Here is a 144,179-nt window from a genome sequence, read left to right as displayed (position 1 = left end):
CTGCTGCTAGCTCTGTTTCTGCTGCTAGCTCTGTTTCTGCTTCTAGCTCTGTTTCTGCTGCTAGCTCTGTTTCTGCTTCTAGCTCTGTTTCTGCTGCTAGCTCTGTTTCTGCTGCTAGCTCTGTTTCTGCTGCTAGCTCTGTTTCTGCTGCTAGCTCTGTTTCTGCTTCTAGCTCTGTTTCTGCTGCTAGCTCTGTTTCTGCTGCTAGCTCTGTTTCTGCTTCTAGCTCTGTTTCTGCTGCTAGCTCTGTTTCTGCTGCTAGCTCTGTTTCTGCTGCTAGCTCTGTTTCTGCTTCTAGCTCTGTTTCTGCTGCTAGCTCTGTTTCTGCTGCTAGCTCTGTTTCTGCTGCTAGCTCTGTTTCTGCTTCTAGCTCTGTTTCTGCTGCTAGCTCTGTTTCTGCTGCTAGCTCTGTTTCTGCTGCTAGCTCTGTTTCTGCTTCTAGCTCTGTTTCTGCTGCTAGCTCTGTTTCTGCTGCTAGCTCTGTTTCTGCTTCTAGCTCTGTTTCTGCTGCTAGCTCTGTTTCTGCTTCTAGCTGGGAAAACCTTGTGTCTATGTATGGATCTGTTGACCTGAAAAATACAAAGTGACAAACATAGCACTTGCATGGTTATGATTCGAAAGTGTTAGACTTTTCATGGCCCATGTTTGACATCAGTGCCATTAAGACTACATTTATCATTTGCGAACTCCCCTCCCTGGTCAGTGAGGATGCGGTTGACAAGTCCAAAATCAAGAAGTCTGTTGATGACTTTTGAAGCGATCTCAGTTCCTGATTTGCCCTCCAAGGGTTCAGCAATTACCCATTTGCTGAAGAGGTCAGGCTTGGATAGGGCGTACTGTTTACCAGACGCTGTTCTCTTCTCAAGAGGGCCAATGAGATCGATGCCCAGGACAGACCATAACTGTCTAACTTTGATAGGAAGCATCATAGGGGCCCTAGCCTAGCATTTGGTTTGGTACAGCGGCGGTTAATATAAGCCTCGCTGTGTGCCTTTCCGACCGATGCAACATGTTTTGTTGTTTGTTACCTCCACCTGCCATGCATATTATTACAATGGATATATCCAAATAATTGGCAATAGAAACAAAGGTAAAACAAATGAAAATGCACATAGTTTGCTGACATTTCAGCTGCTTGATGTGATTGCTGTCATGCTGAATTTCCACGATACGGATTGAATTGGCTCGCTAGCAAAGCAGAAGTAACGTCAGTCACAAAGTTAGCACTTACCTAGTAGATAGTTCCTTCCTGCAGATGTTTCCAGGTACTGTTTTGAGATACCTGTCTTGAACAAATACATGCACTTTCAATCGAAAAAGTAGAGCCAAGACCTTCCAATCGCATACAAAACTCCTCACATGAACCCTCAGCACTTTGAAGCGCGAGTCCGGATTGGCAGACGTAACAAATGCACGCACCCACAGAAAAGTTTTTAGCGGTCAAGGGAAGGTGTGAGATAGAGACATCTGCAGAAGCTCAGCCATCCACACAAAGAGACGCGCGTGCTGTGAGAAATTTTACATGACGTCTCGATCAGAACAACGCTTAAACGAAGCTTAAAGAGGGGGTGAAGAGCTTCAACCTCCTTGGGTTCGACAGTTCTTTGTTTGAGTCCAAGGCCACTGTCCTCGATGCCCTGATGGACAGAGGTGAAGCTCCGGATGGCCAACCTACCAGTGATCCCAGACTCTCAGCATGCTTATAGGAAAGGGTACTCAACATGTACTGCGCTGATACAAATGAGAGGTTGAAATAAATTGATATTAAGATGATTGTGGGAACTGTGCTGTTAGAAATCCACGCAGCCTTTGATAGTATTGACCATAACATGCTGTATAGGGAAAACTTGCGTTATGGCTTTTGAACCATATTGTGGATTCAGAGCTATCGATCTAATAGGTTTTCTTTCATGAACGCTTCTCGAATGTCAAAGTGTGGTGTACCGCAGGGTAGTTATTTAGGCCCTCTACTCTTTTCTATTTTTAAACAAAGCATGTGTGTCCATGTATGCTGATCATTCAACACAGCTAATGAGGTCACTGAAACTCTTAACAAATAGTTGCAGACAGTTTTGGAATGGGTGGTCAGAAATAAATGCAACATGCAGCAATTTCAATGATTTTACTGAGTTACAGTTCATATAAGGAATTCAGTCAATTGAAATAAATTAATTGGGCACTAATCTATGGATTTCGCAGGAATGGGAATATAGATATGCATCTGTTGGTCACAGATACCATAAAATAAAAAGGTAGAGGTTTGTGGCTGGTGGAATGTTATTCCCGCTCCTCTTTAATGGCTGTGCGAGGTTGCTGGATATTGGTGAGAATTGGATCATGCTGTCATATCTAGACATCCGGTTTGGAGCGAGCGGTCGCATTTGCATTCGCTCTGCAGGTAGTATAACTTTTCATTACATTTCATTATAGTACAACGGTTTAATTTGTCCAACCTTAGCAATTTCTTCTTAGCTAGCTACATAGCCGTCTGTGTATCAAAGATAATTGCGTAATTATCGTATTTCGGCGTCTATCGTAGTCCACACTGCTATCTGCCCAGCAGCTAGCCAGCTAGCAAACGTCCACCGTCTACCCAATAGTAGTATAACTTTTCATTACATTTCATTATAGTACAACGGTCTGATTTTCATTTTCATTACAGTACAACGGTTTGATTTGTTTGATCTTAGCTAGCTACATAGCCGTCTTTGTATCAAACATAATTGTGTAGTTATTGAGGTTCGCTAGCCAGCTATTTTCGTCCTAACGTAACGCAACGTAGCCAACACTGCTAGCTAGCCAGCTTGCCACCGAATAGCAGCATTGTAGAAACGAGTGCATTACAACGGAACGACTTGATTAGTGTAGTGTTGGCTGGCTACACAGTTGTCTTTGCTATCTTTGATTTGTTTGATCTTAGCTAGCTACTTAGCTGGCTACATAGCCGTCTTTGTATCAAAGATAATTGTGTAGTTATCGAGGTTCGCTGAGGTTCGCTAGCCAGGTATTCTCGTCCTAACGTAACGTAACGTAACGTAGTCAACCCTGCTAGCTAGCCAGCTAGCCACCGATTAGCAGCACTGTAGAAACGATTACATTACAACGGAACGACTTGATTTGTGTAGTGTTAGCTAGCTACATAGTTTTCTTTGCTATCTTTGTATCTAAGATAATTGTGTAGCTTTGAGTAATTATCGGTTAGCTAGCCAGCTATTTTCGCCTGCCGCGCTGCCGTCCTCCTACCTAGCCAACACTGCTAGCTAACACTGCTAGCTAGCCAACTTCTACCGAATAGCAGCACTGTAGAAACTTACATTACAACGGAACGACTTGATTAGCGTAGTGTTAGCTAGTTGTCTTTGCTGTCCTTGTATCCATGATAATTGTGTAGTTTAGAGAAATTTAGAGAAATTGTCGAGGTCACCTAGCCAGCTTCACTTTCAACAACGCAGCCACTGCTAGCCAGGCTACTTCACCAGCCAGCAGTACTATATCATTTTAGTCAATCAGATCTTTTATTTTATTTTTATTTTTTGCAACGTAAGCTTAACTTTCTGAACATTCGAGACGTGTAGCCCACTTGTCATTCTAATCTCCTTTGCTTTAGCGTAGCCTATTCTGTAGCCTGTCAACTATGTGTCTGTCTATCCCTGTTCTCTCCTCTCTCCACAGACCATACAAACGCTTCACACCGCGTGGCCGCGCCCACCCTAACCTGGTGGTCCCAGCCCGCACGACCCACGTGGAGTTCCAGGTCTCCGGTAGCCTCTGGAACTGCCGATCCGCGGCCAACAAGGCAGAGCTCATCTCAGCCTATGCGTCCCTCCAGTCCCTCGACTTCTTGGCACTGACGGAAACATGGCTCACCACAGATAACACTGCTACTCCTACTGCTCTCTCTTCGTCTGCCCACGTGTTCTCGCACACCCCGAGAGCTTCTGGTCAGCGGGGTGGTGGCACCGGGATCCTCATCTCTCCCAAGTGGTCATTCTCTCTTTCTCCCCTTACCCATCTGTCTATCGCCTCCTTTGAATTCCATGCTGTCACAGTTACCAGCCCTTTCAAGCTTAACATCCTTATCATTTATCGCCCTCCAGGTTCCCTTGGAGAGTTCATCAATGAGCTTGATGCCTTGATAAGCTCCTTTCCTGAGGACGGCTCACCTCTCACAGTTCTGGGTGACTTTAACCTCCCCATGTCTACCTTTGACTCATTCCTCTCTGCCTCCTTCTTTCCACTCCTCTCCTCTTTTGACCTCACCCTCTCACCTTCCCCCCCTACTCACAAGGCAGGCAATACGCTTGACCTCATCTTTACTAGATGCTGTTCTTCCACTAACCTCATTGCAACTCCCCTCCAAGTCTCCGACCACTACCTTGTATCCTTTTCCCTCTCGCTCTCATCCAACACTTCCCACACTGCCCCTACTCGGATGGTATCGCGCCGTCCCAACCTTCGCTCTCTCTCCCCCGCTACTCTCTCCTCTTCCATCCTATCATCTCTTCCCTCTGCCCAAACCTTCTCCAACCTATCTCCTGATTCTGCCTCCTCAACCCTCCTCTCCTCCCTTTCTGCATCCTTTGACTCTCTATGTCCCCTATCCTCCAGGCCGGCTCGGTACTCCCCTCCCGCTCCGTGGCTCGACGACTCATTGCGAGCTCACAGAACAGGGCTCCGGGCAGCCGAGCGGAAATGGAGGAAAACTCGCCTCCCTGCGGACCTGGCATCCTTTCACTCCCTCCTCTCTACATTTTCCTCTTCTGTCTCTGCTGCTAAAGCCACTTTCTACCACTCTAAATTCCAAGCATCTGCCTCTAACCCTAGGAAGCTCTTTGCCACCTTCTCCTCCCTCCTGAATCCTCCTCCCCCTCCCCCCCCCTCCTCCCTCTCTGCAGACGACTTCGTCAACCATTTTGAAAAGAAGGTCGACGACATCCGATCCTCGTTTGCTAAGTCAAACGACACCGCTGGTTCTGCTCACACTGCCCTACCCTGTGCTTTGACCTCTTTCTCCCCTCTCTCTCCAGATGAAATCTCGCGTCTTGTGACGGCCGGCCGCCCAACAACCTGCCCGCTTGACCCTATCCCCTCCTCTCTTCTCCAGACCATTTCCGGAGACCTTCTCCCTTACCTCACCTCGCTCATCAACTCATCCTTGACCGCTGGCTACGTCCCTTCCGTCTTCAAGAGAGCGAGAGTTGCACCCCTTCTGAAAAAACCTACACTCGATCCCTCCGATGTCAACAACTACAGACCAGTATCCCTTCTTTCTTTTCTCTCCAAAACTCTTGAACGTGCCGTCCTTGGCCAGCTCTCCTGCTATCTCTCTCAGAATGACCTTCTTGATCCAAATCAGTCAGGTTTCAAGACTGGTCACTCAACTGAGACTGCTCTTCTCTGTATCACGGAGGCGCTCCGCACTGCTAAAGCTAACTCTCTCTCCTCTGCTCTCATCCTTCTAGACCTATCGGCTGCCTTCGATACTGTGAACCATCAGATCCTCCTCTCCACCCTCTCCGAGTTGGGCATCTCCGGCGCGGCCTACGCTTGGATTGCGTCCTACCTGACAGGTCGCTCCTACCAGGTGGCGTGGCGAGAATCTGTCTCCTCACCACGCGCTCTCACCACTGGTGTCCCCCAGGGCTCTGTTCTAGGCCCTCTCCTATTCTCGCTATACACCAAGTCACTTGGCTCTGTCATAACCTCACATGGTCTCTCCTATCACTGCTATGCAGACGACACACAATTAATCTTCTCCTTTCCCCCTTCTGATGACCAGGTGGCGAATCGCATCTCTGCATGTCTGGCAGACATATCAGTGTGGATGACGGATCACCACCTCAAGCTGAACCTCGGCAAGACGGAGCTGCTCTTCCTCCCGGGGAAGGACTGCCCGTTCCATGATCTCGCCATCACGGTTGACAACTCCATTGTGTCCTCCTCCCAGAGCGCTAAGAACCTTGGCGTGATCATGGACAACACCCTGTCGTTCTCAACTAACATCAAGGCGGTGGCCCGTTCCTGTAGGTTCATGCTCTACAACATCTGCAGAGTACGACCCTGCCTCACACAGGAAGCGGCGCAGGTCCTAATCCAGGCACTTGTCATCTCCCGTCTGGATTACTGCAACTCGCTGTTGGCTGGGCTCCCTGCCTGTGCCATCAAACCCCTACAACTCATCCAGAACGCCGCAGCCCGTCTGGTGTTCAACCTTCCCAAGTTCTCTCACGTCACCCCGCTCCTCCGCTCTCTCCACTGGCTTCCAGTTGAAGCTCGCATCCGCTACAAGACCATGGTGCTTGCCTACGGAGCTGTGAGGGGAACGGCACCTCAGTACCTTCAGGCTCTGATCAGGCCCTACACCCAAACAAGGGCACTGCGTTCATCCACCTCTGGCCTGCTCGCCTCCCTACCACTGAGGAAGTACAGTTCCCGCTCAGCCCAGTCAAAACTGTTCGCTGCTCTGGCACCCCAATGGTGGAACAAACTCCCTCACGACGCCAGGACAGCGGAGTCAATCACCACCTTCCGGAGACACCTGAAACCCCACCTCTTCAAGGAATACCTAGGATAAAGCAATCCTTCTGCCCCCCCCCCCCCTCTTAAAAGATTTAGATGCACTATTGTAAAGTGGCTGTTCCACTGGATGTCATTAGGTGAATGCACCAATTTGTAAGTCGCTCTGGATAAGAGCGTCTGCTAAATGACTTAAATGTTAAATGTTATATCTGTCGATCCAGAGCATCCCAAACATGCTCATTGGGTGACATGTCTGAGTATGCAGGCCATGGAAGAACTGGGACATTTTCAGCATCCAGGAATTGTGTACAGATCCTTAAAACATGGGGCCGTGCACTATCATGCTGAAACATGGGGTGATGGTGACGGATTAATGGAATGACAATGGGCCTCAAGATCTCCTAACGGTATCTCTGTGCATTCAAATTGCGATCGATAATATGCACTTGTGTGTGTTGTCCTTAGCTTATACCTGCCCATACCATAACCCCACCGCCACCATGGGAGACTCTGTTCACAACGTTGACATCAGCAAACCGCTCGCCCACACGACGCCATACAGGTGGTCTGCGGTTGTGAAGCCGGTTGAACGAACTGCCAAATTCTCTAAAACAATGTTGGAGGTGGCTTATGGTAGAGAAATGTTTATAAAATTATCTGGCAACAGCTCTGGTGGTCATTCCTGCAGTCAGCATTCCAATTGCACAATCCCTCAAAACTTGAGAGAACTTGGCATTGTGTTGTGTGACAAAACTGCACATTTTAGGGTGGCCTTTTATTGTTCCCAGCAGAAGGTGCACCTGTGTAATGATCATGCTGTTTAATTAGCTTCTTGATATGCCACAACTGTCATGTGGATGGATTACCTTGGTAAAGGACACATTTTCACTAACAGCAATATAAACAAATTTGTGCAAAACATTTTTGGGGCATATGGAACATTTCTGTGATCTTTTATTTCAGCTCATGAAACATGGGACCAACACTTTACATGTTGCACTTATATTTTTGTTCAGTGTAGATTCATAGGTTGAAAAGATGGGGAGAGGTCTGTCTGTAATAAAGAGATGCTCTACTTTTTTGACACCACACTCCACAGAACAAGTCCTGCAGGTTCTAGTTTAATCTTATCTTGAATATTGTCCAGTTATATGGTCAAGTGCTGCAAAGAAAGACCGAGTTAAGATGCAGCTGGCCCAGAACAGAGCGGCAGGTTTAGCTCTTTACTGTAATTAGAGAGCTAATATTAATACTATGCATGCCAGTCTCTCTTGGCTAAGAGTTGAGGAAACACTGACTGCATCACTTCTTGTTTTTAGAAGAAACAACGTGTTGGAAATTCCAAATAGTTTGCATAGTCAACTTACACACAAACACACAACACACACCCCGACAGACATGTCACCAGGGGTCTTTTCACAGTCCCCAGGTCCAGAAAAGGGAAGCATACAGTATTATACAGAGCCATGAGTGCATGGAACTCCCTTCCATCTTATATAGCGCAAGTGAACAGCAAACCTGGTTTAAGAAAACAAATAAAGCAACACCTCACAGCACAATGCCTCTCCCCCATGTGACCTACTTGTTGTGTTTATGTACTGACATGTATGTGCAACTGATAGATGCACAAACACACTACATGTTAATGTTTTGAAAGGTAAATTGTAAAGTCTTTTGTCTGTAAGGTCGGACCCCAGTTAAAGTAGCTGGCGCCATTGCCGTCGGCTAATGGGGATCCTAATAAATAAAATCAAATAGGACAGTGGGGATCCAATTTCAATATTGAAACAATTTTGCACATTTCGAGAGAGGGAAGAACGTTTGTACACCCCCCGTTGTTGCAAACCAAACGTTAGGCTATAAGCAAGGGGAAGTAATGTCTAGATGCTTTGTACAGTGCTGATCCAGCTAATGAATTGGTTGGCTGGGCTGAATGGACAGCGATTTCTCAGATGGAACAGAAAACAAGATGCTCGTTTGTGCGTCATTGGTCTACCCGTGTTTAACTGGTTCTCTGTATGGCTTAGAGTGCGTCTCAACCAATCACAATGCTTGTTTGACCAACCCATTGTAGAATACACAAAACCATCTCGGTCTTAAGAATTCTGACTAAGAATAAGATTTATACGTTCAGAAGAAGTTTGACTTTTAAGACACACTTCTCTCTCAACATGTCTCTCCATAATAAATAACTAGTAGAGTCTGTGAGAGTGGGGATACAGCCTGCGCTCCATATTCGTATGCCATGCAGGGTATGCTCTCTATGGTTGGTCGTTGAGTTATTCACCCACTGGTTTCTGAAAATGATGGCGTGTAAAAGAGAAGCATTTATGTTCCCCTGGGGTGTTGGGTATAGTTTCTCATGTGTCTGCTGCCACCACATCAGAAGCCACTGTCACCAGCAGCACACGGATGTCTGGCTTACAGGATATGTGTCAGTGTGACATTAATAAAGTACTTGACTTATGGTTATGAATTTAGATATGATTGTAGAATATAGTATGTCGAAAAAACAACTTACTGCTCATGTTTATTGACATATAAATTTGACATTTATTTGAAAATATTCAAATACATTCAAAATGTTACTCTTGGCGTTAGGCTCTGCTCCTTCGGGGTAGCTCACTGCCAGAGCATGCATAATGATGCCATAATAATAATAAACAGTGAACAAGGTATGCTATACTGATCTCCCTGACTGAAACAAAAGCAGTGCCCAAACAGGTGGAGTCTGGGGTGGGGTGGTCGGAAAGCAGACATGCAGGGCGAGTACCGCATGTTACAGCATAGCATGTCACCAAGAACACCAGTGCAGACCTTGCACGCAGCAGCCATCATGGAATGAGTGTGTATTACCTGGTTGATGAAATAGACCGCCATATTACGGTAGAGTGAATCTAATTGGTTCAAGATCAGCTGATACAAATACTCTGGTTTCCTGTGTGATCTTGTCTTTGATTTATTTAGATAGAAGCTTTCCAAATATACAATATACTGTAAGAAATATAGCTGAACATCCCCAATGCGTACCACATACACATACAGTTGATGTCGGAAGTTTACATACATGTTAGCCAAATTCATTTAAACTCAGTTTTTCACAATTCCTGACATTTAATCGTCGTAAAAATGTCCCTGTCTTAGGTCAGTTAGGATCACCACTTTATTTTAAGAATGTGAAATGTCAGAATAATAGTAGAGAGAATGATTTATTTCAGCTTTTATTTCTTTCATCACATTCCCAGTGGGTCAGAAGTTTACATACACTCAATTAGTATTTGGTAGCAATGCCTTTAAATTGTTTAACTTGGGTCAAACTTTTCAGGTTGCCTTCCACAAGCTTCCCACAAATAAGTTGGGTGAATTTTGGCCCATTTCTCCTGACAGAGCTGGTGTAACTGAGTCAGGTTTGTAGGCCTCCTTGCTCGCACACGCTTTTTCAGCTCTGCCCACACATTTTCTATAGGATTGAGGTCAGGGTTTTGTGATGGCCACTCCAATACGTTGACTTTGTTGTCCTTAAGCCATTTTGCCACAACTTTGGAAGTATCCTTGGGGTCATTGTCCATTTGGAAGACTCATTTGTGACCAAGCTTTAACTTCCTGACTGATGTCTTGAGATGTTGCTTCAATATATCCACATAATTATCCTACCTCATGATGCCATCTATTTTGTGAAGTGCACCAGTCCCTCCTGCAGCAAAGCACCCCCACAAACATGATGCTGCCACCCCCATGCTTCACGGTTGGGATGGTGATCTTCGGCTTGCAAGCCTCCCCTTTTTTCCTCCAAACATAACAATGGTCATTATGGCCAAACAATTCTATTTTTGTTTCATCAGACCAGAGGACATTTCTCAAAAAAGTACGATCTTTGTCCCCATGTGCAGTTGCAAACTGTAGTCTGGCTTTTTTATGGCGTTTTTGGAGCAGTGGCTTCTTCCTTGCTGAGCGGCATTTCAGGTTATGCTGATATAGGACTCATTTTACTGTGGATATAGATACTTGTGTACCTGTTTCCTCCAGCATCTTCACAGGGTCCTTTGCTGTTGTTCTGGGATTGATTTGCACTTTTCGCACCAAAGTACATTCATCTCTAGGAGACAGAACGCATCTCCTTCCTGAGTGGTATGACGGCTGCGTGGTCCCATGGTGTTTATACTTGCGTACTATTGTTTGTACAGATTAACCAGGTACCTTCAGGTGTTTGTAAATTGCTCCCAAGGATGAACCAGACTTGTGGATGTCTCCAATTTGTTTTCTGAGGTCTTGGCTGATTTCTTTTGATTTTCCCATGATGTCAAGCAAAGAGTCACTGAGTTTGAAGGTAGGCCTTGAAATACATCCACAGGTACACCTCCAATTGACTCAAATTATGTCAATTAGCCTATCAGAAGCTTCTAAAGCCATGACATTTTCTGGAATTTTCCAAGCTGTTTAAAGCTGTTTAAATATTGATACATAATTAATAGTCATGTGATATTCAACTTGTGTATTCATGTTTATGTTGTATTTGTATACAGTTGAAGTCGGAAGTGTATGTAAACTTCTGACCCACTGGAATTGTGATACAGTGGATTATGAGTGAATTAATCTGTCTGTAAACAATTGTTGGAAAAATTAATTGTGTCATGCACAAAGTAGATGTCCTAACCGACTTGCCAAAACTATCGTTTGTTAACAAGAAATTTGTGGAGTGGTTGAAAAATGAGTTTTAATCAATCCAGCATAAGTGTATGTAAACTTCCGACTTCCGACTTCAACTGTATACAAAAACAACATAAACATGAATACACAAGTTGAATATCACATGACTATTAATTATGTATCAATATTTTGATTAAAAGCAATAAACGGTGTGAATATGTTTCTCACGCCAAAACATATTTTACACATTCACTGGTATTCAAAGTGGAAATTATTTTTAGGAAGTTGAAACTGACTCGTAGGCTTGTATCCTGATGTACCTGATCAAGTTTAGGCAGCTAAAATATTTGTACCTATGATAAAATATAATAAAGGTCTTAACAAACTGTTCTCATTTTAACGTTGAAGCTCTTTTGACTTTGTGGCAGACCCCATGCACAGGAACAGCTTCCTGGGTGGTCCAATGACCTAAAAACATTATCACCACAGCCTACAGCACTGTTTCAAACTAAAACCAATGTAATACTTATGACCTGATGTATTGAAAAAAAGGTATAGGTAGGCCTCCATTGCTATCAACTTTACTCCTTATGGACTAAAACAGGGATATTCAACTGTCGGCCCGCGGGCCAGATCAGGCCCTTTATTAATTTAGACGGGCCCTTTGAACAATTCTTCATAAAATATCAACATTCATAAAAGATCTGCGCCAAAATCTGACGTTCAGTGCCAAAATGAAAAGCACTGTAGTTATTGTCTTATTTATTGAGATAAATAAAAAATAAAGTAAAATGGTGGGCGAGCGTTGAGCCTTTTCTTTTATTTGTGTGTTTGCATTGCATGTGGAAAATGTCCGCTCCCCCTGAAATGAACTTTTTTACATCTGGCCCTCGTAAGAATATAGTTGAATAGCCCTGGAATATAACATTGGCTGTTCCCTTCTTCCCGCTGGTCTTCTGTTGTAATGCGAATACTTTTTATTCACACACATAAGCATGGTATGGTGCGACACATACGTGCACACACACACACAAACAATTTACCACTAACACTTGCAGTGAGGCTAGAACTGTGAAATACAGCAGAACAGGCTTTTCAATTCTGAAAAAGCAAAGAAGCAATATTCAGAAAACGCATTTGAAGAAGCTACTCAGTGGTCCTACTACCTCCTTTTGTAGACACAGAATAGGGGTTCGATTCTTCCTGCTGTGTGTCTGGTTGATAAACGTGATTCCTGACCATGTCTACATAGACCGAGTCAGGAATGACCTGGGGTGTGGATCCTCCCTGGTTACGGCACCTCTTCCCCTGTGAAATAGGAATGTTGCTTCAGTCATAGCTTATCAAATGGTTACCGGGACTATTTGAACCGGTAACCCCTGTAAGTAACCTCGCTATTGTTATTTACTGCTGCTCTTTAATTATTTGTTTTTCTTACCTCTTGTTTTCTAGGTATTTTCTTAAAACTGCATTGTTGGTTAAGGGCTTGTAAGTAAGCATTTCACTCTAAGGTATTCGGTGCATGTGACAAATAAAATTTGATTTGATATCTTATAATGCGCTACAAGCAATCAATCATTTTTACTAATTCAACCACTTTTTAATTATTCTTGGACATTGATAAAAACAATTGAATTGAATTGCATCCTAATTGCCCTTTGTCCATTTCAGTCACTACAATGACTGGCATTGAAAGGACATTGTGTTTTGACAAAGTTTACTGGTATTATGCTCCCAATGTGTTTAGTAGGACGAGGACAACTTGTTAATAAAGGACAATGTGTTTAGTAGGACGAGGACAACTTGTTAATAAAGGACAATGTGTTGAGTAGGACGAGGACAACTTGTTAATAAAGGACAATGTGTTTAGTAGGACGAGGACAACTTGTTAATAAAGGACAATGTGTTTAGTAGGACGAGGACAACTTGTTAATAAAGGACAATGTTTTGAGATACATGTGATTGACCCATCACCCGGGCAACCATCAGCACACTCACCCGTGGAGCGACCCAGATGAGGAAGATGACACACAGCAGGATGGTCAAGATGCTAATGATGATGACGTTTACCACGCCATACGGGCACGGCTTCTCATTGGCTGGGTGAAAGGGGGTCAGCGTTACTGCAGTAACTGTAGGACATGGCAGCTGTAGGACATCGTCTATGGAAGACATCACCAAATGGGAAAATCTAATCAGTATCCTGCAGCACTCACACCAAATAACTGTCAGAGACAGAGTTGTATCAAAGAAAAGCCACTGGAGAACAGTGTTTCTCAACTTGTTTGTATCGGGACCAGCAGGCTATGGTTGTTTATATTGAAACTAACAGTTGAGAGCTGACTAAAAAAGTCTGGAACACCTGCCTGTCTATGAACCACGGATTGAGAAACACTAGTCAGGGTTCTAGATTACACAAAAACATTTTCTATATGTCAAATTGACTGTTCATGACAAGAGTAAAACACTTCACATCTAGAGTTTATTTACTTATCTAGGCAAGTCAGTTATGAACAAATTCAAATTTTCAATGACAGCCTAAGAACAGTGGGTTAATCCCCACCTTATTCAGGGTTAGAACGACAGATTTGTACCTTTTAAACTTGCAACCTTTCAGTTACTAGTCCAATGCTCTAACAACTAGGCTACGCTGCCGCCCCACTACAGTGTAAACATATACCTACCATTCACCACGACCAGAGTGGAGCCTCTTCCTTGGTTGATATCATTTTCATACGTGGTTTCATTGTATTTTGTGTAAATACACCGGTAGAATCCTGTGTCCTCTATGGTCAGGTTACTGATGGTGATGGTCAGTTGGTCCACAGGTCCCTCAGTCTTCACTCTGTCCCAGTAGCCGTCCCTGGGGCTCAGCTTGGAGTCCCTCTGGTGGTAATACAACACCTGCATGTCCCTGTCCAGCCCAACATACAGGTATATTCCATCCTGGTCTTTTAGAGTGGTGGAGCACTTCATGGTAAACTTCTCCCCAGTCTTCACCCAGAGAATGGCTTCTATATAAAAGAGAGGGAAGGAAGAGAAACCATGGTTGTTAGATTCAAAGATACATATGTACCATACTGATGATTTAACACAAAATCAACCTAGAGTTGTGGGAATAAACAGCTTGCCTTACCTGCTGCTGTGGTCAATTCATTGAATGAGAAGTAGAACAACAGCAAACTCCTCAGCAGTGACATCACCATCACCACAGCTGCCTGTATACTGCTGTCTGTCTCTGTCTGACATCTACTTATAAATACACAGGAAATAGGACACATCTGACATCACAGTCCCTCACAGTCAACCACACCTTCATGTATTACTGCAGTGGTTGTAACGAGTATTACCGAAGGTGGCCTTCCTTCCTGTTCGAGTGGCGCTCGGCGGTCGTCGTCGCCGGTCTACTAGCTGCCACCGATCCTTTTTTCCTTTTCGTTTGGTTTTGTCTAATTGATTTCACCTGTTTATTGTTTGGTTGTTAGGGTGGTGTTATTTAAGTTCGTTTAGCCCGTTTATGTTTGTGCGGGCTTGTTTCTCTGTTTGTATGTTGAGGTTGCTATTTTTCATTGGGGTTTTCCACAGACTGGATTTATGTTTCCAGTTTTGGACTTTATTCAAGTTGGAGTTGTACGCCAATGTTTTTTTTGACGTTACCAGTTGTATTTCTGGTTGGACATTAAAAAGTGGTTTTTCCCCGTTACCTTTGCTCTCTACGCCTGACTCCTTACCTTTGTCCTCATCGAGCGTAACAGAAGCCCGCACCATACAATGGAGCCAGCAGGAGCAGCGACCACCCCTCTCCCCACGATGGAGGAGAGAGTCCTTCATCACACGTCCATCCTTCATCGCATTGGATCAGCAATGGATCTTATGATGGAGAGGATGGATCGTTGGGAGAGGAGTGGTCTCCCTACAAACCCACCTACCCTCCCTCCAGCACCATTACCATCTCCTCCAGCGGGACCCGGTACCAGCGCGTTGCGTATTACGCCTCCTAGCCAGTACGATGGAGCGGCGGCGGGGTGCCAGGGATTCCTGCTACAATTAGACCTGTACCTGGCCACCGTTCGACCGGCTCCCTCGGATGAGGAGAGCGTGAGTGTCCTCGTCTCCTGCCTGACGGGTAGAGCCCTAGAGTGGGCCAATGCGGTTTGGAACGGGGCCGACTCAGCGAGGGGCCACTACCCGGAGTTCACCCGCCGTTTTCGGGCCGTGTTCGATCACCCTCCAGATGGCCGAGCGGCGGGTGAGAGATTGTTCTATCTACGACAGGGGACGAGGAGCGCGCAGGACTTCGCGCTGGATTTCCGGACCTTGGCTGCTGGAGCAGGATGGAACGACAGGGCCCTGATAGACCATTACAGGTGTAGCCTGAGAGAGGACGTCCGCAGAGAGCTGGCTTGTCGGGACACTACGCTAAGTTTGGATGAACTAATAGACATGTCTATCCGGTTAGACCATCTGCTAGCTGCTCGCGGACGTTCTGAAAGGGTCTTGTCCGTTCCATCTCCTGACCCTCCTGCTCCCATCCCGATGGAGCTAGGAGGGGCAGCATCTAGGGAGATCGGAGGAGGCTCCTCCTGTACCAGTTGTGGCCGAAGAGGGCACACTTCCGGTCGGTGCTGGAGGAGTTCATCTGGGAATAGAGAGGGCAGGCAGAACACTCCTCGGTCACCTCAGGTGAGTCAGCACCACACTCTCCCAGAGCTTCCTGTTGGTCACATGTTTTTGTTAATATGCTTCCTTAAATTTTTTCCCTCTCTCCAGCATAAGGCGCTAGTCGATTCAGGCGCAGCTGGGAATTTTATAGATCGCGGACTCGCTCAGAGGTTGAGGATTCCGTTAGTTAAGGTTGACCCCCCTTTTCCTGTGCATTCTTTAGATAGTCGACCGTTAGGGTCAGGCCTGGTCAGGGAGTCCACAATTCCTTTGGAGATGATTACGCAGGGGAATCATAAGGAACGGATTAGTCTGTTTCTTATCGATTCACCTGCGTTTCCGGTGGTGCTGGGAATTCCTTGGCTGGCTATTCACAATCCGACGATTTCGTGGAAACAGGGAGCTCTACAGGGGTGGTCTGATGAGTGTTCAGGCAGGTGTGTAGGAGTTTCCATCGGTGCGACAACGGTGGAGAGTCCAGACCAGGTTTCCACCGTGCGCATTCCCGCTGAGTATGCCGATTTGGCTATCGCCTTCAGTAAAAAGAAGGCGACCCAATTACCTCCCCATCGACAGGGGGATTGCGTGATAAACCTCCAGGTAAACGCTGCACTTCCCAGGAGTCATGTGTATCCTTTGTCCCAGGAGGAGACGTTGGCTATGGAGACATATGTCACGGAAGCTCTGGGACAAGGATTCATTCGGCCCTCCATGTCACCCGTCTCTTCGAGTTTCTTTTTTGTGAAGAAAAAGGATGGTGGGTTGCGTCCGTGTATTGATTATCGAGGTCTCAATTCCATCACGGTGGGTTTTAGTTACCCACTACCTCTCATCGCTACGGCGATGGAATCATTCCACGGAGCACGGTTCTTCACGAAACTGGATCTCAGGAGCGCGTATAATCTGGTGCGTATTCGGGAGGGAGATGAGTGGAAAACCGCGTTTAGTACTACATCGGGCCATTATGAGTACCTCGTCATGCCGTACGGGTTAAAGAATGCTCCAGCTGTCTTTCAATCCTTTGTTGACGAGATTCTCAGAGACCTGCACGGACAGGGTGTGGTGGTGTATATTGACGATATTTTGATCTACTCCGCTACACGCGCCGCGCATGTGTCTCTGGTGCGCAAGGTTCTTGGGCGACTGCTGGAGCATGACTTGTACGTGAAGGCGGAGAAATGTGAGTTTTCTAAACAAGCCGTTTCCTTCCTGGGTTACCGCATTTCCAGCTCGGGGGTGGATATAGGGGGTGACCGCGTAAAAGCCGTGCGTAATTGGCCGACTCCGACCACGGTAAAAGAGGTGCAGCGGTTCTTAGGGTTTGCCAATTACTACCGGAGGTTTATCCGGGGTTTTGGTCAGGTAGCAGCCCCTATTACCTCACTCCTGAAGGGGGGGCCGGTGCGTTTGCAGTGGTCGGCAGAGGCAGACAGGGCCTTCTGTAGGTTGAAGGTGCTGTTTACCGAGGCGCCAGTGTTGGCGCATCCGGACCCTTCTTTGGCGTTTATAGTAGAGGTGGACGCATCCGAGGCTGGGGTTGGAGCGGTGCTCTCACAGCGCTCGGGTGTGCCACCAAAACTCCGCCCTTGTGCTTTTTTTTCGAAAAAACTTGGGCCAGCGGAGCGGAATTATGATGTGGGGGATAGAGAGTTGTTGGCTATGGTTAAGGCCTTGAAGGTGTGGAGACACTGGCTTGAGGGGGCTAAGCACCCTTTCCTCATCTGGACTGACCACCGTAACCTGGAGTATATTCGATCAGCTAAGAGACTGAATCCGCGTCAGGCAAGGTGGGCCATGTATTTCACCAGATTTCGTTTTACTATCTCGTATCGACCAGGTTCCCTGAATACTAAGGCCGACGCGCTGTCTCGCCTCTATGACTCAGAGGAGCGGTCCATCGATCCTACTCCCATCATTCCGGCGGCCAAGTTGGTGGCACCGATAGTATGGGAGGTGGACGCGGACATCGAGCGGGCGTTAAGGGAGGAACCTGCGCCTCCACAGTGCCCGGAGGGGCGTAGGTATGTACCGCTCGCTGTTCGTGATCAATTGATTCGATGGGCTCATGGTATACTCTCGTCGGGTCACCCGGGTATTTCGAGGACAGTGCGAGGTCTTAGGGGGAAGTACTGGTGGCCCACCTTGGAGAAGGATGTGCGATACTATGTCTCTTCCTGTTCGGTGTGCGCTCAGAGTAAGGCTCCTAGGCACCTGCCTCGAGGGAAGTTACAACCCCTCCCCGTTCCACAACGGCCGTGGTCCCATCTTTCGGTAGATTTTCTGACTGACTTACCTCCATCTCAGGGGAACACTACGATCCTGGTCGTTGTGGATCGGTTCTCTAAGTCCTGCCGTCTTATCCCGTTGCCCGGTCTCCCTACGGCCCTGCAGACTGCGGAGGCATTATTTACCCATGTCTTCCGGCATTACGGGGTGCCCGAGGATATTGTTTCTGATCGGGGTCCCCAGTTCACTTCCAGAGTATGGAAGGCGTTTATGGAGCATTTGGGGGTCTCGGTCAGCCTTACATCGGGGTATCACCCGGAGAGTAATGGGCAGGTGGAGAGAGTGAACCAGGAGGTGGGTAGGTTTCTGCGGTCGTATTGCCAGGACCGGCCAGGGGAGTGGTCAAGATACATCCCTTGGGCAGAGATTGCTCAGAACTCACTAAGCCACTCCTCTACCAACATGTCACCATTTGAGTGTGTGTTGGGGTATCAGCCGGTTCTGGCACCATGGCATCAGAGTCAGACCGAGGCTCCTGCGGTGGAGGAGTGGGTACAGCGCTCTAAGGAGACTTGGAGAGCCGTCCAGGAGTCTCTGCGTCAGGCGAGTAGACGGCAGAAGAAGAGCGCTGACCGTCACCGCAGTGAGGCCCCCGTGTTTGCACCGGGGGATAGGGTCTGGCTCTCGACCCGAAACCTGCCCCTCCGCCTGCCCTGCCGGAAGCTGGGTCCGCAGTGTGTAGGGCCATTTAAAGTCCTGAGGAGAATAAATGAGGTGTGTTACCGATTGTTACTTCCTTCTTATTATCGTATTAACCCCTCATTTCATGTGTCTCTCCTCAGGCCGGTGGTAGCTGGTCCCATGCAGGAAGGTGAGGTGCCGGAGGTCCCTCCACCCCCTCTGGATATAGAGGGGTCCCCGGCGTACAGGATAAGGTCTATTCTGGATTCCAGACGTCGGGTGGGGGGCCTTCAGTACCTCGTGGACTGGGAGGGGTACGGTCCGGAGGAGAGGTGCTGGGTCCCGGTGGGGGATATATTGGATCCATCTATGCTGAGAGAGTTCCATCGCCTCCATCCGGATCGCCCTGCGCCTCGGCCCCCGGGTCGTCCTCGAGGCCGGCGTCGGCGCGCTGCGGGAGCTGCGCGTCAGGAGGGGGGTACTGTAACGAGTATTACCGAAGGTGGCCTTCCTTCCTGTTCGAGTGGCGCTCGGCGGTTGTCGTCGCCGGTCTACTAGCTGCCACCGATCCTTTTTTCCTTTTCGTTTGGTTTTGTCTAATTGATTTCACCTGTTTATTGTTTGGTTGTTAGGGTGGTGTTATTTAAGTTCGTTTAGCCCGTTTATGTTTGTGCGGGCTTGTTTCTCTGTTTGTATGTTGAGGTTGCTATTTTTCATTGGGGTTTTCCACAGACTGGATTTATGTTTCCAGTTTTGGACTTTATTCAAGTTGGAGTTGTACGCCAATGTTTTTTTTGACGTTACCAGTTGTATTTCTGGTTGGACATTAAAAAGTGGTTTTTCCCCGTTACCTTTGCTCTCTGCGCCTGACTCCTTACCTTTGTCCTCATCGAGCGTAACAGAGGTTCCCAACCTTTTGCGGTTACTGTACCACCAACTGAATGTTGCTCTGCCCGGCGTACCCCCGAAGGACCCCCTCGTGCATTTTACCAGTAAGCCTATGGTCTAATCATGAGTCTTCTTAAGTTCCCACTGTGGACAGGTCAAGTATCTCCATGGGTCCTAGTACCCCTGTTAAGATCCACTGTATTACTGAACACGATACACAATCTAATTTAGATTTCTTAATTGAATCAAATTCTCTATATATGTTATTACAATTTCAATGGTTTATTGTGTTAGTGTGTTGGACATAAAATATGGTGAGTGGAGAGTTCAGATGGATTGCATTGTTATAAAACACAACAGATCCAACTGTAAATGAACTTTGTGGCATTCACATATCTACAGGCACGCTAAAGCATATCAAAGTTACATCATGTTGTGTTCATGTTATTTATCTGTCAGATGTCGATTTTTCTCAATGTTAATAAAACTCAGCTCAAATCTCTTCTCACGCTTTGCATCAGAATTTGAACGCGAGGAGAGAATTCCCTCTAGTGGACATGTTGCTTCTGTTCAGTGTCACATGTCTAACTTCAACTCAATCAATCCAGGGTTGTAAAAAATGTAGAGGGACCACCAGAACATGTCCAATAAGAAATGAATACAACCCTGTACTGTCACTGGGCTAAAAAAGGACAGTCTTTAAGTACTTTAACAAGACAGGACACGTTCATGGATATGTCTGCTTTTTGTCTAACTGCGCAACCAGGATATGAATACACACACGGGAAGTGTTTTTCACCTATTGAGAGAAATTGTTACACTGTTAATACATGGTGTATGAGGGGTGATGTTTGCGTTAGACATTGCATTATTTACTACACTTCTACTACATTTGTGTACTCACATCCTTGGTCTCAATTTCGGCTGCTAGCTCTGTTTCTGCTTCTAGCTCTGTTTCTGCTGCTAGCTCTGTTTCTGCTGCTAGCTCTGTTTCTGCTGCTAGCTCTGTTTCTGCTTCTAGCTCTGTTTCTGCTTCTAGCTCTGTTTCTGCTGCTAGCTCTGTTTCTGCTGCTAGCTCTGTTTCTGCTGCTAGCTCTGTTTCTGCTGCTAGCTCTGTTTCTGCTTCTAGCTCTGTTTCTGCTGCTAGCTCTGTTTCTGCTGCTAGCTCTGTTTCTGCTTCTAGCTCTGTTTCTGCTGCTAGCTCTGTTTCTGCTGCTAGCTCTGTTTCTGCTGCTAGCTCTGTTTCTGCTTCTAGCTCTGTTTCTGCTGCTAGCTCTGTTTCTGCTGCTAGCTCTGTTTCTGCTGCTAGCTCTGTTTCTGCTTCTAGCTCTGTTTCTGCTGCTAGCTCTGTTTCTGCTGCTAGCTCTGTTTCTGCTGCTAGCTCTGTTTCTGCTTCTAGCTCTGTTTCTGCTGCTAGCTCTGTTTCTGCTGCTAGCTCTGTTTCTGCTGCTAGCTCTGTTTCTGCTGCTAGCTCTGTTTCTGCTTCTAGCTCTGTTTCTGCTGCTAGCTCTGTTTCTGCTTCTAGCTGGGAAAACCTTGTGTCTATGTATGGATCTGTTGACCTGAAAAATACAAAGTGACAAACATAGCACTTGCATGGTTATGATTCGAAAGTGTTAGACTTTTCATGGCCCATGTTTGACATCAGTGCCATTAAGACTACATTTATCATTTGCGAACTCCCCTCCCTGGTCAGTGAGGATGCGGTTGACAAGTCCAAAATCAAGAAGTCTGTTGATGACTTTTGAAGCGATCTCAGTTCCTGATTTGCCCTCCAAGGGTTCAGCAATTACCCATTTGCTGAAGAGGTCAGGCTTGGATAGGGCGTACTGTTTACCAGACGCTGTTCTCTTCTCAAGAGGGCCAATGAGATCGATGCCCAGGACAGACCATAACTGTCTAACTTTGATAGGAAGCATCATAGGGGCCCTAGCCTAGCATTTGGTTTGGTACAGCGGCGGTTAATATAAGCCTCGCTGTGTGCCTTTCCGACCGATGCAACATGTTTTGTTGTTTGTTACCTCCACCTGCCATGCATATTATTACAATGGATATATCCAAATAATTGGCAATAGAAACAAAGGTAAAACAAATGAAAATGCACATAGTTTGCTGACATTTCAGCTGCTTGATGTGATTGCTGTCATGCTGAATTTCCACGATACGGATTGAATTGGCTCGCTAGCAAAGCAGAAGTAACGTCAGTCACAAAGTTAGCACTTACCTAGTAGATAGTTCCTTCCTGCAGATGTTTCCAGGTACTGTTTTGAGATACCTGTCTTGAACAAATACATGCACTTTCAATCGAAAAAGTAGAGCCAAGACCTTCCAATCGCATACAAAACTCCTCACATGAACCCTCAGCACTTTGAAGCGCGAGTCCGGATTGGCAGACGTAACAAATGCACGCACCCACAGAAAAGTTTTTAGCGGTCAAGGGAAGGTGTGAGATAGAGACATCTGCAGAAGCTCAGCCATCCACACAAAGAGACGCGCGTGCTGTGAGAAATTTTACATGACGTCTCGATCAGAACAACGCTTAAACGAAGCTTAAAGAGGGGGTGAAGAGCTTCAACCTCCTTGGGTTCGACAGTTCTTTGTTTGAGTCCAAGGCCACTGTCCTCGATGCCCTGATGGACAGAGGTGAAGCTCCGGATGGCCAACCTACCAGTGATCCCAGACTCTCAGCATGCTTATAGGAAAGGGTACTCAACATGTACTGCGCTGATACAAATGAGAGGTTGAAATAAATTGATATTAAGATGATTGTGGGAACTGTGCTGTTAGAAATCCACGCAGCCTTTGATAGTATTGACCATAACATGCTGTATAGGGAAAACTTGCGTTATGGCTTTTGAACCATATTGTGGATTCAGAGCTATCGATCTAATAGGTTTTCTTTCATGAACGCTTCTCGAATGTCAAAGTGTGGTGTACCGCAGGGTAGTTATTTAGGCCCTCTACTCTTTTCTATTTTTAAACAAAGCATGTGTGTCCATGTATGCTGATCATTCAACACAGCTAATGAGGTCACTGAAACCCTTAACAAATAGTTGCAGACAGTTTTGGAATGGGTGGTCAGAAATAAATGCAACATGCAGCAATTTCAATGATTTTACTGAGTTACAGTTCATATAAGGAATTCAGTCAATTGAAATAAATTAATTGGGCACTAATCTATGGATTTCGTAGGAATGGGAATATAGATATGCATCTGTTGGTCACAGATACCATAAAATAAAAAGGTAGAGGTTTGTGGCTGGTGGAATGTTATTCCCGCTCCTCTTTAATGGCTGTGCGAGGTTGCTGGATATTGGTGAGAATTGGATCATGCTGTCATATCTAGACATCCGGTTTGGAGCGAGCGGTCGCATTTGCATTCGCTCTGCAGGTAGTATAACTTTTCATTACATTTCATTACATTTCATTATAGTACAACGGTTTAATTTGTCCAACCTTAGCAATTTCTTCTTAGCTAGCTACATAGCCGTCTGTGTATCAAAGATAATTGCGTAATTATCGTATTTCGGCGTCTATCGTAGTCCACACTGCTATCTGCCCAGCAGCTAGCCAGCTAGCAAACGTCCACCGTCTACCCAATAGTAGTATAACTTTTCATTACATTTCATTATAGTACAACGGTCTGATTTTCATTTTCATTACAGTACAACGGTTTGATTTGTTTGATCTTAGCTAGCTACATAGCCGTCTTTGTATCAAACATAATTGTGTAGTTATTGAGGTTCGCTAGCCAGCTATTTTCGTCCTAACGTAACGCAACGTAGCCAACACTGCTAGCTAGCCAGCTTGCCACCGAATAGCAGCATTGTAGAAACGAGTGCATTACAACGGAACGACTTGATTAGTGTAGTGTTGGCTGGCTACACAGTTGTCTTTGCTATCTTTGATTTGTTTGATCTTAGCTAGCTACTTAGCTGGCTACATAGCCGTCTTTGTATCAAAGATAATTGTGTAGTTATCGAGGTTCGCTGAGGTTCGCTAGCCAGGTATTCTCGTCCTAACGTAACGTAACGTAACGTAGTCAACCCTGCTAGCTAGCCAGCTAGCCACCGATTAGCAGCACTGTAGAAATGATTACATTACAACGGAACGACTTGATTTGTGTAGTGTTAGCTAGCTACATAGTTTTCTTTGCTATCTTTGTATCTAAGATAATTGTGTAGCTTTGAGTAATTATCGGTTAGCTAGCCAGCTATTTTCGCCTGCCGCGCTGCCGTCCTCCTACCTAGCCAACACTGCTAGCTAACACTGCTAGCTAGCCAACTTCTACCGAATAGCAGCACTGTAGAAACTTACATTACAACGGAACGACTTGATTAGCGTAGTGTTAGCTAGTTGTCTTTGCTGTCCTTGTATCCATGATAATTGTGTAGTTTAGAGAAATTTAGAGAAATTGTCGAGGTCACCTAGCCAGCTTCACTTTCAACAACGCAGCCACTGCTAGCCAGGCTACTTCACCAGCCAGCAGTACTATATCATTTTAGTCAATCAGATCTTTTATTTTATTTTTATTTTTTGCAACGTAAGCTTAACTTTCTGAACATTCGAGACGTGTAGCCCACTTGTCATTCTAATCTCCTTTGCTTTAGCGTAGCCTATTCTGTAGCCTGTCAACTATGTGTCTGTCTATCCCTGTTCTCTCCTCTCTCCACAGACCATACAAACGCTTCACACCGCGTGGCCGCGCCCACCCTAACCTGGTGGTCCCAGCCCGCACGACCCACGTGGAGTTCCAGGTCTCCGGTAGCCTCTGGAACTGCCGATCCGCGGCCAACAAGGCAGAGCTCATCTCAGCCTATGCGTCCCTCCAGTCCCTCGACTTCTTGGCACTGACGGAAACATGGCTCACCACAGATAACACTGCTACTCCTACTGCTCTCTCTTCGTCTGCCCACGTGTTCTCGCACACCCCGAGAGCTTCTGGTCAGCGGGGTGGTGGCACCGGGATCCTCATCTCTCCCAAGTGGTCATTCTCTCTTTCTCCCCTTACCCATCTGTCTATCGCCTCCTTTGAATTCCATGCTGTCACAGTTACCAGCCCTTTCAAGCTTAACATCCTTATCATTTATCGCCCTCCAGGTTCCCTTGGAGAGTTCATCAATGAGCTTGATGCCTTGATAAGCTCCTTTCCTGAGGACGGCTCACCTCTCACAGTTCTGGGTGACTTTAACCTCCCCATGTCTACCTTTGACTCATTCCTCTCTGCCTCCTTCTTTCCACTCCTCTCCTCTTTTGACCTCACCCTCTCACCTTCCCCCCCTACTCACAAGGCAGGCAATACGCTTGACCTCATCTTTACTAGATGCTGTTCTTCCACTAACCTCATTGCAACTCCCCTCCAAGTCTCCGACCACTACCTTGTATCCTTTTCCCTCTCGCTCTCATCCAACACTTCCCACACTGCCCCTACTCGGATTGTATCGCGCCGTCCCAACCTTCGCTCTCTCTCCCCCGCTACTCTCTCCTCTTCCATCCTATCATCTCTTCCCTCTGCCCAAACCTTCTCCAACCTATCTCCTGATTCTGCCTCCTCAACCCTCCTCTCCTCCCTTTCTGCATCCTTTGACTCTCTATGTCCCCTATCCTCCAGGCCGGCTCGGTCCTCCCCTCCCGCTCCGTGGCTCGACGACTCATTGCGAGCTCACAGAACAGGGCTCCGGGCAACCGAGCGGAAATGGAGGAAAACTCGCCTCCCTGCGGACCTGGCATCCTTTCACTCCCTCCTCTCTACATTTTCCTCTTCTGTCTCTGCTGCTAAAGCCACTTTCTACCACTCTAAATTCCAAGCATCTGCCTCTAACCCTAGGAAGCTCTTTGCCACCTTCTCCTCCCTCCTGAATCCTCCTCCCCCCCCCCCCCTCCTCCCTCTCTGCAGACGACTTCGTCAACCATTTTGAAAAGAAGGTCGACGACATCCGATCCTCGTTTGCTAAGTCAAACGACACCGCTGGTTCTGCTCACACTGCCCTACCCTGTGCTTTGACCTCTTTCTCCCCTCTCTCTCCAGATGAAATCTCGCGTCTTGTGACGGCCGGCCGCCCAACAACCTGCCCGCTTGACCCTATCCCCTCCTCTCTTCTCCAGACCATTTCCGGAGACCTTCTCCCTTACCTCACCTCGCTCATCAACTCATCCTTGACCGCTGGCTACGTCCCTTCCGTCTTCAAGAGAGCGAGAGTTGCACCCCTTCTGAAAAAACCTACACTCGATCCCTCCGATGTCAACAACTACAGACCAGTATCCCTTCTTTCTTTTCTCTCCAAAACTCTTGAACGTGCCGTCCTTGGCCAGCTCTCCTGCTATCTCTCTCAGAATGACCTTCTTGATCCAAATCAGTCAGGTTTCAAGACTAGTCACTCAACTGAGACTGCTCTTCTCTGTATCACGGAGGCGCTCCGCACTGCTAAAGCTAACTCTCTCTCCTCTGCTCTCATCCTTCTAGACCTATCGGCTGCCTTCGATACTGTGAACCATCAGATCCTCCTCTCCACCCTCTCCGAGTTGGGCATCTCCGGCGCGGCCTACGCTTGGATTGCGTCCTACCTGACAGGTCGCTCCTACCAGGTGGCGTGGCGAGAATCTGTCTCCTCACCACGCGCTCTCACCACTGGTGTCCCCCAGGGCTCTGTTCTAGGCCCTCTCCTATTCTCGCTATACACCAAGTCACTTGGCTCTGTCATAACCTCATATGGTCTCTCCTATCACTGCTATGCAGACGACACACAATTAATCTTCTCCTTTCCCCCTTCTGATGACCAGGTGGCGAATCGCATCTCTGCATGTCTGGCAGACATATCAGTGTGGATGACGGATCACCACCTCAAGCTGAACCTCGGCAAGACGGAGCTGCTCTTCCTCCCGGGGAAGGACTGCCCGTTCCATGATCTCGCCATCACGGTTGACAACTCCATTGTGTCCTCCTCCCAGAGCGCTAAGAACCTTGGCGTGATCATGGACAACACCCTGTCGTTCTCAACTAACATCAAGGCGGTGGCCCGTTCCTGTAGGTTCATGCTCTACAACATCTGCAGAGTACGACCCTGCCTCACACAGGAAGCGGCGCAGGTCCTAATCCAGGCACTTGTCATCTCCCGTCTGGATTACTGCAACTCGCTGTTGGCTGGGCTCCCTGCCTGTGCCATCAAACCCCTACAACTCATCCAGAACGCCGCAGCCCGTCTGGTGTTCAACCTTCCCAAGTTCTCTCACGTCACCCCGCTCCTCCGCTCTCTCCACTGGCTTCCAGTTGAAGCTCGCATCCGCTACAAGACCATGGTGCTTGCCTACGGAGCTGTAAGGGGAACGGCACCTCAGTACCTTCAGGCTCTGATCAGGCCCTACACCCAAACAAGGGCACTGCGTTCATCCACCTCTGGCCTGCTCGCCTCCCTACCACTGAGGAAGTACAGTTCCCGCTCAGCCCAGTCAAAACTGTTCGCTGCTCTGGCACCCCAATGGTGGAACAAACTCCCTCACGACGCCAGGACAGCGGAGTCAATCACCACCTTCCGGAGACACCTGAAACCCCACCTCTTCAAGGAATACCTAGGATAAAGCAATCCTTCTGCCCCCCCCCCCCCCCCTTAAAAGATTTAGATGCACTATTGTAAAGTGGCTGTTCCACTGGATGTCATTAGGTGAATGCACCAATTTGTAAGTCGCTCTGGATAAGAGCGTCTGCTAAATGACTTAAATGTTAAATGTTATATCTGTCGATCCAGAGCATCCCAAACATGCTCATTGGGTGACATGTCTGAGTATGCAGGCCATGGAAGAACTGGGATATTTTCAGCATCCAGGAATTGTGTACAGATCCTTAAAACATGGGGCCGTGCACTATCATGCTGAAACATGGGGTGATGGTGACGGATTAATGGAATGACAATGGGCCTCAAGATCTCCTAACGGTATCTCTGTGCATTCAAATTGCGATCGATAATATGCACTTGTGTGTGTTGTCCTTAGCTTATGCCTGCCCATACCATAACCCCACCGCCACCATGGGAGACTCTGTTCACAACGTTGACATCAGCAAACCGCTCGCCCACACGACGCCATACAGGTGGTCTGCGGTTGTGAAGCCGGTTGAACGAACTGCCAAATTCTCTAAAACAATGTTGGAGGTGGCTTATGGTAGAGAAATGTTTATAAAATTATCTGGCAACAGCTCTGGTGGTCATTCCTGCAGTCAGCATTCCAATTGCACAATCCCTCAAAACTTGAGAGAACTTGGCATTGTGTTGTGTGACAAAACTGCACATTTTAGAGTGGCCTTTTATTGTTCCCAGCAGAAGGTGCACCTGTGTAATGATCATGCTGTTTAATTAGCTTCTTGATATGCCACAACTGTCATGTGGATGGATTACCTTGGTAAAGGACACATTTTCACTAACAGCAATATAAACAAATTTGTGCAAAACATTTTTGGGGCATATGGAACATTTCTGTGATCTTTTATTTCAGCTCATGAAACATGGGACCAACACTTTACATGTTGCACTTATATTTTTGTTCAGTGTAGATTCATAGGTTGAAAAGATGGGGAGAGGTCTGTCTGTAATAAAGAGATGCTCTACTTTTTTGACACCACACTCCACAGAACAAGTCCTGCAGGTTCTAGTTTAATCTTATCTTGAATATTGTCCAGTTATATGGTCAAGTGCTGCAAAGAAAGACCGAGTTAAGATGCAGCTGGCCCAGAACAGAGCGGCAGGTTTAGCTCTTTACTGTAATTAGAGAGCTAATATTAATACTATGCATGCCAGTCTCTCTTGGCTAAGAGTTGAGGAAACACTGACTGCATCACTTCTTGTTTTTAGAAGAAACAACGTGTTGGAAATTCCAAATAGTTTGCATAGTCAACTTACACACAAACACACAACACACACCCCGACAGACATGTCACCAGGGGTCTTTTCACAGTCCCCAGGTCCAGAAAAGGGAAGCATACAGTATTATACAGAGCCATGAGTGCATGGAACTCCCTTCCATCTTATATAGCGCAAGTGAACAGCAAACCTGGTTTAAGAAAACAAATAAAGCAACACCTCACAGCACAATGCCTCTCCCCCATGTGACCTACTTGTTGTGTTTATGTACTGACATGTATGTGCAACTGATAGATGCACAAACACACTACATGTTAATGTTTTGAAAGGTAAATTGTAAAGTCTTTTGTCTGTAAGGTCGGACCCCAGTTAAAGTAACTGGCGCCATTGCCGTCGGCTAATGGGGATCCTAATAAATAAAATCAAATAGGACAGTGGGGATCCAATTTCAATATTGAAACAATTTTGCACATTTCGAGAGAGGGAAGAACGTTTGTACACCCCCCGTTGTTGCAAACCAAACGTTAGGCTATAAGCAAGGGGAAGTAATGTCTAGATGCTTTGTACAGTGCTGATCCAGCTAATGAATTGGTTGGCTGGGCTGAATGGACAGCGATTTCTCAGATGGAACAGAAAACAAGATGCTCGTTTGTGCGTCATTGGTCTACCCGTGTTTAACTGGTTCTCTGTATGGCTTAGAGTGCGTCTCAACCAATCACAATGCTTGTTTGACCAACCCATTGTAGAATACACAAAACCATCTCGGTCTTAAGAATTCTGACTAAGAATAAGATTTATACGTTCAGAAGAAGTTTGACTTTTAAGACACACTTCTCTCTCAACATGTCTCTCCATAATAAATAACTAGTAGAGTCTGTGAGAGTGGGGATACAGCCTGCGCTCCATATTCGTATGCCATGCAGGGTATGCTCTCTATGGTTGGTCGTTGAGTTATTCACCCACTGGTTTCTGAAAATGATGGCGTGTAAAAGAGAAGCATTTATGTTCCCCTGGGGTGTTGGGTATAGTTTCTCATGTGTCTGCTGCCACCACATCAGAAGCCACTGTCACCAGCAGCACACGGATGTCTGGCTTACAGGATATGTGTCAGTGTGACATTAATAAAGTACTTGACTTATGGTTATGAATTTAGATATGATTGTAGAATATAGTATGTCGAAAAAACAACTTACTGCTCATGTTTATTGACATATAAATTTGACATTTATTTGAAAATATTCAAATACATTCAAAACGTTACTCTTGGCGTTAGGCTCTGCTCCTTCGGGGTAGCTCACTGCCAGAGCATGCATAATGATGCCATAATAATAATAAACAGTGAACAAGGTATGCTATACTGATCTCCCTGACTGAAACAAAAGCAGTGCCCAAACAGGTGGAGTCTGGGGTGGGGTGGTCGGAAAGCAGACATGCAGGGCGAGTACCGCATGTTACAGCATAGCATGTCACCAAGAACACCAGTGCAGACCTTGCACGCAGCAGCCATCATGGAATGAGTGTGTATTACCTGGTTGATGAAATAGACCGCCATATTACGGTAGAGTGAATCTAATTGGTTCAAGATCAGCTGATACAAATACTCTGGTTTCCTGTGTGATCTTGTCTTTGATTTATTTAGATAGAAGCTTTCCAAATATACAATATACTGTAAGAAATATAGCTGAACATCCCCAATGCGTACCACATACACATACAGTTGATGTCGGAAGTTTACATACATGTTAGCCAAATTCATTTAAACTCAGTTTTTCACAATTCCTGACATTTAATCGTCGTAAAAATGTCCCTGTCTTAGGTCAGTTAGGATCACCACTTTATTTTAAGAATGTGAAATGTCAGAATAATAGTAGAGAGAATGATTTATTTCAGCTTTTATTTCTTTCATCACATTCCCAGTGGGTCAGAAGTTTACATACACTCAATTAGTATTTGGTAGCAATGCCTTTAAATTGTTTAACTTGGGTCAAACTTTTCAGGTTGCCTTCCACAAGCTTCCCACAAATAAGTTGGGTGAATTTTGGCCCATTTCTCCTGATTGTAATGACGGTCCTCCTCCTCTTCATCAGAAGAGGAGGAGCAGGGATTGAACCAAGGTGCAGCGCGTTGAAATGACATGATGAATTTATTTAACAAGACAAAACGAACTATACTACACTTGAAATGATACAAAATAACAAACGACGTAGACTGACCTAAACATAAGAACTTACATAGACACGAAGAACGCATGAACAGGAACAGACTACATACACACCGAAACAGTCCCGTGTGGTACGAAATAACATACAGACACGGAAGACAACCACCCACAAACAAACAGTGTGAAAACACCTACCTTAATATGGCTCTCAATCAGAGGAAATGAAAACCACCTGCCTCTAATTGAGAGCCATATCAGGTCACCCTTAAACCAACATAGAAACAGAAAACATAGACTGCCCACCCAAACTCACGTCCTGACCAGCTAACACATACACAAACTAACAGAAAACAGGTCAGGAACGTGACATAACCCCCCCCTCAAGGTGCGTACTCCGAACGCACCACCAAAAGTCTAGGGGAGGGTCTGGGTGGGCATCTGACCACGGTGGTGGCTCCGGCTCCGGACGCTGTCCCAATCCCACCATAATAAATCCCCACTTCTGTGTCTTCCTCAAGGTGGCGACCCTCGCCACCGACCTTGGACTGGGAACCCTAGACATGGGTCCCGCTGGATTTAGTGGCCGCCCCGGACTGAGGGACGGCAGCTCCGGACTGAGGGACAACACCGGGACAAGGGGCAACACCGGGACAAGGGGCAGGTCCCGGCTGATAAACTCTGGCAGATCCTGGCTGGCTGGCTCTGGCGGATCCTGGCTGGATGACGGCTCTGGCTGGTCATGGCTCGCTGACGGCTCTGGCTGGTCCTGGCTGGACGGCTCTGAAGGCTGGTCCTGGCTGGACGGCTCTGAAGGCTGATCCGGTCTGACGGAAGGCTCTGGCTGATCCGGTCTGGCGGAAGGCTCTGGCTGATCCGGTCTGGCGGAAGGCTCTGGCTGATCCGGTCTGGCGGAAAGCTCTGGCTGATCCGGTCTGGCGGAAGGCTCTGGCGGCTCCGGTCTGGCGGAAGGCTCTGGCGGCTCCTGTCTGGCTGACGGCTCTGTAGGCTCTTGGCAGACGGGCGGCTCTGTAGGCTCTTGGCAGACGGGCGGCTTTGCAGGCTCATGGCAGACGGGCAGCTTTGCAGGCTCATGGCAGACGGGCAGTTCAGGCGCCATTTGGCAGACGGGCAGTTCAGGCGCCGCTGGGCAGACGGGCAGTTCAGGCGCCGCTGGGCAGACGGGCAGTTCAGGCGCCGCTGGGCAGACGGGCAGTTCAGGCGCCGCTGGGCAGACGGGCACACCTGTAGGGAGGAGACGGAGAGACAGCCTGGTGCGTGGGGCTGCCACAGGACCCACCAGGCTGGAGAGACCTACAGGAGGCTTGATGTTAAAAGGCACCTGAAGGACCGGGCTGTGGAGGAACACTGGAGCTCTGGTGCGCAGCCTTGGCACCACTCCCCCAGGCTGGCATACTACTCCAGCCCGTACCCTCCAGAGTGCAGGCACAGGTTGAACCGGGCTGTGGATGAGCACTGGAGATCTAGTGCCTACTACGCGCACCTCTCCCTTAGGCTCCACTCCCACATTTGCCCGGTACGAGCGGAGCGTAGGCATAGGACGCACTGCACCCTCCCAGCGCCCCGGAGACACAGCACGCAGAGCCGGCGCAGGATACCCTGGACCGAAACTGCGTACCGGAGACCAGACGCGCTGAGCAGGCACAATACGCCCCGGCTGGATGCCCACACTCACTTGACACTTTCGGGGGGCTGCCCTATAGCGCACCAGGCTATGGGCACGCACTGGCGACACCGTGTGCTTAACCGCATAACACGGTGCCTGACCAGTGACGCGTTGCTTATAATAAGCACGAGGAGTGCGCTCAGGTCTGCTACCTGGCTTAGCCACACTCCTCTCTAGCCCCCCCCCAAAAAAATTCTGGGGTTGCCTCTCGTACCTGTCCCGCTGCCGTGCTGCCTCCTCATATCGCCGCCGCTCAGCTTTCGCTTCCTCCAGCTCAGCTTTGGGGCGGCGATACTCCCCAGCCTGTGCCCAGGGTCCTTCTCCATTCAACTCTTCCTCCCAAGTCCACAAGTCCTGGGATTTCTGTGGTTGCTTTCGCTGCCCTTTTCCCCGCTGCTTGGTTCTGGTATTAAGGTGGGTGGTTCTGTAATGACGGTCCTCCTCCTCTTCATCAGAAGAGGAGGAGCAGGGATTGAACCAAGGTGCAGCGCGTTGAAATGACATGATGAATTTATTTAACAAGACAAAACGAACTATACTACACTTGAAATGATACAAAATAACAAACGACGTAGACTGACCTAAACATAAGAACTTACATAGACACGAAGAACGCATGAACAGGAACAGACTACATACACACCGAAACAGTCCCGTGTGGTACGAAATAACATACAGACACGGAAGACAACCACCCACAAACAAACAGTGTGAAAACACCTACCTTAATATGGCTCTCAATCAGAGGAAATGAAAACCACCTGCCTCTAATTGAGAGCCATATCAGGTCACCCTTAAACCAACATAGAAACAGAAAACATAGACTGCCCACCCAAACTCACGTCCTGACCAGCTAACACATACACAAACTAACAGAAAACAGGTCAGGAACGTGACACTGATAGAGCTGGTGTAACTGAGTCAGGTTTGTAGGCCTCCTTGCTCGCACACGCTTTTTCAGCTCTGCCCACACATTTTCTATAGGATTGAGGTCAGGGTTTTGTGATGGCCACTCCAATACGTTGACTTTGTTGTCCTTAAGCCACAACTTTGGAAGTATGTTTGGGGTCATTGTCCATTTGGAAGACTCATTTGTGACCAAGCTTTAACTTCCTGACTGATGTCTTGAGATGTTGCTTCAATATATCCACATAATTATCCTACCTCATGATGCCATCTATTTTGTGAAGTGCACCAGTCCCTCCTGCAGCAAAGCACCCCCACAAACATGATGCTGCCACCCCCATGCTTCACGGTTGGGATGGTGATCTTCGGCTTGCAAGCCTCCCCTTTTTTCCTCCAAACATAACAATGGTCATTATGGCCAAACAATTCTATTTTTGTTTCATCAGACCAGAGGACATTTCTCAAAAAAGTACGATCTTTGTCCCCATGTGCAGTTGCAAACTGTAGTCTGGCTTTTTTATGGCGTTTTTGGAGCAGTGGCTTCTTCCTTGCTGAGCGGCATTTCAGGTTATGCTGATATAGGACTCATTTTACTGTGGATATAGATACTTGTGTACCTGTTTCCTCCAGCATCTTCACAGGGTCCTTTGCTGTTGTTCTGGGATTGATTTGCACTTTTCGCACCAAAGTCAATTCATCTCTAAGAGACAGAACGCATCTCCTTCCTGAGTGGTATGACGGCTGCGTGGTCCCATGGTGTTTATACTTGCGTACTATTGTTTGTACAGATTAACCAGGTACCTTCAGGTGTTTGTAAATTGCTCCCAAGGATGAACCAGACTTGTGGATGTCTCCAATTTGTTTTCTGAGGTCTTGGCTGATTTCTTTTGATTTTCCCATGATGTCAAGCAAAGAGTCACTGAGTTTGAAGGTAGGCCTTGAAATACATCCACAGGTACACCTCCAATTGACTCAAATTATGTCAATTAGCCTATCAGAAGCTTCTAAAGCCATGACATTTTCTGGAATTTTCCAAGCTGTTTAAAGCTGTTTAAATATTGATACATAATTAATAGTCATGTGATATTCAACTTGTGTATTCATGTTTATGTTGTATTTGTATACAGTTGAAGTCGGAAGTGTATGTAAACTTCTGACCCACTGGAATTGTGATACAGTGGATTATGAGTGAATTAATCTGTCTGTAAACAATTGTTGGAAAAATTAATTGTGTCATGCACAAAGTAGATGTCCTAACCGACTTGCCAAAACTATCGTTTGTTAACAAGAAATTTGTGGAGTGGTTGAAAAATGAGTTTTAATCAATCCAGCATAAGTGTATGTAAACTTCCGACTTCCGACTTCAACTGTATACAAAAACAACATAAACATGAATACACAAGTTGAATATCACATGACTATTAATTATGTATCAATATTTTGATTAAAAGCAATAAACGGTGTGAATATGTTTCTCACGCCAAAACATATTTTACACATTCACTGGTATTCAAAGTGGAAATTATTTTTAGGAAGTTGAAACTGACTCGTAGGCTTGTATCCTGATGTACCTGATCAAGTTTAGGCAGCTAAAATATTTGTACCTATGATAAAATATAATAAAGGTCTTAACAAACTGTTCTCATTTTAACGTTGAAGCTCTTTTGACTTTGTGGCAGACCCCATGCACAGGAACAGCTTCCTGGGTGGTCCACTGACCTAAAAACATTATCACCACAGCCTACAGCACTGTTTCAAACTAAAACCAATGTAATACTTATGACCTGATGTATTGAAAAAAAGGTATAGGTAGGCCTCCATTGCTATCAACTTTACTCCTTATGGACTAAAACAGGGATATTCAACTGTCGGCCCGCGGGCCAGATCAGGCCCTTTATTAATTTAGACGGGCCCTTTGAACAATTCTTCATAAAATATCAACATTCATAAAAGATCTGCGCCAAAATCTGACGTTCAGTGCCAAAATGAAAAGCACTGTAGTTATTGTCTTATTTATTGAGATAAATAAAAAATAAAGTAAAATGGTGGGCGAGCGTTGAGCCTTTTCTTTTATTTGTGTGTTTGCATTGCATGTGGAAAATGTCCGCTCCCCCTGAAATGAACTTTTTTACATCTGGCCCTCGTAAGAATATAGTTGAATAGCCCTGGAATATAACATTGGCTGTTCCCTTCTTCCCGCTGGTCTTCTGTTGTAATGCGAATACTTTTTATTCACACACATAAGCATGGTATGGTGCGACACATACGTGCACACACACACACAAACAATTTACCACTAACACTTGCAGTGAGGATAGAACTGTGAAATACAGCAGAACAGGCTTTTCAATTCTGAAAAGTAAAGAAGCAATATTCAGAAAAAGCATTTGAAGAAGCTACTCAGTGGTCCTACTACCTCCTTTGGTAGACACCGAATAGGGGTACGATTCTACCTGTGTGTCAGGTGGACAAGTGTGATTCCTGGCCATGTCTTCATAGACAGACTCAGGAATGACCTGGGGTGTGGATCCTCCCTGGTTATGGCACCTCTTCACCTGTGAAACAGAAATGTTGCTTCATTCATATATTATGCGCTACAAGCAATCATATTGTCTTATTTAACCACTTTTTAATTATTCTTGGACATTGATAAAACAATTATGAATCTGAATTGCCCTGGCATTGAATTGCCCTGGCATGACTGGCATTGAACGGACATTGTGTTTGACAGTTTAGAACAAAATATAAATCTACACACTAGTATTATGCTCTCAACATGTTTAGCAGGACGAGGACAACTTTTTGATAAAGGACAACGTTTTGACAGATACACGTGATTGACCCATCACCAAGGCAACCTTCAGCACACTCACCCGTGGAGCGGCCCAGATGAGGAAGATGACACACAGCAGGATGGTCAAGATGCTAATGATGATGACGTTTACCACGCCATATGGGCACGGCTTCTCATTGGCTGGGTGAAAGGGGGTCAGCGTTACTGCAGTAGCTGTAGGACATGGCAGCTGTAGGACATCGTCTATGGAAGACATCACCAAATGGGAAAATCTAATCAGTATCCTGCAGCACTCACACAAAATAACGATCAGTTGTATCAAAGAAAAGCCACTGAAGAACAGTGTTTCTCAACTTGTTTGTATCGGGACCAGCAGGCTATGGTTGTTTATATTGAAACTAACACTTGAGAGTTGACTAAATTGGTCTGAAACACCTCAGTGACCGCTGCCAGTCCATTAACCACAGATTGAGAAACACTAGTCTGGATTCTAGATTACACACATTTTTTCTACATGTGAAATTGAACGTTCATGATAAGAGTAAAACACATCACATCTAGAGTTTATTTATTTAGGCAAGTCAGTTAAAAAAAAAAACCTTATTCAGGGGTAGAACGACAGATTTGTACCTTGTCAGCTCTGGGATTTGAACTTGCAACCTTTCAGTTACTAGTCCAATTCTCTATCAACTAGGCTACGCTGCCGCCCCACTACAGTGTAAACATATACCTACCATTCACCACGACCAGAGTGGAGCCTCTTCCTTGGTTGATATCATTTTCATACGTGGTTTCATTGAATTTTGTGTAAATACACCAGTAGACTCCTGTGTCCTCTATGGTCAGGTTACTGATGGTGATTGTCAGTTGGTCCACAGGTCCCTCAGTCTTCACTCTGTCCCAGTAGCCTTCCCTGGGGCTCAGCTTGGAGTCCCTCTGGTGGTAATACAACACCTGCATGTCCCTGTCCAGCCCAACATACAGGTATATTCCGTCCTGGTCTTTTAGAGTGGTGGAGCACTTCATGGTAAACTTCTCCCCAGTCTTCACCCAGAGAATGGCTTCTATATAAAAGAGGTGAATGAAAAGATAAACCATGATTCGGGGAATTTGTGTAATAGATAAACATGTTTCTACAAAAAAAACATCATAGTGGAACTTCAAAGGCTGAAACCGTTTTCCACCCAGAAATGGTTAAACACCAAAAACAAACCTCAAATTGTATTTTTTCTACATACATTTGTTTTCATGTAGGGCACTATACACTACCGTGTCATTTTAGTCTCAAAATGTTTAATACCTATCTGAAAAAATAGGTGCAAAATTTGCTCCTGGTGCAAAAAGTGTTAACAGAGCCCAAACTGGTGACTCTACATTCAATGTTGGGAGAAAAAATAAGTTTGTCTTATTACCTGCTGCTGTGGTTGATGTGCTGAGAGAGAAACCGATCAACAGCAGACACCAGTGCAGTAACATCTCCATCACTTAAGCCCTGGTTACTGCCGTCTCTGTCGGTCTGACTTTTAAAGACAGAGGAAGTGTCATCAAAGCCCCTTCTCAACCACCACTCCCTCCTCAACCATCAGTATTGAACATTATACACAATCTAAACAACAATCCTTAATTGAATTCTATTTTTGAGATATGCGTAATCATCTTATCATAGCGTCAATGGGTGTATTGTCGTAGCCTACTAAAGTACTGCACTTTGTCTGGGGAAATGATTCAAATTGAACTCATTCTGTCATTCATCAGGGTACCATTTCCTGTAATATCACCATATGACCACTGGATCATTTTCACTTTTCAATGCTACTTTTATTTATCTTTTTGCTGTTACATTACCCAACTTGACACACAACAACACACACATCACAGGCTGGGGGCAGCCTCCGGAGATCTAGGGTAAAAGGACCTTGCTGAAGAGCACAACAGTGGAAAGTAGCTCATGGGATATTGAAGCCAGCAACGCTCTGGCTGCCAGTTCACTCAGTTATTGAGGAGAGACTGCCGTCTAGTGTCAAGCTGGAACAAAACAGGCAGAAAGACAAAGGTTGTATACCATTCCCCAGAAGTTTGTATTCATATAAGGTTATTAAGCTTAGTTACATAACCCTACATAAACTTTTGGGGGGGTTTCTCCCTCGAAATATGTAACCTGTTTGCCTGACAACTCAAACTGAATTATTCCGCTGTTGTATCATTCGCTACATACTTCAGTCTGAGACTGCCATCATTGAAGTCATTTGTGATGACATCAAAATGAGAGGTGTTGTACAAAACAAATTGATCAGCGATAGGATCATCTCTAACCAATCAGAGTATCAAAGCCAATGATGAATCTTCAAAACGGTGCTTTACTCACCTGTTCTGGCTCTGGCCCAACCCATCGGTTTGTAGGACCTATCAGATGGTCTAGAATGGATTTCCATTCTAGAATTCATCGGGGGGTTACTCAGATCCAGACTCATTGCGGAGAAGAAACTAACGTCAGTGGGCGTGGTGTAGCGTTTGGCTGGAGCAAGGAGTTTGGGTAGCCAGGCAAGTAACCTGTAGGGTGTATGTGGATTATTTAGACCTGCAGACAGGACAGGTCTCAGGTCTCATGGCATCCACTTTGTCCATCTTTTTTTTAAACGCAACACCAAAAGGAACACAAGAGCTGATAATGCTACTGAACAAACATGAACCATATGCCTGTAGTGTTAAGAGTCCTGATACATATTGAGCCAAAGCATCCCAGTTTCTGTGCCAAGAGCACCATCTCTTCAGTAGTAGCACAATCAGTAAAAAAATATATAACCTAGTTTCACAGTATTAGCATTCAATGTAACGAAATATATGATCATACACAAGGAATGTGATCATTATTTACAGTAATATACATACACATACAATAATCAATTAGAATTTAAAAAACACCATTTGGACATTTTGAAACTATAAAAACGGCCTCAAACTGCTCGTTAACTTAAGGCCAAGAGGAGACAGCGTTTTGGGCCTGGGGATGCAGAAAGATTCCCTTTGAAGAAGTTTTCTCTCAATGTCCCCTCCCCTGCGTGACATCTTGATAATTTCTATTCCAATGTATCTCAGAGAACTAATAGGATGTCCAGCTTGTGTAACCGATGTGAAATGGCTAGCTATTTGCGGGGTGCGCGCTAATAGTGTTTCAATTGGTGACGTCACTCGGTCTGAGACCTTGAAGAAGTTGTTCCCCTTGCTCTGCAAGGCCCGCGGCTTTTGTGGAGCGATGGGTAACGATGCTTTGTGGGAAGCTGTTGTCGATGTGTGCAGAGGGTCCCTGGTTCGAGCCCAGCTAGGGGTGAGGAGAGGGACGGAAGCTATGGTGTTGACCCGGATCACTGGTTGCTGCGGAAATGGAGGAGGTCAAAAGGTGGGTGAGTATAACCGATGTGAAATGGCTAGCTATTTGCGGGGTGCGCGCTAATAGTGTTTCAATTGGTGACGTCACTCGCTCTGAGACCTTGAAGTAGTTGTTCCCCTTGCTCTGCAAAGGCCGTGGCTTTTGTGGAGCGATGGGTAACAATGCTTCGAGGGTGGCTGTTGTCGATGTGGGCAGCGGGTCCCTGGTTCGAGCCCAGGTAGGGGCGAGGAGAGTGACGGAAGCTATACTGTTACGCTTGTACAAAATGAACAGCAACCAGATTTTTTGTCTCATGTCCGTATATTGCTGTGGTACTCACTGATCCGTGTTTTAAGCTTTCTATGGGTTTTAAGGCTTCTACGGGCTTTCCCTAGACAGACCACAAGGACATTTCAACATGTAAATAGCATTGCTGGACATGCAGGTAATCAGGCCTTTAATAATACATCTTTGTCCTGCAGGGTTGGGTTAATGAGTTGCATTTGTACGTGAAGCTGCATTGAGCACATTGGCAACATTTGTGATTACGCTCTTGAACCTTGTCCAAGAAAGTTTCTCTTTTCTCTTTTGGATAATCCGATTTAACCACAATGTCTCTCACGTTTGTGGGAGAGACATAAAGACCTAATGTGGGAGATATTTAAAAATGGGTTTCAATTGTGGATCAGTATCAATAATGTACCAGTACTTCATGGTAATGTCCTTCCTTCCTCAATGGTGAGTATTGGGTGAAGCATGAGGGGACATGTTCTGCTTTTCTTTAACTTTTGGTTGAAGGCTTTCCAACTGTGTTAGTCCTTCAAAACTATCATTGGCATGTTTTACCCAATTGCACCCCCTTTGTTGCACCCCCTTTCCTTAAATGTTTGTGTGAGGTCCGTGATCTGTTTCTGATAAGAAGCTTCAGAGCTGCATATTCTTCTGATACGACTGTACAGAAACCCAGCCTGAAACCCCAAACAGCAAGCAATGCAGGTGTAGAAGCACGGTGGCTAGGAAAAACTCCCTAGGACGGCCAGAACCTAGGAAGAAACCTAGAGAGGAACCAGGCTATGAGGGGTGGCCAGTCCTCTTCTGGCTGTGCCGGGTGGAGATTATAACAGAACTATGCCAAGATGTTCAAAAATGTTCATAAGTGACAAGCATGGTCAAATAATAATCATAGGAGAAAGCCCTGCCTCCAGCTGTTTGCTTAGAAATTCTAGGGACAGTAAGGAGGCCTGCATCTTGTGACCGTAGCGTATGTTTAGGTATGTACGGCAGGACCAAACCGGAAAGATAGGTATGAGCAAGCCCATGTAATGCTTTGTAGGTTAGCAGTAAAACCTTGAGACATAAAAAGGATCTCTAAGGTGCTCGCCGCTGTTGCATTCACATAACTAGAGGCATGTTAAAGCATATCAAAGTTACATCAAGTTGCGTTCATGTCAACCCTCTTTCAGATAGTTTTTTCTCAATGTTAATACAACTTAGCCCATATCTCTTCCCTCTAGTGGATCATCAACTAGATTCAGATTGAGTGGTCGGGGGGCCGGAACATAATTACAAATCATTTGTAGACTGCAAATTGACCGCGAGAAGCCCAAACAGATATGTTTGACGAAAACATAATTTAAAAAAAAAATGGAAAATAAGTATTTGGTCACCTACAAACAAGCAAGATTTCTGGCTCTCACAGACCTGTAAATTCTTCTTTAAGAGGCTCCTCTGTCCTCCACTCGATACTTGTATTAATGGCACCTGTTTGAACTTGTTATCAGTATAAAAGACACCTGTCCACAACCTCAAACAGTCACACTCCAAACTCCACTATGGTCAAGACCAAAGAGCTGCCAAAGGACACCAGAAACAAAATTGTAGACCTGCACCAGGCTGGGAAGTCTGAATCTGCAATAGGTAAGCAGCTTGGTTTGAAGAAATCAACTGTGGGAGCAATTATTACGAAATGAAAGACATACAAGACCACTGATAATCTCTCTCAATCTGGGGCTCCACGCAAGATCTCACCCCATGGGGTCAAAATGATCACAAGAACGGTGAGCAAAAATCCCAGAACCACACGGGGGGACCTAGTGAATGACCTGCAGAGAGCTGGGACCAAAGTAACAAAGCCTACCATCAGTAACACACTACGCCGCCAGGGACTCAAATCCTGCAGTGCCAGACGTGTCCCCCTGCTTAAGCCAGTACATGTCCAGGCCCGTCTGAAGTTTGCTAGAGAGCATTTGGATGATCCAGAAGAAGATTGGGAGAATTTTGGTAAAAACTCAACTCGTCATGTTTGCAGGACAAAGAATGCTGAGTTGCATCCAAAGAACACCATACCTACTGTGAAGCATGGGGGTGGAAACATCATGCTTTGATGCTGTTTTTCTGCAAAGGGAACAGGACGACTGATCCGTGTAAAGGAAAGAATGAATGGGGCCATGTATCGTGAGATTTTGAGTGAAAACCTCCTTCCATCAGCAAGGGCATTGAAGATGAAACGTGGCTGGGTCTTTCAGCATGACAATGATCCCAAACACACCGCCCGGGCAACGAAGGAGTGGCTTCGTAAGAAGCATTTCAAGGTCCTGGAGTGGCCTAGCCAGTCTCCAGATCTCAACCCCATTGAAAATCTTTGGAGGGAGTTGAAAGTCCGTGTTGCCCAGCAACAGCCCCAAAACATCACTGCTCTAGAGGAGATCTGCATGGAGGAATGGGCCAAAATACCAGCAACAGTGTGTGAAAACCTTGTGAAGACTTACAGAAAACATTTGACCTCTGTCATTGCCAACAAAGGGTATATAACAAAGTATTGAGATAAACTTTTGTTATTGACCAAATACTTATTTTCCACCATAATTTGCAAATAAATTCATTAAAAATCCTACAATGTGATTTTCTGGATTTTTTTTCTCATATTGTCTGTCATAGTTGAAGTGTACCTATGATGAAAATTACAGGCCTCTCTCATCTTTTTAAGTGGGAGAACTTGCACAATTGGTGGCTGACTAAATACTTTTTTGCCCCACTGTATATGATCACATCTCTCTCTATGTGTGGGAATACTTGGGAATATATTTACAAAATTAAAATCCTGTGGTGCTGATTTCCTGGTGTTTTTAAAGTCCTGGTGTTTTATGTTCAACAATGAAAATTCAAAAAAAAACAAAAGTTTGTATATATTTTTGGGGTGTCAGAAAACTTGGGGGGCAAAATAAAACCACCGGCCCGTGGGCCGCCAGTTGGGGAACCCTGCTCTAACGGACATGTTGTCTTCTGTTCAGTGTCGCATCTCTGACTTGGATTCCATCAAACCAGGGTTGTATTCACAAGGAACAAAATGATAGCAGATTGGCCAAAATGTGGAGGGACCACCTGAACTTGTCCAATAAGACAATTTCAGGAGACTGAAAAGATTTGGCATGGGTCCCCAGATCCTCAAAAGGTTCTACAGCTGCACCATTGAGAGCATCCTGACCGGTTGCATCACCGCCTGGTATGGCAACTGCTCGGCATCTGACCGTAAGGCAATACAGAGGGTAGTGTGAACTGTCCAGTACATCACTGGGGCCAAGCTTCCGGCCATCCAGGACCTATATGATAGGCAGTGTCAGAGGAAAGGCCATAACATTGTCAGAAACTCCAGTCACCCAAGTTATAGACTGTTTTCTCTGCTACCGCACGGCAAGCAGTACCAGAGCACCAAGTCTTGGACCAAAAGGCTCCTCAACAACGTCTACCCCCAAGCCATTAGACTGCTGAACAATTCATAAAAATCGCCACCGGACAATTTACATTGACCCCCCCCCCCCCTCCCCCTTTTGTACACTGCTGCTACTCAATGGTTGTTTGTTACCTATGCATAGTCACTTCGCCCCCACCTACATGTACAGATTACCTCAACTAGACTGTACCCTTACACACTGACACGGTACCGGTACCCCCTGTACAGTATATAGCCTCGTTATTGTTATTCTTATTGTGTTACTTTTATTTTGCCTACTTGGTAAATATTTTCTTCTTCTTGAACTGCACTGTTAGTTAAGGGCTTGTAAGTAAGCATTTCACGGTAAAGTCTACACTTGTTGTATTCGGAGCGTGTGGTAAATAAAGTTTGATTTGATATTTGTTTTCCGTTGCAAATAGTTTTGCTACGGTGTGCATTAATGAATGCAACCCTGTACTGTTGCTGGGCAAAAAAACTTCAGGTACTGTAAACCTACTTATATAATACATAATGATGGATAAAATATATATATATTTGTGCAGTAATTATATACATTTTCCTCACAATGGGTTTACCGCTTTTGGTTCCTTAAAACTTATTAAAACAGTTTAGATCTTAGAACATAAAAAAATTCAGATTAGTCACCCCATCAATTTGTCACGTTCATTCTCCTCCTCGTCTGAGGAGGAGCATGGATCGGACCAAAACGCAGAGTGATATGAATACATCTTCTTTTATTAGAAACGAAGACGAAACGAACACTATACAAACTAATACAAAAAACAATAAACCACGAATGTGAAGCTACAAACGACAGTGCACAGACAAGCTACTAACGTTATACATAGACAATTACCCACAATCACCTAAAGCCTATGGCTGCCTTAAATATGGCTCCCAATCAGAGACAACAATAAACAGATGTCTCTGATTGAGAACCAAACCAGGCAACCATAGACTTTCCTAGAACTCTCTCCTGAACACAACCCCATACACTATACAACACCCCCTAAACAATACACACACCCTAAACTAGACAAAACACACAAAGATCCCATGTCACACCCTGACCTAACTAAACTAATAAAGAAAATCAATATAACAGAGGCCAGGGTGTGACACAATTATAATTTTTATTTGTTTATAGATTGTAGTAATTAAAAACAACAATTAAAATCTTCATCCTATTTACAAAACCCGAACAGTGTCAAGGTGTGGGATTTGAAAAGGAATTTCACAGTGCGAAATATACAACAAAAAAAAACATACAAAAGATGAATCACATTTTTGGGGGGGACAAAGTAGAAATCTCGATTTTCACATTAATAACAAACAAAGTCACATATAAAAACATACAAAATGTAGCAACACAAAGTCTGTTATATGGGTTAAAGTGCAGAGTAGGCCTCAAGCAGGCATATCTATGTGCAGAAAACAGGAAGTTGCTTTTTTTTCCTCCAACAAATCACTTGATTTGTATCACTTCATACAGAGAAGAAATAACACATTTTGTTGGACTGCGAAATAAACAAAACGTTACACATGAACATCTCAAACCACCATAGTAGATCTAAGCCAAAAGCCCAAGCTTCTTTGGAAGAGCCTCGACTTTTGCCAAGCAGGCTGACATAGAGATATATGAATCATTCTATCTGTATATATAGTGCCAACTGCCAATCATGTACTAAAATAAGAAGGAACTGATACAAGATTTGGCAGGAATTATGGGAGGTGGAGTTTTGTTGTGGACGCCATTCACCTCAAGCTGTCACAATACAACAACAGATTTCTCAGTCGATATGACAGCAGAAAACATGATAGCAGTAAAACATCATTGGAACTGAAACAGTCATTATATAACTACAATATTAAGACAATAGCAGCCTCTTTCATAACATAAAACAATTGTGGCATTTTCAAAAGTATCATAAACAAACACCAGGTAAACTTGAAACTGATACCAATTCTCTCATATGAATAATCAACTCTTGTTTTTCAGGTTTACAGTTGCATTTCATTGCACTGCCTTCATGGAGGTGAGCCCTGGGCAAGATATAAATATAGACCTGCATTTTCCACCAGCAGATAGCGCAAGACAAGAAGAAAGGGGAATGAGGAAGGACACAAACAAAATCCTCTGTGGTAGGAGCAACAGGCTGGCTTTTGGTTACAACAGTGGTTGTTGTACAGTCTTGTGAAACCCTCTTTCAGAAGGGAAACCAGTTTTACTACATGTTTTCAGAAAAATGCTGTGTTCAAATTGAATGTTCGCACAACCTTAGTATAGAACAGTGTGTAAACTTATAGTGATTAGAAGGTCTGGTGTTACAGTATAGTAATAACAACCACTATGGTAGAATCTACAGTATAGGAAAGGGGGAATTTTAAACCATGCACCTTATAGTGTGTACATTGATTAGATTACCTGGTATTACAGTATACCAATGTTCTGCAGTGGTAGAATCTAGAGCATTATGACACCATGGCAACCCTGTATAGAAACATTGATATATAAGTGCACAACGTAGAACACCAAATAATGCATGCAGAGCAAAATTAGGCCGATACCCACTAATTATCAAAATCCAGAAAAGAGCCGTTAAATTCTACAACCACCTAAAAGGAAGCGATTCCCAAACCTTCCATAACAAAGCCATCACCTACAGAGAGATGAACCTGGAGAAGAGTCCCCTAAGCAAGCTGGTCCTAGGGCTCTGTTCACAAACACAAACACACCCCACAGAGCCCCAGGACAACAGCACAATTAGACCCAACCAAATCATGAGAAAACAAAAAGATAATTACTTGACACATTGGAAAGAATTAACAAAAAAACAGAGCAAACTAGAATGCTGTTTGGCCCTAAACAGAGAGTACACAGTGGCAGAATACCTGACCACTGTGACTGACCCAAACTTAAGGAAAGCTTTGACTATGTACAGACTCAGTGAGCATAGCCTTGCTATTGAGAAAGGCCGCCGTAGGCAGACATGGCTCTCAAGAGAAGACAGGCTATGTGCACACTGCCCACAAAATGAGGTGGAAACTGAGCTGCACTTCCTAACCTCCTGCCCAATATATGACCATATTAGAGAGACATATTTCCCTCAGATTACACAGATCCACAAAGAATTTGAAAACAAATCCAATTATGATAAACTCCCATATCTACTGGGAGAAATTCCACAGTGTGCCATCACAGCAGCAAGATTTGTGACCTGTTGCCACAAGAAAAGGGCAACCAGTGAAGAACAAACACCATTGTAAATACAACCCATATTTATGCTTATTTATTTTAACTTGTGTGCTTTAACCATTTGTACATTGTTACAACACTGTATATATATAATATAACATTTGTAATGTCTTTATTGTTTTGAAACTTCTGTATGTGTAATGTTTACTGTTAATTTGTATTGTTTATTTCACTTTTGTATAATATCTACCTCACTTGCTTTGGCAATGTTAACACATGTTTCCCATGCCAATAAAGCTCCTTGAATTGAATTGAATTGAATATATAGGGCAGTTACATATCATTTGTAATCAACCACAGACCTTAACGGCTGACATCATCAGTAGATTATGAAGAAACAAATGCCTCAATCAGAATGACCTGAGTGGCAAAGTGACTGTCATCGGACACTTAACAGGAAACAGTCCATCAAAAGATAGTGATGGTGACAAACCCCTTATTGATCGTCAAGGAAACAGTCCCTTTCAGAGACTACCAGTTAACGAATCATTTACTAGAGACTGTTACGGTGGTCCTGTGGAGTGTCACTGTTTAGACCTGGACAGAGAGAGAGAGTGAAAGACAGTGAGAGTGAAAGAGAAAGAAAGTGAAAGAGTGAAAGATAAAGAGAACCGACAGACAGACAGAGAAGGTGAGAGAGAGAGAGAGAGAAAGAGAGAGAAAGAGAGAAAGAGAGAAAGTGAGAGAGACAGAAAGAGAGAGAAAGAGAGACAGAAAGACAGAGAGAGAGAAAGATCATAATGTTACACAATAATAGAAAGTAAAAACAGGAGAGACTTCACTAATCATTACAAGGAGCATGAGCAGCATGTAAACTACAAGATAACCACAAGGTTAACTACAGGACAATCAATCATTTAAAAAACCATGTCCCCTAACAAGCTATGATGCTGAATAGAAAGAGAGCTATTATAAATACAGTAGATGTAGATACAATATGTTTTAGATAGATATATTCATTATAGATGTACAATAGAGATATAGACATGTTAGATGTAGATACAACATACAGTGAGGATAACTTTTCCTTCTGCCTCATCATCGTGCTGCCTGTCTGTTGGGTGGCCACTGTGACCGATAACCAACAAGGACACGTCAGAAGCTGATCTGTGACATATTGTGGAGGAATGTCATCTAACATTTAAATCTCCAGAGGAACCTTGTCTCCTTCAAAGTTCAGTGAAATTAAGAGTCGGGCAGAAAAAGAAAAGTTAGTCAAGAGACTTGCAAGATAGCAAGTCTTCCCTCAGTGCAGATAGGCCCATATTTCACCCAGCATTACATAATAGTATGACCCAAATACATAATCTCCCTTCACCACAGCCATGCAGTTAACAAACTAAATTAGAACAGGGGTGGGTCAATTCTTAAGATTTCCCCGTTGGAAAAATGCAAAATTGTCGCCAACTGGTTTGGTAAACAATTAGTAATCATCCGGACTCCATTTTATACTCCACTTGTGACGGATGAAACACTTCCCTTTGACCTACATTCAATCACCCTAGTAGTCATGTTTAATAGGAAAGCTAAGACCGATACTGTGTGTACAGCATATCAGATATTACACAGGGACAGATACAGGGACGGACTGGGACAAGAAACCAGGCCCATTTTTGCCACTGGAGCCCCCCATACCTGCCCTGGCATGACAGAACAGATACTGTACGTACAGCATATCAGACATAAGGTCCCAATGTAAACAAAGTATCTCCCTCTGAAGCAACAGTAAACAGGAACTGATAGAGGATGTGCTTTGGAAGGTTGAGAACAGACAGACATGAGTTCTGGGTGAGTGGCCACAGTTTCACAGTTTTACTGTCCAAGGCTGAGTGGCTAGTTTCACAAACCAAAAGCATGTGAATGCTAGCCTGGTCAAATATCTGTTTGTACTACTCTTGCCAACTCCATAGCTCATTGTCAAGACAAAAATGTTAGGCATGACAATGAGTGACAAGGATTTGGCATGATAGCCCAAACAGACTGGCACTCAGGCTATGTGAATGCATTATGGAGTGTTGTTGTAATCATTTGTTGAGTTATAATTTTGATCAAATTTTTTAAATATGATGCTGGTCATTATAAAGTATATGTATTGCTTGTACAGTGTATTCTGTGAACTGTGTGGGAAAGATGGGAAACCATAAACCCAAAGTGACAAATTAAAATCAAATGTTTTAATAAATACTGAATATTGAAGGACATACTCATTAATGGCAAGGTGGACTGCCTTCGAGTGCCTGTGAAAAAAATTACACAAAACCTACTATTACAATAAATCTTAAAACAAACTATACTGAACAAAAATATGAACGCAACATGTAAAGTGTTGGACCCATGTTTCATGAGCTGAAAAAAAAGATCCCAGAAATGTTCCATATGCACAAAAAGCTTATTTTTCTCATCTTGTTGACCAATTAGTTTACATCCCTGTTAGTGAGCATTTCTCCTTTGCAAAAATAATCCATCCACCTGAGAAGTGAGGCATATCACGAAGCTGATTAAACAACATCATCAATACACAGGTGCATCTTGTGCTGGGGACAATAAAAGGCCAGTCCAAAATGCGCAGTTTTGTCACACATCACAATGCCATAGATGTCTCTAGTTTTGAGTGAGTGTGCATTTGGCATGTTGACTGCAGGAATTTCCATTAGAGCTGTTGCCAGAGAATTTAATGTTCACTTCTGTACCATAAGCCACCTCCAACGTTGTTTTAGAGAATTTGGCAGTACGTCCAACCGGCCTCACAACCGCAGACCACATCTAACCACGCCAGCCCAGGACCTCCACCTCCGGCTTCTTTACCTGCAGGATCATCTGAGAACAACCAACCAGACAGCTGATGAAACTGAAGAGTATTTCTGTCTGTAATAAAGCCCTTTGGTGGGAAAAAAAATTCTGATAAGCTGGCTCCCAAGTGGGTGGGCCTATGCCCTCCCAGGCTCACCCATTGCTGCACCCCTGCCCAGTCAAGTGAAATCCATAGATTAGGGCCTAATTTATTTATTTCAGTTGACTGATTTTCCTTATATGAACTGTAACTCAGTAAGATTGTTGAATGTTGCGTTTATACTTTTGTACAGTATACATAAAAAAGCTAATAAGTAAACCAAATGCAATGTTGATGAACAATAAATAGCCTACTAGTGCATTTCATGCTTAATCCATTAATATTGACTTGGATTGAGCATCAAATGCACTGTTTTTCATGGTTAGTATAAGCCTATACAACACATGGCTGAAAGCCACTGATCATATAGTAAAGATGTCTGATGTTTATCTACCGTACTTGACGACTGGCTGAGCCTGGGGTATTTTCACTATGCTGTTTGACTACTGAGGTACTTGGCAGTGCAACTTTAAGGTAAGCATCCCCATTCAGAGCCAAAATGGGCTGGCTGCCAACTGCCAAAGCATCCAGTCCCACTGCAGGGGTTCATTTAGCACAAACTATCATGCCAAGCAGAGATCCATGATACTCAACAAAGCTTCATACAATGATATCTGTTCATGGAGGAGTTACAGAGAGAGAGAGAGAGATCACACATATCAGCCAGGCCCACGTAGCACACCGTCTAAGAGAGCTGTCATCAGTCTGTAATGTATGAGTAGGACAATTCATGTACTTACGTCGGGCGGAGCGCCTCTTAAATAACAGCAGCGCAGCAAGGAGTCCAATGATCAAGATCCTATGACCCCAACCGGGGCTAGCCATTTGGTGGTGGAATCGGAAGCGAAATCATATTTTGAACCTTCAAATGCGGGGGGAAAAGAAACAATTTACAAATGAAATAGGAAATTCACGTGTTTTTGAATTAAATACACGAGGTGCTACTCTATCTGTGACCAGGTATAGATGCACAAAGTCCATAATTGAGAACAAATAAAATCAGATTGATTATTTTTACAAATCTAATCCAGTAGACCTGGATTCAGTCAACCAAAGTTCAATGTCATTTCTACTAAATAGAAGTTCCAATATTTTTCTAAAATATCAAATCCGGAGGAAAAGGTTAGCTATGATTGGTCAAAGTCAGTATCAGGTCATTTCACTTGTTCCAACTTAATTTCCAGCGGAGTAATTTTTCGGATTATTTTGATATCTTAAAATAAACACACAGACTAGAGCTCTTTTCTAATCTAAATATCATCTTAATTTACTTCCTATTGCTAAAAACAATTCGTTTTTGCATCAGATGGATCATTTTTATTTGGAAATTCCCAGCCAGGCAGGTCAGAAAAAAACATTCAAAATGGCTGCCAGAGATGAGAAACACAACTGCAGAGACAGAATGTTCTGGTAAGAAGGTATTATGATGACTGCACTGAATCGTGATAAGAGGGAGCATTAGAGACAGATTGGAGACTATGAGCTCTAATTTGCAACTAGCGCAGGTAGGTACAACTCCACCCTCATTATTTCATTATTAACCTAGTAATTTCCTATAGGCTCATCAGATGACAAGTAGACTGGGTTAAGCAAACATTGAAGAGCTTCTGTATTCATGTTGAAACATGCATGGAATGTTTCTTACGAAAACCAAGACATTCATTTCTTTTTTTCCAGTTTCAAGGAAGGTGTTCAGTCAGATTGAGGAGCATGTTACGGTCTCTACTCCTCAGTGACATGTTGTTCTTTCATGATAAGGCTGACTTTTATTGTGCTCGCACATGATAAAGACGTCGTAAAAAGGCCTATACTAATAAATGATGACTAGATTGAGGCTGAATTGTTTACAATTATCGGGGTCAGGATGAGGGAATAAGGGAGACTGGCAGGTTTTGGATTTGGCCCTGCTTTTACAAAGGATGACATCACAAACATCATTCATGTATACCGACCACGATGGCAGAACGTACCTGTGGAACATACAAACGGGATCTCAAGTGATGCCTTCCCCTCCTGGACCCCATTGGGGTTGTGCATTGTGCATGAGTAGTTTGTGGAACCACTGTATGTAGCCTTCAGAACTGTTCGTTTACTGGAGAGGCTAAACACTTTGTCGTCTGTCTTTTTGGCCACAAGTTCAGCACTGCCTGTGCAGTTTGCGTCAAACTAGTCAAACCACCAGATCAACCCTTTCTGGTGCCTCATGGTTGGTTGGTGATTTGTACATAACTGGAAGAGAGAGAGGAAGATAAATGATATTACATACACGTGGGTGCAGTTCTTAACAACGTCAATGGGTAAACATCGTTAAGACAGACTTTGCACCTTTTCAACGTCCATCCGACGGTTATAACTTGGAATGAGATTACTGGACAAGTGATTTTAATAAACTGGAATGACCTTTCTTCTATCTCTAACACACGTTCTATTTTAGTCTGTGTGTACTAGGCCTATTGTGTGCATCAGTGTTTACAGTTCGTGACGTAGACGGCGGACGTAAAGGTAACGTAAAGGTAATGGCGGACTGAACGAAGTTATGTAGAGCACCTCAAGATAAAACATAATATTTGAAATATCTGCTAAATAAGACTAAAATATTAGCACTAAATAATCTGGTGGGTGATAACCTTCAATCTGGATAATAACACAAAACAAATCCTAAGACTAGAGACATTTATCGACAAATATTACGAAAACAAGCAACACCCAAACATGACGGAGAGTAAGACAGGGGAACCGATTCAAAAACAAAAACGTGACTCTTCAACAGACACTGATGATTTAATATTCTCACCACCGGGAATGGTAAAGGTCGAAACCGATCTGTTAAAATCAATAAATGACAAACTGGGTATACTTGAATTAGTTAGTAAGGATATAAAAGAGTTGAAGGCAAGCCTAGAGATGAGTGATGAAAAAGCTGCGACATTTGAGAAGGAAACACACAAGCTAAAAGGGACAGTCAATAAGATTGAAACCGAAATGAATGAAATTAAAAAGGAGAACACCGTTCTGAAGGAATGCTTACTGGACATACAAACTAGATCCATGAGAGAGAATTTGGTACTTACAAATATCCAAGAGAAAGAAGGAGAAGTTCCTGAATCTGTAGTTAGAGAGTTCCTTCTTACAGCGCTTCAGATTCCACGCGAAGTTATCGACAAGATCCAACTTGAACGTGTACACCGCTTCGGACAGAGAGGGCAGAGGTACAAACGCCCAATCGTTGCCAAATTTGCTTCATTTAAAGATAAAATAATGGTTAAAAGCCTGGGTAAAAGACTTGCTGGGACCAAAATTGGCATGAATGATCAGTTTCCGAAGGAAATTGTAGAACGGCGCAAAGTTCTGTATCCAATTTTCAAAGAAAATAGATTAAAAGCGAAACGAGTAGCTCTCGTCGTTGATGAACTATATATTGATATCCAGTTGTTCAGAGACACAAAAACTACTCCATGGTTATTTTAAAGATTACAAAGTTCTCATAGATGAGGAAAATAAACACAATTCAAGCCCGGTTATTGATTGTAACAATACAATAAAAAATATAGCTTTTCTATAAATCTTCACATATAACTAATTGAACACACAAGCACTAATTCTACATAGTGATGATAAAAACTAAGTAAACAGAAGGCACAGTATGTGTGGATGGTGTGGTGTGTGTTTATTTTATTTGTTATGTTTGGAAAGTTGAGTGAGTGAGTAATGAAATGGCTCTGGGATATGCAACCAATGTATTGCTGTGAGCCGGGTATGAGAGGGCTTTCAATGTTGTTCAGATGATGGATATACTTTTATAATGAATTATACGTCTTATTTATTTATTGTCCTATCATGGGGAACTACATTTTTAAAATAAATTATATCTAATTATTTATCATCCTATTTTAATGGTACGGTCCATGGCCCTATACCCTAGACACCCACATGAATGGCCCAGATACTAAGGAGAAGTCCCTAACTGTTTTATGTGCATGCTGTAAGCGGTCTGTATGCAGCCAAAATGAGGTCAGAGACCAAGAGCAGCACTGCCCCCTCAAGATTCTGAGCCTGCTTGGCAGGGTTGGTCCTGCAAAGCCAAAGCCCCCTAAAGGGAGAGCATAATAAACAAGGAAATTCTCAAAGCTGCTAATGAGAACCTTGACGACCTTGTACCTAGCCGGTGGGGATTCCGGTGGGGTGCCCCCACCCAGGCAGTGGCAGTGCTGGCAACACTAGCTGCAGTAACCCATGGGGAGGGGGTCACACTCGGACATTCAGAGAGGGGGTATATTATTGTGGCCCTGGTGGCACGAAATCAAAGTCGGACTGCATGGAGATGCTTGGGAACATGGTCATGACGGATGACCGTATTGTGGGTGTTTCAGGAAGAAGGTGTACATTTGACCTCCATCATCTAGGATGTGACAATGGTAAATAAATCTCTACATTTATGCTCATTTTTTGCGCGGTCTTGCAGGCCTTCTCATGCAGCTGCAACTGCAAGTACATTTGTAAATCATGACCTATCTTGAGTTGGGCTCTGGGATGGTGCAATTGTTGAGAAAGTGAGCTTATGGTTGTGTGGGGGTAAGGGCTGAATGTGTGTGGGTGTATGTGTGTATCCCACAACTGTTGGGAAGGAAGAAGTAAAAGATGTTAGGGACTATAGAGGATGATCCACAGCAATATATAATAAAAATCGAGGTGAGGGCGATGGAAATGCATTTGGCAATGGATCTACTTCAATTCGGTAAATGGCACTGTGTGCTCTTTTCAAAGGATGGATCCCAGTCGGTCCAGGGCTATGGGATACAGGGGGTCGAGGGTGGTCTGCCGGGCATTGGGATGACAACCCAACTCGAGATGAGGGATTTTAGCGAGTGGAATAGTAGGGACCAATTGGAGGTTTACTTAGTAGAAATGCAAATATCATGGTACAACTATATAGACACTCAATCATTATGTTACTTTTTAATAGGACGTTTACAAACATATATTTTGATAAAAATAATTGAAAGGTGTGTCTCATTATGGTAAGTGGTGAAATAAGTATAGCCAGTTACAATTGTAATGGCTTAGCAGATAATAAGAAAAGACGATCAGTATTTACCTGGCTAAAAGAGAAGGATTATAATATCTATTGTTTACAGGAAACCCATTCAACAGTTTTAGATGAAGTTTTGTGGAAAAAGAACTGGGGGGGCGAAATATATTTCTCCCATGGGCAAAGAAATTCAAAAGGGGTGATGGTTTTAATTAACAATAATTTTGATCCAAATGTGCAACTTGTCCAAACAGATCCTCAAGGTAGATGGATTATTTAAAATATGTTATTGGACAATAAACAGATATGGCTTATTAACCTATACGGTCCGAATAATGATGATCCAAGCTTCTTTGACAATATATATAACAATGTATCAACTCTACAAGCAACACTAGACTCTATTATTATAGTGGGAGATTTTAATACGGTCTTAAATACCTCTATGGACCGGAAAGGAAATCACACTACAAACTATCACCCTCAGGCACTTAAGGAAATCAGGAATGTCATGGATATATTGGAATTAGTGGATATATGGAGACTTAAATACCCTGACCTAGTGAGATATACATGGCGGAGGCTTAATCAAGCTAGTCGCCATGACTACTTTCTTATATCATTCTCTCTGGCACCAAAAGTTAAAAAGTGTTTGATAGGGGACAGAATGCGGTCGGACCATCACATAATTGGCATATATATTACTCTTACAGAATTTCCACGTAGGGCGAGGATATTGGAAATTTAATCAAAGCCTACTAGATGATACATTGTTTAGAACTAGGACAGAAGAATTTATAACTGACTTTTTTAGACATAACATAGGTACAGCAGATCCCCATATTGTATGGGACACTTTTAAGTGTGCCTTTAGAGGCCATGCAATTCAGTACTCATCTATAAAACAAAAGCAATTTAGATCAAAAGAGTCCATATTAACAAAGGAAATTGAAGGACTAACAGTACAGTTAGATAACAATAAAAACGGTACCATAGAGGCACAGAATAAGTTAGAGGAAAAACAAAAAGAAAGGGAGGAACTTATTCAAGAAAGATCCAGTGTAATATATTATAAAAATAAAGCGAACTGGATGGAATATGGGGAAAAATGCACCAAATTATTTTTCAATCTTCAATATAGAAATGCTACCAAAAAAAACGTATTAAAACTTGTTACAAATGATGGAGTCACGCATGATTCACCAAATTATATTTTGAAAGAGGAAGTAAAGTACTTTAAGAATATGTTTTCGTTTCAGGCTCCTCCATCTCCACTAACTGAAACTAATTGTATGGATTTTTTTTCCTAATAATAATGTAAAATTAACATCTGTACAGAAAGACTCATGTGAAGGCCTAATTACAGAGGAGGAACTACTTGATGCAATTGGGGCCTTTAAGGATGGGAAAACTCCAGGGCTGGATGGCATACCAGTGGAAGTATACAACATTTTTTTTGAGATACTCAAAGGACCATTATTAGCTTGGTTTAACCACTCCTATATAAATGATAGATTATCAGACATGCAACAAGAAGGTGTGATATCATTATTACTGAAACAGGACCCAAGTGGTATATATAAAGATCCAGTCCATTTAAAAAATTGGAGAGCTCTTACACTTCAGTGTTGTGATGCAAAAATCCTAGCAAAATGCTTGGCGCATAGAATAAAAAAAGTTTTGTCAGATATTATTCATCCTAATCAGACAGGTTTTTTACATGGACGATACATTGGAGATAATATAAGGCAAGTACTGGAAACAATAGAACACTATGAAATATCGGGGACACCAGGCCTGGTTTTCATAGCTGATTTTGAAAAGGCTTTTGATAAAGTACGACTGGAGTTTATATATAAATGCCTAGAATATTTCAATTTTGGGGAATCTCTTATAAAATGGGTTAAAATTATGTATAGTAACCCTAGGTGTAAAATAGTAAATAATGGCTACATCTCAGAAAGTTTTAAACTATCTAGAGGAGTAAAACAAGGTTGTCTACTATCGGCATATCTATTTATTATTGCCATCGAAATGTTAGCTGTTAAAATTAGATCAAACATTAATATTAAGGGATTAGAAATCCAGGGCCTAAAAACTAAGGTGTCATTGTACGCTGATGATTCATGTTTTCTTTTAAAACCACAACTAGAGTCTCTCCACGGCCTCTTAGAGGATCTAGATACATTTGCTATCCTCTCTGGATTAAAACCAAATTATGATAAATGTACCATATTACGTATTGGATCACTAAAAAATACACATTTTACATTGTAGTTTACCAATTAAATGGTCTGACGGAGATGTGGACATACTCGGTATACAAATCCCAAAAGAAAGAAATGATCTCACTCCAATAAATGTTTATAGAAAGTTAGCAAAAATAGATAAGATCTTGCTACCATGGAAAGGAAAATACTTGTCTATTTGTGGGAAAATCACCCTGATTAACTCTTTAATCATATCACAGTTTACCTATTGCTTATGGTTTTGCCTACACCTAGTGACCTGCTTTTTAAATTATATGAACAAAAAAATATTTCAATTTTATCTAGAACGGCAAGCCAGATAAAATTAAAAGGACCTATTTATATAACGAATATGAATTCGGAGGACAGAAATTATTAAATATTAAAGCATTAGACCTCTCACTAAAGGCATCAGTCATACAAAAGTTATACTTAAATCGAAACTGGTTCTCTAGTAAATTGGTACGAATGTCTCATCCTATGTTCAAGAAGGGCCTTTTTCCCTTTATTCAGATTACACCTGCTCACTTTCGGTTGTTTGAAAAGGAAATAAAATAACAAATAGTACAACAAATATTGTGGTTAAATTCGAATATAGTAATTGATAAAAAAAACTGTATTTATCGAAGAAATGTTTAAAAAAGGTATAATTTTTGTGAATGATATCATAAATAGGACTGGTGGAGTAATGTCACACAAGCAGCTAACACAGACATATGGAAATGTCTGCTCTACCCAAAATTACAACCAATTAATTGCAGCATTACCATTAAAATGGAAGAGGCAAGTAGAAGGGGAAAAAAGTAAGGAACTTGTATGTCGGCCCTATATTAAAGAACATAAATGGTTAAAGAAAAGTGTGATAAATAAAAACATATACCAATTTAATTTAAGGACCAAAAAACTGACAGCTGTGCCATATAAATTGCAAAATAGTTGGGAAGAGATTTTCGATGTACCCATTCCATGGCACATGGTTTATGAATTGATATGCAAAACAACGCCGGATTCAACATTTTTCAATTTAAATTACTGTACAAAATTCTTGCAACTAATAGAATGTTATATATATGGGGGATACAATCTTCCCAGCTCTGCAGATTCTGCTGTGAGGAGGCAGAGTCATTAGATCTTTTATTTTGGTATTGTCCGTATGTAGCTCGTTTTTGGTCACAGGTCCAGGAATGGCTGAAGAATTGCAACATTTGCGTAGAACTAACGCTACAGATAGCAATACTGGGGGATTTGAAAAGCCATAGTCAATCAATCAATAATATAATAAATATTTTAGCAAAAATGTTTATTTTTAATTTACAATCCGTGGAAGCTATGAGAATAGGAAGATTCAAATCTTTTGTGAAGCATCACAGCACAGTTGAAAAATATATGGCAAATAAAAATCCGAAATGGAAGATGTTGGAAGATAGATGGGAAGGGTTGAGTGGAGCTGAAGGGTGGGACTAATAACAAGATAAACAATGTAGGGCTTACGGGATCTGTGAAATGTGTATAGGTGCGGAGCTTTTGTGAAATACACAGTTACAAGTGGAAATCAAACTGGATGGACAACAGAAATAGAGGAAGGACTAAGAACAAACAAGAGAGAACTATTATAAAATAGACTGTGTCTGTAAAATGTGTATAAGATGTATAAATTGAAGGTAAAAACAGAAATGTTTATCAGTTTACTCCAATTGGGGGATCGGTGGTAGGGTTTGCGGGGAATAAACCTTACTAGGTCTGACTTTGCTGATTGCTACTTCCCTGAGGAAAAATGTATTCACTATGACTGTGATATGTGGTTGATCCATCTAGCTAGACTACATTACCAAACGTTTGTAGACACCTGGTATATTCTTTAAAAAAGTATGTATGTCTATATAGGTATGTGTATGTATATATGTGTATATGTATGCATACGTGTATGGATATATATATTTACCCCCAAAAATATGGGGGATTGGAAATGATACAGACAATTACATTGGAAGCAACGTTCTTTCCGCAATATTAAGCTGATCCACCCCTAAAAAAAAATAATAATAAATAAACACTGATTGCATGACATGGGTAGAATGACATTATGGAGGCTAGTTGTGGACATTCCCACTGGTACTAGTCTGTGCCATTTGAGCGCTGTCATTCTGAAACAGAAAGTAACTCTGGCTCCTGCTGCACACACACACAAAAATAGATCTGAACTCCCCCTGAACAAATAGAATAAACATCCTTATCAACTTTGTATCATAAATGTATGTGTGTGTGCGTGCGTGCGACAACAACAGAAATTGAATAGAACTTTATTTCAACATGTGGGCATCATAACAGCCTGGCTGAGACACACTTGAAGGCTATGAGCTGAGACACATTTAAAAAGCTGTTGTATTCTATTCTTCTATTGACCTCCAAGGGTGGCTGAAAATCTCACATGTTTCAGTTTTCTCCTTTCATGAACCTGTGTTGAAAGGTGCTTATCTTTTTATAATCACACTTGGTTGAACTGTAGACAGTAAAGGACTCACCTGTGACACTGAGGCTGGTTCTAGCTGTATCATCACCACTGTCTGTTCTCACCATGCATGTATACTCCCCTGTGTCGGACATCTTGGTATTTGTCAACAACAAGGACACATTCGTATTATTCTTGTTCCAGGATGGCTCAGCAAATTTAAACCCAGGAGTTGAGTTAAATGTATCTTGATGGTATTCCAACAAAAGAGCTTCCACCCTCTTCCAGGTCACGGTCAAGATGGTCACTTTCTTAACAGCTTTGACATTACACTGCAGCAATGACTGCTGACCATAAACCCCATGGGACTCTTCATTACACTCCAGGTTGACAAATTCTGTAAGTAAAATATCATTTCAGAGACAAATTGACAATAATACAAGACAGAATTACTGGTATAGTAGTCAGTTTTATGATAATGTGACCAATCTTACTAAACTTTTAGTACAAAATAATATACATTTCTCCCAAACCCCTAAGTTAACAATCAGCTGAAAATAATAAATACATTTTTGTATATAACATTTTATAACCATTATTAGGGCATTCATGCACAATTATTAGGGCATTCATACTCTCAGAGGAATTTCCAGATCTGATACAGGCTAAATGGATCACAACAAACAGGAAGCTGGTAGCTGAAGTCATCTTTGGATTCCTGAGTAGGAAGAGAGAAATGTACAATGACAACACTTGTCACAGCAGTATGAGGTAAGTCTATAGACTGTGTGAGGTAGGTCTATAGACTGCCTATCACTCATTAGGCCATAATCTATGGATATCACATGACTGGTAATACAGATGCATCTGTTGGTCACAGACACCTTTCAAAATAAAAGGGCCTCACAGTATTTCTGTGCATTCAAATTACCATCGATAAAATGCAATTGTGTTTATTGTCCACAGCTTATGACTGCCCATACCATAACCCCACCACCACCATTGGGAACTCTGATCACAACTTTGACTCAGCAAACCTGTCACACCCTGGCCTTAGTATTCTTTGTTTTCATTATTATTTTTAGGTAGGTCAGGGTGTGACATGGGGAATGTTTGTGTTTTGTCGTTTTGGGTGGTTATATGGTAAAGGGGGTGTTGGGTGTAGTGTATGAGTTTGTGTTGAGTGAATGTTTCTAGGTATGTCTATGGTTGAGTGAATGTGTCTAGGTATGTCTATGGTTGAGTGAATGTGTCTAGGTATGTCTATGGTTGCCTGAGTGGTTCTCAATCAGAGACAGATGTCTTTCATTTGTCTCTGATTGGGAGCAATATTTAAGGCAGCCATGGGCATCATGCATTTGTGGGTAATTGTCTATGTTGAACGTTTGTTGCTTGTCTGTGCACTAACGTTTGTAGCTTCACGGTCATTTGTTGTTTTGTTTATGTTTATGTATAGTGTTCGTTTTGTCTTCATCTCCAATAAAAGAAGATGTCTTCATTTCCCGCTGCGCCTTGGTCCTCTCTCTCACCCACTTATTATGACGATCGTGACAAAACCGCTTGCCCACACGACGCAATACACTTGTCTGCGGTTGTGAGGCCGGTTGGACTTACTTCCAAATTCCCTAAAAGGACGTTGGAGGTGGCTTATGGTATAGAAATATACATTACATTCTCTGACAACAGCTCTGGTGGACTTTCCTGCAGGCAGCATGCCAATTGCGCTCTCCCTCAAAACTTGAGACATCTGTGGCATTGTGTGGTGTGACAACACTGCACATTTTAGAGTGGCCTTTTATTGTCCCCAGCACAAGGTGCACCTGTGTAATGATCATGCTGTTTAATCATCTTCTTGATATGCCACACCTCTCAGGTGGATGGATTATCTTGGCAAAGGAGAAATGCTCACTAATAGGGATGTAAACAAATTTGTTCACAACATTTTTCTGGGATCTTTTATTTCAGCTCATGAGACATGGGACCAACACTTTACATGTTGCGTTTATATTTTTGTTCAGTGTAAGTGCATAGTGAATGAGGGCCTAACACAGGCCATAAGGCAAAACTATCTATTTGTCACCTCCCATCTGAATTGTCAACATGCCTGTTTCAACTATTTGTTTGGTAGGCAAATACAATCAAATGTGAACATTATACAAATAGACAAAAGAGAATAACATTTTACATTTTAGTCAGACACTCTTATTCAAAGCGAATTAAGTGTTCATCTTAAGATACACTATATATACCAAATTATGTGGACACCCCTTCAAATTAGTCGATTCGGCTATTTCAGCCACATCCGTTAATGACAGGTGTATAAAATTGAGCACAAATCTATGCAATCTCCATAGACAAACATTGGCAGTAGTATAGCCTTACTGAAGAACCAAGTGACTTTCATCGTGGCACCGTCATAGAATGCCACCTTTCCAACAAGTCAGTTCATCAAATTTCTGCCCTGCTAGAACTGCCCTGGTCAAATGTAAGTGCTGTTATTGTGAAGTGGAAACGTCTAGGAGCAACAACGGCTCAGCTGCGAGGCGGTAGGACACGCAAGCTCACAGACTGCGACTGGCGAGTGCTGAAGCGCGTAAAAATCGTCTGTCCTCGGTTGCAACACTCACTACCAAGTTCTAAACTGCCTCTGGAAGCAATGTCAGCGCAAGAACTGTTCGTCGGGAGCTTCATGAAATGGGTTTCCATGGCCGAGCAGCCGCACACAAGCCTAAGATCACTATGCGCAATGCCAAGCGTCGGCTGGAGTGGTGTGAAGCTTGCCGCCATTGGACTCTGGAGCAGTGGAAACGCGTTCTCTGGAGTGATAAATCACGCTTCACCATCTGTCAGTCTGACGGACTAATCTGGGTTTGGCAGATGCCAGGAGAATGCTACCTGCCTGAATACTATAAAGTTTGGTGGAGGAGGAATAATGATCTGGGGTTGTTTATCATAGTTCGGACTAGGCCTCTTAGTTCCAGTGAAGGGAAATCTTAATGCTACAGCATACAATGATTTTCTAGACGATTCTGTACTTTCAGCATGACAATGCCCCCGTGCACAAAGCGAGTTCCATACAGAAATGGTTTGTTGAGATTGGTGTGGAAGAACTCAACTGGCCTGCACAGAGCACTGACCTCAACCCCATTGAACATGAATTGAAACGCTGACTGCAAGCCAGGCGTAATCGCCCAACATCAGTGCCTGACCTCACTAACGCTCTCGTGGCTGAATGGAAGCAAGTCCCCACAGCAATGTTCCAACATTGCTGGAAAGCCGACCCAGAAGAGTGGACGCTGTTATAGAAGCAAAGTGGGGACCAACTCCATATTAATGCCCATGATTTTGGAACGAGATGTTTGACAAGCAGGTGTCTACAAACGTTTGGTAATGTAGTCTAGCTAGATGGATCAACCACATATCACAGTCATAGTGAATACATTTTTCCTCAGGGAAGTAGCAATCAGCAAAGTCAGACCTAGTAAGGGAGGGAAAAGTCAATTGCGAAAGGCTCTTTTTTCACACTGAAGGAAACACATTATATTATTAAGGAAACATTTGTGTGGGAGATGACAGTCCTGTTAAATTCATTCAAGTGGCCACTAAAGCTGTTGGAGTTATTCTCCCCCATAACAAAAAAGTTGCATGCGATTCCGGTCGCATTCCGCTTCGCTCCACAGGTAGTATCACATTTCATTTCATTTCATTACAGTACAACGGTTTGATTTGTTTGATCTTAGCTAGCTACATAGCCGTCTTTGTATCAAAGATAATTGTGTAGTTTAGAGTAATTATCTAGGTTAGCTAGCCAGCTATTTTAGTCCGCCTAACGTAACGTAACGTAGTCAACACTGCTAGCTAGCCAGCTAGCCACCGAATAGCAGCACTGTAGAAACTATTACATTCAACGGAATAACGGAACGACTTGATTAGTGTAGTGTTAGCTAGCTACATAGTTGTCTTTGCTGTCTTTGTATCTAAGATAATTGTGTAGTCTAGAGTAATTATCGGTTAGCTAGCCAGCTATTTTCGTCCGCCGTGCTGCCGTTCTCCTACCTAGTCAACACTGCTAGCTAGCCAACTTCTACCGAATAGCAGCACTGTAGAAACTATTACATTACAACGGAACGATTTGATTAGTGTAGTGTTAGCTAGCTACATAGTTGTCTTTGCTGTCTTTGTATCTAAGATAATTGTGTAGTCTAGAGTAATTATCGGTTAGCTAGCCAGCTATTTTCGTCTGCCGCGCTGCCGTTCTCCTACCTAGTCAACACTGCTAGCTAGCCAACTTCTACCGAATAGCAGCACTGTAGAAACTATTACATTACAACGGAACGATTTGATTAGTGTAGTGTTAGCTAGCTACATAGTTGTCTTTGCTGTCCTTGTATCTAAGATAATTGTGTAGTTTAGAGTAATTATCTAGCCAGTTATCGAGGTTACCTAGCCAGCTATTGAGGTTACCTAGCCAGCTACACTTTCAAACAAAGTCAACAACGCAGCCACTGCTAGCTAGCCTACTTCAGCAGTACTGTATCATTTTAACCATTTTAGTCAATAAGATTTTTGCAACGTAAGCTTAACTTTCTGAACATTCGAGACGTGTAGTCCACTTGTCATTCCAATCTCCTTTGCATTAGCGTAGGCTCTTCTGTAGCCTGTCAACTATGTGTCTGTCTATCCCTGTTCTCTCCTCTCTGCACAGACCATACAAACGCTTCACACCGCGTGGCCACGGCCACCCTAACCTGGTGGTCCCAGCGCGCACGACCCACGTGGAGTTCCAGGTCTCCGGTAGCCTCTGGATCTGCGGCCAACAAGGCAGAGTTCATCTCAGCCTATGCTTCCCTCCAGTCCCTCGACTTCTTGGCACTGACGGAAACATGGATCACCACAGATAACACTGCTACTCCTACTGCTCTCTCCTCGTCTGCCCACGTGTTCTCGCACACCCCGAGAGCTTCTGGTCAGCGGGGTGATGGCACCGGGATCCTCATCTCTCCCAAGTGGTCATTCTCTCTTTCTCCCCTTACCCATCTGTCTATCGCCTCCTTTGAATTCCATGCTGTCACAGTTACCAGCCCTTTCAAGCTTAACATCCTTATCATTTATCGCCCTCCAGGTTCCCTTGGAGAGTTCATCAATGAGCTTGATGCCTTGATAAGCTCCTTTCCTGAGGACGGCTCACCTCTCACAGTTCTGGGTGACTTTAACCTCCCCACGTCTACCTTTGACTCATTCCTCTCTGCCTCCTTCTTTCCACTCCTCTCCTCTTTTGACCTCACCCTCTCACCTTCCCCCCCTACTCACAAGGCAGGCAATACGCTTGACCTCATCTTTACTAGATGCTGTTCTTCCACTAACCTCATTGCAACTCCCCTCCAAGTCTCCGACCACTACCTTGTATCCTTTTCCCTCTCGCTCTCATCCAACACTTCCCACACTGCCCCTACTCGGATGGTATCGCGCCGTCCCAACCTTCGCTCTCTCTCCCCCGCTACTCTCTCCTCTTCCATCCTATCATCTCTTCCCTCTGCTCAAACCTTCTCCAACCTATCTCCTGATTCTGCCTCCTCAACCCTCCTCTCCTCCCTTTCTGCATCCTTTGACTCTCTATGTCCCCTATCCTCCAGGCCGGCTCGGTCCTCCCCTCCTGCTCCGTGGCTCGACGACTCATTGCGAGCTCACAGAACAGGGCTCCGGGCAGCCGAGCGGAAATGAAGGAAAACTCGCCTCCCTGCGGACCTGGCATCCTTTCACTCCCTCCTGTCTACGTTTTCCTCTTCTGTCTCTGCTGCTAAAGCCACTTTCTACCACTCTAAATTCCAAGCATCTGCCTCTAACCCTAGGAAGCTCTTTGCCACCTTCTCCTCCCTCCTGAATCCTCCTCCCCCTCCCCCTTCCTCCCTCTCTGCAGAGGACTTTGTCAACCATTTTGAAAAGAAGGTCGACGACATCCGATCCTCGTTTGCTAAGTCAAACGACACCGCTGGTTCTGCTCACACTGCCCTACCCTGTGCTCTGACCTCTTTCTCCCCTCTCTCTCCAGATGAAATCTCGCGTCTTGTGACGGCCGGCCGCCCAACAACCTGCCCGCTTGACCGTATCCCCTCCTCTCTTCTCCAGACCATTTCCGGAGACCTTCTCCCTTACCTCACCTCGCTCATCAACTCATCCTTGACCGCTGGCTACGTCCCTTCCGTCTTCAAGAGAGCGAGAGTTGCACCCCTTCTGAAAAAACCTACACTCGATCCCTCCGATGTCAACAACTACAGACCAGTATCCCTTCTTTCTTTTCTCTCCAAAACTCTTGAACATGCCATCCTTGGCCAGCTCTCCTGCTATCTCTCTCAGAATGACCTTCTTGATCCAAATCAGTCAGGTTTCAAGACTAGTCATTCAACTGAGACTGCTCTTCTCTGTATCACGGAGGCGCTCCGCACTGTTAAAGCTAACTCTCTCTCCTCTGCTCTCATCCTTCTAGACCTATCGGCTGCCTTCGATACTGCGAACCATCAGATCCTCCTCTCCACCCTCTCCGAGTTGGGCATCTCCGGCGCAGCCCACGCTTGGATTGCGTCCTACCTGACAGGTCGCTCCTACCAGGTGGCGTGGCGAGAATCTGTCTCCTCACCACGTGCTCTCACCACTGGTGTCCCCCAGGGCTCTGTTCTAGGCCCTCTCCTATTCTCGCTATACACCAAGTCACTTGGCTCTGTCATAACCTCACATGGTCTCTCCTATCATTGCTATGCAGACGACACACAATTAATCTTCTCCTTTCCCCCTTCTGATAAGCAGGTGGCGAATTGCATCTCTGCATGTCTGGCAGACATATCAGTGTGGATGACGGATCACCACCTCAAGCTGAACCTCGGCAAGACGGAGCTGCTCTTCCTCCCGGGGAAGGACTGCCCATTCCATGATCTCGCCATCACGGTTGACAACTCCATTGTGTCCTCCTCCCAGAGCGCTAAGAACCTTGGCGTGATCCTGGACAACACCCTGTCGTTCTCAACTAACATCAAAGCGGTGGCCCGTTCCTGTAGGTTCATGCTCTACAACATCCGCAGAGTACGACCCTGCCTCACACAGGAAGCGGCGCAGATCCTAATCCAGGCACTTGTCATCTCCCGTCTGGATTACTGCAACTCGCTTTTGGCTGGGCTCCCTGCCTGTGCCATTAAACCCCTACAACTCATCCAGAACGCCGCAGCCCGTCTGGTGTTCAACCTTCCCAAGTTCTCTCACGTCACCCCGCTCCTCCGCTCTCTCCACTGGCTTCCAGTTGAAGCTCGCATCCGCTACAAGACCATGGTGCTTGCCTACGGAGCTGTGAGGGGAACGGCACCTCAGTACCTTCAGGCTCTGATCAGGCCCTACACCCAAACAAGGGCACTGCGTTCATCCACCTCTGGCCTGCTCGCCTCCCTACCACTGAGGAAGTACAGTTCCCGCTCAGCCCAGTCAAAACTGTTCGCTGCTCTGGCACCCCAATGGTGGAACAAACTCCCTCACGACGCCAGGACAGCGGAGTCAATCACCACCTTCCGGAGACACCTGGAACCCCACCTCTTTAAGGAATACCTAGGATAGGATAAAGTAATCCTTCTGACCCCCCCCCTTAAAAGATTTATATGCACTATTGTAAAGTGGCTGTTCCACTGGATATCTTAAGGTGAATGCACCAATTTGTAAGTCGCTCTGGATAAGAGCGTCTGCTAAATGACTTAAATGTAAATGTAAATGTAACATCCTCATTGCTTCTAGAGCCAATGCAGCTGAACAATGCCCAAAGGAATAAACAGCTGCAATGAGAGAATAAGGGATTTTTTTCCTTCCTAGTGAGGGCTTCTGGAGGGACCTTTTACAGAAAGATGCATGAAATAGGCCAACAGATGCACAAATGCGGGCAATGATCAAGGGATAAAAGGACGTAGGACCCCGCTAACATGGTTGTTGTTTGAGAGAAAAAAAAATCCATATAGTATACTTGACATGTGGAGAAAGTTCCAATATGTTGGATACACAAAGTTAAACATTTGCAGGACTCAGACAACAGCAGATCCAACTGTAAATTCACATATCTACAGGCATGCTAAAGCATATCAAAGTTACATCGTGTTGTGTTCATGTTATTTATCTGTCAGATGTCGATTTTTCTCAATGTTAATAAAACTCAGCTCAAATCTCATCTCATGCTTTGCATCATCATTTTAATGCGAGGAGAGAAATTCCTCTAGTGGACATGTTGCTTCTGTTCAGTGTCACATCTCAATCAAACCAGGGTTGTATTCACAAGGGACAAAATTAATTACAACCTGAAATTAAAATATATTTTTGGGGGGGTTTGTATCATTTGATTTACACAACATGACTACCACTTTGAAGATGCAATTTTTTTTTTATTATTGTGAAACAAACAAGAAATGTGTTTTTTAAAAACTGAAAACTTGAGCGCGCATAACTATTCACCCCCCCCCCCAAAGTCAATACTTTGTAGAGCCACCTTTTGCAGCAATTACAGCTGCAAGTCTCTTGGGGTATGTCTCTATAAGCTTGGCACATCTGGCCACTGGGATTTTTGCCCATTCTTCAAGGCAAAACTGCTCCAGCTCCTTCAAGTTGGGTGGGTTCCGCTGGTGTACAGCAATCTTTAAGTCATACCACAGATTATCAATTGGATTGAGGTCTGGGTTTTGACTAGGCCATTCCATGACATTTAAATGTTTCCCCTTAAACCACTTGAGTGTTGCTTTAGCAGTATGCTTAGGGTCATTGTCCTGTTGGAAGGTGAAACTCCGTCCCAATCTCAAATCTCTGGAAGAGTGACAGGTTTCCCTCAAGAATTTCCCTGTATTTAGCTCCATCCATCATTCCTTCAATTCTGACCAGTTTCCCAGTCCCTGCCGATGGAAAAACATCCCCACAGCATGATGCTGCCACCACCATGCTTCACTGTGGGTATGGTGTTCTCGGGGTGATGAGAGGTGTTGGGTTTGTGCCAGACATAGTATTTTCCTTGATGGCCAAAAGCTCAATTTTAGTCTCATCTGACCAGAGTACCTTCTTCCATATGTTTGGGGAGTCTCCCACATGCTTTTCAACAAGCACCAAACGTGTTTGCTTATTTTTTTCTTTAAGCAATGGCTTTTTTCTGGCCATTCTTCCTGTAAAGCCCAGCTCTGTGGAGTGTACGGCTTAAAGTGGTCCTATGGACAGATACTCCAATCTCCACTGTGGAGCTTTACAGCTCCTTCGGGGTTATCTTTGGTCTCTTTGTTGCCTCTGATTAATGCCCTACTTGCCTGGTCTGTGAGTTTTGGTGGGCGGCTCTCTCTTGGCAGGTTTGTTGTGGTGCCATAGTCTTTCCATTTTTTAATAATGGATTTAATGGTGCTCTGTGGGATGTTCAAAGTTTCTGATATTTTTCTATAACCCAACCCTGATCTGCACAACTTTGTCCCTGACCTGTTTGGCGAGCTCCTTGGTCTTCATGATGCCGCTTGCTTAGTGGTGTTGTAGACTCTGGGGCCTTTCAGAACAGGTGTATATATACTGAGATCATGTGACAGATCATGTGATGCTTAGATTGCACACAGGTGGACTTTATTTAATTACTTATCTGACTTCTGAAGGTAATTGGTTGCACCAGATCTTATTTAGAGTTTTCATAGCAACGGGGGTGAATACATATGCACGCACCACTTTTCCGTTTTTTTATTTTTAGAATTTTTTAAAACAAGTAATTTTTTAAATTTCACTTCACCAATTTGGACTATGAAGTCCAAATATAAGCCATTTAAATTACAGGTTGTAATGTAACAAAATAGGAAAAACGCCAAGGGGGGGGGGGGGGGGGACTTTTGCAAGGCATTGTATATAATACATAATTCTAAAGACATTTTTTTAAATATATTTCCTTTGTGCACTAATTATATAAATTTTCCTCACAATGGGTTTACTGCTTTTGGTTCCTTAAAACTTATTAAAACAGTTTAGATCTTAGAACATAAAAGAATGCAGATTAGCCACCCCATCAATTATGATTTTTAATTGTTTAAAGATTATAGTATTTAAAAACAACAATTGAAAATATTTACAAAACGTTCAGTGTAACAACTTTCTCCCTGTCCTATATTTAATGAACAGTATCAAGGTACAGTATCTGAACATGAATTTCACAGTGCAAAATATACCCGGACATACTATACAAAAGATGATTTTACATGTTATATCTGGACAAAGTAAAAAAGCTTTAATCTCAATGTTATAATTAATAACAAACAAGTTCACATATAAAAACATACAAAATGTAGCAATAACAAAGTTTGTTATATGGGGTAAGGTGCAGAGCAGGCCTCAAGCAGGCATATGTATGTGCTGAAAACAGGAAGTTGTATTTAAAAAAAAAAAAAAAAACTTATTAACAAATCAGTTGATAATCACTTCATATATAGACAGGATTCCTCTCTCATCTTGACCTCTTACACTACAAAATAACATGTCTTATTTTTGTTTGAATTGGGAAATAATCATAACTTCACACACAAACATAGTTGTATAGTAGATAGAAATAGGTTAATCATATCTGTATCTACAGTGCCAACTGCCAAGTATGCACTTAAGTAAGAAGGAACAGACACTGTAGAGGAGTGTGAAGGAATTGTGGGAGGTGTAGTCTTGTTGTGGACGCCATTCACCTCAAGCTGCCACAATTCAACAGATTTCTCCGTCTATATGTAATGCCATCAGCAACATGGTAGCAGTAAAACATCATGGGAACTGAAACGATCATTATATAAACAGAAGACAATTGCTGCCTCTTGCATAACACAAAATGTTTTGCCAAATTTATCATAATCAACCACCAGGTGAAGATGTCTATGTTGCCTTGAAACTGATACCAATTCTCTCAGATTAATAATTGACTCTAGTCCATTGTTTTTCATGTTTACTGTTGCATGCCATTAAAATGACTTCATGGAGGCGAGCCTGGGCTAAACGTAGACCTATATTTTCCACCAGCAGAAAAAGGAAAGACAAACAAACTGCTGCGATAGAACTGCTGAAGCAACAGGCTGGCTGTTGGTAACAAGGTTGGTTAATGTTACAATAAGTTCCAGAGATTACACAAAGTCAAGTCAAAGGTTGAATTCAAAATGGCTCCCTATTCCTTCTAGTCAAAAGTAATGTACTATTTACATTTTGCCTAGCATTTCTTCACATACACATTGTAGCGGAATCAAAGTCCAGGGAGAATAGTGGCAGGCACAGTAGAGTGTCTATCAGAACCGTCTTTCAGAGGCGAAACCAGTTTACTTCATATTTTTGGAAAAGTGATATGTACACGCATAAACAAACAACACGACAACATTGTCAGTCACCTCCTTGTCTGAAGGACAAGTGGAGAAACAGGCTAATGTCAAGCCTTGCATGTTTTCTTCAAAAGTCTCATTGAATGCAGGCCTACATTGAACACCACACATTGGCTGTTACTGTAGGCTGAACAATAGAACAGCTATTACCATGTTAAAATGTTATGGAAGGCATTGGTTCCATTGTTTTTGATGGTAGGCCACTCTGGTAGGCCTACATTATGATCAAATAGACACACTAGCCTACTTGACCACTGTTCAAACTCATTTAAAGTGGGTGCAGCCTCAGTGTTCACAGTAAACACGCGTCCGGAAGTGGGACAGAATTTTCACAACGTTCAAGTTTGCGCTCAGCAGACCTGACGTTTGCTCAGTGATGATGAGGGAACATTGCTCATGAACCTTCTAGTATAGTGTGAAACGTTACAATGATTAGATGGCTTGGTGGTAAGAGTACAGTTTGAACAATCATGCTGGTAGAACCTACAGTATACTGACACTATGGCAACCCTATACAGCAGGGATCATCAACTAGATTCAGCCGGGGGGCCGAGTTTTTTTTCTTTATTTTCTTCTTGAGTTGTGGGGCCGGAACATAATTACAAAAAAATGTGTAGACTGCAAATTAAACGCAAGAAGCCCAAAAATATGTTTGACTAAAATATAATAATTTCAAACCTTGCTGTGGACCGACAGTTTGGGAACCCTGCTGTACAGAACCAATCATGTCTGGCTTTTAAACATAGGCTGTTAAAGTCATCAACCACAGTCTTCAACCACAGTGTTTAAAGGCTGGTATCTATATAAATATAGACCTGCATTTTTCACCAGCAGATAGCGCAAGACAAGAAGAAAGGAGAAAGAGGAAGGACACAAACAAAATCCTCTGTGGTAGGAGCAACAGGCTGGCTTTTGGTTACAACAGTGGTTGTTGTACAGTCTTGTGAAACCCTCTTTCAGAAGGGAAACCAGTTTTACTACATGTTTTCAGAAAAATGCTGTGTTCAAATTGAATGTTCGCACAACCTTAGTATAGAACAGTGTGTAAACTTATAGTGATTAGACGGTCTGGTGTTACAGTATAGTAATAACAACCACTATGGTAGAATCTACAGTATAGGAAAGGTGGAATGTTAAACCATGCACCTTATAGTGTGTACATTGATTAAATTACCTGGTATTACAGTATACCAATGTTCTGCAGTGGTAGAATCTAGAGCATAATGACACCATGGCAACCCTGTATAGAAACATTGATATATAGGGCAGTTACATATCATTTGTAATCAACTACAGACCTTAAAGGCTGACATCATCAGTAGATTATGAAGAAACAAATGCCTCAATCAGAATGACCTGAGTGGCAAAGTGACTGTCATCGGACACTTAACAGGAAACAGTCCATCAAAAGATAGTGATGGTGACAAACCCCTTATTGATCGTCAAGGAAACAGTCCCTTTCAGAGACTACCAGTTAACAAATCATTTACTAGAGACTGTTACGGTGGTCCTGTGGAGTGTCACTGTTTAGACCTGGACAGAGAGAGAGAGTGAAAGACAGTGAGAGTGAAAGAGAAAGAAAGTGAAAGAGTGAAAGATAAAGAGAACCGACAGACAGACAGAGAAGGTGAGAGAGAGAGAGAGAGAGAAAGAGAGAGAAAGAGAGAGAGAGAAAGTGAGAGAGAAAGAAAAAGAGAGAAAGAGAGACAGAAAGACAGAGAGAGAGAGAAAGATCATAATGTTACACAATAATAAAAAGTAAAAACAGGAGAGACTTCACTAATCATTACAAGGAGCATGAGCAGCATGTAAACTACAAGATAACCACAAGGTTAACTACAGGACAATCAATCATTTAAAAAACCATGTCCCCTAACAAGCTATGATGCTGAATAGAAAGAGAGCTATTATAAATACAGTAGATGTAGATACAATATGTTTTAGATAGATATATTCATTATAGATGTACAATAGAGATATAGATATGTTAATTGTAGATTGAACACGTGGACACAGTACCTTCTGCCTCAACATCTCCATCATGCCTTGTATCTGTTTGGTGGTCACCTAAAAAAAAAAAAAGACTAAGTCAGAAGCTGATCTGTGACATATTGTGGAGGAATGTCATCTAACATTTAAATCTCCAGAGGAACCTTGCCTCCTTCGAAGTTCAGTGAAATTAAGAGTCGGGCAGAAACAGAAAAGTTAGTCAAGATAGAAAATCTTCCCTCACAGTGCAGATAAGCCCATATTTCACCCAGCATTACATAATAATATGACCCAAATACATAATCTCCCTTCACCACAGCTATGCAGCTAAACTAAGGGAATTAGTACAGGGGTGAGTCAATTCTTAAGATTTCACCATGAGATCAACGCAAAAGTGGAGCCACCATCATCGCCAACTGGTTTGGTAAACAATTAGTAATCACCCGGACTCCATTTTATACTCCACTTGTGACGAATGAAACACTTCCCTTTGACCTACATTCAATCACCCTAGTAGTCATGTTTAATAGGAAAGCTAAGACCGATACTGTGTGTACAGCATATCAGATATTACACAGGGACAGATACAGGGACGGACTGGGACAAGAAACCAGGCCCATTTTTGCCACTGGAGCCCCCCATACCTGCCCTGGCATGACAGAACAGATACTGTACGTACAGCATATCAGACATAAGGGCCCAATGTAAACAAAGTATCTCCCTCTGAAGCAACAGTAAACAGGAACTGATAGAGGATGTGATTTGGAAGGTTGAGAACAGACAGACATGTGTTCTGGGTGAGTGGCCACAGTTTCACAGTTTTACTGTCCAAGGCTGAGTGGCTAGTTTCACAAACCAAATGCATGTGAATGCTAGCCTGGTCAAATATCTGTTTGTACTACTCTTGCCAACTCCATAGCTCATTGTCAAGACAAAAATGTTAGGCATGACAATGACTGACAAGGATTTGGCATGATAGACCAAACAGACTGGCACTCAGGCTATGTGAATGCATTATGGAGTGTTGTTATAATTTATAACAGTTATAAAAGTATTATAAAAAGTTCTAATTTATAACAGTTATAAAAGTATAAAACAAAAATATAAAACATCATTCCAAATATGATGCTGGTCATTATAAAGTATATGTAATGCTTTTACAGGGAATTGAACTGTCTAGGAAAGATGGGAAACCATAAACCCAAAGTGACAAATAAATATCAAATATTCAATATTTCAATAAATACTGAATATCGAAGGACATACTCATTAACGGAAAGGTGGACTGCCTTCGAGCTCCTGTCAAAAATGACACAAAACCTAAATGAAATCAAAAAGATCATCCTTTAACCAAAAGTAATGTTGATGAACAATAAATAGCCTACTAGTGCAGTTAATGCTTAATTCATTAATAGATGATAGTATTATTATAATATTATACACAGAGTATACAAAACATTAAGGACACCTGCTCTTTCCATGAAATAGACTGACCAGGTGAATCCAGGTGAAAGCTATGATCCCTTATTGATGTCACCTGTTGAATCCACTTCAACCAGTGTAGATGAAGGGGAGGAGACAAGTTTTAAGAAGGGTTTAAGCCTTGATACAATTGAGACATGGATTGTGTATGTGTGCCATTCAGAGGGTGAATGGGCAAGACAAAAGATTTAAGTGCCTTTGAACGAGGTACGTCGTAGGTACCAGGCGCAATTGTTGAACTCCAACACTGCTGGGTTTTTCACACTCAACAGTTTCCTGTGTGTATCAAGAATGGTCCACCACCCAAAGGACAACCAGCCAACTTGACACAACTGTTAGGAATTACTGGAGTCACCATATGGCAGCATCATTGTGGAACGCTATCGACACCTTGTAGAGTTCATCCCCTGACAAATTGAGGCTGTTCTGAAGGCAAAAGGGGTTTGCAACTCAATAATAGGAAGGTGTACCTAATGTTAGGTATACTCAGTGTATATGATAATAGTAATATGGATTGTATTAACTACACTGCTGTTCATGGTTAATAGCATGCCACAACATGCCACTGATTTGACTACTCTAAATGAATGGCTGAGTTACCAGACAACATTACAGGTTGTGTAATCCCCCATGCAAAGAAAAAATGGATGGCTGCCAGAGCATGCAGGCTTGGCAGAGGCAGGGCCACTGTACAGGTTAATCTAGCACTAAAATAGCATGACAAACATATACATAATCAGATACATGATCAAAGCTCCATGTAATGATATTTATTAATGGAGTTATACACAGACAACAGTTTCTACTGTATGAGTAGGACAATTCATGTACTTACGTCGGGCGGAGCGCCTCTTAAATAACAGCAGCGCAGCAAGGAGTCCAATGATCAGAGATCCTATGACTACAACCGGGGCTAGCCAATTGGTGGTGGAATCAGAATCCAATTTGTCAGCTTTCCTACCTGGACAGACAAAATTGACATAAATTGGGAGTTACAAAATAAATAGGCAATTCATATGAAGTCAAGAGAAAAGGGTCAAAGTCAGGTCAAAGTCAGTATCAGGGCATTTCACACACAGACTTGAGCTCTGTTCAAATCTGCATGCATCTTAATAACCTTTTACTGCAGTGGGCTAAATAAAGGTCACCAGGAGAGATTGTTAGTCTTAAACAAATCTTGAAGACTGAAATACAACAAAACCTTTTGACATAGAAACACCGGATTTGTTAAAAAAATAAATAAACAAACATCTTTATTGATTGTGAAATTCTGAAAAATATTCCTAACATTCCACTCATGAGGCCAGAGAGGACACTTTTGGTCATTGACAGCAGGAAAGGGCAACTTTACTTCCCATTGCTAAAAACAATTTGTTTTGGCATTAGATGGATCATTTGTCTTGGAAAATCCCCAGCCAGGCTAAAGAACAACAGCTGGAAGACCGCAGATCAGAAAGAATATTCAAAATGGCTGCCAGAGATAAGAAACACAACTGCAGAGACAGAATGTTCTGGTAAGAAGGTATTATGATGACTGCACTGAATCGTGATAAGAGGGAGCATTAGAGACAGATTGGAGACTATGAGCTCTAATTTTCAACTAGCGCAGGTAGTTACAACTCCACCATCATTATTTCATTATTAACCTAGTAATTTCCTATAGGCTCATCAGATGACAAGTAGACTGGGTTAAGCAAACATTGAAGAGTTTCCGGATTCCTGTTGAAACACGCATGAAGAGAGTGCCGGCTTGTAGCCCTAAAACCCGCAAATGAGTTACTCTTGGTTCGTTCAGCCATCCCTATGGCGAAAATTAATGGGGAAAAAATAGGGTTATGAGATAAACACCGAAAATAAGGTCTGAGGTTAACACAGGTTTAGGAGATCTTATATGTTTTGTTTTATGAGATAATATCAGTCAGGTTAATATGACCTTTATGAATTATGAAGCCTTTATGTGCTTTATTAAATGACATAAAGGCTTCAAAATTCACAAAAAGTTATGTTAACTGATGAAGATTATCTCGTAGAACTAAACGTATAAGATCTCCTAAGCCTATGTTTACCACAGACCTTATTTTTGGCGTTTATCCAAAAACCCTAGAGAAACTCATTTTCCCCATTGGCTTTGTCCAACAAACCATTGGGGGAGTTAGTGCCTACAAAAATATGCCATTACGATTGCGATCTGTTGTTTCTTACCCAAACCAACACAAGCATTTTCCTTTTTTCCAGTTTCAAGGAAGATGTTCAGTCAGATTGAGGATCATGTTACGGCCTCTACTCCTCAGTGACATGTTGTTCTCTCATGATAAGGCTGACTTTTATTGTGCTCGCACATGATAAAGACGTCGTAAAAAGGCCTATACTAATAAATGTAGACTAGATTGAGGCTGAATTGTTTACAATTATCAGGGTCAGGATGAGGGAATACGAGACACTGGCATGTTTTGGACTTGACCCTACTTTTACAAAGGATGACATCACCAACATATTCATACCCATAGGTAGCAGCCATGGCAGCACGTACCTGAGTCTCGCGGCGCAAACTGGATCACAAATGATGCCATCCCCTCCACGGCACCATTGACATTGAGCACTTCGCACGTGTAGTTTGTGGAACTGGATGTAGCCTTCTGCACTCTGAATTTACTGGAGAGGCTGAACGGTCCATCTTCAGTCTCTTTGGCCACCAGTTCAGCACTGCGCGTCCAATCGTTGCGAAACTGGTCAAACCACCGGATCGACCCTTTCTGTTGCCCGCCTGTAGAGTTGCAGAAAATGGTCACACCTGTGTTCTCTTCGATGTTGGTCTCAGGGATGGAGCTCATGGTTGGAGTTATGTACTTAGCTGGAAGAGAGAGAGAAATCTATCATACATGTGGGTGATATTTGCTACATCAGTAGTTATACAAAGTCGATGGGTAAACATCGTTAAGACAGACTTTGCACCTTTTCAACGTCCATCCGAGGGTTATAACTTGGAATGAGATTACTGGAGGAGTGATTTTAATAAACTGGAATGACCTTTCTTCTATCTCTAACACACGTTCTATTTTAGTCTGTGTGTACTAGGCCTATTGTGTAAACACTGATTGCATGACATGGGTAGAATGGACATTATGGAGGCTAGTTGTGGACATTCCCACTGGTACTAGTCTGTGCCATTTGAGCACTGTCATTCTGAAACAGAAAGTAACTCTGGCTCCTGCTGTACTGTCCAATCACACACACACACACACACACACACACACACACACACACACACACACACACACACACACACACACACACACACACACACACACACACACACACACACACACACACACACACACACACACACACACACACACACACACACACACACAAATAGATCTAAACTCCCCCTGAACATATTCCAGAATAAACATCCTTATCAACTTTGTATCATAAATGTATGTGTGTGTGCGTGCGTGCGACAACAACAGAAATTGAATAGAACTTTATTTCAACATGTGGGCATCATAACAGCCTGGCTGAGACACCCTGATGAAGGCTATGAGCTGAGACACATTTAAAAAGCTGTTGTATTCTATTCTTCTATTGACCTCCAAGGGTTTCTGAATATCTCACATGTTTCAGTTTTCTCCTTTCATGAACCTGTGTTGAAAGGTGCTTATCTTTTTATAATCACAATTGGTTGAACTGTAGACAGTAAAGGACTCACCTGTGACACTGAGGCTGGTTGTAGCTGTATCATCACCACTGTCTGTTCTCACCATGCATGTATACTCCCCCGTGTCGGCCATCTTGGTATTTGTCAACAACAAGGACACATTCGTATTATTCTTGTTCCAGGATGGCTCAGCAAATTTAAACCCAGGAGTTGAGTTAAATGTATCTTGATGGTATTCCAACAAAAGAGCTTCCACCCTCTTCCAGGTCACGGTCAAGATGGTCACTTTCTTAACAGCTTTGACATTACACTGCAGCAATGACTGCTGACCATAAACCCCATGGGACTCTTCATTACACTCCAGGTTGACAAATTCTGTAAGTAAAATATCATTTCAGAGACAAATTGACAATAATACAAGACAGAATTACTGGTATAGTAGTCAGTTTTATGATAATGTGACCAATCTTACTAAACTTTTAGTACAAAATAATATACATTTCTCCCAAACCCCTAAGTTAACAATCAGCTGAAAATAATAAATACATTTTTGTATATAACATTTTATAACCATTATTATGGCACAACTTACTCTCAGAGGAATCTCCAGATCTGATACAGGCTAAATGGATCACAACAAACAGGAAGCTGGTAGCTGAAGTCATCTTTGGATTCCTGAGTAGGAAGAGAGAAATGTACAATGACAACACTTGTCACAGCAGTATGAGGTGTTAGGTTTTAATTATCAGAGTAAGAACTCGACGGACACTATTAAAGCTTAAACCAAGTTAATTCTTCCAAAAGGATCGAACAGCGGAACAGACAGAGACAAGGTTACAATAGTGGAGGTACGTATATATGTACCCCACTCTGGTTGGAGTCTCCTCCTTCTCGCTAAACATTGCATCTATTGCTAGGCAGGAAACTAAGTGATACGGGCAATAAACTTTCCCTTCTCCCTTAACGTGACCTGAACTCGACCCCTTTCATCACCGATCCTCGACTCTCCCCCCTTATTAATGCCTGCCACATATGATCGGTTTCCCTACACTCAGTACATTCCAAGCTTCATTGCCTCCACTATATACCTTCCTCCTACAGATAACCATTAACTTCTGGTGTAGACCCTCTAAACCTAAGCCTCAATATTTCAATAGGATACCTGATAATGAACCCTATCCCAAGTTTAGGAGAGAACCCAGAATCCATCAGAGGTAAGTCTATAGACTGCCTGTCACTCACAAAGTGCCTCTGGACTGTTCCCCCCGAAAATAAAAATAAAACAGTTGCTAACAGAAACAAATCCAATTTGACTACAGTAAAGTGCTGAATAAGTCTTAACTAAGTACATAGTGAATGAAGGTCTAACATAGGCAACACCGTCACCGTCTAACATAGGCAACACCGTCAACTGTCCCCTATTAAACCATCTATTTGTCACCTCCCATCTGGATTGTCAACATGTCTGTTTCAACTATTTCTTTGGCAGACAAATGCAACATAATGTGAACATTATACAAATAGACAAAAAAGCATAACACTCACTGAAGGAAACACATTATATTATTAAGGAAACATTTGTGTGGGAGATGACAGTCCTGTTAAATTCATTCAAGTGGCCACTAAAGCTGTTGGAGTTATTCTCCCCCATAATATCCTCATTGCTTCTAGAGCCAATGCAGCTGAACAATGCCCAAAGGAATAAACAGCTGCAATGAGAGAAAAAGGGATTTTTTTCCTCCCTAGTGAGGGCTTCTGGAGGGACCTTTTATTGAAAGAAGCATGAAATAGGCCAACAGATGCAAAGATGTATGCAATAATCAAGGGACAAATGTGCAATACCCTTCAATTTGTTATTTAGCACATTCTTTAAATGAGAAGGAAGTTCTGTGAGTACAATGTAGCCCTTGAACTTAGCACTTAACTTGGTTGTGGTTTGAAGCCAAAAACAAACAAACAATTCCATATAGTATACATGTAGAGAAAGCTCCAAAAGTTTTGATATACATAATTAAACATAACCTGCTTCGAAATGCAGCCCTCAGACCTTTCACTGGGCAAATATACATCATTTTACTATGCAAATGAACACCCACTGGCAGTGGGCACATACTGGTTGAATCAACGTTGTTTCCACGTCATTTAAATGAAATTATGTTGAACCAACATGAAATTGAAGTTGAATTGACGTCTGTACTATAATGGGTATTCTGAGTCTTTTCAGGGTGCCGGCTCATTTGGCTCTGTTCACTTAAAAGAGAAGGCGCATTGGGTTCCCAAACGGTTCTTCTCTCAAAATATTTAAAAATGTACATAGAACCATGAAAGAAAATGCTAATCTTCAACGTAAAGGCCAAATGAAGGCTATCATTGTGTCAGATCATGAAATGCGCGTTCAAATAAAATGTTACCTGACCAAATATGGAATATTGCGGGGTTTTTTTTTTTACACACAGCAAACATGAGCATGGACCCGATTATTTATTGTTTCTGCAGTGAGGATTCACCCTCTTTCGATAATTATTTTGTAACTTATCTGCATTAAAACGTTGTTTTGAGCTCAAAAATCAATAATAGCAGTATGCAAATCAGGGAATCAAATGGACGGCTTTTTAAAAAATCGGTAAACGCACACTTGTAATGCAATATGAATGGTCAACAATTTAATAAACTTTAATCAATATTAACAAAAGCTAGGCTAGAGACACCAAAAACGTTAAAATCTTACCGCACAAATGCTTCAGGTTGTTACAGTGTGGAAGGTTAGAGTGAATCTGATTTAAAGATTACACTGACAGGCTGTCTAAACTTTCGGTTTCGATTTGACGCATTGGTCGTTTTATGGTCATTGCAGTACGCAAGCCTCTCAATAGTGGCAAGGTGACGGTTCAGGAGAGGGTTGGTCCTTATACCTTAGTGAATTTATATAAAATATCCAAAATAACAAATGATTAAACATTCAAACAAGGGTCTGTTTTAGACATTGTACTAATTTTGTCAAATGTATAGGACCACTTAGGGTTAAGTGCCTTGCTCAAGGGCACATCAACAGATGTTTCACCTAGTTGGCTCGGGATTTCGAACCAGCGACCTTTCGGTTACTAGCCCAACGCGCTTAACCCCTTGGCTACCTGCCTAGACCCAGTTCATTTGCTTTTCTCATGTGAAAATAAATGTCCCCCACAAGTTATTGTTTGTTTGTGCACATATACCTCCTCACATGCAGGACTTCTACTTTGACACGAAGGACAGGAAAATGGTTCAATTCACACACTCAAGAGAACATCCCTGGTCATCCCAAAAGCAGAGAGGAGGTGGGTCTTTCAGGCAAGGGGATAGCATCGTCACGTCGGGACTAGGGGAACTCATGGACTAGGGGAAATCATGGACGGGGGGCCTAATCCTAGATCAGCACTCCTACTCTGAGAGGCTTGATACATATAGTACACATGGCCCCTGATCTCTGACTTGACTAAATTCGAGACCATAGAAGTTATCTGTACGGGTACAAATGTGTCTGAGACGAGACCAAGACACTCAAAATCAGTGGTGGAAAAGTATTAAATTGTCATACTTGAGTTAAAGTAAATATACCTTAATAGAAAATGACTCAAGAAAAAGTGAAAGTCACCCAGTAAAATACTACTTGAGTAAAAGCCTACAAATATTTGTTTTTAAATATACTTAAGTATCTAAAGTAAATGTAAGTGCTAAAATATACTTAAGTATCAAAAGTAAAAGTACAATTATTTTAATTTTTTTTTACTTAAGCAAACCAGATGGCATAATTTTATTTTTTATTTTATTTACGGTTAGCTAGGGGCACACTCCAACACTCAGACATCATTTACAAATTAAGCATTTGTGTTTAGTGAGTCCGCCACATAAGAGGCAGTTGGGATGACCAGGGATTGTCACGATCGTCGTATGGTGGAAGAGAGGAGGACCAAAGCGCAGCGTGGTTAGAATACATTCTTCTCATTTAATGACACGAAACGAAGAACACTTTACAAACTAAGCAAAACAACAAACCGACGAACGTGAAGCTATATAAACAATGTGCTAACATGCGACATAGACAATAACCCACGAACTAGCCAATGCATCTCTTATTGAGAACCAATCTAGGCAACCATAGACATACATACACCTAGACTAGACACTGCCCCATAAACATACAAAAAACCCTAGACAATAAAAACACATACTTCCCCCATGTCACACCCTGACCTAACTAAAATAATAAAGAAAACAAAGATAACTAAGGCCAGGGCGTGACAGGGATGTTCTCTTGAGTGTGTGAATTGGACCATTTTCCTGTCCTGCTAAGCTTTCAAAATGTAACAAGTACTTTGGGTGTCAGGGAAAATGTATGGAGTAAAAAGTACATCATTTTATTTAGGAATGTAGTGAAGTAAAAGTAAAAGTAGTCAAAAATATGAATAGAAAAGTAAAGTACAGGTACCCCAAAAAAACAATTTATGTAATACTTTCAAGTATTTTTAGTTAAGTACTTTACACCACTGCTCAAAATGTAGACCGAGACCTGTTTCCATACTGCAACACTAGTATGTGTCATGATATTTATGCCTGCTGCATGCACAAAACTGTACATTCAAGAACATATAGCCTATAATTCAATTTTTTTTAGATGGGTGGTTTGAATATGTTCTTATTGAAATATTTATAATTTGATGTTACCAAAATGTGTTGTGAGGAAATGGAGGATACAGCATCTAATACAGATGCAGTAGTTCACCAGGGCTATATGAAATTGAATTATTCAATTGAACAAAGGGCAGATGGACAGCATTAAATTAACTTTGCCATCATTAGACAGGTGGGTGCTTGTGTAGGCCTACAGTTGGAGCATACTGTTCTAGAACCAATTCACCCAAACACTGGTTGACTTTTGAATTTTCTGCAAAGATCAGAAATGTAGTGTGTTAATGTTTGTGTTTCAAGTGCAGGAGTTGCATGAACTTGGTTCTAAACCCATCCTCCTCATTGGGAAGGAGACCAGGAAGGGTAATGAGCAGCCTTGGGTCCAGATCAAGTGGGCCTACACAAATACCTTTTTACGCAAATCATGCTTGTAAAAAAAAGTACAATTATTGGTAAAGGACTGATGGGTTGAGGTTGATGATTTACTGTTATGTGTATAAGTCATTTAGACTACATTTTATTCAACAATAAATAAATAAAAATGAAAGGGGTTGCCTTAGTCACTCAGTCATGTATTGTAACTAATGTATCTGTTTCTGTGATGAAATGAACATTTCTTCAACATTGAATATCACTGTCACAGCTTGTCACCTGTCTGAGAGAGACTTACACGGTTATCAAAATGCCACGCCAGGGTAAACCTACACGAAACACAGCCCTTATTTTAAGTGTTTCTGAAATCCATTGTGGGAAAAATGTTTAGTGGAAACTGATTGGAACCATTACCCTTCTTGACCGCTAGGTTTTACAGGTATTAAGACACCTCCACTGTTGGGCTCTATGGGGCTGAATGGCACAACAAAATAGCTAAGAATCATGGTGAAAGTAGCCGTAACTAGCAAAGGATCATGGTCGATGTAGTCGTTTTCATCCTTCCTGAGAGAGCGCGCATCGGGGTGTGAGCCTCCTCGTAGCCTGCTGGCCTGTGATTGGTCTGTGTCAGCACGTGGTCCCGTGTGACGACAAATGTAGTGATCAGAATGAATCACCATTTAAAGCTTTGGAAGTGGAGAGGAGGAAATGGCGACTGCGTTTGAATCTGAAAGTGCGGCAAGTGAAGTCAAATTAAATCGAATTGTATTTGTCACATGCGCCGAATACAACAGGTGTAGACCTTACCGTGAAATGCTTACTTACAAGCCCTTAACCAACAATGCAGTTCAAGAAATAGAGTTAATAAATTATTTACTAAATAAACTAAAGTAAAAAAAAATTGAATTAATCAAAAGGTAACACAAGAAATGTACATAACAATAACGAGGCTATATACAGGGGGTACCGGTACCAAGTCAATGTGCGAGGGTACAGGTTAGTCAAGGTCATTTGTAAAGTGACTATGCATAGATAATAAGCAGCGAGTAGCATTTGATTAGTTGTTCAGCAGTCTTATGGCTTGGGGGAAGAATCTTTTTGGTCCTAGATTTGGCGCTCTAGTACCGCTTGCCGTGCGATAGCAGAGAGAACAGTCTATGACTTGGGTGACTGGAGTCTTTGATACTTTTTTGGGCCTTTCTCTGACACTGCCTTGTATAGAGGTCCTGGATGGCAGGAAGCTTGGCCCCAGTGATCTCCCGGGCCGTACGCACTGCTCTCTGTAGCGCCTTACAGTCAGATGCCAAGCAGTTGCCATACCAGGCGGTGATGCAACCGGTCAGGATGCTCTCGATGGTGCAGTTGTAGAACTTTTGAGGATCTGGGGACACATGCTAAATCTTTTCACCCTCCTGGGGGGGAAAAGGTGTTGTCGTGCCTTCTTCACAACTGTCTTGGTGTTTTTGGACCATGATAGTTTGTAGTTGATGTGGACACCAAGGAACTTGAAACTCTCGACCCGCTCCACTTCAGTCCTGTCAATGGTAATGGGGGCCTGTTCGGCACTCCTTTTCCTATAATTTACAATCAGCTCCTTTGTCTTGCTGACAATGAGAGAGAGGTTGTTGTCCTGGCACCACAATGCCAGTTCTCTGACCTCCTCCCTATAGGCTGTCTCATCGTTGTCAGTGATCAGGCCTACCACTGTTGTGTCGTCAGGAAACTTAATGATGGTGTTCGAGTCGTACTTGGCCACATAGTCGTGGGTGAACAGGGAATACAGGAGGGGACGAAGCACGCACCCCTGAGATGTGTGATAATGAATGGAAATTAGTGAAATAAAGACTAGAATAAAACTAGCAAAAGTTTTAGTAGAAGGACTGGTCCAATAATGTCTTTCTTATTGGACTGCGCTTTTTGGACAAGGAAATCAATTTGGGAAATCAAGAACTGTGAAGAAAACAGTGGGAAAGATGGATTCAGTCAAGGTGACTAGACACAGCCTTGTTTTGGGTAATTGTGTTGATGAAGAACAGAAGAAGCGTACACTGGATCTGGCTAAATTGTCCACGTCAGAAGTAACATGTACTGATCTTCGGAGCAGGCCTCCTGCCAAAGGAGTTATAGCTGGGGTGTTGTTGGATATAGATGATGAGTACCACTCCCAGGAGTGGTCAGTGCACGTCGCCTGACCTGTATGGAAAATGGAAGGAAGGAGAAAAGCCTGTCGATATTGTTGTTTGAGGAGACTCTACCTGAACATGTGAAGCTTGCATATTTGAGGTATGCGGTGAGAGCATTTGTGTCCAAACCATTACACTGTGAGAATTGTAAAGGATATGGTCCCGTGTCAAATGTTTGCAGATGGGAGAAGTATGATATTGAAGAATCTGTGAATGGAAAACGTTGCAACTGTGATGGGGATCATACACCGATCATACACCACTTCCTTGAGTGCCATGTAAAGGTGAAGGAGGTTCAGGTGTCAAGGATCAGGGCTGTACAGCAGATCTTCTATGTGGAGGCGGTGAAGAGAGTCAAAGGGGCAAGAGGCAACAGTGTTGAATATATGGCGGTGGATGCATTGCAACCAGCTGCTAGTGTTTTAAGTCAATCGAGTGATCTGGATACACTCATTGTGAAGAATGTGGATGTTGTGGCATTTAAAGCCACTGTGATTAATTGTACAGCACAAGTGTCTAAGAAGTCCAAAAAGCTGGATATCACTATATCTGCAGCTGAGAAGTGTTTGGGGCTCCAAGACTTCATGGCAGAAGCACTAGAATGACTATTGTTGTTAGGAAATGTCCCGCCATCACAGGAAGCTTCTGAGCTTGTGTTGGGACCCGATTAGAATTATTTATTTTTTTACAGAACAGCAGGTTGATTTGGTTTAGTTCATTTCTTTGTTTTGATAGTTTGTAAGATATTTTATTTATTTATACACAAATATTTTTTTTCTTATAATCCACCCACACAGTAGGTGGCGGAATGTACATTTAACCATTTTGAAAGCCATTAAACTATAGAAGAAGAACATCACCTATTAATTCGCTCGAGGCAGAAGATGGCGGAAACTGAGGTTTTGTTTGAAACTGCGAGTGAATCGGGTGACGCTAATAGTACAGAAAGTGAGAATGAGTGGGTTACCATGGCGAAGGAAAAGGGAAACAAGATAAGTAAAGCTGTGGTGGAAAAAAGGAAACCACTAGACTCGTTTTTAGTCGGGAGTGAGAGTTTTGGATCAAAGCTACTTGGGAAGACCATTTAACATCACAAGGAGAATCTGGATTGTTTTGAAGGAAAGTGTGGAGGCGGTGAGAGTAACAAGAAGTGGTCTATATTTAGATTTTGTTGTGTGTCTGCGGAGCAGAAGAAGCGTGTTTTAAGACTCAAAAATATATCTGAGTGGAATGTTTCCTGCATGGATTTTCGTAGCAGGGCGCCCATCAAAGGGGGTTATTTCTGGTGTGGCAGAAGAAATAAAGGCAGAGATTATTACTGAAGACATCGATGGAGTGGTTGGTGCACGTCGACTGACCTGTATGGTGGAAGGAGAAAATAAATCACAGGACGTTGGTGGCACCTTAATTGGGGAGGCGGGCTTGTTTTTTTATTTATTTAACCTTTATTTAACCAGGTAGGCAAATTGAGAACACGTTCTCATTTACAATTGCGACCTGGCCAAGATAAAGCAAAGCAGTTCGACACATACAACAACACATAGTTACACATGGAGTAAAACAAACATATAGTCAAAAATACAGTGGAAAAAAAAAAAAAAAAAAAAAAAAAAAAGTCTATATACAATGTGAGCAAGTGAGGTGAGATAAGGGAGGTGAAGGCAAACAAATATATGTATAAATAAATAAAAATATAAATATATAAAAGGCCATGGAGGCGAAGTGAGTACAACACAGCAAGTCAAATAAAAACTAAAAAAACACTGGAATGGTTGGTTTGCAGTGGAAGAAAGTGCAAAGTAGAGACAGAAATAATGGGGTGCAAAGGAGCAAAATAAATTAATAAATAAATACAGTAGGTAAAGAGGTAGTTGTTTGGGCTAAATTGTAGATGGGTTATGTACAGGTGCAGTAATCTATGAGCTGCTCTGACAGCTGGTGCTTAAAGCTAGTGAGGGAGATAGGTGTTTCCAGTTTCAGAGATTTTTGTAGTTCGTTCCAGTCATTGGCAGCAGAGAACTGGAAGGAGAGGCGTCCAAAGGAAGAATTGGTTTTGGGGGTGACTAGAGAGATATACCTGCTGGAGCGCGTGCTACAGGTAGGTGCTGCTATGGTGACCAGCGAGCTGAGATAAGGGGGGACTTTACCTAGCAGGGTCTTGTAGATAACCTGGAACCAGTGGGTTTGGCGACGAGTATGAAGCGAGGGCCAGCCAACGAGAGTGTACAGGTCGCAGTGGTGGGTAGTATATGGGGCTTTGGTGACAAAACGGATGGCACTGTGATAGACTGCATCCAATTTATTGAGTAGGGTTTTGGAGGCTATTTTGTAAATGACATCACCGAAGTCGAGGATTGGTAGGATGGTCAGTTTTACAAGGGTATGTTTGGCAGCATGAGTAAAGGATGCTTTGTTGCGGAATAGGAAGCCAATTCTAGATTTGACTTTGGATTGGAGATGTTTGATGTGAGTCTGGAAGGAGAGTTTACAGTCTAACCAGACACCTAAGTATTTGTAGTTGTCCACATATTCTAAGTCAGAGCCGTCCAAAGTAGTGATGTTGGACAGGCGGGCAGGAGCAGGCAGCGATCGGTTGAAGAGCATGCATTTGGTTTTACTTGTATTTAAGAGCAATTGGAGGCCACGGAAGGAGAGTTGTATGGCATTGAAGCTCGCCTGGAGGGTTGTTAACACAGTGTCAAAAGAAGGGCCAGAAGTATACAGAATAGTGTCGTCTGCGTAGAGGTGGATCAGAGAATCACCAGCAGCAAGAGCGACATCATTGATGTAAACAGAGAAGAGAGTCGGTCCAAGAATTGAACCCTGTGGCACCCCCATAGAGACTGCCAGAGGCCCGGACAACAGACCCTCCGATTTGACACACTGAACTCGATCAGAGAAGTAGTTGGTGAACCAGGCGAGGCAATCATTAGAGAAACCAAGGCTGTCGAGTCTGCCAATGAGGATGTGGTGATTGACAGAGTCAAAGGCCTTGGCCAGGTCAATGAATACGGCTGCACAGTATTGTTTCCTATCGATGGCGGTTACGATATCGTTTATGACCTTGAGCGTGGCTGAGGTGCACCCATGACCAGCTCTGAAACCAGATTGCATAGCGGAGAAGGTGTGGTGGGATTCGAAATGGTCGGTAATCTGTTTGTTGACTTGGCTTTCGAAGACCTTAGAAAGGCAGGGTAGGATAGATATAGGTCTGTAGCAGTTAGGGTCAAGGGTGTCCCCCCCCTTTGAAGAGGGGGATAACCGCAGCTGCTTTCCAATCTTTGGGGATCTCAGACGACACGAAAGAGAGGTTGAAGAGGCTAGTAATAGGGGTGGCAACAATTTCAGCAGATAGTTTTAGAAAGAAAGGGTCCAGATTATCTAGCCCGGCTGATTTGTAAGGGTCCAGATTTTGCAGCTCATTTAGAACATCAGCTGACTGTATTTGGGAGAAAGAGAAATGGGGAAGGCTTGGGCGAGTAGCAGAGGGGAGGGCAGTGCTGTTGTCCGGGGTAGGGGTAGCCAGGTGGAAAGCATGGCCAGCCGTAGAAAAATGCTTATTGAAATTCTCAATTATAGTGGATTTGTCGGTGGTGATAGTGTTTCCTATCTTCAGAGCGGTTGGAAGCTGGGAGGAGGTGTTCTTATTCTCCATGGACTTTACGGTGTCCCAGAACTTTTTTGAATTTGTGTTGCAGGAAGCAAATTTCTGCTTGAAAAAGCTAGCCTTGGCTGTTCTAACTGCCTGTGTATATTGGTTTCTGGCTTCCCTGAAAAGTTGCATATCACGGGGGCTGTTCGATGCTAATGTAGAACGCCATAGGATGTTTTTCTGTTGGTTAAGGGCAGTCAGGTCAGGAGAGAACCAAGGGCTATATCTGTTCCTGGTTCTAAATTTCTTGAATGGGGCATGCTTATTCAAGATGGTGAGGAAGGCATTTTAAAAAAATGACCAGGCATCCTCTACTGACGGGATGAGATCAATATCCTTCCAGGATACCCCGGCCAGGTCGATTAGAAAGGCCTGCTCGCTGAAGTGTTTCAGGGAGCGTTTGACAGTGATGAGTGGAGGTCGTTTGACCACTGACCCATTACAGATGCAGGCAATGAGGCAGTGATCGCTGAGATCTTGGTTCAAAACAGCAGAGGTGTATTTGGAGGACAAGTTTGTTAGGATGATATCTATGAGGGTACCCGTGTTTACGGAATTGGGGTGGTACCTGGTAGGTTCATTGATAATTTGTGTGAGATTGAGGGCATCAAGCTTAGTTTGTAGGGTGGCTGGGGTGTTGAGCATGTTCAAATTTAGGTCGCCTAGCAGCACGAGCTCTGAAGATAGATGGGGGGCAATCAGTTCACATATAGTGTCCAGAGCACAGCTGGGGGCAGAGGGTGGTCTATAGCAGGCGGCAACGGTGAGAGACTTGTTTTTAGAGAGGTGGATTTTTAAAAGTAGAAGTTCAAATTGTTTGGGAACAGACCTGGATAGTATAACAGAACTCTGCAGGCAGTCTTTGCAGTAGATTGCAACACCGCCCCCTTTGGCCGTTCTATCTTGTCTGAAGATCTTGTAATTGGGGATGAAAATGTCTGAATTTTTGGTGGTCTTTCTAAGCCAGGATTCAGACACGGCTAAAACATCCGGGTTGGCAGAGTGTGCTAAAGCAGTGAACAAAACAAACTTAGGGAGGAGGCTTCTAATGTTAACATGCATGAAGCCAAGGCTATTACGGTTACAGAAGTCATCAAAAGGGAGCGCCTGGGGAATAGGAGTGGAGCCAGGTACTGCAGGGCCTGGATTCACCTCTACATCACCAGAGGAACAGAGTAGGAGTAGGATAAGGGTACGGCTAAAAGCTATGAGAATTGGTCGCCTAGAGCTACTAGAGCAGAGAGTAAAAGGAGGTTTCTGGGGGCGATAAAATAGTTTAAAGGAATAATGTACAGACAAAGGTATGGTAGGATGTGAATACAGTGGAGGTAAACCTAGGTATTGAGTGATGATGAGAGAGATATTGTCTCTAATGTGGTAATGGCTGGAGGGGAATTAGTGGAATGGTATCAACTACGTGTTTGATGCCATTCTAGTCGCTTAATTCCAGCCATTATTATGAGACAGCCTCCACTGAAATAAATTCACTTCATCCATGCTACTGTTTTTGATGAGTCTCTCCCTTCTCACATAAAGATAGGATTCATTCATGAAATGCCCTGTAGGAGCTTTTGTGCACAAGCCCCTTCAGTGTCATCAATGTAAAAGACATGGTCATGTGTCAAGTGTGTGCAGAAGGGAAGAGTATCGTATGCCAGATGAAGTGAAATGCTGCAACTGTGGAGGTGAAAATGCGCCTGAATTCCGGGAATGCTCTGTCAGGGTGGAGGAGAATGAGGTGGCAAGAAGATTGGAAGGAACGAGTGGCGGGGAAGAAACTATGGTAGCAGAGCCACCACGACCAGTGAAGGTTCCTCATCAACCGAGGGATAGTGAAATGCTACATGTTGAAAAGGTGGGCTTTGTATTATTTATTGCAAAGGTCATACACTGTACAGCACAAGCAGAGAAGAAGTCTAAGAAGAAAAATTGAAATCATTGTGAATGCCGTTGAAATTTTTGGGGGTCTTTGTGATTTCACAGCCGAGGCCGAGCAGGAAATCCTGTTGGGGAATGTACTGCCATCGCAGTAGCCCACCAGCAGAGCTTGAGACTTCACGCTCCAGACCAGACACTGGGGGCCTGCTTGGAATGCAGTTTTTGCCAATCAATGAACACAGTGCAAAAGCAACAACTTCAGAAGTGAAAGCCATGACATTTGGTTGTAACATTCCTTTCCAATTACTGTCAGGCTGTGGCAAATCTGTCAAAGTTTTGAATACCACCCATTCATCTGCGAGTCACATATTGGAGCTTTTGCCAATGACACCAGATGGAGTGAGGGACAACTTTAACCTCATGCCCTTTAGCCAGCGAGTCCAGCACTACAAATGCCAGGGGCTTGGATCATGTACATAAAGTGCTTCTGTCAAATAACTCTTACAAATATTAAGGAGAGTGTATCAAAACAATAGACTCAGGGAGGGAGGAAGAGGAGGACGGGACTCACAGATGAATGGGGGGTATTCAAAACGTTCATGCACAGCCTGACAGCAATTGGAAAGGAATGTTACAATGAAATGTCACTGCTTTCACTTGGCCACAGCCAGGGCATTTTGCAGTTAATATGTACAATAGTATTATTAAACTGAATCTAAATGTATTTAGGTAATTGAGTGACTACACAGCCAACTGCCCTATTCCCATCAGAAATAATGATATAGCCGTGTATGGTCAAAAGTGACTTTAATGTTAATTTTATTTTCCTTTGTGCTACTATTAATTGAGACTTTTACAGCGATAAAATTTGGATGAACAAGTAACGTGGTGATGTAGCCTAGCTTGACCCTTCAACATCTACAGAACGGCACTTGAAAAAGTGAATTCACTAAAGCCATGTGTGCAATTTCATTCAAATGATATTTGAACCACAGGTTTTTCTGTACAAGGTAGACAGTAAAATAGGCATCAGACCGGTAAGAGAGACCGTGACAGAAGTTTGAACTAGAACTCTGGATACTTTGCTTAACGTACCAAATTGTTGGTCCAACATGGAGAATAAAAAGATTAGGCAAAACGAGAAGTAGGCAGAGCTGTCATAAGGTCACTTGTCATTCTATCAGATGGAGACCACACACAAACAGGCATACTTTAACCTGTTGCTGAAAAAGTTTCCCTTTTAAAGAACACCCAGCACTCATAATTATTATTTTAAAAATCAAATTCTCCCTTTCATGACATTAGTATGCCCATTCTCCAGGGTTGTAGTCTCGGTCTCGAGACCGCACTGAGTGTCTCAGTCTTGTCTTGGTGTCAGATACATTTGTACTCGGTCTTGTCTCAGACAGTGAGGACTCGTACCAACTGACTGAGTAAAAAAACGAAATTAGCAGTTTCACATGAATACCTGCAGTCTTTCTATCTATTATAGACATGTTTGCACAGTGGCGAACCTATTGGACCTAGGCCTTCAGTGTGTGGCAGGTTCGTACTGCTAAAAGGACAGTAATGGTAATACCAGTGCATCAGTAGAGGCTGCTGAGGGGAGGACCATTCATAATAATGGCTTGAACGGAGAGCATGGAATGGTATCAAACCATGTGTTTGATACCATTCCACTGATTCCGCTCCAGCCATTACCTTGAGCCTGTCCACCCCAATTAAGGTGCCACCAGCCTCCTGTGCAGTGCACTCATGTAGGAGAGTGCACTTTTTGTCAAACACAAAGGGCCAGTGGTGTAGTGGAGGCAACAGCCTATGCGGGTATACACACTTTCTTTTCAGTGGGCATTGCCTATACTCACTTCTTAATCCCCACTAATGTGTATCAAAGTCGCGTAGTGGAGGTATATGACTTATCAAGTAAATAGTACAATAGAGAAATAATGCACAAAGTAGCCTACAAAAAACACAAAGCATGTGAAATATATTCACATGCGTGCCGCTAGTTTCAGCGGAATATCATCTGCAGGCAGTAAGAGTGCTCAGCTCTCAACTGGTTTTGGCCTGGAGCAGCTCACCGAAGAATGTCATCGGTAGCGGGTAGGGTAGGTAGGAAAGATGTTTCAGCTTATGATTATCTACCGGTAAATGAAAACTAAGGCAACAATGGGTATGCAAACCAGATATTGAAAAAGATGGTCCAAAGTCTTAGTTAGTAGGCTATTTGTGATACACAATTCAGTTATCATGTGCTGTTTGCATAAGGGATGTAGACATGAGTGGGCTTGGGTAGACACAGGCCAACCCACTGGGGAGCCAGGCTCTGCCCAATCAGTTTGAGCAAAAACAAAAAAGAAAACATTATTATTACAAAAATAGTACTCAGACCTCTAAAATGGTCTCCTGATGTGGTTTAAGCATTGTTGTCATTTGTCTATTTAAAAAAGTTATTTTGAGAGTGAAAATCGGAAATAATATATAGAAAAACAAATAAAAAACCATTGGAAAAGATAGGATTTTTCACACAGGGTGCTTTTCCTTCGCTGGGTGGGCCATTTTTGTTATAATAATCTGTTCTTTTTTTGTTTTTGCTCAGTCTGATTGGGCAGAGCCTGGCTCCTAGTTGGCCTGTGTCCAAGCCCACTCATACCTACACCCCTGATTGGCAAAATGAGAGTATACCCACTTCTCCAGGTACCACTACACCACTGCATAGGGCTGATGGACAGCAGTCACACAAAGCATGATGTTAAAGGATAAGCAGTTCTTTCACTTGAACATAATAAGCCAGTAGTTCCCAATCCGAAGACGACAAAAACACAACTATTAGGCTAAGCATTTCCCAATCGAAATGTACCAAATCTAAACTATTACTTCCCATTGCAAAACACATTTCACATTAACCTCACAAAGTAACCAGTGACCAAGAATGAGCATGATTTCAACATATGGAAAATACACATTTTCAACACCTGTAAAATATGTATTTTCAACAACAGGAAAATAAGTATATTCAACTTTAATTCAGACCCAAAAATAAACCTGATTTCAACATCCTGAAACTACTGCTCACTATTGAGCAGTGACCTGTTGGCCTTCTGGAAGGCAGAAGTTTCCGTACGTTTTTTTGTAAAAACGGCCCCACCCATTACAAGTCAAAATGTGATTGGTTGATTCACTCAAATGTTTCACCCCAACATCTTTCCCTATCTAGGTTCTGATGGCCTAGATAGCTATATTTATCTCCCCAGAGACCACCAAGAAAAATCCTGATTGAAGATTAAAAAAAAAGTATCCAGTGTTAACCCTTTCCTTTCCAAACAAAACTGAAGATATTAAATCAGAACAAAGTTGAAACGAATAATATAACTAGAATTATTATTATTTTATAAATCATTAGCTCTTGTTTGATTGTTCCATACTGTGTTTGGGTTAGTAACAATTTGTAGAGTGGCTCTATTTGCCCTTAGCAAGCAGAGGAAGAGGAGGACGGGATGTTAGTTAGTTCAAAGCCATAATGACAGGGAAAACTCCAATTCAACATCGTGCCTGGGGGCAAGCCAAAACCCACTCAGTCTCCCCACCTGACCTTTCAGACAGCATGCGGAACTCCCCTACTCAACAGCTGCTAATCAGATAAATCAGTTGGATTTATTGTATCATATGTCATCGTATTACTTATCATACGCGATCAATATCAACGGAAACAAAGAGGAGACAAGCAGCATCAATAGGTTTCAGACAAAGAGCCCTTGAGAGAAGAGCTGTCCACTGATGTCCATAGAGAAGTCAGTGTAATGTAATGACACCAGACTTTCTAAACGAACTCATCAAAGTGGTGTCACCTAAAGTAAGTAGATAATATCAACTGTTTTGTATTGGTCCTTGACCCCATAGATCTATAAACAACTGTGTTAGGAATTTTGTAATAAATAGTTAAAACAAATTCTAGCTTTAGATAAAACTATAACTAATTGAACTCTGCATGCCTGGGGAAAAAAGATTTATGTTGTGGGTCATAAAATAAGCAGAAAGGGTCTTTAAACTATGGTTGAACTGACCCAACTTAGCCCTGTGATGTTTAGATAAACTTTTTAGGTCTTCTATTATCTTGAGTTGTCTGCTAAAGTGATAATCAATTATGGTGAGCCTTCATGATAAATGATTATATGGTGTTTCATGTGAGTGCCCTGTGAGGTTAGAATGAACTTTTGTACCCGTTTTCTGTTTGTCAGGACAATGAGACTTAATTCTGTAACCTATGACGTCAAATCTTGTATATAAACCTGTGTTTATGATCAAATGGGAGCTTGCTCCGAGAATAAACCCTATTATCTAATTTTAATAAGACTGTATCCTGTCTATTTTATGTTAATAAGTATCTTACAAATTCTTATAAATAGACAGATTGAATTTAATTAATGAGTACATTAGAGGAATGATTTAATTCCACTAACAAACTGTCATTTGTTGCTTTGTTAAAATGGAATCCATCCAGCTGAACCCTGTTCCAGTATCTAGGTGACAGAGTGTTGGAGGTAGTGAAGAAGAGCGTGGTAGATATGCTCTTCAGCTGTACGCTCTCTTTACCCGATGAGGCTAAGATCAGTGAAGCTTATCAAATGCTGAAGAAACAAGGTAGGATTTCAACATTCAACATTTAACCCTTGTGTAGTCTTAACATTCTGTGTACTCCCCTTGTCCTAAGGGTAAAAAATTATCCACATTCACTAAACCCCTAAAATAAAGCAGCTTAAATGAATTTTAAACCCCAAATCTATTTTGCACGAAGAAACAACCTGTCATTCATCACAAACTTTCTGAATATCTGGGTTTTCCCTCTTCACAATGCAGAAAGACTGCATTTAACCTCTCTTGGGTAGGGGACAGTATTTTCACGCCCGGATGAAAAGCATGCCCAAAGTAAACTGCCTGTTACTCAGGTCCAGAATCTAGGATATGGATATAATTGGTAGTATTGGATAGGAAACACTCTAAAGTTTTGTTATGTCTGTGAGTATAACAGAACTGATATGGCAGCTGAAAACCCGAGGAGAATCCATCTGGATTTTTTGTTGTTGAGCTCAGCACTCATTGAAATGGCTGTCTATGGGAAAATCAATGGAATCCCTCCCAGATTGCAGTCTCTAGGTCTTCCACTAGATGTCAACAGTCTTCAGAAAGAGTTTCATGCTGGTTTTGGGAAAAATGAGCCAAAAATGTTAGTTTTTCTAGGTGGCTCCCATTTTGGCTGTAGTGTTGCAGTGTCGCGCGTGGAAGAGAGCGTGTTCTTTGGTATTTTTCTCCAGGAAAGACAATAACGATTCTCCGTCTTAAATGTTATTGTTTATTTACATATTAGAGTACCTAAGGTTTGATTATAAACATTGTTTGACTTGTTTTGAAAAGTTTATTAGTAACGTTTGGGATTCATTTTGTATGCATTTTGATGGAGGGAAACTGGGTGGATTATTGACTGAAGCGCGCCAGCTAAACTGAGTTTTTATGGATATAAAGAAGGACATTATCGAACAAAAGGACCATTTGTGATGTATATATTCTTATATACTGCACAATGAGGAATTCAACTACAAAATACTAGTCTTCTCCCATTTTTTGAACCATTGACCCCACCCACAAGGTGTATAAACAACAACAATAAATAAGAATAAAATAAGATAATAGATAGAAAACAAAAACGTGAAAACCATAAATCAATCAACTCTAATTGTGACATATAGGACAGTATGCAAATGTGTGTGTATGGACTTTGCAGATGTATTTCTCACATGTGCAGCACATAGTATCTGTTTTACAGTCCTTCGTTGGGGGCAGAATTGGCATCTCCTTCTCTTGCCTGCCCCAGCTGCAGCCTCAGGTGGATCAGGACAAGATTCAGCCCCCTGAACAGCTTTCACAAGCGCTGCAGAGGCTGCTGTGTGGGGGAGGCGCTCCCTTCTTTGAATGTGTGGGGTTACAAGTGCCTTTCCCAGCTGCTTCAGGAACCCCCTCCTCTTGTTCCGCTTATCAGGCATCCAGATAGGGTTGATCTTATATTTAGGGTTGATCTTAGACTTATATTTCCCTCACTAACTTTAAACATCAGCTATCTGAACAGCTAACGGATCGCTGCAGCTGTGCATAGCCCATCCAATCTACCTACCTCATTCCCATATTGCTTTTATTTACTTTTCTGCTCTTTTGCACACCAGTATTTCTACTTGCACATCATCATCTGCACATCTATCACTCCAGTGTTAATCTGCTAAATTGTAATTACTTCGCTACTATGGTCTATTTATTACCTTACCTCCTCACGCCATTTGCACACACTGTATACAGACTTAGTTTTTTCTATTGCGTTATTGACTGTACGCTTGTTTATTCCAGGTTGGGCTGGCCAGCCAGGTCTCATAGACTAGATGTAACATAGTAGATGTAACAAATGTAAATCGGGACACTCAAATGAGTATGATATGCTACGTTTGGCATGGTAACATAAACCAGATGGTTAATTCATGCAAAATGAAACTAGGGTGGTTGGTTGAGCCGGCAATGAGCACTCTGCAAGCATGCTGCCCTCCAAAGTGATGGCACGGTGCAGACAGAACATGGTTTCCATCCGATCATGCTACCTCCGCTACATGTAGGCTGTATAATTTTGCCTGCTCTGGACTCCAGGGAAGTGACATGATATATCCCTAGTTGACAATGAATGCTAACATTAATGAATTTCTGCACCAAATGCAGGGGTAAAACACAGTTTATTTCTGTAGCCTATCTTGTGTTTTGAAAATGCATCAACATTGATGGCTGTAATGCTACATTTGCGCGCATGTTGGTGTGTGCACACGTACATGTGGGTCACAAGTTCTGTACCACTCCTTTTTTGGGGCAGCAGGTCCAAAAGCAAGGACAACCACTGGGTTTATTGATAGTGGCAACAAATGGAGTTAGTCTGGATATATAAATGGTAGGCAGCAGTATTTCTTACAATCTTCTATTTTGACTGGAATTGCGTGGCCATTCTTAATAAGTGCAGCATTTATTGCAGTTCAAAATACAGTGAGCTCTTGTGATGGAAATGTTATACTTGTGCTTTTCTATTTTACCAATATCTATGCTATATGTTTGTGCTTTTTCTATAAACCAATTTCTGTGTTCATGCAAGTGACTGACTGAACGAATCCTCACAATCAGTAGCTGCAATTTTCCAGTACGCCCAGACCTTGTTTTGAGAATGAAAGTTATCTCAGTTTCAAGGTCTCAGCTTAGAGATAAGGAGCCTCGTGAGGTATTGGTCTGTCACATGTTATGAACTAGTATTGGTCGGTCACATGAATGAAACAAAACAGTAATGATGAATTATTTATGCTAAATCATGCAAATATAACTTGTCTGTGTATAGCCGTATATAAGACAACTGCTGGGACTGCCCCAGCAGAGCTCCTGATTGACATGTGGTGCATTGAGTTGGTTGGAACCAGTTGACAAATAAGCAATGATTCATTTAAGATTGACTCTGAAAGTAGTATTTGGTCCCATGTTTCTAGCACGCAATGATTACATCAAGCTTGTGACTACAAATTTGTTGGATGCATTTTCTGTTTGTTTTGGTTGTGTTTCAGATTATTTTGTGCCCAATAGACATGTATGGTAAATAATTTGTCATTTTAGAATATGTTTCTGAACACATCTACATTCATGTGGATGCTACCATGATTATGGATAGTCCTGAGTGAATCGTGAATAATGATGAGTGAGAAAGTTAGACAAACCCATCATACACCCCCAAAAATGCTAACCTCCCCTGTTGTTGTAATGGTGAGAGGTTAGCATGTCTTGGGGGGTATGATATTTGTGCTTTCGGTGAATTATTGACTTCAGACCACCGCAAAATGAGATCCTCTTGAAAGCTCTATGTTTTTGAGGACTCAAAGCACTGACTGGGTTAGTACAGGGATTTTTGACCGCTTTCATTCCACATTTGTCACACAGAGAGACAATGCAAAGGCACAAGCACCCCAAATGAAAAACACTGCATTGTGGAAGGCTGGGAGAGTCACATTCGCGCCAGATTGTTCTGGTAGCTCATTATCCCTTGCACGACTTGGAGCAATTAGAAGTCTTCAATCTATCATTCACGAGCGGGGGACCCACTGACAGTGCAGTCGTCTGCAGCAGGAGCATGGAATGGGAGGACAGTTCGGATCCCACAAGAATGTGGCTGTGGTAGAGCTGGGACGATAAACCGAAAATTACAGACGCCTGCATTGCCTTCCTCTCACCGAATCATTTTGCGCCTGTCGGATAATTATCTATGCTTTTTGATACACAACATTCCTGTTCAAAGGCACTGAAATATTTTGTCTTGCCCGTTCACCCTCACATACACAATCCATGTCTCAATTATCTTGACTTCAAAATACGTCTTTAGCCTGTCTCCTCCCCTTCATCTACAATGATTGAGGTGGATTTAACAAGTGACATCATTTTGGGCTCATAGCTTTCAGCTGGATTTACCTGGTCAGTCTGTTATGGAAAGAGCAGGTGTTCTTAATGTGTTATACACGCAGCACTCAAACAGGCCCTGAAGTTATAACTTTGACATGTAAAGACGACAGATACAATACAAAACAATGACATTAGAATTGTCCATTATCTGGACATATTCTCTGAATTTAGAAATAATGATTCTGTGACAGAGTCTGGAGACGCCGTGGAGAACGTTCTGCTGCCTGCAACATCCTCCAGCATGACCGGTTTGGCGATGGGTCAGTCATGGTGTGGGGTGGCATTTCTTTGTGGGGCCGCACAGCCCTCCATGTGCTCGCCAGAGGTAGCCTGACTGCCATTAGGTACCGAGATGAGATCCTCAGATGCCTTGTGAGACCATATGCTGACACATGCACATTTGTGGCCTGCTGGAGGTCATTTTGCAGGGCTCTGGCAGTGCACCTCCTTGCACAAAGGCGGAGGTAGCGGTCCTGCTGCTGGGTTGTTGCCCTCCTACGGCCTCCTCCACGTCTCCTGATGTACTGGCCTGTCTCCTGGTAGCGCCTCCATGCTCTGGACACTACGCTGACAGACACAGCAAACCTTTTTGCCACAGCTCGCATTGATGTGCCATCCTGGATGAGCTGCACTACCTGAGCCACTTGTGTGGGTTGTAAACTCCGTCTCATGCTACCACTAGAGTGAAAGCACCGCCAGCATTCAAAAGTGACCAAAACATCAGCCAGGAAGCATAGGAACTGAGAAGTGGTCTGTGTTCACCACCTGCAGAACCACTCCTTTATTGGGGATGTCTTGCTAATTGCTTATAATTTCCACCTTTTGTCTATTCCATTTGCACAACAGCATGTGGAATTTATTGTCAATCAGTGTTGCTTCCTAAGTGGACAGTTTGATTTCACAGAAGTGTGATTGACTTGGAGTTACATTGTGTTGTTTAAGTGTTCCCTTTATTTTTTTGAGCAGTGTATATATATATTTTTAAAGGATTCACCAAAAATTTTTTGGTTGAGTCGGTCTCGGAAAGAAACGAGGCGCGCATGCAGTTTTTGCCAAACAATGGAAACTGGGTGTAGTGTCTTAGCTCTTATTACTTATTTATATAATAAGAAAGACTCTGAATACAAGAAATGGAACTGGAGCTTCACATTTACTGAAATGAGTTAGTACCAGAATAACATAGAACAACACTGCGCATGACCAAGGATGCTCCATTCTTAAAGGGGACATCAGTAATTAACAGAACATAACATTCCTTCTTTCATACAATCAGAGTTACTTTTACCAAACCACAACTGAAACACTTCCCAGAACTTGTTGTAGTTATTTTGCATCTTTTAATTTGAACTTGAACAGTTAGTTTTTGTTTGTTTATTTATAAGTCCAGTCTGTCTGGTGGACTGTGCCTTCGTTCTGGGTAGCGCCTAGGATTGTCTGGAGGCTCCTGAACATCCTCAGTGTGTGCTTGCTCCCTTATAGGTTCTGCTATAGCAGCACCTTCATCAACACGTTCCCTTCTTTCAGCCTGGGGTCTCTTTACTGCTCCACCGCCCTCTACAGTTCCCTGTGTGTCACTCTCAGGAGCTCTCTGTGCCTGTTCTCTCTCGATTGTTGTGCTGTTTTCCGTGGAATGCATTTGGTTAATGTGACGCCACCACATTATGTCTGGGCTCACTTGAACCTGGTAAGTTCTGGGTCCCGTTTGTGTATGTACGGTCCCTCTTGTCTATTTCCCTCCTCTTCTGTAGTCTCGCACCATCAAAAACAATTGCGCATCGGAGCTTTTGCCATTGGCACCGGGATGGAGTGAGGGACAACTTAAACCTCATGCCCTTTAGCCAGCAGGCCTGTGAGTCCAGCACTACAGATGCCAGGGGCTTGGATCAGATACATAAAGTGCTTCTTTCAAAAAACTCTTACAAATATTAAAAAAGAGGGGGTATCAAAACAATGGATAACAATGGACTCGGGGAGGGAGGAAAGGAAGAGGAGGGTGGGACGAAATTCCTGGACTCACATGAACGGTTGGGGATTCTTCTTTTTTTGAATAATTTTTTTGAGAATAGGATGGCAGAGTTTGGAGAAAGAGAGCGATAGGGAAGGAAGGAGAGGGACCTCAACCCAGGATGAGGCTGGACTTACCCTCTGGGGAGTTCCTGTGGCATGACAGCATCCCTGCGGCAGGCTGGGAGAACCCTCCTGACAGCTGGAGCGTCTCATCCCTCTGATCTGGAGCAGGAATGGCCTCTGCACCTACATCATTATCTAAAGATGGGAAAGGAGACAGGATAACATACTTGAGACTCTTAAGCATTTAAACATGTGGTAATAGCATAGACAGAAACAAGCCTATATGCACTAAATATTCAACATTTCAACATAGCTGCGGGAAGTAAGGGTGGTGCTGCATCACTCCCTGATAAATAAATACAAATGTTTTTTGTAGAAAATGACTGCACTAGGCCTTCATTTCTCCTGTAGGAGAAAAATAGTAATCAGCAAGAGCACAAGAAAAACACATTCAACTGTCCTCACCAGCATTCCCCATGTCACGAGGAGATTTTTGAATTTAGAATTTTATTTAACCTTAATTTAACTAGCCAAGTCAGTTAAGAACAAATTCTTATTTACAATGACGGCCTACCCCGGCCAAACCCGGATGACGCTGGGCCAATTGTGCGCCGCCCCATGGGACTCCCAATCACAGCTGGATGTGATACAGAGATGAATGGAAAAACGGTAGGTGATTAGAAAACATAACAGAAAGGAGAAAGGAAACTACATGAAAACAAAGTGAAAGAGAAAATCCTGAACAATGAACGCCCATTGTTTAACTTTGAAGAAATGACAACACGGGAAACTCTAGATTGATATCGCACACACACACGAACACAGTGTTAAGCCAACATCTCACCCCGGCGTTGGAGTGTTTGTGGCTGTTGGAGGAGGACTGGGCAGCAGCTCAGTGTGGCAAAGGGCTCTCCACATAGCACTCCAGTGGCCTTCCCACCAGTTTGATTCTCATTTATTGACAGCGAATTAACTGGCTAATCCCCAAATGATAAAGAGCTACATTCTAATCTACAGACGTCTATTGTCAAAAGTGATAATGTTTAAGATGCTTGATAGCGTTATAAGCAGCCGAACACCGCATCTAATGAAGTAGAATGAAACTAAAACTGCTTAGCTTGTAAAACTGCTTAGCTTGGCCATGTCATGGATTGACCCTCACAGGAGGTTGCGAGTTATGACCTAGAAATGAAAGTTTGGAGGAAGAATGAGCGATCGATTGGAAACACTCCAATTCAACATCCTGCCTGGGGGCAAGGCAAAACCCACTCAGTCTCCCCACCTGACCTTTCAGACAGCATGCGGAACTCCCCTACTCAACAGCTGCTAATTAGATAAATCTGTTGGATTTATTGCATCATAGGGTGCTTAGGCTGCTTTCATTCCACATGTGGCAAACAGAGACAACGTTAAGGCACAAGCACCCCAAATTAAAAAACACAGCGTTTTGGATGTCTGGGGGAGTCACTCTCCCCCACAAAAAGTATATTTTGAGGACATCAGTTGTGGACGGGCACCCGGTAGTTCTGCTAGCTTATTATCCCCCACACAACAAGCTCATCAAAACGTTTTGGAGCAATTAGAAGTCTTCAAACGTTTACAGGCGGGGGACTCATTGACAACTGATCATAGGGATGGAAGAACAGCTCTGCTCCCACAAGTATATGGCTGTGGTCTATGGTCCTCCCACTTCACCCGGTACACAAGGCCTCAGTAGCGGTGCGTGGGTAAAATCCCCGGGGAAGACAAGCCAGGAAGAAAAAAAGCCATATTACAACCTATGTGTTGTGATAATTGTGTTTTGCTCTATAACCTGTTAGTTCATATGCCTTGACACCGTGATATATAGGCCTAAGGCAGAGACAATAAGAAGACAGTGTCAGAATAAATTTAACCACACCTTTGTTTCGTCACAGAACCGAGAGAGCAACACCTGTCCGGTGAAGTCCACATTGCATTTTGAGTGTAACAAACAGTTAGGAGGGCCGAGTGTCTGCGGGTTTTCGCTCCTACCTTGTACTTGATTGATGAATTAAGGTCACTAATTAGTAAAGAACTCCCTTCACCTGGTTGTCTAGGTCTTAACTGAAAGGAAAATCCAAAACCTGCAGAAACTAGGCCCTCCATGGAATGAGTTTGACACCACTGATTTACAGTATCAGACTACTAAACAACTATTGATTTAGAACCACGGAGAGTTACTGCAAGTTGAAATGAAAACAGGGACTGCCTCCACTATTCCAGTACCATTTCAACTTCAACATAATGTGTGTGTGTGAGAGAGAGGGAGAGAGAGAGAATGCGTGCAAGTAAAAAACATGTCTACTCACCCCATTTGTAGAGCAGGGGGTGTCAAACTGATTCCGTGGAGGGCCTAGTGTATGCAGGTCATGTTTTTGTCCTTTTAATTAACACTTAGACAACCAGGTGAGGGGAGTTCTTTCCTATTTAGCTTGGACAACGAGATGCAAAAATGTGTTTGTTTTCTGCAAATGACGTTCTGCTTTTGATGTATTGTGAATGGTGTGAACCCAAATCCAAACTGGCTTCCCTTGACACTTTTTTAGGTGCGCCAGGACAATTCACAACTGAGCTCACTCAGTTTAGCTCAACGCTGACTGGCTACTATTATAATTATTTTTTTAATCAAGGGAGGCCATATGCTCGCTGGCTTCCCTTGCATTCAATGTAACAATGTCAATATTTTTGACCAGACAGCATCATATAGATGGCCTACACATACTAAGGAAGAGGGGCAATGTTTTACTCGCTTGGATACATTCAGCCTCTTGCGAATTGAAGGAAAAAATATACATTGTTAATATTTTTCTTTGTACATTTTGGGGGGGGGGGGGCTGGTTTCCCTTGGCATCCATGAGCACAGGCTACTGCAAGGCCTGACAGTGACACAGGGGAAGAATGGAGGCCTGACAAAGGAGAATTCACTGGAGGTAATGCAGAGATTGTCATCAATATTCCAGCATGGCTCAGACTTAGTCCTGCTGGAATTCAGTGTAGGAAGGAACTGTGTCAATAACAGAAGTGCACACAGCCATAAGACAGCTGAACAATTAATCAAATGGCCACCTGGACTATTTGCATTGTTAAAAACAAGGGAAAAACACTGCTGCCACTCGCTGTCATTTATCTATGCATAGATGTACAAATTACCTTGACTAACCTGTACCCCCACACATTGGCTCGGTACCGGAACCCCCTGTATATAGCCTCGTTATTTTGTGTTAATTTGGTTTTTATTTTAGTAAATATTTTCATAAAACTGCATTGTTGGTTAAGGGTTTGTAAGTAAGCATTTCACAGTAAGGTCTACACCGGTTGTATTCAGCACATGTGAAAATGTTAATTTTGACTTGACTTTGTCAGGTAAAGACTGACTCAAAAGGACTGACAGTGATTCCTTATCAGACAATAGAATATTGTTTCTCATGGTCTGTGTCTTTAGGTGCCTTTTGGCACATTCCAAGCAGGCAGTCACGTGTCTTTAACTGAGGAGTGGCATCCATCTGGCCACTCTACCATATAAAGGCCTGATTGGTGGAGTGTTGCAGAGATGGTTGGCCTTCTAGAAGGTTCTCATCTCTACAGAAGAACTCTAGAGCCGTCAGTGACCATCGGATTCTTTGTCACCCCCCTGACCAAGGCCCTTCTGCCCAGTTTGGCCGGGCAGCCAAGCCCTACGAAAAGTCTTGATTGTTACAAACAACTTCCATTAAAGAATGGAGGCCAATGTGTTCTTGGGGACCTTCCATGTTGCAGAAATGTGGTACCCTTGCCCAGACATAATCCTGTCGGAGCTCTACAGACAATTCCATCGACCTCATGGCTTGGTTCTTCCTCGGGCATACACTGTCAACTTTGGGACCTTATGTAGACAGGTTTGTGCCTTTACAAATCATGTCCAATCAATTGAATTTATCACAGGTGGACTCCGATCAAGTTGTAGAAACATCAAGGTTGCTCAATGGAAACAGGATGCATCAGAGCTAAATTTCAAGTCTCATAGTAAAGGATCTGAATAATGTAAATAAGGTATTTCAAGATTTAAGTTTGCAGAAATGTTAAACCTGTTTTTGCTTTGTCATCGTGTATAGATCACTGAGGATTATTATTTATCCATTTTAGAAGGCTGTAACGTAAACAATTTTGGAAAACATCAAAGGGTCTGAATACTTTCCAAAGGCACTGTACTACAAACCCCAAGGTACCTTATTGCCATTAGTGTATAAACTGGTTAAAAATGTAATTAGAACAGTAAGAAAAACTTGTTTTGTTATATCCATGGAATACAGTCGGATATACCATGGCTGTCAGCCAATCAGCATTCAGGGCTCAAACCACCCAGTATATAAATCTATGTAGGTTATTGAATTACCATCAGAAATAAAGACATAGCCGTGTATGGTCAAAAATGACTTTTAATTTGTGCCAATATTCATTGCGACTAACAGTGATAAACAAACCTGCATGAACAAGTAACGGTCATGTAGCCCATCTGACCATTCAACATCTTCAGAAAAGCACTTCAACATGAATTCACTAAAGCCATGTGTACAATTTCATTCAAATTACGTTTGAACAAAATTGAACTGTGTGGGTAAATACATACATTGAACCACAGGTTTTCCTGTACAAGGCAGACAGTAAAATAGGCATCAGACCTGTAAGAGAGACCGTGACAGAAGTTTGAACAAGAACTCTGGACAATTTGCTTAACGTACCAAATTGTTGGCTCCCACATGGAGAATGAAAAGATTAGGCAAAACGAGAAGTAGGCAGAGCTGTCATAAGGTCACTTGTCATTCTATCAGATGGAGACCACACACAAACAGGCATACTTTAACCTGTTGAGAAAGTTTCCCTTTAAAAAAAGAGCATAAAAACCACTCAAACCTGGCACTGAAGTTAAAACTTTGACATGTAAGGACTACAGATACAAAAATTAAATCTTATTTTCCCATTTCATGACATAAGAATGTCCATTTTTCAGGACATAATCACTGAATTTAGTCTTCAGAAATAACGCCAGGGTTTGATTTGAGAGCTTGGATCCCGTGTGGATTTTCCAAAGAAATGTTTAAGTCCCGAACTTCATGCAACACTACATCATGTACCCCAACAATTAATTAATACGACTCAATTTAGTCCAGCATAACCTTAAAATAAAAACATTCACAGTATAACTTACCTCCCCCTCCCTTTTTATTTTTTTTAATTATATATATTTTTTAAACAAAGGCTTCACCAAAATGTTTTGGATGAGTCGGACTTGGAACAAACCAGGCGTGCATGCAGTTTGCCATTCAATGAACACAGTGCAAAAGCAACAACTTCATATGTATCCATTTTTGTGTTTTTCAAAACCTTTTTGATCGCGCATCAGAACTTTTGCCAAAGACACCGGATGGAGTGAGGGACAACTTAAACCTCATGCCCTTTACCCAGCAGGCCTGTGACTACAGCATTACAGATGCCAGGGGCTTGGATCACGTACATAAAGTGCTTCTGTCAACAACAACAAAGTACCAAAAAAAAGAAGTATCAAAACAATGTAGACTCGGGGAGGGAGAAGAGGACGGGACATATTTCCTGGACTCAGATGAACAGGTGGAGATTCTTTTTAAAAAAAGAGAAAAGGACGGCGAGTTCTGAGAAAGAGAAGGACGGACCTCAACCCAGGATGAGGCTGGACTTGCCCCCTGGGGGGTTCCTGCGGCCTGACGTCATCCCTGCGGCAGGCTGGGAAGCGCCTCCGGGTGGCTGGGGAGACTCATCCATCTGCTCTGGGGTGGGAATGACCTCTACAGTGTTATCTAAACATGGGAAAGCAGACAGGTTTACACGCTTGAGACTCAAGCATAAAATGTAATACTGCTACTTGAAGCTTTTAAACATCTGGTAATAGCAAAGTCAAAATACACAAACACTATTAATGGTAAACATTTAACACTACAAATCATGTCCCCCCCCCATGAATATGTAATCTTAATCTGGACAACTTGTTTATTAAGTGGAAGTTAGCAAGCAATACATTAAACTTGTCCTCACCAGCATTTCCCATGTCATTGTCTCCATTCTAAGAGGAGATGAAGGGGAAAAAGGGTACTTTATTAGAACAGAAATGAATAGGCCAACTACATGAAAGCAAAGTGAAAGAGGAAATCCTCAACAATGAACACCTATTGTTTAACTTTGAGGAAACGTCAACATGGGAAATTCTAGATTGTGTGTGTGATCAGCGTTGAGCCATCTCACCCCGGCATTGGAGTCTTCGTGGTTGTTGGAGGACGACTGGGCAGCACATCTCCTCAGTGGAGCCGAGGGTTCTCCACACAGCACGCCAGTGGGCTTCCCACCTGTAGATACACAAAAGTGACACAATTAACATGGTTTTAGCCAGACAATTCCCAGGGAATGAGGATCAATCACCAAGCGATCGAGGCCTTACATTCAAATGTACAGACATCATGCCAGTGATACCATTTTAAATGCTTGATAAGTGTTATAAGTAGCCAAACACCTCATCTAATCAAAAGAATGACAAACTGCTTAGCTCTGCCATTTCATGGATTGATCCTACTGCTCATGGTTTATTTTTGTTATTGCCAAATCACAAGGGGTCGCACGTTATGTCCTAGAAATGAAAGTTAGGAGGATGAGATAACGTTCACAGCCACAAAGACAGGAAACACACCAATTCAACATCCTGCCTGGGGCAAGCCAGAAACCACTCACACCTTTCAGATAACATGTGGACCTCCGCTGCGCAACAGCTAAAAAAAAATAAGACAAGTTGGATTTATCATAAACTAAACAAAACTATAACAAAAAGAGTTAGTTCATAAGGAAAGCCATCAATTCATTAGGCCCTAATCTGGATTTCACATGACTGAATACAGATGTGACCAATACTCATCTTTTGGTAAAAAAAAAGGTGTGGATCAGAAAACCAGTCAGTATCTGGTGCGACCATTTGCTTCAAGGCAGCGCGACATCCCATAGCATTGATCATGCTGTTGATTGTGGCTTATAAATTTGTCCCAACCAAACACGGTGCCAGCTTTTCTTATATCTGTGAATTGAAAAAATATTTCACCTTTATTTAACCAGGTAGGCAAGGTGAGAACAATTTCTCATTTACAATTGCGACCTGGTCAAGATAAAGAAAAGCAGTTTGACACATACAGAGTTACAAATGGAGTAAAAAACATACAGTCAATAATACAGTAGAAAAATAAGTCTATATACAATGTGAGCAAATGAGGTGAGATAAGAGGTAAAGGCAAAAAAAGGCCATGGTGGCAAAGTAAATACAATATAGCAAGTAAAACACTGGAATGGTAGATTTGCAGTGGAAGAATGTGCAAAGTAGAAATAATGGGATGAAAAGGAGCAAAATAAATAAATACACAGTAGGGTGAAGAGGTAGTTGTTTGGGCTAAATTATAGATGGGCTATGTACAGGTGCAGTAATCTGTGAGCTGCTCTGACAGCTGGTGCTCAAAGCTAGTGAGGGAGATGAGTATTTCCAGTTTGAGATTTTTGTAATACGTTCCAGTCATTGGCAGCAGAGAACTGGAAGGAGAGGCGGCCAAAGGAGGAATTGGTTTCGCGGGTGACCAGAGAGATATACCCGCTGGAGCGCGTGGTGCTATGGTGACCAGCGTGCTGAGATAAGGGGGGACTTTACCTAGCAGGGTCTTGTTGATGACCTGGAGCCAGTGGGTTTGGCAACGAGTATGAAGCGAGGGCCAGCCAACGAGAGCATACAGGTCGCAGTGGTGGGTAGTATTTGGGGCTTTGGTGACAAAATGGATGGCACTGTGATAGACTGCATCCAATTTATTGAGTAGGGTATTGGAGGCTATTTTGTAAATGACATCGCCGAAGTCGAGGCTCAGTAGGATGGTCAGTTTTACGAGGGTATGTTTGGCAGCATGAGTGAAGGATGCTTTGTTGCGAAATAGGAAGCCAATTCAAAATGTAACTTTGGATTGGAGATGTCTGGAAGGAGAGTTCAGTCTAACATCTAGGTATTTGTAGTTGTCCACATATTCTAAGTCAGAACCGTCCAGAGTAGTGATGCTGGACAGGCGGGCAGCGATCGGTTGAATAGAATGCATTTAGTTTTACTTGTATTTAAGAGCAGTTGGAGGCCACGAAAGGAGTGTTGTATGGCATTGAAGCTCGTCTGGAGGTTAGTTAACAGTGTCCAAAGAAGGGCCAGAAGTATACAGAATGGTGTCGTCTGCGTAGAGGTGGATCAGAGACCCACCAGCAGCAAAAGAGACATACATCATTGATGTATACAGAAAAGAGTCACATTATCATACATGAACATGATCTGCCCTCTTGTGGAGGAAGTTGCAACTTGTATCCCACATACAGAGTATCTCCAGGGTCGATGAAATTCAATTTAAGACTTTTTAATGCAATTTAATACCATTTGTGAAGTCAGCGCACACCTGCTGATATCCCCCTCCAGAAATGAGCCTGTTGGCAAAAAGTTGTATATTTAGGGCTGGCTCTTCAAGTGGAACTGACAGTGTTAACCAATTGGCAAATGTGAAACAGACTATCATAACATCAGTAAAAATAATAATATAAAATCCACCGTGCATGCTACAAAACTTGGTTTTAAAAATAGGTTATTTTACCCCCCAAAAACAATCCATAACGTAAAGGCATTGTTGGCAGAATAGATGGATTCAGTTGAATGCATGGGTAATAATTCACCAATACATTTCTTGGTAGTCCAACAAATATTGCCATCAGGTTAAATAGCAGCTGTATTTATAAAGCCCTTTTTTACATCAGTCGATGACTATGTGCTATACAGAAACTCAGACTAAAACCCCAAACAGCAAGCAATGCAGATGTAGAGGCACAGTGGCTATGAAAAACTCAAGGCAGGAACTGAGGATGAAACCAGGCTCGAGGGGTGGCCAGTCCTCTTCTGGCTGCACAGGGTGGAGATTAACAGCAGATGGTCAAGATGTTCATAGATGACCAGCAGGGTCAAATAATAAGCCAGTGGTTGTAGAGGGTGCAACAGGTGGCTAACATGCAGACCAGACAGCACACATTGTCAGTGAACATTGCAAAATAAAAATGTACATGTTATTCAATCATTTCAAACAACGGCTCACGCGAATTCAGAATTCTTCATAGCCAGGCGCTAAAATAAAACTTGGTTCCATTTTAGCCATTTGACGCACTGCATGTCCCACCTCTCCAAGCTACTCATTGGTCATTACCCGCGGGTTATTGAAAGACGGGAGGTCCACACTCCAGTCGGACAATGCACCTTAAAGTTAAACCGCCATCAATTCTACAAAGAGCAACAACTTTTTTTTATTTAAAGCATTTCAGGTCAAAAACAACCCATGTTCATCTCCCAGGTCCAATTAGCTAGCAAGTCCAGGGATGCACACTGGTGAGGGCCGAAAAAGGGATACTTTTAATGCACTGAAACATACAAAAACATTTAATTAAATCCGAGCTAGGGGGAAGGAGAGGTGTTAAAAACATCCTAAATATGGATTAAATACATCGCTTGACATGTTTCTGACTGTTACGGAACTTTTTGACATGGTCTGCTTTTAGTGAACGCACTTCCTGACTTTGGATTTGTTTACCAAACACGCTAACAAAAATAGCTATTTGGACATAAGCGAACAAAATAAACATTTGTGGGAGTCCTGGGAGTGCATTCTGACGAAGATCAGCAAAGTGAAGATTTATAATGCTATTTATGAGTTTTGTTGACTGCACAATTTGGCAGGTAACTGTATGGCTTCCTTTTGTTGCTGAACGCTGTTCTCAGATTATTGAATATTGTGCTTTTGCCATAAAGCTTTTTGAAATCTGACACAGCGGTTACATTAAGAACAAGTGTATCTTTAATTCTATATAAAACATGTATCTTTCATCAAAGTTTATGATGAGTATTTATGTTATTTGACGTGACTCTCTGCAAATTCTCCAGATATTTGAGGCATTTCTGAACATGACACCAATGTAAACTGGGGTTTTTAGATATAAATATAAACTTAATTGAAGAAAACATGTATTGTGTAACATGAAGTCCTATGAGTGTCATGATGAAGATCAAAGGTTAGTGATTAATTTTCTCTTCTGCTTTTTGTGACTCCTGTATTTGGCTGGAAAAAATTGCTGTTTTTCCTGTGATTTTGCGGTGACCTAACAATCGTTTGTGGTGCTTTCGCTGTAAAGCCTATTTGAAAATCGGACACTGTTGGGATTAACAACAAGATTACCTTTAAAATAGTATACGACGCATGTATGTTTGAGGAGTTTCAATTATGAGATTTGTTTGAATTTGGCACCCTGCACTTTCACTGGCTGTTGTCATATCATCCCGTTAACGGGACTGCAGCCATAAGAAGTTAACATTAATCTTCAATAACGTTCCAACCAGAGAACTCCATTGACTTAAGATGTGCGAAGGAACAGAGCTACCTCGCATGTGAACGTGCATGGTCAGCTCATGGTAGACCTGACTCATTCCCGTCTCCTTCAGCCACACTTCACAGTAGAGGCAGACAAGGTTCTACAGACTGTTGACATCTAGTGGAAGCCGTAGGAAGTGCAAACTGATCCATATCCCACTGTGTTTTCGATAGGCGATAAGCCTCAGAATTCCCACTTCCTGTTTGGATTTCTTCTCAGGTTTTTGCCTGCCATATGAGTTCAGTTATACTCAGACATCATTCAAACAGTTTTAGAAACTTCAGTGTCTTCTATCCAATACTACTAATATTAAGCATATATTAGCAACGGACTGAGGAGCAGGCAGTTTACTCTGGGCACCTTTCATCCAAGCTACTCAATACTGCCCTGCAGCCATAAGTTAATTAAACAAAGAATATGATCCGTCTGTAAAATAAAAGTTGTTAATGTGAACCTAACTTTCAGCTAAAAAAATAACATGTAAAGAAAGCAATTCAAAATGTTATTTGTTGGCTAGACTTTCTTGCAAATGACAAGTATTGGGAGAAAAAAATAAACACTAACATTCCAGTTAGCCATTTATAATAGAACGCTTGTGACCCCTCCCACGCACACACTTGGTAGAACCCCCCCCCCCCCCCCCATCTTAAGTAGAAACAGAATGAAACAAGCATTCTTTTTTTTCTCTATAATAGTGGGCACTATAGTAGACATTGATCAAGTACACAAGGCTACATGTGTGCAAAAATAACATTCACTGAGTTAAAAAAAAAGTGTAATAATCCCCAGTCACAAGTGTTACTGTCAATGAAAACAAAAGCAATATCTTAGGGCTACACATTACATTGTACACCTTCTGCCTTTGGACATCTGTTCTATAATGTACCAGCAGAGCAGGATATCAATTATGCCAACAAAGGGTCTCTTTCAGGCAGTGTACATCTGGCATACCCCTTTTAATCCACTGTATTGAATGATGGAAGGAACACCACATACTTTCCCCACCTCTATACAGTGGTGACATCCAGCTTAAGCCAGGCCCAGCTCCACTTGTATAACAAGCAATGCCTATTTCACCTAATTCTCTCAATCTGAACATTTACCACATACTGTAGAGGGAAAACAATGTAACATTTCAGATTTCCAGGGTCTGGTAAGCAATTAACGTTATAACTTGAGGAACGGCAAGGAGTCATAAACCAGTTAGTAACCTAACCATTCACCGTAGTATTAACTTTCATCTGATGTTTTAGCTGTCTGATCTTATTAGCCAGATAACGGATCAAATTGAGTTTATGGTGTGAAATTAAGTTGGCAAATGTTTCCCAACATTTCTGGCTGGCTGGCTGGCTAACGGATCATTTGATCCAGCTGGCAAGATATTTAATGCTAACAATACTTGTACCACACTTTCTCCCCATCTCAAGCTTTCCAAATGCTAGTGGTTTTTAGTACGCGTCATCACCTTCTCACCTACCTCTTCGTTGTTCAGGGGACATGCTGCTGTAAATTAACTGGTCAACTGCCTTTATAAAGAGTGAGTGCTGATGCTGTAACTAGCAAATTGGTTGTTCCTCTCTTCAATCGCGTGCTACATTCCGTTATGTGAATGTTTGGATTAATACTGGCTTTATCCCAGGCTCAGCTAACGCGAATCACTTGTTCACATGCAACCAGTAGTCATCCAAAGTCTCCCCGCCCAAACTTCTCAGCTCTACACAAATCACACAAGTCACCCATTTTGGATTCAAACTGCAAAAGGTGACTAGTTTGCATCCCTAAGCAACAGCTAGCCATCGTAATGACATTCCAGACAATTCTGTGCTGCCAACAGTTTGGGGAAAATCCTTTCCTGTTTCAGCATGACAATGCCCCCTTGCACAACGCAAGGTCCATACAGAACGAGATCGGTGTGGAAGAACTTGACAGGGTTGAGGTCAGGGCTCTGTTCAAGCCAATCTAACACTTTTGGGATAAATTGGAAAGACGACTGTGAGCCAGGCCTAAATCGGCCAGCTTCAGTGATCGACCTCTAATGCGCGTGGCTGAATGGAAGCAAGTCCCCGAAGCAATGTTCCAACAACTAGTGGAAAGCCTTCCCAGCAAAAAGGGTGAGGGGCCCCAACTCCACATTAATGCCAAAGATTTTGGAAAAAGATGTTCGACGAGCAGCTGTCCACATACATGTAGTGTACTTTCATTGCTGGAAGAAGGTAAAGCACATCACTGTTGACAAAATAATGGGTTTAGAACCGAACCACCAAAATTTCTGCAGAAATGTTTTACAGCCTAATCACCAAGAAAGCAAAATAACTTTGGTAAGAGGGCAGTCAGTAATTTTTGTTTACCTGCCCAGCTCTAATTAGGGTTGTCTATCAAATTGTAAAGGACTTTCATCATGCTTATAGAGAAGGGCACTCAACATGTACTGCACTGACACAAATGAGTGGTTGAAAGAAATTGATAAAGATTGTGGGAGCTGTACTGTTAGATTGCAGTGCAGCCTTTGATATTATTGACCATAACCTGTTAAAATAAAAGTACACTACCATTCAAAAGTTTGGGGTTAGTTAGAAATGTCCATGTTTTTGAAAGAAAAGCACATTTTTTGGTCCATTAAAATAACATCAAATTGATCAGAAATACAGTGCAGACATTGTTAATGTTGTAAGTGACTATAGCAGATGGAAACGTGACTTTTAATAGAATATCTACATAGGTGTACAGAGGTCCATTATCAAAAACCATCACTCCTGTGTACCAATGGCACGTTGTGTTAGCTAATCCAAGTTGATCATTTTAAAATGGCTAATTGGTCATTAGAAAACCCTTTTGCAATTATGTTAGCAGAGCTGAAAACTGTTGTTCTGATTAAAGAAGCAATACAACTGGCCTTCTTCAGACTAGTTGAGTATCTGGAGAATCAGCATTTGTGGTTTCGATTACAGACTTAAAATGTCCAGAAACAAAGGACTTTCTTCTGAAACTTGTCAGTCTATTCTTGTTCTGAAAAATTAAGGCTATTCCATGCAAGAAATTGCCAAGAACCTGAAGATCTCGTACAATGCTGTGACTACTCCCTTCACAGAACAGACCAAACTGGTTCTAACCAGAAAAGCAGGAGTGGGAGGCCCCCGGTGCACAACTGAGCAAGAGGACAAGTACATTAGAGCGTCTAGTTTGAGAAACAGATGCCTCAAGTCCTCAACTGGCAGTTTCATTAAATTGTACCCGCAAAACACCAGTCTCAAAGTCAACAGTGAAGAGGTGACTCTGCCTAGAAGGCCAGCATACCAAAGAAACAGCCATCTCAGACTGGTAAATAAAAAGATGGGCAAAAGAACAGACACTGGACCGAGGAACTCTGCCAATTTCTCACATGGAAAAGTTGCGGATAATCGGCCTCTGTAGATATTCAATCAAAAAAATAAGGCTTATTCCAGCTACAATAGTTATTTACATCTACACTATTTCTGATCAATTTGATGTTATTTTAATGGACAAAAAAAGGGCAATTTCTAAGTGACCCCAAACTTTTGAATGGTATTGTATGCCTTGTGGCTTTTCAACCTCTGCCATATTGTGATTGAGCCATCTAATAGAACTCAGAGGGTTTTCTTTAATGGAAGCTTATCTAAAGTGTCAAACAAGTAAAGTGCGGTGTACCACAGGGCATCTCTTTAGTCCCGCTTGGGGAGAGGTCTGTCCATAATAAAGAGATCCTCTGCTTTTTTGAAACCGCACTCCAAAAAGCAAGTCCTGCAGGCTCTAGTTTTGACTTCTCGGTTTTTATCCAGTCGAGTGATGCAAGGAAAGACTTAGTTAAGCGGCACATCTTGCTCTTCATTGTAGTCAAAGGGCTAATTCTAAGAAACGTGTAAAAAATACCAAATTGTTTGCAGTCAACTTACACATAGCTCTGACCCACCCCATCAGACATGCCACCAGGGGTATTTCCCCAGTCCCCAAAACAAATGCAAGAAAGTGTACAGTATTATATATAGCCATTATTGCATAGAACTCCGTTCCATCAAATGAACAGCAAACCTGGTATCAAAAAACAGATAAACACCTCACAACACATTGCTTCTTCCCTATTTTACCTAGATGTATTGATATGTATATGTAGGCTACGTGTCCCTTTTTACATTTTTATTAATGAAGTCCAGTCCATGAGCTGTTCTTGTCTATTAATGTTCTGTATGTCATGTTGCATGTGGACACAAGAGTAGCTGCTGATTTTTCAACAGTTAATGTGGATCCTAATTTCAAAAAAATATATGTATAGGCAATCTTGCTCTCTCCTCTGGCAACGGCTCAACTCACATGACGTACACACACAGTTGGATAGCTCTAACATTTTGAAAGTGTGCCTCTAGTATTATTTTAAGTTAAAAATAGTAATAATTGCCGCAATGGCAACAATTAAGCAGCGTCACTATAACGGAAACACTGTAGTCATCTGTTGCATTTTTTAAGACCTTTGAAAACTGAACTTAAGACAGTAAACTTAGAAATTAATTTAAGATTTAAAGACTGAGGACACGCACAGAAGAGTATTGATAAATTCCATAGGCTACATACAGCTATAGAGGCACAGTTTAAGTATTAAACAAGAGGCTGTGGTAGGGTAATGGGTTACCAGGTGGGTTGTTCCTCCGATGAGCATGTGGGTCATCTGGTTCAGCAAAGATGTTGGAGGCCATCTTGTTTTTGCGATTGGGGGGCTTTTCCTCATCATTGCCAAAAGAGATGTTGGAGGCTCCTCCAGGGGGGCGCAGGACCCTAAGCGACAAATCAATCAGAAAAGTATTGAGTAAAATAAATAAGACTAACTTGCATCTTTCTTACTGGTATAGCCTTAAACTAGGATTTGTACCCCTAAAGTAAGAGTCCCTGCTCAAGAAAAAAATAAGTACACACACCAGTCTGATATTTTGCACAGGACAAAGGGCATCATCACCAGGCTACTTGGGGATTAAGTCAGTGTCTGGTGCACAACACTACATTAAGACCAATTCCTTTCAAAGCCTTCCTGACACCTGTCATTATGGTGGCCTGGTTAGCTGACACATTGACTGGAGCTAATCTATGCAGACACACTAAATGCTTTAAATTCATGTAAGAGATGGGCTCCTGCTGGCTCCACTCTCTTCCTGCAGTGAGTGAACCTACCTTTAAGCCGAGGTCTTAGAGGATGAAAATGGGTGTGACAAACCCATGGAGGCCAAACTTCAGGATTTTTAACGCATGAAATAATATTTGAAACGGCAGCTTCTCTGCATTTAGAGATAATGATAGAAAGCAATACCTTCTGCTAAGATTAACAATTAAAACTACACATTTTTGATTACATGCCTTGTGTTTGCATAAATGTAAACCAGGTGCAAGCTCACTTGATCGATGTTCACCATAACAGACATTTTAGGTTCCCCCAGCCCACACTACAACCAGTGGGTCATAAAATATCCAGATGTCATTGTATGTGGGTCGGCTGCTTCGGCCTGATATCAACCTTAATCAAGCCAGTTAAAAAAGATGGAAAATAATTGATGTCTGATTAGCATAGTTGGTTTTGCAAGTCAGTAACTACCAAAATATATGATTAGTGATTATTTAATTTGAGCAAATCTAGTTATGGACGAGGGCTTCATGGTCGTGGTTGGCAACGTGGATACTAGTAACGTTAGTCGGCTAGAAAAAGCATCTTCCACATGGGGCCCCACCCAACCATAAAATTAACTAATTGATTTGCTAGCCAACGACAAGTGTCATGCTAGCAGTCTGTTTCTAGTGTCATGCACACTGCATTGGATAAAAGAACACGCAAATGTTGATTCATTTGAAGGCAATCAGTTAGAACCATTAGCTTGCTTTTACACACCTACGAGCACGTCGTTAGCTAGCTACATTCACTAGCTAAATGCTAGCAAGCTAACATTAGCCTGTTCCACATACAAAGAGGCAAAAATCAACGGTGGTTGTGGCCACAGATGCATTTATCGTAAAATACATCCTCTCACAAATCATATACAATGCCATTAATACGAACAAATTAAGAAAATGGTGTATTGTTTGACAGTTAGTTATTGTTCACCAGACAGTTAAAGGTTAGCTAGCTAACTTAGCTGTCTAGATGAGGGCTGCATCATTTGACATTTGGCTGAAAATGCAAGGCTCTTGACATGTCATGATGCTTACCTGGAGCTGCTTTTTGCTCCGGCTTCCATGCCTGAATATATAGTTGTCGTCGTCATTTTGTGAGAGGCTGGTAAGAGTTGATAAGCTATCGCAAATAACACGACGATTTTGGCGTTTTTAGACCAATATTTCACCACCTCAGACTCGTTTTACTCCACCCGGTACAAGCAAAAGGATCAATCGGCCTTTAAACCACAAACGTGAAGAGGGCGTTTCCATGGTTGAATTGCCACCCACAAAAGGACGATTCGCTATTTTGATTGGTTCCTGACTCATTAATCATGCATTTGATTGGAGAATCGGTGTACGACCTGCGCGCCCAAAGAAAAGCGCACTGTCCTCAGCAACAAAAAAATCATCCATATGATGTCTGAATCTAGAGATCTTATAACCCTCCTTTCTGTACAATCAAACAATTTGAGATAAATCCTTTCCTGACAAATACTTCTGTTTTTACACCCCATATAGAACCAATCAGTTGATACAATAGAGAACAATCATGAAAAATCAGACTATATGAATCAGACAGAAGCCACTCCTCAGTAAAAGGCACAAGACAGCCTGCTTGGAGTTTGCCAAAGGGCACCTGAAGAATCTGACCATGAGAAAAATGATTATCTTGGTCACCTGGACTGCATTGCAGCATACCACCCTGCATACCACTGCAGGCTTGCTTCTGAAGCTAAGCAGGGTTGGTCCTGGTCAGTCCCTGGATGGGAGACCAGATGCTGCTGGAAGTGGTGTTGGAGGGCCAGTAGGAGGCACTCTTTCCTCTGGTCTAAAAAAATATCCCAATGCCCCAGGGCAGTGATTGGGGACACTGCCCTGTGTAGGGTGCCGTCTTTCAGATGGGACGTTAAATGGGTGTCCTGACTCTCTGAGGTCATTAAAGATCCCATGGCACTTATCGTAAGAGTAGGGGTGTTAACCCCGGTGTCCTGGCTAAATCCCAATCTGGCCCTCAAACCATCATGGTCACCTAATAATCCCCAGTTTACAATTGGCTCATTCATCCCCCTCCTCTCCCCTGTAACTATTCCCCAGGTCGTTGCTGCAAATGAGAACGTGTTCTCAGTCAACTTACCTGGTAAAATAACGGTAAAAAAAAAAATTAATAATTAAATTTACACAGGCAGCCCAATTCTGATCTTTAATTCCACTAATTGAACTTTTGACCAATCATATCAGATCTTTTTCAGAACTGATCTGATTGGTCAAAACACCAATTAGTGAAAAAAATATCACAATTGGGCTTCCTGTGTAAACAGATGGTTGATAATCACCAATTCATATCGTGTTCCACTAGTCAGTAGATCAGAATCATAATCATGAACTAGTGGGTAAGTAGATGACCTGTCATTCATATCGTCAGATTTTTTAAATTATTGTTCTCTATTGCATTGACTGACTGGTTCTGTATGGGGGTTTTAAGCAGTAATCTTTCTATTTGATATTATCATTATGTCATGACTTGGATTTGAATCTTTATTTAAAGCTTATTCATCAAACATCCCCCTTTCTTTTTATGTCTGATGGTCCAGCACCAACCTCAAGACAATTGCTTTCATTTTTTGGAAAAGGCTTCAAATCCAAGTTAAAATCCAGGTCATGTGACATTATTAACCAAAACACAGGGCCCTAATTACCTTTTACAGTTTGTGTGAGATTGACACACAGGCATATCAATAAAATGGCACTTTTCCTAACAAAATGTATTGAGACATCAGCTGCCAATCATCAAGAGTACACGGCAGGATAAATCTACAGTGCCTTCGGAAACTATTCAGACCCCTTGACTTTTTCCACATTTTGTTACGTTACAGCCTCATTCTAAAATGTATTAAATAAAACAATTTCCACAGCAATTTACTCACAATACCCCATAATGACAAACAAAATCAGGTTAAGACATTTTTGCACATTTATTAAAAAGTAAAAACAGGAAATCCTTATTTACATAAATATTCAGACCCTTAACTATGAGACTCGAAATTGAGCTCAGGTGCATCCTGTTTCCATTGATCATCCTTGAGCTGTTTATACAACTTGATTGGAGTACACCTGTGGTAATTTCAATTGATTGTTTGAGTTGGGAAGGCACACACCTGTCTATATATGGTCCCACAGTTGACAGTGCATGTCAGACCAAAAGCCAAGCCATGAGGTCGAAGGAATTGTCTGTAGAGCTCCGAGACAGAATTGCATCGAGGCACAGATCTGGGGAAGGGTACCAAAATATTTCTGCAGCATTGGATGTCCCCAAGAACACTGTGGCTTCCATCATTCTTAAATGTAAAAAGATTGGAACCACCAAGACTCTTCCTAGAGCTGGTTGTCTGGCCAAACTGAGCAATAGGTAGAGAAGGGCCTTGGTCAGGGAGGTGACCATGATTCCAATAGTTACTCTGATAGAGCTCTAGAGTACCTCTGTGGAGATGGGAGAACGTTCCAGGACAACCATCTCTGCAGCACTCCACCAATCAGGCCTTTATTGTAGAGTGGCCAGACAGAAGGCAACTGAAGACTCTGACCATGAGAAAAATGATTATCTGGTCAGATGAAACGAAGATTGAACTCTTTAGCCTGAATGCATGCGTCATGTCTGGAGGAAACCTGGCACTATCCCTATAGGGAAGCATGGTGGTGGCAGCATCATGCTGTGATGATGGTATTTCAGAGGCAGGGACTGGGAGACTAGTCAGGATTGAGGCAAAGATGAACGGAGCAAAGTGCAGAGAGAGAACCTGCTCAGGACTGCAGACTGGGGCGAAGGTTCACCTTCCAACAGGAAAACCCTAAGCACCCAGCCAAGCCAACGCAGGAGTGGCTTCAGGACAAGTCTCTGAATGTCCTTAAGTGGCCCAGCCAAAGCCCGGACTTGAACATCTCTGGAGAGACCTGAAAATAGCTGTGCAACAACGCTCCCCATCCAACCTGAAAGAGCTTAGGAGGATCTACAGAGAAGAATGGGAGAAACTCCCCAAATAGCATCATACCCAAGAAGACTCAAGGCTGTAATTGCTGCTGAGGGTTCTTCAACAAAGTACCATGTAAAGAGTCTGAATACTTAAGTAAATGATTCCGGTTATTTTTTTATAAATTTGCAAAAACGTAACTTTTTTTTTTGTCATTATGTGTTATTGTGTGTAGATTGAGGGGGGGGGGAAATAATTTTATACATATTAGAAATAAGGCTGTAACCTAACAATGTGGAAAAAGTTAAGGGGTCTGAACCTTCCGAAGGCACTGTATATATCTATGACAGAGACAAATATAAAAAAGATTACATTTATTTCAACAATAACAGATGAGTCAATTTAAATGCAGGCTTATTGGAGAACATCAATACAAGTTGCATCAAACAACTTCTACAACATAAGTATAAAAAAAATGAAGATCAAGAATCCATCTCTGAAAACAAAAACAGAAAAGTCTGACCAGCAATTGTCAAAACGGATGATTTAGATGTAAAAGAAGTTCCACACACCTTCCAAAAGACATTGTCCAGAATTGTAGGCTTTGATTGCTGGATTAGTTCAGCACATGAAACAGGATCTGACAATAGATATCCTCACTCAGTTGTTTATGTACAGAATAAATGCAAGGATGATATAAATTACAACAGTATGTAATGTGCATTTTGTGAATATCAGAGTGAATGGTATTGACACTTGTAGAACTAGGTATGCTGAAACCCAAAACTCCTACTCCTGTAGACCTGAAAGGATTGGAAATATCCAATATGGCTATAACACAGAAAGTCAGATATTACCATATTGGTCCAATCTTTTCAGATCTGCATGAAGTGCCAAGGGATAGGAGTTAGAGGTCGAATTGGTATTCAAAAGCAGAGATTCAGAAAATACATTATTAGGGGAGGTAGGGGTGTTGGTGGGGAACATAGGACCCTAGTGAAAACCTCCCGTTTGCTGCTGGAACACATCAATTGTGTCTTCATCTTCCATTTCCAACTGAAAAAACAAAAGTCATAGTCAAGATCAGTTATAGCATCATAGCAATTTATAAGCATTTTTCTACCAGAGTAAACCAGCTTCAATGGGCAGGATAAAACATGTTTTTTCAAATATTTTTGGGGGGTATTTTGAAGTTTTATTGACAGGTTCAGATCAGAATGTTAAAGGGGAGCCAGATGAGAGGATTACAGGAGAGAAAGTAAGTGGAGGAACAGGGATTGAACCTCTGCCTCCAGGGAATTATGTGGTCCTTGAGGCAGCCCCCGGCACAGGATAAACTGTTTGCCAATGAACAGTCAACTCAACCATATGATATGAGGAACAATAACAAACCTTATCCACCAACTTACTTGTGCTGGTGTGTCTGTCTCGTTGATTGGTTGACCATCGAACCGGAACCGGATTTGCCTAATAGTCAGGCCCTGTGAAAAGGCATCACAAGACACTTAAATATTAAGTTAAAATACACAATACTTCAATCAAGGGAACTTGTGCATTGCAATAAAGCCCTCAGTCTGGATGCATGTGTACATGTACATGTTGCTTGCTTGGTGAGTACAACATACTCCCGATTTGGCTCATACCTTGCATGAACTCCGGACCTCTGCCTTGTAACACACGTGACCGCCCTCCAGTCAGCGCCACGCGAAAAGCTAGCTATTCGCTAGCGCAAGTGGGGATACTTCAGGCTGAGGAGTAAGTTTCACACATCCCCATGTGCTACACATGCATGTTTGTCAGTCAATGGATGCTGATGTTGCCTTACCTGTCTTTCGCAATATGCCTTCATGAGTTTGCTGAGAGGTGTGTGCCTTTTGATCTTGAACTGCACCACTGAGCCGTCTTGTCCTGCCACCTTCAAGTTGATGTGGTCATTGTTCTCCGTCTTTACTCCTTCCTTAAAACAGATTCCATGATTAGAGAAGGGAGTGGATATTTGGATCATTCTCTAGTAACAAAACCATCATTCACATCAAAACTAACTTTCAAATCACGGATGATATTGGATAGAGACATTATTGTGAAGTGCAATGGTCTGCACGGAATACTCCCGATTCATAACAATGCAATGTTCACAACAAGCTAATTGATCATGTTAGCATGCTAACTACTGTATCTAGCTAGCTAGCTGCCTTACTGTTATTCGGGCACGGGCCCTCGACGTTAGCTAGCTAGTCATCTAGGTTGCATCATGACAAGAAAACACATGAATATGAATATTACATTTAAATTAGAAAATTAAACTGCTTATATTGACTGACAACGTGAATAAATCACAAAAGGCACATTACTGATATTATTCGCTAGCTAGCTACACGCTAGTAGTTAGCCTAGCTGTCCAGACCGATTCTGAAATATTTCCTAGTAAATCAACCGGTTTAGTAAGTTAGCTGCTCTAAACCTCAAACATTTTCAGAATATCATACAGACCAACATAACGAAAATACATCTTCACTGTAAATATTGCGAATAAAATACGTTTTATTGCTCACCTTGGGTTTTTCGTCTGCCATGGCTGCTACACTTCAGCGACTGTGCGCTTTCTCCACAACGCTTCGGCAGGAGCGCCACTTCCATCCGCGCCAGTTTGGAGAGCTGTCTGTGCTGCGCTTTTTCCAGACGATACATTTCTGAGCACTCCGTGTGTGTGCAGTGTTACATTTCTGAGCACCTACAGTGTGTGTGCCCAGTGTTGCTTGTTGGTGTGAAACTAAACTTAAAAATACAAAGTAAAATTACATTTTCCAAGAGGGTTGACTATTTATAGGTGTTTCATCGCCGGTAATCAGTCTGTATGGGCGCAAGTGGGTTAGGGCAGGCATATGAACATACCACATACAGAATGTGGCAATTCTTTAAAATTAAGACTTTAATTTTCATGCGGTGAAACAGCTGTTTGAAAATACATTTACAGTACATACTTCTGTTCAATCTCATTAAAGAACCACACATTAATGCACATTAATTAATTTGCCAGTCTCTAAAATTGACAATAACTACAGCAACAATTTATATTGAAGTTTGGAAGAGTCCTCCCATTGTAACATTGGTACTGATAACAGAAAATGGCTTCAGAACGCAGACAGACTGAATACAGACATAGATAGTCAGACACTCTTGTTACATACTAGTACATTGCAAGGGACACCCATAAGCCCTATTTTGAGTGACTGATTCATGTCCTATTGTACCACTGCAGGCAAAGCACCTTCACCCATGGGCTGTTTGAATGGGGATGCAAGGTTTACGACGTCGCAGATAGAAATGTAAAGTATAGAGCTGACAAATTTCTCTATTCAAACAACTTCGTTCTACTCAATACAGGTCTATCTGAAAGTGCTGTGATATTTCACCCTCCTGGATAAGCCCCAGGTTTCTACAAACTAATATTAAATTGTTACCAAGCCATTCAAAGTCAAGTATGCAGGGAAGAGTTCAGTATGCAGGGAAGAATTCAGCAGTAAACTGATCTCAAAACAGTAGACAGAGCTTGCTTCGCTAACAACATCTCTGGAAACCAATACTTTCATGACAAGCACCTAAAAATAAATAAGGATTCAGTCACACACCTTGGCAGGCCACTACCTCCCATAACTGAAACATGTCAAAATAGCACTAATAGAAATATATAGGTAGAAATAGAAAAATCCCACCTGACCAGATAAATAGCGCTCTGCTCCCAAAAATACAAATAATTAAATATATTCACAAAGTTCTTCTCAACAACATTATGCAAGTGTTCAGCATTTAGCTATCTGTACTGTCATTTATCTTCATCATTTTCTACTGAGGTATTGTATTGGAATAAAGTGAAAGGGGGCAGGCGGAAAAGAGATACATGTATACCGTATGCTACTAGTCTAGGGCCTATTTTCCATTAACTGTGACAATCGGGAGATTGTCCCTGTCCAATTACTGGTAGTTCATTGTAAGTCTTGTGTAACTGCCCGATATATATCATGTGATAATTTCCACTCTTATCACATGCTAGGCTGGCTCTTATTGACCGTTGAAAGTTACATTTCCAAGTGTATATGACTGCTCTAAAACCAAACATTGTAAGTCTGTACGGCATTTCTAAAGTGCAGCAATTCTGTAACAATTCCATTCAGAGAAGATTGGGCTTGAAGTCGAATTTAGTTTTAACATGACACCTAACAGAAGAACAATGTAACAAATGGCACAATGATAATAGCGCTTAATAACTTACTAGTATATGAAACATTCACAAATACATTGTATTTGGGGGAGAATCAGTCTTTGTAGTGTCAACAGACTCAAGCTCAAGCTGTCCCCACCATGTGTTACTGTATTGTCCTTGGCACCATTTTGGGGTTAGGGGGGCTATAGAGCCCCCCATATCTCAGCTGGGGGGAACTGGTCCACCTCCCCAGTCTCTGTGCACTGCTGCTCTCCCAGTGTGAACGTCAGCTTGTATCTCATCCGGACCTTCTCCTGCGAGAGACACACAGGCACAGAGTTAGAATGCCAGCTTAGCCTGCTGGTTAGCATTGTAGCATCCTTTCTATTTCAAACTAAAGCACACAAATGATCCAGGTTATATGAGATATGGGTAGCTGATGTCAGGAATCATAAAGACCAAGTAACAACTAAAGGATGGAATAATAGATCCTGAACCTTAGCAGGGATCACAAAGACAAAATGTATGCACTCACTGTACCATAACATCTACTAAGTGGAATATATTATTACATTACAAAAAACACATTTTCACCTCATGCAAATATCAGATGAATAACTCATTGACTACACTAGGAGGACTCTCACCATCAGTGGGTTGGCCAGCAGCATGACTTGAGTGATGGCGGCGGGGGGAAAGATGGGGTTAAAGGGCGCCAGGTCAGTTCCCGAGGGCGGTTGTAGTCTCACCTTCATCGACTGGCAAGGGGGAAGGAATGAACAGGGAGGGGGTTATCAGTGACAGTTTGAAGACAGGCTTTGGTTCATTTATATTTATTAACTCACAAATATTATAGTTTGAGCAAACTTCACTGCCTGTCTGAAGCAGGACCTCACTGAACATCTCACTTGTCAGGAGAGTGAGGATTCAAGTATGCTAAAATATTTTCCTCAACTACAGCAGGGTTCACCAACTGGCAGCGTTGGTTTTAATTGGCCCCCCAGGTTCTAAGCAAACTTTTTTTTCTCCATTGTTGGACATAAAATACTGTCAAAACACCAGGAAATCAGCTCCAAGTGATTTTAATGTTGGGGAGCTGTTGCTAAGTATTCCCACACAGAGATATATGTGGTCATATACAAATGTAAGCAAGGTTTTAGAATGATATATTTTTGCAGTCTACAAATAATCTGTAATTATGTTCTGGCTCCGACCATCCACTCAAGAAAAATAATTAGCCCACGGCTGAATCCAGTTGATTATCCCTGTACTACAGTGCAAGTACAGACCACAGTGTAATTGAACAGGTTGTAACAGTGCGTGTCCACTGTCCAAGTCAGCCTTACCTTGGGTACAGCAGCCTGTAGGACTATGTTCCTGACGAGAAGAGGTGCCGTGTTCAACATGGACACCACCATCACCAGCACGTCCGGCCGGCCCGGCGGACATTCGGTGGCAAAGTGCAGGAGAACGCGGACCCCGTCTTTATCATAGGCCGTCACAGGACATAGCTTGCCTTAAACATCACAGAATGACAGACAGAGGAAGAAAATACTCAGTATCTGCACTTCCAGCCACTATACTGAGCCATCTGTGTTGACCAAACAACAGTACCCAGAAACCCCTGAATCAGGCTAAGGTCTTCCTGGGACTCACTTGGCTTGATAGCTTCCAGGGGCACGTGGATGTTACTTAGGGAGATCTCAGGGAACTTGGCTGGGCTGGCCTGCCCCAGCGGGAGAATCAGGATGGGGGACAGGGAGCGGAGAAGGGGGCTGTCATCAGCCTGGGTCTTAGGGGCCAAGGTAGGGGCTGCAGCAGCAGCAGCCGGTAGGATGCCCAGAGGAAGAGGGCTGGATCTGGAGGCGGGGATCCCAATTCTCGGGGAGGCACTGGCACCCATAGCCTCACCCATCCCAAACAGGTCGCCGGTGTTGATCACACCAGACATGCTATAGTAGACGATGACAGATGGATGTACATTAAAACTGTACTCTCTACCGCCCATCCCTACTGCATACACTCAAAATAATAGATCAAGTAATAACGCCAATTGGTTATTATAGATGATGGCATTTAAATGTTACTTCAGTTATCCACTTTCTAGCCTCCACAGTTACATGGTGTGCTACATGCTAGCTAGCATCTAGCCTTCACAGGAACATAAAGTATGATTGGTAGTGGAGATGAGCACCTCTTGGGGCTGCCCAGATCCAACATGGCCAGGTCTTGCAGACTGTGGTTCAGGGAGGCGGAGACTGCCTGAGCAGCAGCACTGGGGTAGGGAAAGGAGGCCGCCACTGAGGATTGTGGGCAACTGACATGGGCGGCTGTCTTAGGAGCTTCTACAACAGAGCCTGTTTCTAACTGGTCCAAACTGGCGGCTGTCGTAGAAGCTGCAGAGAATACAGTAGCTGGGAGGGCGCTGCCAAACAGGTCCAAAACTGGGTTGGGAGCCTGGAAGAGAAGCGGTTTAACATCACATTAAACAATGTGTGTCATGCTAATATTGTTAAGATCAATATTTCCAGGAAGGATAAATATTTCTACCAGATAAATGCTTCTGAAAGTATTGACTGGTTAGGATACTTGAAAATTTACCTGCAAAAATGTCGTCCACAGATTATTCAGGTCATCTTTTGCAGGAACTGGGTCATTAAGTCCTGAAACAAACAAACAGTCCATATATCAGTCAATTTATTCTCCTGTTCTATCAAGAAAACCCACATTTCCCGGAAGAGGGAGAGACTTTGGCAATATATGTGGGTATTAGGTGAGTCTACTATGTGAATTCAATGTCAAAAACATGAATCACAATGACACACAGAAGACTAATGCTTTCTTATCAGATCCAAGACATAAAGGTGCTGATACAGGATGTGCTGTACCTAGAGAGAGGAGCTCTTCATCCAGTAGAGACAGTGCGGCAGAGGGTTTGCTGGGGCTGGGGTCCTCCATGGCAGGGCAAGCCTGAAGATCCTGGAGGGGTGCAGACCCGTACAGCAGGTCGGCTGGGATGAGGTCTGGGTGCTGGGCTAGAGGAGGATGCTCTGGTGGTGAGGGGCTCTGTAGGTCCAGACCAGCCAGGTCTATCAGGATCTCAGACTGGTTGCTGTCTTTGGTACCTGGCCAGGGAAGGAAAGAGATTGATTGAGTTTCACTTATTAGTCGCTGCTTACATAATTTGGGAAGTTCACAAGATGAGGGTGAAACAGTCCAAGATGGTAAATACAATAATACACCAATGTATTCTCAGATGAAGGGGGGCTTATACTTTTGTAAAGAATCCCCAGACCTGGGCCTCAGAAAGGAAAAGGTGGACAATCCCTGGTAGAAAATAAAATCTGTGAACCCTCATGTTCTTACATTGTGTAGTAGTTGATGGTCCAAGTGTCTCCATCTCTCCATTGACAGTCTGTCCCTCCACAATCCTCTTATAGGAGTTGATGACGCGGGACAGGTCATCGCTGGCCTGCAATATGTCACCTGGGGGTCACGAGAGGTCAAAGGTCACAATGAAGGCTCATCCAACCAATCAATATGACCAATGGGAGGGATTTGACTATTTCGGACAATAAGATGGCAGGCCTCAGGGGGTGTTGGTTACCTAAGCTGCTGTCATTGTCCTCTGTCTCTGTGGCCAGCTTAAACACAGTCCCCCTCAACTTGTCACAGTCACCGTAAAGCTCCTGAAATGAAAAAGCAACACCAATAATAACATTATGTGATGACAACACATTTCATATATGCTTCCAAAGTGTATTAACAACAAAAGACAGATTTTTCAGGCAAACTTTCATTGTCTTGGAAGCGATTTCATTTTATTTTCCACGAAGTTAATCTATAAAGAGTGTCTATCTCAATTTTGAGGGGGAAGAGTCTACAATAGTGATAGTGAAGTAAGATGTGGACCAACTTTGATAAGCTCCTTGTCGCCATCTGTTGATTGGTCTCCGCTGAAGTGGCTGAGCATCTCGTTGAGCAGTTTAACACTGTTGTTGACCTCCTCCAGGGTACCGCTGCGCTTCGACGCTCTCTGCAGCCTCACCTCATCCTGAAACACAGCACACACCTGCCTTAAACCCACTGGGACACAGTGACTGACAGAGGGCCGGATTCAATCACTTGTCGTCATTATGGTCGTCATCAACGTCATTATTTTTTTATTTATTTTATTTTACCTTTATTTAACTAGGCAAGTCAGTTAAGAACAAATTCTTATTTTCAATGACGGCCTAGGAACAGTGGGTTAACTGCCTGTTCAGGGGCAGAACGACAGATTTGTACCTTGTCAGCTCGGGGATTTGAACTTCCAACCTTTCGGTTACTAGTCCAACGCTCTAACCACTAGGCTACCCTGATGTTTCTGTAGCAGCTCTGTCTACACAACTACTGCCTAGATCACTGGATGCGTGTCTGTATGATGATGCATGTAGGCTAACCTCTTTGACCATGTTTTTGATGAGGCGGTTGGCCTCCTGTAGATCCTCAGGCTTTTTGCTCTTCAGAAGCTCGGCCAGTCGCTACAGAGAGAGAGAATAATAATAAGTCAGAGTCTCTAGTACTCTAGTCTGTTTCCCACATTTAGGGTCCAGTCACAGCAGCCACGCCCCGTGACAGATCCCAGGGCTTGAGAAAACATATTTTGATCATAGATCAACTTGAAGCTCTGAAAAGCAAACACGCCAGGACCAATGAGAAAAAGGATGAGACAGTCAGGAGGGTTTTATAGTGTAATTGTTATTGTAATGACATAGATTATGGCTATGCTATTTGCATCCCAAAAACAGAATTCAAACATATATTTTTTAAAGATAACACAATTAAAACATTCTTCAAAAAGTAAATTCATAGCGCCCGTATACAAAGATCTTCCATCAAACATCATAAGAAGGAAACATCTCACCTTGCTCTTCTCCTCGTTCTCAAACACAGGATTCTTGGGCCGAGATGGGGGCAACAGCATCAGTGTCTTATCCAGAGGAAGCTCAGGGTCAACTGTGACAATACCTGAAAAAAGGCAACAGTTAGAAGTGCCATGGCGACTTAACAGTATAGGCTAAAAACCAATGAAAACCTGAAATAGGGTAATTGTTTAATGTTGAAATCCTACCTTGTTTCTTCAGCATTTGATAAGCTTCACTGATCTTAGCCTCATCGGGTAAAGAGAGCGTCCAGCTGAAGAGCATATCTACCACTCTCTTCTTCACCACCTCCGACACTCTGTCACCTAGATACTGGAACAGGAACAGGGTTCATCTGGATGGATTCCATTTTAACAAAGCCACAAATTACATACAGAACTATGGGATTAAGGACCAATACAAAACAGTTGATACGATCTACTTACTTTAGGTGACACCACTTTGATGAGTTCATTTAGAAACCTAAATTTCCCAACTTCGTTGTGAAACCTTTTCCCGCAGTTCTTCATGCAAGCCTCTAAAACCTGCAAAATTAAGTAGTCAATGTTAAAGCTCCAAGAATTATAGGCTTGTGATAAATTACAAATACACAATGTAGGAGTGGGATGTTACGCACCATCAAAGCCTGTATCGCCTCCCATTCTTGCGGGGACTGGATTTTATGGGCTAACAATCTCACAGCAATCTGTGGGCTGAAATTAAAATTATATAATATCAGAATAAATCTCAAACAATTCAAGGATTCAACAGTTCCAAATTAGCCTAATTTGAGATTATGCAGTTAAACAATAAAAAGTTAAAACCATTACATCTTCAGAAAACCCTATTGATTACAATGAGATTACTACCATAACACTGCAGAAATGAGTTCAGCTTCTGAAATATGATCCAGGGGACCTGCAGTAACGTTACTTGAAGAGCACAGAAAAAGCATTCATACCCTTCCAATTCCTTATTGATTTGGTCACAGAATCCTATAATGTACTCCCAGTCTTCCTGCCTGTTGGATGGGTTGGTGGCCTTGTCTGTAAGGGGGAAGGATCACATGAATATCTATCCCTGACTGAGTTTTCATAGGCTCCTTTATAAAAAAAAACTGCTCATGGCTGACGTCTGAATGTGATAAAAGCCAAACAGGTCATGTATTACTGCACATTTGTCTTGAATGCAGGCAGCCCTTGCAGGAAATTAGGTAACTAGGTAGGCAGTTAGCTAGTCAGAGTTGTGTAGCCAACTGGAGGTTAATTTGTAAACAACTACAGTAGATGCAGTAGTTGCTAAGCTATCTAGCTAGCAAACTAACTCCCAAAATCTTGACAACTAGCAAAAAAATAGAAGCTTAGTTAGCTAGCTACCTAACAAGTCAATAAAGGGTCGTGGGCATTGTGAACATGAACTGTTGTTGCAAAAATAGCTAGCTAACGTTAGCTCATTGCAAGCCACCTTTCATGCCCCAAACATTGACTCAAAACACGATAAAAAAAATGAACATAGCCATTGTTAACATTTGTATAAAATGTACATTCTAGCTGGCACTGGTGATGTCGTTGTGAATGGGCAAATTGTTGAACATTACAACGATTCATAAAGAAGTACATATAATTTAATTTTCAAGCATGTAACTCACTGAGCCACGACTCCAGCGACTCCCCTTCCGCATCCGCCATATTCACTGCAGATACACCAATGGGCGTATTCGATTATGCTGAGCCACGGGGCACCGGTCGTGAACGGTGAAAAGCGGCAAGGGAGGAGAGCATTCTCAAATCGAACAGTAATCTGCTGCTATCGGTTATGTTGTCTACATCATGATGCATACATCTCTTTTCCTTACAACATTTTTGAATTTTCAAAGAGTTTTCATTGGTAAGGCAGATAAAACGTTTTTTTTTTTTTTAATCTAAAGCAATCACTGTTGCATGTGAAAACAGAATCCTACTCATTACTCCACGTGCTTAACAATGTCACTTTTGTTTGGGGCACACTTAGCTGAGGTTTTGAAAGGGGCACCTGGCTCAAGCCCAGGAGGCAGCCAATTATGATACTTTGTCAGTACAGATGGTTTGTTTAGCCTACATAGCAGGTTAGGATAATTATCGTAGCGTGTTAGAAAATGTACATCGCAGTTTAGGTGAATTAATGTAGCAGGTTAATAGAACTAAGGTAGCCGATTATGATAATTCGCTTACAGGTTAGGATAACTAACGAAGCAGGTTATGTGAATTAACCTAGCAGATTAGCAGAATAAAATGGTATTTGTCACATGCGCTGAATACAAACAGCTTCTACCCCCAAGCCATAAGACTCCTGAACATCTAGTCAAATGGCTACCCAGACTATTTGCATTGCCCCCCTCCCCTCCTCCACACCACTCTGTTGTCATTTATGCATAGTCACTTTAATAACTCTACCTACATATACATACTACCTCAATTAACTGAAAATGCACTGTTGGTTAGGAGCTTGTAAGTAAGCATTTCACTGAAAGGTCTACTACATCTGTTGTATTCGGCGCATGTGACTAATAAAATTTGATTTGAAATTTGATTTGAAGACCTTACCGTGAAATGCTTACTTTTGAGCCCTTAACCAACAATGCAGTTTTAAAAAAGTAAGTAAGAAAATGCAACTAGTCAGGATGCTCTCGATGGTGCAGCTGTAGAACTTTTATAGTATCTGAGGTCCCATGCCAAATCTTTTCAGCCTCCTGAGGGGGAATAGGTATTGTCATGCCCTCTTCACAACTGTCTTGGTGTGTTTGGACCATGATAGGTCCTTAGCGAAGTGGACACTAAGGAACTTGAAGCTCTCGATCCACTCCCCTACAGCCTCGTCAATGTAAATGGGGGTTTGCTTAGCCCCACGATCAGCTTCTTTCTCTTGCTTATGTTGAGGGAGAGGTTTTTGTCCTGGCACCACACTGCCAGGTTTTCTGACCTCCTCCCTATAGGCTGTCTCGTCGTCTGTAATCAGGCCTACCACCGCCGTATCGTCGGCAAACTTAATAATGGTGTTGGAGTCGTGCGTGGCCACGCAGTTGTGGGTGAACAGGGAGTACAAAAAGAGACTAAGCACGCACTCCAGAGGGGCCCCCGTGTTTAGGGCCAGTGTGGCAGATGTGTTGTTGCCTACCCTCACCACCTGGGGGCGACCTGTCAGGAGGTCCAGGATCCAGTTGCAGAGGGAGTTGTTCAGTCCCAGGGTCCTTAGCTTAGTGATGAGCTTGGAGGGCACTATGGTGTTGAACGCTGAGCTGTAGTCTCACATAGGTGTTCCTTTTGTCCAGGTGGGAAAGGGCAGTGTGGAGTGCAATAGAGATTGCGCCATCTGTGGATCTGTTGGGGCGGATATGTGAATTGAAGTGGGTCCAGGGTTTCTGGGATGATGGTGTTGATGTGAGCCATGACCAGCCTTTCAAAGCATTTTATGGCTACAGATTTGAGTGCTACGGAGCAGGAGTCACCTAGGCAGGTTAGGAAAAGGGTTAGGCTTAGCTACAATGAGGGGGTTTGTTTAATCTCGCCCGGGCGCCTGAGTAGGTGTGTTTTGTACCAGGTGAAAGTTGATTGCATTAGTTTTGGAACCAGGCTGCCTCCTGGGCGTGAGCCATGTGCCCTGTTCAAAGCCCTGTTCAAAGTTTTTTCACATGCAAAAGTGATTGCTTTTGAGATTGTTCTACCTTCCCAATGAAAATGAGATAGAAAATTCTAACATTTATTTTATTTTAAAAAATGGATGATGCACCATTCTGCCTTGTTGACAAAATGACAAATGACAGAGCGGCACAGATTACTATTCTATTTGAGAAGGGAGCTGCACTCCTCCCTCTCAGCTTTCGCCCGATGACGTAACGGGCCTTTGCCTGGTGCCCCGCGGCTCAGCATAATCGAATCCGCCCAGTGCCAGAACAACGAAGTAGTCAGGAGCCAATGGAAAGAGAAGCTAGAGAGGGATTTGGTTTCCCTGGGCGGTTCTTCCCGGGAGTTTCAGTCAGACCCTTCTCATTTTGCCTGGTGACGTCACGGCCATAGACCGGTGCACGATATAATTGACTGTATATGAGGGAGAAACCAAAGATCTGCGGAGACACCACCAAAATGACATTTCTTTGGACCAAATTTCTCACGCTTTCACCCACTGGGCTGTAGAAAGAATGACGATAAATCATTGAAGGTATTCTGTTAATCTGGTTTGGGCGCCTGAGTAGGCATAGTTAGCACCAGGTGTAAAGTGATTGTACTTTTCTGACCAATGGCAAAGTTGGCTCAAAACAAAAGTAAGGTAGTTTAAGCACATGGAGTAATGCGTCGGATTCTGAGTTCACATGCAAAAGGGATTCCTTTTGATAAAAACGCGTTATCTCCATTCCCATGTTCCTGAACGATGGATCATGCTGCCTTGACAATATAACCGAGCGCTGCAGACTGTTGTCTAATTAGAGCAGGGTGCGCCTCCCTCACAGCTTCTCCCGGTCACGTGACGGGCCATAGCCCGGTACACTCGTGCCTGTTTAATAGAATACCCTCATTGTAATAAAATGGTGATGGATAGGATTTGGGGTAAACTTTTATTTTACAGCCATCTACGAGAAACATGATTTACTAGTCTGTATGGGAAACAAACTTTACAATGATTATATGATAGGCATAAACCCAACTGTAAACAAAACAACAAAGTAATTTGTAACCTGACACTTTTTTTTGTTTTGTTACTAGAATCTCTTGTACCCAGAATATAAGCTTGTTTTACTCCAATGTTTGTAAACGCACACTGCATAGCCTCAAAACATGGTTAAAACAATAATGTGGATATCATGGATGGTCAGTCCTTGCATCCATCGCTCTGTCTATGAATTTGAGAGTGGTTACATTTCTCCCGGCCCATCCCTCAGCTTCTTATCAAAACAGAGGTGGGTTGGCCGCTTTGTTATTGTTTTAACTAAAGATTCAAGCTTTAATGGTTTCAGTTTCAAAATGTTAACAATACCGTTTTACAAAATAAAATATTCACGGAATGTAGAAAAATGACCGATTCAAATTGTGAACAACCAAAATCGGCAAAGGCTACTCTAGTGAAAAAATACATCTTCATTTATAAGACTTGATTAAAAGGTAAGAAAATAAACATATGCTTGATTATACAAAATAAAAAATATATAACGCAAATCAGTCAAGATAAACCTGATAATAACACATCCGTACAAGAAAGTTTTAGGGAAACGTGTCGTTCAGCACAAACCTCAACGTAGCAAACGTTAACTCGAACTAAACGTACCATGGGTAACACTTTCCGCAAAAATGACGCCGCATTTGTTTACGAGGACTCTAACGTTAATTCGTCTTTCGAAGGTTGACCAATATGATCTAACGTCAAAGGCAGTGGCCACTATGTGATAATATTTCTTAGATCTGATTAACAACCGAATCACTTAATCAGAAGAGTTTACGAAAGTCGGATTTTTCTAATTGAAGCACGCCTGGCCATTGTAGGCTGTTTAAAAGCGGGTCTACATCCACACCACCAGAGCAGAAGTTGTAATCTTTTCCGTCATCTCTCGTGGACACACGGTATCTACATAAACATAGCTAGTACCGTAGAGCGACTGACCTGAGCTAATAAGGCAAATGGATCCACGTTTTTCAAAGATGGATATGTGAAAAGGATGCTTGTCAACACTACATCTGGAGGAGAGTAATGTAGTGCTTATCAAGACAGAGGTATTGTCATCAATGAAAACAAGAGACGCGCCTCGTGTTGCCCGGGTGGCTCTCTCCTTGCTGCAATGTGCATCTGTGTGGTCAGTGTAGAGGGGCACTGCAACCAGAACCTGTCACACAAGAACACCCCTCCTGAGGACACGGGTACAGACAGACTTCAGTCATGGCACAGGCCAACTAAAGTGTCCAAGGAAGCAACAAAGCTGAGTGACATTGTATTTACGAGACATGACAGGGATAGAGACAAACACTGATGGGACATAACAACTAAATTAAATAAAAATGGGTTACTGTGCCTTACGCCCCACACACCTTAACCTTACCGCAGCAGACATTAAAGACCTTGTGACAAGGTTAGAGGCAACAAAAACTGACCTGCTGGCACAGACCCTGACTGACAATGTATTCCAGCCTGGGAATGTCCTGGATGAGCCTGGTCCCTCCCGATAAAAGGATATGATACTCCACTCCAAGATGTCCTGACCACTGAGGGAGACAATGACAGTCAAGGGGGCACTGTTGCAGTATGTGACGACGAGGAGTAAGATGTGAGTGACATCCCTGTAGAGCAGAAAGCCTACTACCTTCAAAATGTTGTTGTGGGTGATGGGAGAGTGAGGAACATATAGAGAGAGACCGAGGGGGGGGGGGGGGGGGGGGGGGGGCAAGCACCATGATATGGCACTAGGTGTGGATGGAACAGATAACAGCTTCAAACTTGTCATCAGGAGGAAAACGAAGCACACAAAGTTAGCTGACAACCTAACAAACCCAATCCAGTTCACAACCATACACACAGAGTTTGGTAAAGAGCATGAGCATGATGCATTCAAAGCCCTTAGCCCACGTTACAAGGTGAAGAACTCCGGCCTAGTGGTGCACACACCATCTCCCTTCCTGGCTGCTTCCCCAGATGGGATCGTGGTGGAAGGAGATGAAGATGCACCTGTGGGACATGAGATGCAGCTCGAAATTCAGGAATATCCACCTAAAAGAAGCAGCAAAACTTGACAAGAGTTTCCCAGCTGTAGTAGATTCAGATGACCAGCTCTGATTGAATTAGAAACATCCGTACTACTATTGAGTAATGGGGCAAATGGCCAAAATGAGAACACGTTGATGCGATGTGGTGTTCTAGACAGAGAGGAATGGAGGTGTGTAGAGTTCTGTTTGATGGTTGTCTATGGCAGGACTGCATGTTCCCTTTCGGAGAGCTTCTGTTTCTTACATACGGTATGTTGCCTATGCTCACCAATAAATCATGAATGAGGAGTCGCATAAAAGTCATACTTTTACCCAGGAATATGTAAGTCTTTTTTTAGCCTGCACCTGTACTCAAATTTGTTAATGAACACTTCTTCACTCTTCCTGCTTGTTACATATAATACATACATTAGACAGATATAATCTCATGATGTGAGGGAGGCAAAAAATAAACCAAAAAATGTGGCATTTTACCAACTAAATGACACTTCGTACGTTTAGATGGTCAAAGGAAACAGTCTCTTCAGCTTTCTATGTTTCTTATGCATGTTGTCTACAGTACGTGTACCCACAGAGTTGTTTCATCTGTTAATATTGGTCTGGTTTCTTCAGCTTTCAATCGAAATACTACTTTTGTTCAAGGCCTAATAAAGCTATTCTATCTTGTTTCATGAGTGACTGACTTGTGTGAATTAATAGCAGTCCAGCTGTCGTGGATGTAGCTTGCTTGTGACAACAATGGAATATGTTCTACGCTTCTCCCACCTGGAATGAACAACAGACATGTCTGAGGCTCAACAGCGGCTGGCTTTATTCATAGTCCTTTGTTCCGGTTCAGAATGGGAGTGACATGCAGATGAGTACCCCCTTTACACTCGGATCCATATAATCAAACTCACGTCATATACAGTGTTAGTGTTTACGATCACTATGGTTGATGTACAGTTACAAGGTGACATGGCTTCATACCCTGGGTTGTTCGAAAACAGAATGAGACGATGTTTGTCTATTGAGGAAAATTAGCACTAGAACACAAATCTGAATGCACGCATGACTCCTTTTTAATGCGCACCAAAATTACGATCTGTTTCTATGAATTACCCGGTGAAAGTTTAACACTGTAAGATCGAATTTTATAACTTAGCTAGTCATGTTGGCAATAGAACAGACTTTCAAATGATGCCCACCTGACCCAGATTGCGATTTATAATGGTATGTTTTTGGATTGCTTAAACAACAGCAATTGTGTGATGGCGGGAATGGAGGGCTGTGTTCCAAACACAACAACTACAAGTGTGCTTGCGCTAAGTTCCTCAGCGGCACAGCTAGGAGAGATAGAAAAAAGCACCTTATAGTTGAAGACTTCGTTGAGTTATAAAAGTGCATTGAAATTACTTAGGAACTGTGCAAACTTGAGAGGGATGGGGCCACTTGGAAGAGGTGAAAAAATTATTGTTGTCTATCAACAATGACAAGCCACCAGGGTCTGACAATCTAGATGGACAATTACTGAGGATAATAGCCAACGATATTGCCACTCTTATTTGCCACATCTTCAATTTAAGCCTACTAGAGAGAGTGTGCCCTCAGGCCTGGAGGGAAGCTAAAGTCATTCCACTACCCAAGAATAGTAAAGCCCCCTTTACTGGCTCAAATAGCCGACCAATCAGCCTGTTACCAACCCTTAGTAAACTTCTGGGAAAAAATTGTGTTTGACCAGAAACAATGCTATTTTACAGTAAACAAATTAACAGAATTTCAGCATGCTAATAGGGAAAGACACTCAACTAGCACAGCACTTACACAAATGACTGATGATTGGCTGAGAGAAATTGATGATAAAATGATTGTGGGGGCTGTCTTGTTAGAGTTCAGTGCAGCTTTTGACATTATTGATCATAGTCTGCTGCTGAAAAAACTTGTGTTATGGCTTTACACCTCCTGCTATACTGTGGATAAAGAGTTACTTGTCTAACAGAACACAGAGGGTGTTCTTTAATGGAAGCCTATCAAATATAATCCAGTTAGAATCAGGAATTCCCAAGGGTAGCTGTTTAGGCCCCATGCCACTGACTTAAAGTAAAGCCAGAGTTTCTACGTATGCGGATGACTCAACACTATACACGTCATCTACTACAGCAACTGAAATGACAGAAACACTCAACAAAGAGCTGCAGTTAGTTTCAGAGTGGGTGGCAAGGAATAATTTAGCCCTAAATATTTCTAAAACGAAAAGCATTGTATTTGGAACAAAACACTCACTAAACCCTAAACCTTAACAAAATCTTGTAATAAATAATGTGGAAATTGAGTAAGTTGAGATGACTAAACTGCTTTGAGTAACACTAGATTGTAAACTGTCATGGTCAAAACATATTGATGTAGTAGTAGCTTAGATGGGGAGAAGTCTGTCTATAATAAAGTTATGCTCTGCCTTCTTAACAACACTATCAACAAGGCAGGTCCTACAGGCCCTAGTTTTGTCGCACCTTGACTACTGTTCAGTCGTGTGGTCAGGTGCCACAAAAAAAGGACTTAGGAAAATTGCAATTGGCTCAGAACAGGGCAGCACGGCTGGCCCTTGGATGTACACAGAGAGCTAATATTAATAATATGCATGTCAATCTTTCCTGAGCGGTATTGACATGTTGAATGCGCCGAGCTGTCTGTCTAAACTACTGGCACACAGCTCGGACACCCATGCATACCCCACAAGACATGCCACAAGAGGTCTCTTCACAGTCCCCAAGTCCAGAACAGACTATGGGAGGCACACAGAACTACATAGAGCCATGACTACATGGAACTCTATTTCACATCAAGTAACGGACGCAAGCAGTAAAATTAGATTTAAAAAAACAGATTAAAAAAACACCTTATGGAACAGCGGGGACTGTGAAGCAACACAAAGATTGGCACAGACACATACACACACGATAACATGCGCACTATACATACACATGGATTTGGTACTGTAGATATGTGGTAGTGGTGGAGTAGAGGCCTGAGGGCACACAGTGTGTTGTGAAATCTGTGAATGTATTGTAATGTTTTAAAATGGTATATACTGCCTTCATTTTGCTGGACCCCAGGAAGAGTAGTGGGGATTCATAATAAATACAAATACAAATATGTGACAATGCACATAAAAGCAACAGTGTAATGTTTGGAGTCAGTCCTTTGTCAGATGAACTGTTGTGTCTTCCAACTTTGGTCTAATAGTTTTCCCACAATCTCTAAACTTCCCTTTCAATTGCTTCCGTGCTTCTCATATTTCTTCTGTAAGAAACATTTCGATTTAGCCCTATCCATATAGGCCAACTCCCGTGATTGTGAAAAGGGTTAACGGTTCCAAGAAATTTGAAGTGACATGTGCATTAATAGCATATAATCAAAGAGGAAAATGTGAATGACCACTACTATGCTTTAAATGTCGATAAACACTAAGATAGTTAGAACATTTAACATACAAAAAAATACTTGCTTGCCCAGAAATCTTGCTCTCCGAAAAATGTGAGCTGTACCTAAATGATATACACTTAAATTGTCTTCCATGTTGATGGTGATTATATATTGAAATGCACACTTATAACAGATACCTTTTTCTATTAGAAATTTAAGGAAATGTATGCTCAATTACATACTAATTATTGGACAGACAGTGCGAGAGAGACCGGAAAGCCAGGAGGAGTGTCCGTGCCAGAAAGAAAGCGGCCCAGACCACCACACCATGCCAGGCCATTCAAACCAGGGGTGGGGAAAAGTTGGTCAGATGACAACATATGTGCCAGATCTCATTCAGTTCTGAGCACATGCTGATGGGAACTTGCTGCTGGAGAAGTGTTTTACCCATTCAATGGCAGGTTCAACATGAATCTGTAGATGAGCAATGCGACGGGTGTCACACACCTCTGGAGCAGTGAACTGAGACTTCCCCCTCACAAATGGTGCAACAGAGGACACAGACTCATTTGGAAACAAGTCCTGAATGTCAAAACTCCAATCCGCCAGTACCCGTCCCCTGCTTCCAGCATGTCCAGTAATCCACTTCCTCCAAAGACCTGTCTGTCAGAAGTTGGCCCCCCATACAGATCAAACATGTACATAACGGAGTCATGAGGTGCAATGCACACTAAGGCCGTGGTCATGTTATGGTTCTTGTAGTTGAACCAGGTGCAGGACTGCGGCAGGCCTGGATGGCTTTCAATGAAAACCTCTGTGCAGTCTACTATGACTCGACAGTTCGGGTATGTTGTCTTGACTGCGACAGGCATACGCTTCTGTGCAAACTGTCGCCTGGGCAGCTGCTTGAAACGATGATACATGATATTGCATCGAAACGCCAAAGCAGTCAGCAACGGTCCCTCCTTAAAAGTCAGACTCGGAGACGAATGAGGACCAGGAACAGTCCATCCATGGGACTGAGCTTTCTGTGCCTCCCCAACTCTTGGCCATCTTTTGCCGGCTTCCCTTTGAAAACAGAGCCCCAGTGGCCCAGCTGGCCACTTTGCTTTGGTCGGAGGAAGTCGTATAAGGTCAGAAAGGTCATGTAGTCCGGTGTAAAACCATATATCACCAACACTTCCCTGGAATCTCTCTATGAAGAAGGTTTTCCTGTGCAGCTGCCTCTGGAGGTCTTTGACTCTGGCTTCAGCCTTCTCCAGCTCGGCAGTATCTATACAGTTGCCCTCCTCATTCTTCTCACCAACTTCCCTCATTGACGCAACCATCTCTGCTATCTGGTTAATTTGCAATTAATCTGGTTAATTTGCAATTAGTCACCCGTATGTACTTTATTGTTTATGTATTAGGGTATGTATTACTGATAGAGCTGGAAGCAGATACCTAAACATAATTGGCTTTACCTGGAATGCTTTTCCAGCAGTCTTGAAGGAGTTCCCACACATAATGAACACTTGTTGGATGCTTTTCCTCCACTCTGCGGTCCAACTCATTCCAAACCATCTCAATTGGGTTGAGGTTGGGTGATTGTGGAGGCCATGTTACTCCATCACTCTCCTTCTTGGTCAAATAGCCCTCACACAGTCTGGAGGTGTGTTAGGACATTGCCCTGTTGAAAAACAAATGATAGTCCCACTAAGCGCAAACCAGATGGGATGGCGTATCGCTACAGAATGCTGTGGTAGCCATGCTGGTTAAGTGTGCCTTGAATTCAAAATAAATCACAGTGTCACCAGCAAAGCACCCCCACACCATCACACCTCCTCCTCCATGCTTCACCGTGGGAACCACACATGCAGAGATAATCCGTTCACCTACTCTGCGTCTCACAAAGACACAGCGGTTGGAACCAAAAATCAAAAATTTGTACTCATCAAACCAAAGGACAGATTTCCAATGGTCTAATGTCCATTGCTCTTGTTTCTTGGTCCAAGCAAGTCTCTTCTTATTGGTGTACTTTAGTAGTGGTTTCTTTGCAGAATTTCGACCATGAAGGCCTGATTTATTTAGGCTGCAATTTCTGAGGCTGGTAACTCTAACTTATCCTCTGCAACAGAGGTAACTCTGGGTCTTCCTTTTCTCTGGCGGTCCTCATGAGAGCCAGTTTCATCAAAGCACTTGATGGTTTTTGAGACTGCACTTGAAGAAACTTTCAAAGTTCTTGACATTTTCCAGATTGACTGACCTTCATGTCTTAAAGTAATGATGGACTGTCGTTTCTCTTTGCTTATTTGAGCTATTCTTGCCATAATATGGACTTGGTCTTTTACCAAATAGGGCTATTTTCTGTTTACCACCCCTACCATGTCACAACACAACTGATTAACTCAAAGGCATTAAGGAAAGAAATTCCACAAATTCCACAAGGCACACCTGTTAATTGAAATTCATTCCCGGTGACTACCTCATGAAGCTGGTTGAGAGAATGCCAAGAGTGTGCAAAGCTGTCATCAAGGCAAAGGGTGGCTTCTTTGAAGAATCTCAAAGAAATAAAACAATTGTTGAAAAGTTTTTGGGTTACTACATGATTCCATATGTGTTATTTCATAGTTTTGATGTCTTCACTATTATTCTACAATGTATAAAATAGTCAAAATATAGAAAACCCCTGGAATGAGTAGGTGTGTCCAAACTTTTGACTTTTATATATATATATACAGTACCAGTCAAAAGTTTGGACACACCTACTCATTCCAGGGTTTTTCTATATTTTGACTATTTTATATATACACACGTGTTTTATTCCGATTTTTCAGGGGGTGCTACTGCACCCTCAGCACCCCTTCTCGCAGATTGATGCTGGCAAACATTGCACATGCGGTGTGTCCTCTTGCGAAATAGGGTGTAGTGTTTTCTGGAGGGGTGCACAAAAACACAAGATTCATAATATATTGTTATCTTTTGACAGTTTTTAGAATAGGTTTCACTTAATTAGTTACCAGTTAAACGTTTTCTGTTGTCGCTATGGTTGGTGTTTGGTGTTTTTGTACTGTAATTGTTGTATTGCAAGCAGATGGCGCTAATAACACAGTATATAATCTATGACCACCTGCCGGCCTTACAAGAAAGAGCCAGAGTACCAAAGCCTCACAAGAGCAAAACGCTAGATAGGGCCATTGTGTCATTCATTATGCAAGTATGGTGTGGGTACCATGATGCAAATGCATGTACATCATAGATAGACAGCATGTCACATTTACACTATAGTTGACTACTAGAGCACTGGGCTAGACCAGTTAACCTCTTCTTCAACATTCACTTCTCTCCTGTTTAGGTGAGTAACTTCCCATGGATCCTCCTCCCTGTGAACACACTGAGCGGGGGTGTGCCAATGTGTGAAAGAACAGCACAGTCTAACAGACATAGATCAAAACCTCAGATTAGATTAGAGCAGACAAAGAAACCAGTGTGAGGCAACGGAAGGGGTTTTGCATGTGTTTCAGACAGGAAGTGGCTCCTCCACCCGAAACACTGACTTTGATGTGGAGATGGGTCATACGTATGACTGACAGCAGGATGGGTGAGAGAACCCCTCCCAAACCAGAGAGACAATCTCTATTACATACAATCCAGGTAGAGGCAGTGGTGTGCATTCATGGATGCCAAGGGAAGCCAGGCTTCCCCAAAAAATGTGGCAAGAAAAAAAACATACAAAAAATGCCTCTTCTCCCTGTGTTTCATCAATTCCTTCAATTCGCAAGAGGCTGAATGTATCTCACCGGAGAAAGCATCCACACGTATGTGTAGCGTATCTGTGTAGCATGTGTAGCGTATCTATATGATGATGTCTGGTCAAAAAGAGGGATATTGTTGCCGCCAGTAGCATTGAATGCAAGGGAAGCCAACGACCATTTGGCCTCCCTTGATATTTAAAAAAAATAATAGCCAAATCAGTGTTGAGCTAAACTGAGTGAGCTCAGCTGTGATTGGTCCTGGTTCACCAAAATAAAGTGTCAAGGGAAGCCAGTTTGGATTTGGCTTCAGACCAATCACATCAGAAGCCAAACATCATTGACAGAAAAAAACTGGAATTGTTGCTTCTCGTGTCGTTGTCCCCCGGAAGCTAGCTAGCTAAAATCGTCCCTTTCCTAAATTAGCCATGGATGGAGGTAGGGATTTGGACTTGTGGTTTTACTTCTCCGTACTGGCCAATGATTATAACGGCGATTCTGATCCAACCATAAATTACTACATTGTACCCCTGGCTCGAGAGGTGGAAGTTCAACATGTAGCTAGAAGTAGTATGCGAATGTTAACTAGCTGGCCTGGCGCATCGTTGCCCATGAAAAGAAGTTAGGCTAGCGAGCATGCATTTTAGCCAGGTAGCCTAGGAAACAAAAGCTAAAAGCGTGTACTGTATGACAGTCATAGACTGTTTAGGCAACAATTAAGATGGCGGAAGTAGGATGAGTCAACATGTTTTTTCTACTTGCACGCACACACACACAT

General features: G+C 42.7%; 6 protein-coding genes and 1 long non-coding RNA gene across 12 annotated transcripts in view; all 7 read right to left on the bottom strand.

Moving 5' to 3' along the window:
- LOC129839526 (uncharacterized) overlaps window positions 1-51 on the bottom strand; it is a 4,177-nt gene extending 4,126 nt beyond the window's left edge. The window contains exon 1 of the mRNA XM_055907036.1: window positions 1-51. This exon is cut by the window's left edge and continues 1,156 nt beyond it. The gene's annotated coding sequence lies outside the window, so the exon portion shown is untranslated.
- Window positions 52-35,006: 34,955 nt separating this feature from the next.
- LOC129839577 (uncharacterized) lies at window positions 35,007-40,319 on the bottom strand. The gene is made up of 4 exons (XM_055907106.1): window positions 37,430-40,319; window positions 36,752-37,081; window positions 36,097-36,260; window positions 35,007-35,778 (listed from the first exon to the last, which is right to left on the bottom strand). The coding sequence occupies exons 1-4, from the start codon at window positions 37,497-37,499 to the stop codon at window positions 35,620-35,622; spliced, it is 723 nt and encodes a 240-aa protein (XP_055763081.1). The 5' UTR covers window positions 37,500-40,319; the 3' UTR covers window positions 35,007-35,619.
- A 6,322-nt stretch (window positions 40,320-46,641) lies between these two features.
- LOC129839497 (uncharacterized) lies at window positions 46,642-52,724 on the bottom strand. 2 transcript variants are annotated; one of them, XR_008757037.1, is made up of 5 exons: window positions 52,335-52,724; window positions 51,234-51,492; window positions 50,004-50,125; window positions 48,578-49,190; window positions 46,642-46,910 (listed from the first exon to the last, which is right to left on the bottom strand). It is a non-coding gene; the product is annotated as an uncharacterized LOC129839497 (long non-coding RNA). The 2 variants fall into 2 exon arrangements; XR_008757038.1 differs by having other exon boundaries at window positions 48,578-48,610; window positions 52,335-52,722.
- Window positions 52,725-69,028: 16,304 nt separating this feature from the next.
- On the bottom strand, window positions 69,029-80,331 carry LOC129839290 (uncharacterized). Of its 5 annotated transcripts, none has more exons than XM_055906603.1 (8): window positions 80,226-80,331; window positions 78,090-78,172; window positions 77,549-77,872; window positions 76,370-76,690; window positions 74,675-74,800; window positions 73,624-73,677; window positions 72,388-72,435; window positions 69,029-71,901 (listed from the first exon to the last, which is right to left on the bottom strand). In XM_055906603.1, exons 2-8 carry the CDS (start codon window positions 78,160-78,162, stop codon window positions 71,858-71,860), a joined length of 990 nt encoding a protein of 329 aa, XP_055762578.1. In that variant the 5' UTR covers window positions 78,163-78,172; window positions 80,226-80,331; the 3' UTR covers window positions 69,029-71,857. The 5 variants fall into 5 exon arrangements, with proteins under 5 accessions (XP_055762578.1, XP_055762579.1, XP_055762575.1 ...); XM_055906604.1 differs by lacking the exon at window positions 80,226-80,331 and adding an exon at window positions 78,740-78,879; XM_055906600.1 differs by lacking the exon at window positions 80,226-80,331 and adding an exon at window positions 78,660-78,743.
- Window positions 80,332-105,252: 24,921 nt separating this feature from the next.
- LOC129840006 (jupiter microtubule associated homolog 1-like) lies at window positions 105,253-117,746 on the bottom strand. Its single transcript, XM_055907794.1, has 5 exons — window positions 117,527-117,746; window positions 115,968-116,110; window positions 107,108-107,208; window positions 106,901-106,928; window positions 105,253-106,665 (listed from the first exon to the last, which is right to left on the bottom strand). Exons 1-5 carry the CDS (start codon window positions 117,580-117,582, stop codon window positions 106,523-106,525), a joined length of 471 nt encoding a protein of 156 aa, XP_055763769.1. The 5' UTR covers window positions 117,583-117,746; the 3' UTR covers window positions 105,253-106,522.
- Window positions 117,747-120,800: 3,054 nt separating this feature from the next.
- On the bottom strand, window positions 120,801-123,134 carry LOC129840007 (small ubiquitin-related modifier 2-like). The gene is made up of 4 exons (XM_055907796.1): window positions 122,994-123,134; window positions 122,267-122,398; window positions 121,851-121,922; window positions 120,801-121,497 (listed from the first exon to the last, which is right to left on the bottom strand). Exons 1-4 carry the CDS (start codon window positions 123,012-123,014, stop codon window positions 121,435-121,437), a joined length of 288 nt encoding a protein of 95 aa, XP_055763771.1. The 5' UTR covers window positions 123,015-123,134; the 3' UTR covers window positions 120,801-121,434.
- Window positions 123,135-123,352: 218 nt separating this feature from the next.
- On the bottom strand, window positions 123,353-131,298 carry LOC129840005 (ADP-ribosylation factor-binding protein GGA3-like). The gene is made up of 17 exons (XM_055907793.1): window positions 131,195-131,298; window positions 130,508-130,592; window positions 130,184-130,259; window positions 129,993-130,091; window positions 129,756-129,879; window positions 129,549-129,652; window positions 129,085-129,165; window positions 128,559-128,696; window positions 128,250-128,331; window positions 128,009-128,128; window positions 127,531-127,767; window positions 127,244-127,305; window positions 126,837-127,099; window positions 126,299-126,594; window positions 125,989-126,158; window positions 125,290-125,400; window positions 123,353-124,956 (listed from the first exon to the last, which is right to left on the bottom strand). The coding sequence occupies exons 1-17, from the start codon at window positions 131,232-131,234 to the stop codon at window positions 124,846-124,848; spliced, it is 2,199 nt and encodes a 732-aa protein (XP_055763768.1). The 5' UTR covers window positions 131,235-131,298; the 3' UTR covers window positions 123,353-124,845.
- Window positions 131,299-144,179: the final 12,881 nt, after the last annotated feature.

The sequence above is a fragment of the Salvelinus fontinalis genome, chromosome 40 (genome assembly GCF_029448725.1).
Source record: "Salvelinus fontinalis isolate EN_2023a chromosome 40, ASM2944872v1, whole genome shotgun sequence".
Taxonomy (NCBI): domain Eukaryota; kingdom Metazoa; phylum Chordata; class Actinopteri; order Salmoniformes; family Salmonidae; genus Salvelinus; species Salvelinus fontinalis.
The sequence above is the reverse complement of the archived record's forward strand: the minus strand, read 5'-3'. Positions and strand labels throughout refer to the sequence as shown.

What these genes read in the sequence shown, in the direction of transcription:
- LOC129839577 (XM_055907106.1), bottom strand. Translation starts at nt 37,499, where the DNA reads ATGGAGATGTTACTGCACTGGTGTCTGCTGTTGATCGGTTTCTCTCTC. An exon ending in CACTCTGGTCGTGGTGAATG is followed by an intron (nt 36,261 to 36,751) that starts GTAGGTATATGT and finishes TGTCTTCCATAG; the next exon opens with ACGATGTCCTACAGCTGCCA. An exon ending in TCATCTGGGCCGCTCCACGG is followed by an intron (nt 35,779 to 36,096) that starts GTGAGTGTGCTG and finishes TCTGTTTCACAG; the next exon opens with GTGAAGAGGTGCCATAACCA.
- LOC129839290 (XM_055906600.1), bottom strand. Translation starts at nt 78,706, where the DNA reads ATGGATTCTGGGTTCTCTCCTAAACTTGGGATAGGGTTCATTATCAG. An exon ending in AACCAGCCTCAGTGTCACAG is followed by an intron (nt 76,691 to 77,548) that starts GTGAGTCCTTTA and finishes TCTCTCTTCCAG; the next exon opens with CTAAGTACATAACTCCAACC. An exon ending in GTCCACCTTTCCGTTAATGA is followed by an intron (nt 72,436 to 73,623) that starts GTATGTCCTTCG and finishes TTTTTTTTTTAG; the next exon opens with GTGACCACCAAACAGATACA.
- LOC129840006 (XM_055907794.1), bottom strand. Translation starts at nt 117,582, where the DNA reads ATGACGACGACAACTATATATTCAGGCATGGAAGCCGGAGCAAAAAGC. An exon ending in GGAGCAAAAAGCAGCTCCAG is followed by an intron (nt 116,111 to 117,526) that starts GTAAGCATCATG and finishes TTTGTCGCTTAG; the next exon opens with GGTCCTGCGCCCCCCTGGAG. An exon ending in CAATGACATGGGAAATGCTG is followed by an intron (nt 106,666 to 106,900) that starts GTGAGGACAAGT and finishes TCCCATGTTTAG; the next exon opens with ATAACACTGTAGAGGTCATT.
- LOC129840007 (XM_055907796.1), bottom strand. Translation starts at nt 123,014, where the DNA reads ATGGCAGACGAAAAACCCAAG. An exon ending in TGGCAGACGAAAAACCCAAG is followed by an intron (nt 122,399 to 122,993) that starts GTGAGCAATAAA and finishes ATCTGTTTTAAG; the next exon opens with GAAGGAGTAAAGACGGAGAA. An exon ending in AGGCATATTGCGAAAGACAG is followed by an intron (nt 121,923 to 122,266) that starts GTAAGGCAACAT and finishes GCCTTTTCACAG; the next exon opens with GGCCTGACTATTAGGCAAAT.
- LOC129840005 (XM_055907793.1), bottom strand. Translation starts at nt 131,234, where the DNA reads ATGGCGGATGCGGAAGGGGAGTCGCTGGAGTCGTGGCTCA. An exon ending in ACCATCAACTACTACACAAT is followed by an intron (nt 127,768 to 128,008) that starts GTAAGAACATGA and finishes TTCCCTGGCCAG; the next exon opens with GTACCAAAGACAGCAACCAG. An exon ending in TACAGGCTGCTGTACCCAAG is followed by an intron (nt 125,401 to 125,988) that starts GTAAGGCTGACT and finishes CCCCCTTGCCAG; the next exon opens with TCGATGAAGGTGAGACTACA.